This window comes from Pagrus major, chromosome 1 (assembly GCF_040436345.1).
Source record: "Pagrus major chromosome 1, Pma_NU_1.0".
NCBI classification, from domain to species: domain Eukaryota; kingdom Metazoa; phylum Chordata; class Actinopteri; order Spariformes; family Sparidae; genus Pagrus; species Pagrus major.
In genome coordinates this window covers 7,199,782-7,341,282 of record NC_133215.1, presented here as the reverse complement: position 1 = coordinate 7,341,282, position 141,501 = coordinate 7,199,782, and the positions used below count along the sequence as shown (strand labels likewise).

General features: G+C 41.0%; 10 protein-coding genes and 2 non-coding genes across 19 annotated transcripts; 6 read left to right on the top strand and 6 right to left on the bottom strand.

Moving 5' to 3' along the window:
- The first annotated feature begins 15,900 nt into the window (after positions 1–15,900).
- Positions 15,901–33,970, top strand: sun2 (Sad1 and UNC84 domain containing 2). Of its 2 annotated transcripts, none has more exons than XM_073473731.1 (16): positions 15,901–16,165; positions 25,543–25,651; positions 25,790–25,893; positions 26,122–26,496; positions 26,583–26,642; positions 26,884–26,955; positions 27,471–27,622; positions 28,141–28,191; positions 28,626–28,685; positions 29,254–29,448; positions 29,533–29,670; positions 29,808–29,904; positions 30,039–30,154; positions 30,346–30,519; positions 30,910–30,999; positions 31,214–33,970. In XM_073473731.1, exons 2-16 carry the CDS (start codon positions 25,545–25,547, stop codon positions 31,328–31,330), a joined length of 1,908 nt encoding a protein of 635 aa, XP_073329832.1. In that variant the 5' UTR covers positions 15,901–16,165; positions 25,543–25,544; the 3' UTR covers positions 31,331–33,970. The 2 variants fall into 2 exon arrangements, with proteins under 2 accessions (XP_073329832.1, XP_073329841.1); XM_073473740.1 differs by having other exon boundaries at positions 16,075–16,165; positions 29,814–29,904; positions 31,214–31,422.
- A 4,237-nt stretch (positions 33,971–38,207) lies between these two features.
- On the top strand, positions 38,208–39,840 carry LOC141004588 (G-protein coupled receptor 4). The gene is made up of 3 exons (XM_073476167.1): positions 38,208–38,261; positions 38,522–38,944; positions 39,310–39,840. Exons 1-3 carry the CDS (start codon positions 38,208–38,210, stop codon positions 39,838–39,840), a joined length of 1,008 nt encoding a protein of 335 aa, XP_073332268.1.
- A 648-nt stretch (positions 39,841–40,488) lies between these two features.
- LOC140997566 (uncharacterized) lies at positions 40,489–43,361 on the bottom strand. 2 transcript variants are annotated; one of them, XM_073467515.1, is made up of 3 exons: positions 43,179–43,361; positions 41,865–42,135; positions 40,489–41,407 (listed from the first exon to the last, which is right to left on the bottom strand). In XM_073467515.1, exons 1-3 carry the CDS (start codon positions 43,268–43,270, stop codon positions 40,736–40,738), a joined length of 1,035 nt encoding a protein of 344 aa, XP_073323616.1. In that variant the 5' UTR covers positions 43,271–43,361; the 3' UTR covers positions 40,489–40,735. The 2 variants fall into 2 exon arrangements, with proteins under 2 accessions (XP_073323616.1, XP_073323623.1); XM_073467522.1 differs by having other exon boundaries at positions 43,118–43,271.
- An 8,696-nt stretch (positions 43,362–52,057) lies between these two features.
- Positions 52,058–56,750, bottom strand: atf4a (activating transcription factor 4a). 2 transcript variants are annotated; one of them, XM_073463275.1, is made up of 4 exons: positions 56,601–56,750; positions 55,396–55,575; positions 54,751–55,062; positions 52,058–53,884 (listed from the first exon to the last, which is right to left on the bottom strand). In XM_073463275.1, the coding sequence occupies exons 2-4, from the start codon at positions 55,442–55,444 to the stop codon at positions 52,872–52,874; spliced, it is 1,374 nt and encodes a 457-aa protein (XP_073319376.1). In that variant the 5' UTR covers positions 55,445–55,575; positions 56,601–56,750; the 3' UTR covers positions 52,058–52,871. The 2 variants fall into 2 exon arrangements, with proteins under 2 accessions (XP_073319376.1, XP_073319368.1); XM_073463267.1 differs by having other exon boundaries at positions 52,058–53,887; positions 56,601–56,742.
- A 1,446-nt stretch (positions 56,751–58,196) lies between these two features.
- LOC141004513 (apolipoprotein L6-like) lies at positions 58,197–62,725 on the bottom strand. The gene is made up of 9 exons (XM_073476041.1): positions 62,717–62,725; positions 61,493–61,597; positions 61,040–61,135; positions 60,008–60,112; positions 59,873–59,912; positions 59,738–59,789; positions 59,227–59,356; positions 58,925–59,113; positions 58,197–58,628 (listed from the first exon to the last, which is right to left on the bottom strand). Exons 1-9 carry the CDS (start codon positions 62,723–62,725, stop codon positions 58,197–58,199), a joined length of 1,158 nt encoding a protein of 385 aa, XP_073332142.1.
- A 1,462-nt stretch (positions 62,726–64,187) lies between these two features.
- On the bottom strand, positions 64,188–67,242 carry rps19bp1 (ribosomal protein S19 binding protein 1). Its single transcript, XM_073463426.1, has 4 exons — positions 66,187–67,242; positions 65,735–65,920; positions 65,233–65,330; positions 64,188–65,057 (listed from the first exon to the last, which is right to left on the bottom strand). Exons 1-4 carry the CDS (start codon positions 66,239–66,241, stop codon positions 64,917–64,919), a joined length of 480 nt encoding a protein of 159 aa, XP_073319527.1. The 5' UTR covers positions 66,242–67,242; the 3' UTR covers positions 64,188–64,916.
- Positions 67,243–67,381: 139 nt separating this feature from the next.
- On the top strand, positions 67,382–74,225 carry LOC140993877 (3-mercaptopyruvate sulfurtransferase-like). The gene is made up of 2 exons (XM_073463436.1): positions 67,382–67,961; positions 72,954–74,225. Exons 1-2 carry the CDS (start codon positions 67,382–67,384, stop codon positions 73,250–73,252), a joined length of 879 nt encoding a protein of 292 aa, XP_073319537.1. The 3' UTR covers positions 73,253–74,225.
- A 104-nt stretch (positions 74,226–74,329) lies between these two features.
- Positions 74,330–90,243, top strand: LOC141005664 (uncharacterized). 5 transcript variants are annotated; one of them, XM_073477632.1, is made up of 11 exons: positions 74,330–74,379; positions 82,832–82,890; positions 84,159–84,411; positions 84,533–84,644; positions 84,772–84,868; positions 85,230–85,317; positions 85,413–85,543; positions 85,765–86,011; positions 86,219–86,306; positions 86,426–86,504; positions 87,849–90,243. In XM_073477632.1, the coding sequence occupies exons 3-11, from the start codon at positions 84,306–84,308 to the stop codon at positions 88,851–88,853; spliced, it is 1,953 nt and encodes a 650-aa protein (XP_073333733.1). In that variant the 5' UTR covers positions 74,330–74,379; positions 82,832–82,890; positions 84,159–84,305; the 3' UTR covers positions 88,854–90,243. The 5 variants fall into 5 exon arrangements, with proteins under 5 accessions (XP_073333733.1, XP_073333902.1, XP_073333817.1 ...); XM_073477801.1 differs by having other exon boundaries at positions 74,332–74,379; positions 84,787–84,868; positions 87,849–89,154; XM_073477716.1 differs by lacking the exon at positions 74,330–74,379 and adding an exon at positions 76,312–76,434 and having other exon boundaries at positions 84,787–84,868; positions 87,849–89,293.
- Positions 90,244–90,628: 385 nt separating this feature from the next.
- Positions 90,629–103,622, top strand: tmprss6 (transmembrane serine protease 6). Its single transcript, XM_073463245.1, has 18 exons — positions 90,629–91,069; positions 92,374–92,500; positions 92,800–92,942; positions 93,041–93,108; positions 93,188–93,375; positions 93,533–93,574; positions 93,950–94,154; positions 94,307–94,443; positions 95,061–95,173; positions 95,284–95,393; positions 97,132–97,274; positions 97,359–97,457; positions 98,000–98,113; positions 98,908–99,024; positions 99,172–99,340; positions 99,934–100,211; positions 101,875–102,011; positions 102,976–103,622. Exons 1-18 carry the CDS (start codon positions 90,995–90,997, stop codon positions 103,138–103,140), a joined length of 2,430 nt encoding a protein of 809 aa, XP_073319346.1. The 5' UTR covers positions 90,629–90,994; the 3' UTR covers positions 103,141–103,622.
- A 2,376-nt stretch (positions 103,623–105,998) lies between these two features.
- On the bottom strand, positions 105,999–106,071 carry trnar-ccg (transfer RNA arginine (anticodon CCG)). Its single transcript has one exon. It is a non-coding gene; the product is annotated as a tRNA-Arg (tRNA).
- Positions 106,072–108,181: 2,110 nt separating this feature from the next.
- On the bottom strand, positions 108,182–108,253 carry trnac-gca (transfer RNA cysteine (anticodon GCA)). Its single transcript has one exon. It is a non-coding gene; the product is annotated as a tRNA-Cys (tRNA).
- A 16,404-nt stretch (positions 108,254–124,657) lies between these two features.
- c1qtnf6b (C1q and TNF related 6b) lies at positions 124,658–140,565 on the top strand. The gene is made up of 3 exons (XM_073467004.1): positions 124,658–124,731; positions 130,029–130,221; positions 138,254–140,565. Exons 2-3 carry the CDS (start codon positions 130,041–130,043, stop codon positions 138,799–138,801), a joined length of 729 nt encoding a protein of 242 aa, XP_073323105.1. The 5' UTR covers positions 124,658–124,731; positions 130,029–130,040; the 3' UTR covers positions 138,802–140,565.
- Positions 140,566–141,501: the final 936 nt, after the last annotated feature.

Sequence of the window (141,501 nt, the reverse complement as noted above, 5' to 3'; positions counted from 1 at the left end):
GGGACTGACCTCACTAAGTCAACCGTGAGAAGAGTGTGAACGTGTGAAAGAAGGAGAGAGGGAGGAGGAGGAGGAGGAGGAGGAGGAGGAGAGGAACACTGGAGAAGAGATAGTTAAAAGAATGACATCATATGTCTAGCAGGATAATTTGATAATTCCTTTAATTGGATTGTAGAGGTTGAGGTTAAGGAACATGACTGGTTTTGGGAATTACGGGATGAGGGAGGATAGAGATGGAAGAGGGGAGAGAAAGGGAGAGAGTTCAGGAGAAGGTAGGACAGAGAAGGAAAGGAAAGGAAGGAGAAGGAAGAGAAGAGGGAGAGAATGATGGGTGGAAAGAAAGAAGAAGCAAGTCATGAAAAGGAAAGGAGACAAAAAGAAGAAACTGTTGGAAAAATGATGGAATGGCGGATTAAAGCGGGAATGAGAAAGTATGGAGGAAGGATTGAGGAGCGCTTGGTAGAAAAAAGGAAAGAAGAGAGAGGAGAGGGATTGAGGAAAGGAAAGATGGACGGGGAGATAGGGGAAAGTCCAAGTTCCTTATCAAACCACGGTTGAGAAAGTAACACGCAGCTCTTTCATCCACGGTTTGGTGTGTAAAAGTGTGCATGCAGCTCTGTAGCTGCATGCCTGATGTGACGTGTGTGTGTGATGTCTGGTCGCAGCCCGAGGGCATGACTGAGCGAGTGACTAATTGTGCTGTCTGCTCGCCATAAACACACATTCACACACACGCACACACACCGAGATTATGCAATCATTATCAGGATAATCTCCTTGGCCCGGTATTTTTTTTTTTTTCCCTTAGAGGATGAATATCGACACGTCTAGATTACTCTCTCGTCTGGAAATCCTTCACTCTGCTTACCTAATCCCTGACCCCTTCTTACATTACACCATCCATCCATCCATGCATCCACCTCTCACTCCATTCCCATGGTCACCCAGCACAGAGTAACTAATCCCAGCACTTCTTGGAAAATTTTCTATTTCTACCACCATCAGTGAGCATGTTTGGTTTGAATCCAAATTACATTACACAAGGATTTGGTCATTTTTTAATGTTTTTAAAACCTGTTCCCACTTGTTAGATAAAATAATAAGGGTGGGTCACTCTCAGGACACAAGAGAGTTTATGACAGTAAAATCTACACCACATTAACCACCAAATGCTCGTGAAAAAGGCCTTTGGGTTGGTTCTTTTTTTACGTGGTGTTGACCGACATGACTAAACTGCTGTTGACCTCCAAGGCCAAAATTTGAGGAAGCTATCTTTCAGCCAAAGCTGTTTCATTCACTACTTCTCTAGTGAAATTAAAACCCAACCCTGTGGTTTGCTGTCAATCACTAAACTACTGTAACTGTGTTTTTTAAAGTGTTCTTCAGTGTGCTTTTTCTTTGTAGTTTGCAGGGTAGCAAGCTTGCTAATAGGCCTTTTTTACAGCAGACATTTTAGTTGTCAAATTAAGGAAAATACATGTATTACTAATAACATTAATGATGTTGTATTTAAGTGCCCCAGTAAGTCGTGACAGTGAGCCACCGTGCATAGTAGGAGCCTGAAACTGAAGCCTCCAAATGGAGTTCAGCCATCACACCGGTGCTTTTCCTACTGTGACATGTCACAACTTGGTTGCCAGAATTGGCATTCAACATTTCCGCAAATTATGGATATGTTCAAATTTGTACGTCATATGTCTCATATCATTCTCACCGTACATGTATATTAGTTGATTTGTCATGACTCATGTCAGGAGGTGGAGAGGATAGAGGTGGCAGTTTACCTGGGTGAATCAGATGCCAAGCCAGAGACCACTGTTCAAGATGGTGTTTCATCATTTTAAGCATGAAAACACTGAATATTTTAATGAGATGTCGGGACAATTTCCAGCTGTGTTTACCCTAACCAGACCAGAAGCACAGTGTTGTCACAACATGAGATTTAACACTGAACCTAAGTAAATCTAAAGTTGCAACATAACGTAATGTAAAGTCAACTAATCTGTGGTTTGTGAAAATCTTCCAACATTTAACGCGATGATTGAGTAGCATCAAAATGTCTTCAATGAAAAAGGCCTATGTCCTTAATCGCTGCTTAATCTGCCACTGCTCTTACCAGCTATTTACTTTACTATTTGTTTTAGTCTGTTCTCTTAACATTTCCTTTGGTTTATGTGTATTTCTGGATTTTTAAGAGACATACTGTCTAAAAAATCATTGATATTGGCTGCTAAAAGTGATACTCCTGCACAACCAAAGAAAGAAAGAAAGAAAGAAAGAAAGAAAGAAAGAAGATTGTTCTTTAATCTGTGGTAATGTTGAAAGTGGTATATGTTGAAATTACCTCCTCTTGTTGTGGTCTTACAGTATACAGTATCATAGTCTAATGCACTTTGATGTTGCCTGTTTCTGTTTGCTGTTGCAGCAGCCTGATTCCTTTATGAGGATCATTAAAGTTTCATCTTACCTCTAATGTCGTGAATAAAAGCTTTGGAAAAAAGTTTATGTAGTTTGGTGTGGTGGCCAAAGTCCCTGCTGTTTGATGTAGAGCACGAGTCTTATTATCATTCCTCACACAAGCACAGATATGGACCAAAAAGTAATATCCGCTTGCTCTTCAACCCTGAAGGAACACACACGCACACATAGCCACACGCACAACAAACGGACACAAACTGCACACACACGTGGACCATAGCCTTCAGATGAAGTCTTAACCCCTTCCTCTCCACCTGCTCCTCCCTCCTCCACGTCTATTCAGTTTTTGCAAATCCAGTCTGTTCCTCTTCCATCTTTCTCTGATTGTCTTTTGTGTGTTCATGTCAGCACACATTATATGAACACACAGTACACACTACACAGATACTTTAGTACTCTTGCCATTAACTGTACTTTAGATTTAAAGAAGATAAAACACGCTCAGACAAATACAGAGAACTGTCAGCTGACATTATTGTCTTTTCTTTTATGTGTCAGCGATGTTTATGATCGCTGGCAGCATTTTCACCTCCACATCTCTCTACGTGTGTGTGTGTGTGTGTGTGTGTATGTGTGTGTGTGTGTGTGTGTGTGTGTGTGTGTGTGTGTGTGTGTGTGTGTGTGTGTGTGTGTGCACGCACGCAGAGGTGTACCGGATGAAAATGGAGTGTCAGCCACAGTTCAGGTAGCGCTGAAACACAGAGCAACAAGTGAAAATCAAAACATGGGCAGGTGGTACCACACACAGAGTGGAGAGTTTACTGTGGAAGAGTTAGCACAGACAAATACAAAGTGAAAGGGAGGACAGATGAGGCCGATATGAAGAGGTGACAGACAGGGCAGCAAAGCTCAAGAAGGAGAAGAAGAGTTCATGGCTGCTGTGAACATGATGCATTTTCAGTCATCAGTGGATGTAAAACAACATACACAATGATTCATTCCATATACATTCAGCCCAGTTGATCCAAGTCACAAAAGTTAAAAGGTAGTGTATCAGTTTGTACTATGAACACTCTGTATCTGGTCTGTCTTGTACAGGAAGTGATGTATTTTAATATCTTTGCAAGCAATAATAATAATAATTTCTAGTGAAAGTGATGCACGATTACATTAATCGCAAGTAAAATGGATGATGTAATAATCCTCTAAGTATAGTACACTTATGTACCAAAATGGAGTGTCAAAATAAAAGTGTTGATTTTATAAAGACAGACGGATTTATCATGTTATCATATTATATATGATATTTATATTATTTATCATTATTCTGCAAAGATTTATAGTGTTATATAGTAAAATTTGTATTTTGCTGCATTGATTTCTGTATGGATGAATAAAGTATCTACCTGGCTGCCTAGAAGTTTGCAGGAAATGTTGAGTTTCATCATTAGGGGACAGCCTTTAGTTTATGTGCCTTGCAGTACAAATTGGCTTGTTATATGAGACTCCGTGAATATTGGCTTTTATTTAAGCATTTACGTAATGAATGAATGTGAGCTCTGCTGTTGCTTTCGACTTGGTGGCTCATTTTCAAAAAGCACGGTTAACTTCACTTGCAACATTTCTTTAGACGAGACTATGAACACTAAAAGTGTTTCAGAAACTCGAGAGACGATTCTGCCAAAGCAGTTTTTAAGACTTCAGTCTAATTTATCACAGTGTCTGTCTGCCGGCCTCAGGTGTGTGATGCTGAAACAATACAATAAGCTGTCTCCTCTGGTTTTACTGTGATATTGGCCATTGCAAATGAATGCCTGAAGAATCTAGTTTGTTGTTCACTTGAGTGACTTGAATGAGAGCTGAATGACACAAGATAAAAGGATGGAAGTTAAAAGAAGGGGTCAAAGAAAAGAAAGACAGTTGAATGGTTTTGACTGGAGGGAAACATGCGTCTTGTGTCTGCAGGTCATGGAAAAATCAAACTCTCTCCGAGGTCGTGACCCAGGCAAACATGAATGTCTGAAGCTTGCTTCACACTCTACATCTGGCGGATTTGTTCTCGTAAATCTCTTCCCCTCACACACTCAGACACACACTCACTCTAACGCACTCAGACACTCGCGCTCTCTCACACACTCCCTCCATCCATCGTGGTCTTTCATGTATCAATGGCTCCATTGATAGGCTTGCGTGAGTCTCTATGGGTGGATCCTGCTTTTGGGGTTTAGCCCTCCATTAGACATCCTGACCCTTAGTTTCCACACATATGCACATGCACGTGTAATCATGCACGGATACAAAAATGTTATTAAATCTATCGTGATAAACGAATAAACTGCATTTTGTGTGGTCGTTTTAGCCATTTAGGTGACGTGGGGTTCATTTCCGACACTAGATGTTGTGCAAATATCAAGAAGTAACAAATACTGGAGAGATTAGTTACATCTGAAATGAAGCCATGTCTTATACAGGGAGGGATTATTAGGCTATCTTAATATGTGGCACTGGGCTCCTGTTTGCATGCACAAAGTTATATATTTTTTCTTGGAATAAATTAAATTTTAGGGGGAATTCTACATATTTTACACATCAAAATATGTTTACAGATCTTATGGAGTATGACTCCATATATCAAAAATGATATGCATTATATACTTTATATACTACTTTTTACTTTTTTATTACACATTTTGTCGTCTAAATGATTAACAGGTACAAAATGTTTTGGAATTATTTTAGTAGATTGCCACAGCCGGCTGCAGTGAAATGGGCTGCAATGGTCTTGCTTGGACACCACGACTGACAGGCTCAGATTGTAAGTGTCTGATATGGAAAGGATCCCTACTGAGATAGACCTTTTTTGTTTAAAGAGTAGGATCCTTTGTGTTTGACCAGAAACAGCTGCTATATCGCTCTTGCCAAATCCACCAGACTCCATTTACAGAAACAACAAATCTACTTTGCAGAACACGAGAGTTGTTGGTCTATCGCTGCCTCGAATCAGTTAGCTTGTTCGTGTTATCAGCTTCTGAGAAAAGACTTTCTGCAAAAGTGGGTCGTAAGATGACAAATCGAAAGACATTGTTCCCTGACCTGATGCTTTGTGGAGGGCTGGTCTAGAGCCAAGGAGCCAGTATACAATAGCACTATCACCCTTAGTTACCGGGACTCTTGAACAGCTGAAAGGACCAGAACTGCCAGATCTGAGTAATCTTTCAGGACATCAAGCACTTTCCTGTAAAAGACACTGGGAACCATGGAGAGATAAGTTCACTCTCTTACCCAAACCCAAAAGTCAAGTTTATTTAGCAGATGCTGCCCACATTCAGATAAAAACAATGCTGTTGTATTATCCTGTTTCAGACAGGAGGCGGGCAGAGCTCCAGACATGAGCTCACAGGGAGACTCCCTTTGGTGTGGTGGGGTGAGTGAGGGGGGGAGGGAGGGATGAAGATTTGTGGTGTCTGCAGCACCCAGGTGGGGATGCACTGTTTTTTGAAATGTGTACAGCACGGTACCTGCAAACAAATGCTCAGAAGCACACCCAACCACATTTATGCATGCACACACTTGCACGTGTGCATTCATCCTTAGAAAATGCTTAATGAGCACACAACTTACTGGCACACACAAAGGAACAGTGTGTGATCCTTTGAAAAGGAAGACATGATATTGGACGGTTGATGGTTCTAATCCCCCAGAAAGTGGAGCAGAGCAGTGGATGACTAGTATCCCTGGCTTGCTCGTAGACAAAAGACTTGAAGAAAGGCACCACATCCTGTAGGACTGTGGTTTTACCTGGCAGAATGCAATTTACCTGCTCCCTCAGGTCATTACCGTGGAAAAAGGATTTTGTCTTAGTCAGCTTTTCTGGTGAAATAAAACACACACACACACACACACACACACATGCAAACATCAGACTTATCATGTCACATTTTCCCTTCGTATCGTCTAAACTCACATTTTTACAACCCACTGTTCCCCTCAATAAGTCTAAATCACTGTCTGTGTGTACGTCTTGATGTGGCTGTATCCATCGTTACACACTATTCGGCCCTCTTACTATTTATAGACTCAAACAGTCTTAGTATGATGCATCTCTGACAGATCATGCTCTCACAGCATGTCATTATCTGCAGTGATTGACAGGTGATTAACCCGGTACCAGAATGTTTCAATCCCTCCAAAAGCTGTTAAATGTTAAATGTTAAAATGTCCTTGTGAGTCCTTAAACTGCTAATTAAAAAAATCCTTATGAGTGAATAAGACTATATAAGCATTAATAACAGCATCATACACACATCAATTGATAGATTATAATGCATTTATAAGCACTTATAAGACACTAGATAGCAGATTATAGACTGCTAATAAAGTGCTCATGAGTTTCTTATAATTATTCATGTTACAAACACATTTAATAAGTTAAACTAACTTGTGTTTTATGTCATTATTAAACCTTAACTAAGCTGTTTTGCTTATTTATTAGGATAAATACATACATTATAATGCATTTGTTAGCAGTTTACTGTGAATTTATTAACTAATTAGTATAAATCCTTTATTACTACTTTATTATGCTACCCGATCTAATACAAGGACACTGCCTCGTTCGAGTTATCTGATCCTTTATTATACACAAAACAATTGTGACCCTATTTGTTCATAGTGACTCAAAATTAGTGCTAAATGAGACACAGCTCTTTATTTTATTTTAGGGCTTGTCAAATTTTATATTAATATTTTTAATGAAAAATCAGCATTTTTCTCAATAGCTTCCAGGTCATGTGACGCATTGACTCAAAGTCAATGCCGAACTGTCTTCCTGTTCTGGTTAAATGAGACACACCTCTTTTTTATTGTTCTTTTTCTATTTTTTATTAATATTTAATATATTAATATATTAATATAACATTATCGATATATTACTCTATTATTTAAACTCTCTTAAACCTTCCATCCCAACATCTAACATCCATCTTTCAATCTAACTGTTAATGTTTCCATTAAACCTCCATCATCGCATCACTCCCTCCAATTGAATAAAAACAGTCCAGATACCCAGATAAGCTTCCCAACAACCCACTTATCTCTCTTGACATAATGATTAACTGGAAACACATCTGCTCAATTAAAAACAACAACAAGGATCTTATCAGCTCAGATCAGATTAAAAAGAAAATGGAATTTCAGTTGAACCAAAATAGGAATTTCATTGTATTACTAGTGTTATGGCCCATGTTGTGACTCCTCACTCTTCCCACACTACTTTGTCACAACTTACTTCACATGTCACAAATCGCTCAACAGGCCCGCTCCTAGTTACTCACAGATTTACACAATACACGCACACAGAACAATATCCTGTTTGTTTGTCGGAAGTGGAAGGAGAAGGATCATCAGATGGGGTTTGGGAAAGCTGCTGTCATCTCTCTCGTCCAATCCAGAGGGAGCAATCACCTCAAACTGACCAACCAGGAGGCCCTGTGAAGAGAGGGGTCATGACACTAGTTTTATATTTATTGACAATGGGATATGATTACCAAAGGGAGTCAAAGTTGACTCCCACTCACGCTGTAAAAATACAACTACCGAGGTACTTGTGGCTAATTCCTCTCACAGTCAGTGGATTTGGAACAACACTGAGGTGATGTGTACTCACCTACCGGTCCACTCATCCTCAAGACAATCTGAGGAAGTGGAGATGATGTTGTGTGACGCCGTTGGACCGAAACGAAAAACAACACAGAGCTCCTTTTAAGGAGTCTTTTCCGCCTGCTGCCTGAACCCCCCCGTGCCTCTCCTCCTTCTCCCTCTCGTACTCTGTCCACTGCCTGTGATGTCACTGATGAAGAATTCCCCACCGGTGAGACCGCAGGGAGGTTTTAGTTAATAAGTGACAATATGTGACAAGGACTTACCGGCCTCTGTACCACTCACAAACACAGCCGGAGACAGTGTCTCATTTCTGTCTTTCTCACATAATAAAGTCACGTAACTGTGTAATGTCTGATATTTTATGACTGTTTGTCCCGCTGCTTATTTTACTCCATAGCCATAAAGCCACATGGTGGCGGCGCAAACAAGCTGTAAACGCACAACTGGCATATTATCACTTCATAAACTTGTTATGGTGAACATTTTAGAATAAATTGCGTATTTACACATCAAGCACACACAGCAACTCGAGTCTTATATCTGGCCACCTTATGAATTAAAGATATAATACTTAACATTTCTGCTTTGAAATGTCTAAAAATTGACTTCATTTGGTCGCCTGTTGCTGTAACTTCCGGGAGAGAGTCGGAGATGTGAGGAAGAAAGTTGGGGCCTGTCCCCGTCAGAAAAACGAACATATAGGTCGTAAGTAAAGCAGCTCATTATAACCCATATTTACCTTTGTTGTTAGGTGGCAACCTCTAGCGGCTATAGTAATTACTTTAGCTCCAAAGTGAGGAAGTGAGGAGAAGTAGTAGTATGAAGAGTGAAAAGTCTGTATAGATATGGAGGAGGTCAGGGATGGACGGTCACGCAGGACTTTCATTCAGGAGACAGCTGTTTGTGTCTGTAAACTGATGTTGTGAAGTAACATCACGTAGGTCTCAAGGCAAGTTTGTATTGGAAGTTACAGAAGTCACATAGGGATTAAAACCTAAACGTAAATGTTTTCCTAAACCTTACCGAGTAATCTTCCTGCCTAAACCTAATGAAATTGTGACCATACAACATTTAGGTATAAGGATTTGCTGTAAAGTTTAACTATAAAACCAAAATGATGAGCTGAAAGAAATAAAAAGCTCCGTGGAACTGAACTTTTCACATACACAGTCACTTCACCCTTTGCTGACTTTACACAAATACAGATTTACTGTATGTCTGCACAGCATTGCGACAGACCACATGTCTGTTACCATAATACCCTCACTCTCTTACAGACATCTCTGACTCACCTTGATGACATCACTGCAGTGAGGTCAGTGTCCTGTCAGACTGGGAGCGGATTAACCCCGCAGTATGCTGCTGTCACACTGATCTCGGGGTAGCTTAAGCGTGACCACGCGGGGCAACTGTGTGTGTGCGTGTGTGTGTGTGTGGCTGGGAAGATTAAAAATGTGTGCCATGCTGCTGGTGATGTCATGCTGAGCCCTGATCATGACCCATATTGCAAATGATCCCTCTTTCTTTGCATGTAGACTCTGCGGTCTTCTTCTTAATTAATGGTGTGAAAAATACATGTTAAAGGGGCAGTTAACAAATTATTTTTGTTTGTTTTATGAGTCCAGATATCGAGATAAATGATGCACGCAGCGTTTAAAAATGATAGTGAAAGAAAAACTGCATCCCCCTCAAGAGAGTGTCCCATGACACAACATGCTGTCAACACATTTATTAGCAATATTTCCTTAGTTGACCACTGTTCCAATAAAAACAGTTCCCAGAAAAGTCAACAGTCATTAGAGCTGAAAGTGAAAAAGCTCAGCAATTCAGATGAACCACCTCTTTAAGTAATCTGTGCTGCTGAAACTGCATGTTGGCTTCTATGGAAGGAAGATCTATCCTGTTTATGCACATTCCATAAATTACAAAAGGTCATTCTGTGTCATCTTCCTGCAGGAAAACAGATTTGAGGCTGGAAATGCCACTCGGATTTCTCATGAAGGACTTTACATTAGGGTGTTGTTTGGAACAAAAGACCAAGTAGCTGTCAACATGACCACTTCATCAACAATTCAGTGGAAGTTTCTTTATTTCCTCTATTAGGGAAACCCCACTGACGCTCATACCACGGTCAGCATCTAGGTGAGGAGGGGTCACATCGGGTTTAGGTAGTTTTTGCAAGTCATGTATTATATATTGTTGTCATAGCAATTTATCATCATGTCTATTTTTTCATTGTTTTTACATTAACCCTAATTACTGACAAGTGCTCAGCCTCCTGCATTCCACTGACAATTAAAACTAATAACCTCATTAAACATCAAAGGGAAATTCATTTTTAGCTGATCTTTGCACAACCTTGCAGATGGAGCCTGTGGTCGGGGGGGCGGTGTCGTCTTAAAAGTGCCGAAAGTACTAATTAGAAGGCACTCTCAACTCTTATTCTCTTCTCCAGCCAGGTTATTTCTTGCAGAACACCTCAGCAGGGCACATGATTGTTGTGGCTGTATTCATTCTGCTGAATCACAGTGTAAACACTCGTCAGGTGGTAACCGTAGATGTCTGGACTCCATCCCAGATTTACCCTTCTAAATTTAAGCTTCTCACCAGACTTGGGTCATAAAATATTTAGTGAGCGTGACCTAGAATAAATGAAGCAAAGCCTCGGGCAGACAGCCAGGTCGGCAGACAGTGAGCTCGATGGCGACACTCACATGACGAGCTCAATCCACCTGTAGATAGTGAGATGAAAGCTATGTCCCACTTCCACACTACTTGCTAATGCTAATTCCATGCAGGGTTTAAATAACTAGAGCCCCGACACTTACTATCTCAAAAAAGTTCGCAGCTTATCCATACTAATTCTTTTTTTGTTTGCATGCGCTCACAGCTGAAGAACTTTTTCAAAAAAGGGGATCAAGAAATCTGAATTTTCCCAAAATGATACTTAGCTGTCTCTTTGTGAGGTTTAAAGGCGTATCATGTGGCGTCACTCCATAGTCGCAGTTTGATTGATTTTTCTTTGGCACACAAATCTGTCATCCGTCATCACTCCCTGTTATCTCAAGTACATTTATATCATGTATCCAAAAGTAATATAATAGTGTTTCCTTCAACAACACTAAGAGTCTTAGTGGTTCTGTGAGACTGTACATTGGCACAGCATTGTTTTAAGCTAAATGCTGATGACATACTCACAATGACAATGCTAACAAGCTGATGTTAAAGCGATTGTTTGTGTCTTTTGATGTGGGGTTGTATGAGGTACTTATCCGTGTAGTCGGTGTATTACCTGCAGTAGATGTATGTCAGCTCTCCCCCTGTGTGGAGAAGCAGCACATAGCACCAACAGAGAAGCAGCCACCTCTATATACCTATATATCTGTTTAAGTGAACTTTTTTGTTGTTGTACATTGCCTCTGAAAGTCCAACCCAAACAGTTGATCTGCGGCGTAATACAGTACGTGGCAGGCTGCGTTTGTGTGTCAAAAGACCCAAACTATCACTTTAATCATGTAAGCATGCTAACAGTAGCTAATTAAATTGAAAGTAGAGGAAAGGCTGATTGAATTGTCAGTAATTTTGCAGTTATTCGGTCATAATGTATTATTTACGACAATGTTTTATCATGCCCCTCTGCGTCTCATATAGACAAACAAGGTACCCTTTGTTTGCGACACACAAAGCATCCTATCAGGAAGCTCAACACATGGTCAGCGTTGTGAAATGGGCACAATTTCGTTAAGTTTTGGAGCTATTAAAAAGTATTTGGTTATTTTAGGAAAAGATTGTTAACATTTGGTTTCACACATGACACAAACCACAGTCTCTAGGCTGAAGGTGCTTTTGTCGCTCTGTATGCTACGATGGGTTGATCATCATATATTGTCACTCTTTAGGGTTAACAAGACCAGGCCCCTGTGTAAATGAATGGGAGAGAGCCAGAACTTCACTCTCAATGGTCGCTGGGACATAGAAACTGTATGTACAGAATAACCAGTCAAATCTGATTAAACACAGTTAAAAAGTTTGGTGGCTTTGGCCCAAAATAAGGTTTAAGACACTGTTTTCCCTCACAGGTTATACTTCTGCTACGCATGTGCATGCTTTCACAGCACCAACCCATCAAAGTGTTGAGTGCCATGACGTCTCATGTTTAAACAACCTGTTTTTCCTTGGTAATCCTGTGCATTAGCTGGAAGCGAGCAGTTCGAACCAAGATGCCAAATATATACTTTCAATATATTTCATATTCAAAGATAAATAATCTGTTACACAAGACCTGGATGAATTAACCTCCTTGTTCATTTAGGAACAAAATAAACATCCAGGTCTTATCAGATTCATCATATGTAAATAAAAGTTACCCTGTGTAAATAATCAGCATTACATAATGTTACACCTCCGTAGTGTACACACCTGCAGTACAGTGTGTGCATATGTCTGCCTGGTGGATGTGCTGGCTATCAGGCCTTGATAAGAGATCGCTGGTCATGACTCAGACAGTGTGTGTGTTGTGTGTGTGTGTCTGTGCGTGTGGGCAGTGTGTGTCACCGTCTGAAAGGTGTGCCCCCACATCTGTTCCAAAGATTTCACTCTCTCTTACCCTCGTCATCGTTCCCCCAGTGTGCCCCCATCTCGCCTCCTTTTCCATGTCCCTTTTTACCCACCCGTCCCTCTGTCACCCTGTCAAAAAACAAACACCCCCTCCACATACACACATTTCACTCTCTCTATTTCTGATCGCATTCCAACCCAGTGACTTCAGGCCAGGAATGGGAAAGCTTGTGTGTATGTGTGCATGTGTGCCCATGACGTCAGCTGTTTGTTTGCACACTGTGGTTGTGTCTGGGGCACCAGCTTGGTAGATAAGCAGGGTGGGAGTCTGTATGTGTGTGTGTGCGTGTGTGTTGAAGTGAAGAGAGGAGAGGAGGGAAATGCCCGACATGAAAGAGAGCATAAAAAATGTCCTGTTGAAAGTCAGTGGAATTGGCCTCAGGAGTGATGAGCTTGTCAACTTTATAGACTCTTCATTGTTGAGCATCTGATGATTGAGTGTATTCCTATTTCTCTGTCTCTCCCTCTCCCTCGCCCCAGCTGCAGGAAACTGCTGCATAATGATAACAGACTCAGAGACAATGGGTTCAACGGGCGTAAATACACACGCACAAACACACACACACTTTCACGCACAATGCATACACACACATTGTGCTGGTGAAGCCCAGGGGTCAGAGGTTCTGCCTGTGCTGCTGATAGTCTCCAGACCTTCTGAAATTATTTATCAAATATGGAACAATCCGGACATACCAGCCGCATTTCAGAGCTTTTTTTTTTTTTCTTTTCCCTAAAATGACCCGTCTGAATAAAGAATTATCCCTCTCCCTCCTTCCCTCCCCCTGCCTGGACCTTGTCTGCCCAGTGATAAGGTCAGATTGGGTTTATTTTGGGCTGCTTGCAATACAGCGAAGAGTACCAAAGCCCTGTGGGTTTCCCTTAAAAGCATTTTGTTGTGTTTTGGGGGAGATTTGGTCCCTCACATGAGGCGAGCAGACGAAGCGAACGATTCTAAAAAACCTGGTCTCACTTTCTGAGAGGTTTGACCTTAACTGGTTGTGTTACCTGCTACCTGCAGTCACTTTCTCTCGTCAGCCAATCAAAATATAAAGGGTAGTATATAGGTAATAAAAGTGTCAATAAAGGTAATGAATAAGTGAACTGATTATTTGTTTTGCTTTCAAACCAGTGCGACTTTATATCTATCTATAAGCTTTATAACTAACTTTTCATTGAAACCTTTCATATTTCTAATAATTCAGTATATAGTAATGAAAAAATGTTTGATATAATCGTTGTTCTGCTTCACATCATACTTGATCTTTGGTTTACTGGTAGTTGCTGGTGGTGGCTTAATAACTCTCACATCCTGCCCTCGTGTTTGAATGGATTTTCCCTTTGAGGGAAAATGAGGTGACTGTCTAAGATCTCATATGATTTTCTCTATTCTCTATTCCCTCTATCGCTCTAAGATTTCATAGAGAAAGACTTATAAGCAGCTTCAAAAAGGCAAAAGTTATTTTACTGACTTGGTTTGGAGTGTGGGTGTCACTGTCATTATGTAATTTGAATGATAAGATTCATGACAGACAAGAAGGTAATGTTTTGACAGTGGTCCTAAAGATTAAATTGCCAATTTAATGGAGCTTGAAGACCTTTTGCACCGTGTAATAGTCCTATTTGGCTGCTAAGGACATATTTTCCACGGCCAGGTGGCTCCACTGTGTGTCAGCAGGCCTGAATTACAGCTTATGGTAAGAATTTCAAAAAGTGGTCCATACATCACCACCAGAGGGCGGCCTGTGATTTGTTATTGCTAGATAGACTGTGACATGAACCGCTAGAACGAGACCGGAAACAGTTTAAAAGTGTACAACATCATCCCTATGGTCGTGTACAGGGGCAAAATAAATAAATAAAACCATTTAAAAGGGGACTCTCTTATTTACTACTTCCTGGTGAAAATATCTTTTTGATCCTAATGAATAATCTTCTATCATTTAAACAAGGAAAAAGATGATTTGGCTCTATAGTAGTAGCATAATAATAATAATAATAATAATAATAATAATAATAATAAGGAAGAAGAAGAAGAAGAAGAAGAAGAAGAAGAAGAAGAAGAAGAAGTATGAAGTGTCCATACACAAATAAATACAGTATTAATACAAAAGTGGAAACAGTAATTGGAAACAGTTTAAAAGTGTACAACATCATCCCTATGGTCGTGTACAGAGGCAAAAATAAATAAATAAAACCATTTAAAAGGGGACTCTCTTATTTACTACTTCCTGATGAAAATATCTTTTTGATCCTAATGAATAATCTTATATAATTTCAACAAGGAAAAATATGATTTGGCTCTATAGTAGTAGCATAATAATAATAATAATAATAATAATAATAATAATAATAATAAGAAGAAGAAGAAGAAGAAGAAGAAGAAGAAGAAGAAGAAGTGTCCATACACAAATAAATACAGTATTAATACAAAAGTGGAAACAGTAATTGGGAACAGTTTAAAAGTGTACAACATCATCCCTATGGTCGTGTACAGAGGCAAAATAAATAAATAAAACCATTTAAAAGGGGACTCTCTTATTTACTACTTCCTGATGAAAATATCTTTTTGATCCTAATGAATACTCTTATATAATTTAAACAAGGAAAAATATGATTTGGCTCTATAGTAGTAGCATAATAATAATAATAATAATAATAATAATAGTAATAATAATAATAATAATAATAATAATAATAATAATAATAAGGAGGAGGAAGAAGAAGAAGAAGAAGAAGAAGAAGAAGAAGAAGAAGAAGTATGAAGTGTCCATACACAAATAAATACAGTATTAATACAAAAGTGGAAACAGTAATTGGAAACAGTTTAAAAGTGTACAACATCATCCCTATGGTCGTGTACAGAGGCAAAAATAAATAAATAAAACCATTTAAAAGGGGACTCTCTTATTTACTACTTCCTGGTGAAAATATCTTTTTGATCCTAATGAATAATCTTCTATAATTTAAACAAGGAAAAATATGATTTGGCTCTATAGTAGTAGCATAATAATAAGAAGAAGAAGAAGAAGAAGAAGAAGAAGAAGAAGTGTCCATACACAAATAAATACAGTATTAATAGGACAAAAAAAATAAATAATCAAATGTAACATTTTCTGTCTATCGGCTTCAAATCGTGATGTAGAACTTTTATTTTGTAAACCACAACCGGAAGCTCCTTCTTCTTCTTCGTCTTCTCGCGAGCTTGACTCCGCCGCTGTCAACACTAGTAACGGCTGAGCCTCCGAGCTGTCACAACAAGCGTCAGTCCGTCTCTCTGCCACTCAGCGCCGCTTTACGTGTGGAAATCCGTCACTTATAATGAAGTTTCACATTGTGGGGGACTTTGTGTGAGTTGAGATGTCTCTGTAAACGCAGCTTGTCGGTGGTCGTGAGGGCTGAAGACAGGATTATCGTTTCCCCGACGGAGAACTTGACAGTTAAGCGACAGACCTCCTCACAACATAACGAGGTGAGTTGAGGACGCTGAGTAAAAACAGCAGCCCGTCTCAAATCCTTTTATTTTTACTAACTTAGCTGTTAAATATTCAGTTTTCGTGTCTCGTCTTTTGCTTCTGTTAGTTGATGACATGCTGCGGTGATGGACTGCTGTTTACTCGTGTGTGTGTGTGTGTGTGTAGCTGGAGGCGTAAGCTAGTTACACGCCACATTAGCTTCAATTTAAAAGGTGTTATACCTAATTATTACATAATTAGGAAGCTAAACACACATGTTATATTGCTTCAACTAGCAAGTGTAAATGTGCAGGCGGATATCTGTATATCTGCAAAGCTGGTTTAGCCTAGTTATTGGCTACTAAAATAACCTAACTAAGGGTTACTAGTTAGCTAACAGTGGTGGGATGTAACTAAGTAACGCTAACGTTACATTTTGAAGCCAAATATAGTGCTTTTTATTCAATTGCAGTGTTTCCACTATGTTTATCTTGGCTGCTTTAGTCACTAGTTACTTTGCAGAATCAGATCATTAATTCAAAACTGATCAATAATGATGTATTTTTATTTGTTTTATTAGTTACAATGAGCTCCACCTTCACCAGCTGCAACATTAATGAGGCTTACACATGAATGCATCAATATTTATAGTCCAGTAATATAATTATATGATAGTTTTCGTTGTAAGTTACTTTGCAGAGTTACATTAGTAATACTTGCCAGCTACAACATTAAAGCATTACACACCTTAATGCATCACTAATCCTATTATAATAATAATAGTCCTTTAATATATATTAGTATTCTGAAATAGCCCTTTCTGTATAATGAGTATTTTACATTTGGCACTCACTGTATATTTACTTTTGTACTTAAGTAAAGCTTTAAATGCAGGTCCTTCAATTATAACCAAGTGTTTCTGAGCTGTAGTTTGCTACTTAAAGATCTCAGTACTTCTTCCACTACTAATAGATGAAACATGATTGAAGTAATCATTGTGTAAAGGTCCTTGATATTCCTACTGGCCACTGAACTCACCATGTTTATAATAGGCTTTATTTAATTATTTATTTTTCACCTCATATCCTCACAGTGCAGTATTTTTACTGCATGAACCATGTGATGTCCGTCAAAAGCAAAACAAGACCATCTTGTGTCACTGGTGTATGTTGTAGTATTACCTATGTTGCAACTGCCATGTAATCAATTTCTTAATTGCTGTAACTTCTGGGTATAGGGTAGAATAAACAGACACTGTCCTCTTTCTGTAGTTTAGCTGCATAGGTACAGGGATCCTAATGGAAATCTAGGGACCATCTGGGGTCTTCTAGGTGCTTCAGGTGGAGTCTAACTCTTGTAAAGTGTGGTGTAACTTTGCTAAGCTGAGTATGAGTTTGAGTGTTTTGTTTTTAAACTTTAAGGCTTCCCATTTTCACTACAGCAAGTTTGTGAAAGGTTAAGAAAGAAGAAAGAAATTAGCAGTTTTACCTTAATCTGAGTTGTGAAGTATGAGAAAACATACTTTCTTTATGTATGATTTTGTTCCAGAATATATATATATAAAAAACATTTGTTTATTACAGTTTTATCCATATCTATTTTATGAAATCATCCATAGTACAAAATTAATAATATTGCAGTACCAATCACTTTAAAGAAAATCAACTAAAAAATGTTAGAGATGCAACTATGAATGCCAACAGTAAGGAGAGTACTTGAAGGTAGAAAATGAGTTTTGAGCAGGTTTAGAGGGCATTTTGCCTTCCTGAGATTCTCGTGTTGTGGTCTTTAGACAGCTGAGCGGCCCAGATAACAATGACTCCACAGCTGAGGAACTCCTTTCCAGAGTATTTCAGGCTTGTTCATATTCACCAAACCCTTGTGTGACTCGGCATATGCAGCATGGGCGAGAGACAGAGCGAATGCACTGTAGGCATCTGGTTCACATTGGTATAAACAGACCTTATTAGGTAGCTGCTTGGCCAAATGCACTTTAGTTTGTATTTTCCCCTTCTACTTTGCAAAGACCTCGGGGTAATTTGTCTGAAGCCCTCACACACAGATGACTCACCTCTTCTGTATGTCTGAGTCATATTTCACTGGCACTGTCCTAAAGTTAGCCACAGTATTCAGCCGTATGCCAGTCTCATATTGGATTGATGAGGACTGATTCTCTGCATTCCTTTCTTTGCCCACTCCTTCCCACTGTTTTTACTTTTTTTCTTCCCTCAGTCTTCCATGCCTGTTCCCTTTCTCTCTTTTTTCCACTCATTGAGAAAACTCTAACTCTCATGCTGGCTTGTAAACCCACAAGAGTATTTTACACATTTTCTCTCCTGTGATTTCAGACAAACATTCCTCACACACATGCTCCTGTTTCACCTCAACTCCCCTTTGTCATTTCGTCCCTTTGTCCACCCCTTTTTTCTGTCATCTTTGTTGTGCTGCATGTCTTTCTCTTCACCCTCACAGTGCCTTTGTCCCTATCTGCTCTAGCTCTTTCTGTCTTTTCTCTCATTGCCTCTCTGCTCTTGTAATTTTTCCTTCTTTGTCCGTGCCCTGCTGTCAGTGTCAGCGGTCAGGATACTGGACCAGTTAAAGTGCCCCACCCTGCCCAGCCCTGAGCAAACGCCACCACTGCATCCCGATCTCTGCTCTCTCAGATTTAGATCCAGTACAGATGTCTGCCTGTGGTTTGCTCTGCTCACATCCATGTATATGTGTGTTTGTGTATTCTGTGTTTAACATTTAAACACTTGTTAAGTTAGCGAAGTGGGTCTAACAAGCTGCATTAAGCAGGGCTCATATGCCCAAAACAATTCCACTTTCATTTTTTTTATACAGTAATTCATAACCCTTAAATCCTGTAAGGGGATGTGAGACATCAAAGTGGCAACTGAGGCAGCTCACTGGTGTTCAGGAGGCAATTTCACTCTCGAGTTTTGCTTCTTATTCACTTCCTGTGGGCAGAGAGCTGACAATTCCTGGTACGAGTTTCATTTGAACAAATCATCTTGAAGGGACAGTTTATCTCCAAAAACACAAACACACGTTTCCTCTTAGCTGTAGTGCTGTCAATCCATCTAGATTGTTTTGATTTGTGTTTAAGGGATATCTGCCTTTTCTCCAGCATAATAGAACTGGATCCAACCAGGGTAGGAAATTAGCATTTTAAAACATCTGCCAGTCAGTGACAGAGAAATGTTCAAATTCACCAGCTAGTCAGTATATCCTTTTGTGTCTTAAATCCACAAGCCACTTTCAGCTTTTACCAGCATTTTGCTGTTGCTAATTTCCAGACCATATCACAGAGTAGAAGAAAGCATGCCTCTACTCATGGATGAGAGGCTAGCTAACTTAGCTAGCTAACATAACTATTCAGCAGAGGAGACCATTAATGTTTACATCCTGCACTATTTTCCCCAGTGGAAACTCTTGGTATTGCAGCCTGCAGCTCCAAAAGCACTTTCCCTATAGACCACCAGTATAAAAAACATGACACTTCCAAACTCCTAACAAAGTCATTTATTGTTCTATTGTGAATTTTTGATCTATGTAGGTTTTATATTTAGCCATTTAAAAATCTGTGATGGATGTCCAGGTGGGAGAAACACTACTGCGCATATTCAGTGGAATACAGGAAGCTAGAAATCTTGTTTGCGCTTTTCTCATTGGACTGAACAGGCACCATCTTTGCATCTGGTATCTTTGTGTCATGAGTAGAACCCGGCTGATATATTGCCTAGCCAATATTATTGGCAGATGTCAGCCTTTCACAGATATATCAGTATTGGCATATGGGTTGTCTGATACGTGCCAATATGAAAACGTTTTTGTGAGCGATTATACATTTTTAATTACAGAGAAATTTACTGCTTTTGTAATTTTTCAGTTCCAAATATCGGTATCCGCATCAGCCCCAAAAATCAATATCGCTCAGGTCACAGGCCTCTGGTGTTAGCCTCTCCATGAGTAGATTCACCCTTCACTGCTGTACCTCTTCATGATTAAGGATGCTTAATTTTTTCAAGAGAGTCACTGCAAGTGCAGCTGTAATGTCACATGATTCAAATACTATTTTTGCCGTTTGTGTCCCCAACTCTGAATGAACAGCACCGTTTGTGTTTGTCTGCACATGATTTCCACTGGAACTGAAACAGGTCTCCCTGTTCTAGTAGGAATTCGTCCTGTCTCACTTGCCAATTCATGCACATGGAGGAAATATACATCAAGGACAAATCGAGTAGTGCCATGGAAGAGTGACCAAGGTCTGCGGCCCTTTGGTGGAAGATCAAGCCTTCTTGAAATCTTTCCATGGCTTTCCGAGTTAAAATATAATGTAGATGGTATGGTACAGAAACATGTAGGATGGCATCAAACATGTCTACAGTATATTAGTAAGATAATTGGTCATGAATGAGGAGGTGAAAGGAGAAAGGAGAGAAAGAAGAAGGGGAAAAAGAAAACAAAGAGAATTGGCTTTGTGCTGGGTGCCCTCTGCTTTAATAAGGAGGGGGTTGGTATGTTCAGGAGGGGAAATGTGCTGATCTCAGCTGCACTGAGATGCCGTTTAAAGTGGAAGAGAGGATTTGAAGGAATTATCGTACAAAGTGCTGCTTTCTCTCTACAGTCTTAGCTAAAGCCTCTCACCGTGCTATGAAGAAAGAAATGCTAATTGTGTGAAACGGAGGTATTTGTTTGCTCAGTACAGATGCAGGCTGTTGTTGCTGTGGTGTCCAAATATTTGTGACCCTTGCTACTGTTTGTTTGTTTTGTGCCTTAGACAGGGTTTAAAGCATGTTGTAATACAAATAAAAATACATTATGTCCTCAGCTCTCAGAAGATATTTTGAGATCAGAGATTTGTGTGATAGCAGTGTTTAATAACTCTCCTCTCCACAGTTTAGTAAACCACATCCTCTTTTTTATTCCTTGTTTAATCAAACATGCTAAGTGAAATTAAAGAGTTAAATCCCTTGTCACTGCCTGCTTTAGTATTGGCTGCAGGCAATGGCTTGAGCTGCAGCCATTAATCAAAGAATTAGTCGAAAGAAAATCAATCGCTGGCTAATTTGATGATGGATAAATTGTTGACTGTGATTTTTCTTGTAAAAAATATCTGAAGATCTCTCTAAGTCAACTCATAAATACCTAAATAAATAAATAAATAGATCTGGAACTGAACAACGAACCAGCTGGAAAAAAATTTAGGTGGAAGTGATTTCATTTTTTTTTAGTTATTATTTTCCCTCAAGTCAGTAATTCCAATCCATGCTAAACAGTGATGAGTGTAAAAAAGGTAAATTGCAAACTGTAAATGCAAAAACTAATTTACATAAACAGCCTTGTGTTTGGAAAGACATGATGGGGACATTAAATAATAAGTTACAATAAACAAATAAGATGCACACATTCACAGCTGAACAATGGTTATCACTGTTCCAGTGCAGCATTTTTGTCCTTTAACCTACAAACTTGCAGGGGTAAATGTTTCTTAAGCGATGAGACAAGTGGTGAAATATGCAGCTGCATGGTTCAAGAAAGAGCTTAACAAAGTAAGACCTCACTTGGAGATCGTTTGCAGCTGCTGCAGAAAAGTCCCCTCCAGTTCGACGGTGTATTGTCCTTATTTACATAAACAGAGAAGACCTGTCTGCTGGCAACCACAGCAACAGACGCAGTCATAATGTGACGTTGCTATTATTGCGTGTTTACAGCAGCGACACAGTTGGATGATGTTCTGACCGCTTTGCCCTTTTCAGTCCGCAAACCCAATTTTTTTAATCTGAGACCACAAATCCTCCAGCTGCATGCCAAGAACCAGTGGAGGAAGTGAACATTAAAGAGAAAGATTTTGACAATCAGTGTGTTAATGTTGAGCATGTGTACTGAGAACGGCTTCAGTGGAAAAACACTGTCGAGTTGTGCACGAGTGTAATAGTGTTGACTGATGAAGATAATCAAATTCAGCTTAATTTAACCTTGCATATAACGCCCTTTTTGGGAGGGGAGGTTTCTGTGTGCGTGTGTGTGTGCTTTCACACCGACTTCCTGTGTCTATCTGTTAAGTACGAGCAGCCACAGCTTCCCTTTCTGTCATCTTCTGCCGCTCTTTTCGGTAGCGTGACTTATTAGTTGCTGCTGTGCTGTGATCCTGTCCCCGGCTAATGATAACAAAGGGCTAATTCAAACCATAACCAGGTTAGTTCTGATGAGACCACAAGTCTCTTTTAATAGAGAGGAAGCACAGTAGGATGCAGGATAGGCTGTAAAGTTACGAGACTGGATTGCAAAGCAGATTCTAAAGGTTAGTGGGTTTTTTGATGCCGTGGAGTTAAAGAAATGGAGATTGTAGCAGAAGTAGTGTACACAGAGCTGAAGAACACCCAGCGAAGTGGATGGAGTAACGTTTAGCGCTTTTAATACAAGGTTACTTCTTATAGGGCTGGGCAATATATCCTGATATGAGACTATATATCATCTTAGATCTTGGATATCATTATATTGTGATATGGCTTTGTGTTGTCTTTTCCTGCTTTTAAAGGCTCCATTACAGGAAGGTGATGTCATTTTCTGAATTTACCAGACTGTTCTACCTGCCTTTGCCCACTGAGTCATTACATCCACATTACTGATTATTTCTGAACAATCTCACTGTGTTCATAGTTTGTGAAAGTAACAGTAGTCATACTGTTACAAAACCAGTATCAGGGTATTTTATCAAAAACATTGTGATGTTTTCTTCCAACTAACATAAAAGTTTCCCTGCCACGGGAGCTGGCACAGCAAACAGTAAAGCTCGTGAGGTGTGGTTTGTGCTAATCATCTGCACTGTAAGAACACATGGACCAATCAGACTGCTTATCTTACGATGCCTGTTGCGTAATGATTGTGATGGCAGCAATGCTGAAAGTTAAACTGGCCGATACTTTCCAACAATCGTGAGTGTGCAGCACAGTACAGCTGAATACAGATCAGTGCTCTAGACGTCTACATCACCCGCTGTTCAACTGTAATCAGATTTTTCTCCTCTTTAATTATGGTGGGACAGTTAAGGTACGCTGCTTTTGTACATGTTTTGTGGTTTTGTACTATATGTACTCTGAATATATCTCCGCTGTGGCATACTAACAGTGTCTGCCTTTGCTCTTTAAGCTTGTGTTTTTCAAATGCATTTGTTTGTGTGTTTTGGTGTTTTATTTATGCTCCGTGAGTCTCAGTGAGTGTATCAGCTGCAAGACGGCTCCTGTAGATTAGTTGGATTACAGACTGCTGAGATTAACCAAGAGAGCATCTGTCAGCGACTTTCTGTTAGTATTACTACTTCTACTACTGCTACAGTACCACTACTATTACTTCTACTGCATTTTGAATGTACTGGGAACAACGTGACTGCTACTAACTCCTATTGCTGCATCTGCTTCTACTACCACTGCTACTGATGCGTTTTGTAGTAGTAATAGATACTGCATCTGCCGCGAGTACCACATGTACTCCTATGATTTACTGCTGGTTCACCTACTGCTGCTACAGCCAGAATATAACTACTCACTGGCGCTGATCTAACAACCCTGCAACTACAAATTAGCATGCTATTACAGTAGCTGTTGATACTGCATCTATTTGTACTATGTGAGAAGGATTGAGGGTTTCTTTCATTGTATTGTAGTTGCAAGAAAAAGCCAACATCTGTGCTCACATCTGAAGAAATGTTTACACAGATGTTCAGTTGTGGGGAAACCTGTAAATTTAAGGAATCGTCTTATTATTATTATGCTTATGTACAGTTTGCATTCTCATTTGATGATGCTGTGTTCGGTATCCAACTTGTAAGCTAACACATGAAGCTGCTTTATTTTATTTTTTAACGATTTTGGCCTCCAACAATTACGAAAACAAGATGATTGAGATAATCGAGTGTCATGTTTAGTTCAGCTCGCTGCGGTTGAGTGAGCCATTGTTAGTGAAAACCCAGTCAAGCCAGCAGCCGCTTGGATTTCGATTCACATTAATCTGTGTTTTTACAGTAATAGTGCTTGGAGAGGCCAAAAGGGATGTGAGCCATATTTCAGCAGTCGTTTCTCCATATAAATATGAAATTATACAACACATCATATGTTCAGTAAATCCTAATATTTATTATATTGTATTATTATTAATTATATTAATTATTTTTCATTTAAAGTTCAATAAATGATGTTTCCAAAATCATTGAGTAAACGTGAAATAATGATCATGATATGTGTGTTACTTAGGGGTGTCACGATTCTCCAAATCCTCGATTCGATTCGATTCTCGATTTTTTTCTTTTTCTTACAAATCCAACAATCCAGCTGCATTTGAGGCATTGACAATGTTTCTGGCATTATCTGTGGTCACAGGGATGGTTGTATTTTGTCTGTCCAGTTTCCATTCTAGTACCGCTTCCTTTAGCACTTCTGCCAGATTATCACTTGTGTGTGCTTCATAGATGGGGCGAGTTTGAAGGACTGGACTTTCAATCTCCCAATCTTTATTGACGTAGTGCGCTGTGACGGTGATGTAACTCTCAGTTGCTCTTGAGGTCCAGCCATCTGTTGTTAAGGCAACTAACTCTGCATTGCTCAGACCCCTCACAACTTTTTCTTTAACGTCTTCATACATGGAGGGAACCACTTTTGTTGTAAGATGCGACCTGCTGGGCATACTGTAGCGTGGCTCAAGTACGCTAATTAAATGTTTAAATCCCGTGTTTTCCACCACCGAGTAAGGCTGCAGGTCTGCTGCTATAAATAGCCCTATAGCGCTAGTTATAGCTTTTGCGCGAGCTGAGGTCTGTGGAAGTTTTATTGCAAACGAGGATTGAATAGTTGGCTGGACCAGTGATGGTGCTTTCCCAGCTGTCAAATCTACATCTTTCGTAGTGTTTCCCGTGGCCGGGTATGGTACACGCGCATAGCATATCTTACACACTGTGGTCTTCTTGTCAACAACGCGAACGTCGTCGACATAACTCACCGGGAACGCAAAGTATTTCCATACATGTGATTTAAGAGAAGCAGGAGCTGCTTCAAGCTCCGGTGCCGCGTCTCCTCCTTTATCTGCACTCGCCATCGTGTCATAACCTGCAGGATAGGTAACTAGCGGCGTCGGCTACAATGTGCTGCGTCATTTGCGTAACTTTGCGTAGTGTGCGTAGCTTTGTACACGGGGAGGGGGGGGATCGTCGATCCTCTCTTTGACTTCGATGCTCGAGATCGTGACGTAATTTCGATCGATTTCGATAAAAAATCGAAATCGTGACACCCCTAGTGTTACTGTACTGACCATCGTCTGCCAGCAAGTACTGATACTGAGGAGCTATGTAACATATTGATAAACGGTGTTTTGTTCTTTTTCTCTCTGTGTCTTTCAGCCATGTCTCGTAGGAGTTCTCGTCTGGTGTCCGGCGGCTACTATAACTCAGACGAAGAATCTGATTCAAGTAGCGTGACAAACATTTCCTACCGAGAAAACCCTGTCAAGTACGTAACTCTAACTTAGCTTGTGTGTGCTCATGTGTCAGCTCTGACTTGCAAATAGCAATGTTAAACAATCTCGTTCTTTGTCCCACACCACCTCCCCCTCCTGTCTACGTGTGTTGCGTTATTTGTTATTGTCAGGGTTTTCAAGAAGAAGGCTGGGGCCCGGAAGGCTGGCTCCCGTACCCCCAGCAGAGCCAATAGCAATGCCAGTTCTCCCAGCACAGAGTCGCCGATCACTGCAGGTCAGTATGACGGTAAAAACGTAACATAACATCCCGTCAATACAAATGTAATAATAACGGCATGATTGAAAAAGGATGGAGGACATTTGTTTCAAAAACACTTCAGAGCAGTGCTGAAACCAAAAGCAAAACAACAAAAGATTCACTGGGAATAAAAACAAATTATAAATAATTATTTAATTATTCACCACTGACTGCTCTCTTTTTTGTCTCCCTTCTGCCTCTCAGGTCTGACTCCCTCTCCCTTGAGCAGTCAGACCCAGACGACCATGAGGACAGTACCCTACCTTCCCACCGTGGCCACCCCTCGGCCTGCTTTGACCCCGTCATCCAGTCGGAGTCAGACGCCCACACCCTTCCCCTCGGGGCCTCCAGAGAAGTGCGCCGTCGGTGGGCCCTGCAGCTCCAGCAGACCAGGATTACACCACAGACCCAACCACAAAGAGCTGACTCAGAGCAGCGTGGACAGCTCGGGGTACTCGTCCTCTGAGGGCCCTCAGAGGAAGCCAGCAGCTGCCAGCGCCGGTAGGATCCATGGTAACAGTGTCGCTCCCAGTGCTGGATACAGAAGCAGAGTGAGCAGTGCCTTCTTAAGCCTGATGGGTGAGTATGAGGTGTGATGTTTATTTGCATGTGTGTGTCTCTGCATGCCTATATAATGATCTCATTGATTCATTTGTTTTGTGCAGACTCAGCCTCATTGATGGCCGTCGCAGCCCAGTCAAAAATAACACATCTGGCATCTTTAGGTATGCTGCCGATGTACATGTTTAAGTTTGTCTGGTTGTTTATTTGCATATATGACCAGTATGTTCACGTTTGTGCTTGTTTTTCTAGCTTTGTTAAGAAGATTTGTGCATTATGTGTCCACATTCCCACGTGTGTGTGTATACTGCTTTCACATGTCACTAGGTTTATGCTGTTTTCACAATTGCTGCATGTGATTCGGCTCCAGCTTTTTAAAATCCCCTTTTCCTCTCGTCCCTGCAGCTAATACTTCATTGAGCGGTCACATGAAGAAGGCCTGTGTTCTGTTTCTCCTCCTCCTCATCTTACTTTTGTGTAAGTGACATTTAACAGACTCCTATTTGCATGTCATCTGGTAGATTTTTCATCATAACTTGGAAAACACCTCATCATCCCCTGAAGTCGTCTGGAGTGTTTTGTTAAAGTATGCTTTTCCTTAAATACTGAAGCCTTGTTGTCTTTGTTTTCTTGTCAATAAGAGTTTTGCTTACTTTTGTGTATATTTTTTTGAAATTCCTTCAAGAGCTACCTATCTGAAGACATAGTATATAAGTGGTACTCAGGGTTTCCCCAAGGTGGTAGGGTCTGCCCCAAAAGGTGTATGTTTGACTTACACATAGCTCTGCTTGGTCTCCTCGGTGTGTGTGTGTGTGGTGAGTTTTTCCTCACACACCCCGCCTCAGTGTGGCTGAATGAGTCACAGTAAATGTCAGTCATTACAAGTTTCGCATGTCAGGGCCTTTGATCGTAGGTGATGTTTACTTGGTGCAGACTGTGTCTCTGTTTCTAAGTGCCGTTCTTTAAGGCAGCGCTCCTCCTGTTTTCTCCAGGTATTTGGTTCCTCCTTCCTTTGTTGACCTCACTCTTCTCCCGCATGACTGTCACAAAGACCCCGTCACAGACAAAACCTAAGAGTCAACCTGTTATCCCTGCCACTCCTCCTCCTCCTCAGCTCAACATCATGCATCCTACACCTGTGGTGGTAGGGCAGATCATCTTTGTTTGTGTGTGTGTGTGTGCATGTGTGTGTAGGTTAAATTTGTATTGATTTTACTTTTTTTCTGATTTTTAACTCGGTTCTCTGTTTACGTTTTGCGAACTGGTACATAAACAACATACTATTTATTTAATAGAGGGACAACAACTGCCGAAACAAAGAAGTACACTATGAACTGGCAGCATACTGCTGTATATAATTAGAAGAGGAGGATGTGTCCAGTGTAGGAGGTCAAATGGGGTTTGGGAACCTTCAGCCATCTTTAAAATGATTTTAAAAGCAAACACATGAGGAATTGATTAATGTAACTATTATAAGGCAAAGTTAGCATATATACTGATACCATAATGACAGATTATCATGAAAAAATAAAATGTTTCTCACATGATGTTTATTATGGAGAATATCTATTTTTATGGGGGTTGTTGGCATGAAAATTTGGGGGTCTTTTTTGTTACCTCTATGTACCAGGAGTGATTTTGTTTTATTTTTTTCCCCACCAGGATCCAGCCGTTGTGTCTGCTGCTGTAGAAAAGAAGATGCAGCGTGTTATGGTAAGTAGAGTTGGGACCGATCTGATCCAATATCTGTTTTGGGTGCCAATAATGACCTAATACATTTATCAGATTTCAGACTGATGTCACCGCTCCACGTACTGATCCAGATTCAATGCTCATATTGATTGATTGTCAACATCCCATTTCACTCTTGTATTTTATAAATTGTTCTTATTTTTTAAATTTTAAAAATAAAGACTGAAAAAAGTGGATCGGTCCATCTCTAAAAGTAAGAAACGGATCATTGGCAAATTAAAAATATGAGACAATTCTAAGGTGTGATGTATAAGCTCCACCAGCTTCAAAAAGGAAGCCTGCTCAATATAACAAAATAAAAATAGTGATTAAAGGAAGAGGCTAAAATAACTTTGAGGCCTCATGCAAATCTAAGTTCCTTTTTCATCAGTGTAACATTTATCGGTTTGTTGCAGGAGGAGCTGCAGCTGAAACAGCAGGAGCTGCAGCTGAGGCAGGAACACCTTCTCACTCAGGTGAGGGAATCTCGCTCTCTATGTCTTCTCTCTTCCCTTCCCTCTTGTAGTTAACAATCTCGCTCTGTGTGTGGTGAAAAGTCGTGCCTGGTGAGACCAGTGTGGAGGCCAGATAGGGAGGAGCAACAGGGTCAAAACCCAGCTGTGCTAGAGTAACATCTAGTGGTGGTAATGTGGACCTGCACAGAAATACAGGAAGAGAGTTTCTGCATGATTTTGTAGCTTTTTTTTTTTTGCTGTTATGTAACTTGTAACTACTCTGTAAGTAAAAGCCTCTGCCAGTCCAAAACACAAACGTGCTGTTACAAACATCAAATGCGAAATTTCTGATTGATAAATGTTTGAAATTTAAGTCTGTTTTACTTAACTTTTGTATGAGTGAAGTGTTCACATCTCATCAGTTATGTAGTGTTTAATTGGACCTGTGACGCCTCCAGAAGCCTTGCCTCGTTCACCTCAGAGCCTCTAGAGTGAGGCACATTTGAGCCACATTCACCTCTCCTGACACTGCCCAACACTTCTCTTCCAGTCCAGTAATGACTGACCCGGTCATATCTTTCTCTCTCAGATGAAGGAGAGACTGCAGCTGGAAATGCAGGACATGAAAGCGAGGCTCGAGGTTGTGGACTCGGACAGTCGGTTGCGTCTGGAGCAGGAGCTGGCCGGGGTTGGCAGACAGCTGGTGGACTACCAGACAGACAGCCACTCTGCCACTGCCAGCCTCAGCCTCAGGATCCAAGATTTAGAGGCCCAGAATGCCAAGGTAACATTTTTGTTCATTAACCCAATATTTTTTCTTCCAACCTGATCTGCTTTCTTTAATTTGTAATGTGACTGTTTCTTATAGCTGTCCCAGGAGTGGTCTTCCATCCAGCTGACGCCTCCTCCAGCCCCCTGTCCTGATATTAGCAACACCCCAGTCCACGACCATCTCACCCCAGAGCTCGAGCAGGCCATGGAGAAGTGGCTCACTGACCGTATCAAGGTGGGTGGAGTGATAGAAACTGTAGATAACTTTCAAGACCAATTTCTGAATCTAAAACCTACATAAATGTTATCCCAGTACAAATTCCTGATCTGATGTCATACTTGCGGTATGTACTGTATGTGAATGTGAATCAGGAGCAGGATGCTATCAGGCTTGCTGATAAAGGAAGCTGCTCAGACTGTGGACGTCCCGTGGCGGACAAAATGGCCGACTTTGCACTGGAGACACAAGGTTGGGAACTATATTTGGATATTCATTTGTTTCACTGTGAATAAAAGATTATCTATGTCTATTTTTATTAAATTAAACAGATTCAACAAAGTAGCTTCAAACTCTTATTTTGTATTGTCTGTGTATGTGTGCAGGTGCCAGTGTGATCAGTACCAGGTGTTCAGAGACATATCGTATTCGCTCAGCATGTGTGACCCTGTTTGGGTTCCCTCTGTGGTACCCTTCTGAAAGCCCACGCACTGTTATTCAGGTATTATCATGCTCTCTCTGTCTCCCTGAACAAGTTATTTTCCATTACCTTCCACCCACCTCTATCTTCCTGTTTTTGTCTTTTCTCCTCTGCGTCTGTTTCCATCTCTCTCTAAATATTTCTTAGTATGAAAAGAGAGTTTTTATTACTCAGGCAGACACTAACAGCTTTGTGTCCTCCTTCCCTACCAGGGCTACCCGGTGCTGCTCCCAGGGAAATGCTGGGCGTTTCACGGTGTCCAGGGGACTCTTGTGATCTCTCTGTCTCACCCCATCACGATAACTCATGTGACGCTGGACCACCTGCCGCGCTACAACTCCCCCACCGGCCGCATTGACTCCGCCCTCAAAGACTTTGAAGTCTATGTGAGTGATCCCAGTCTAAAGATGAGAGTCCATGACTGATGAATGTTGTGCACGCTGCTCTTTGCAACCTTTTTTAAACCTTTTTTTAACTAGGAGCACCAGTGTGATTTGCAAATATCCCCCTGTGATTCTTGTTTTTTTAAATCGTCATCGTACGTCATGTGAAACACCAGGAGCAGCATTTCCACTGGTAACATTTTGCTATGGCTGCCTCAGCAATTAAACAAAATCACAAAAGAAAACAGTCACGACAAAACACAAAAAGGAGAGGAAGCAGGAGTGAGACTGTGCCTGGAAACAGGCAATAGGTGACCCATGACCAGATTATCATAGTTGACCCATGACCGTCATTATCACTGTTCTGACAGAGTTGTGATTTTTCTTTCCCAGGGGATGAGAGATGACACAGAAGAAGGAACACTGCTCGGATCATTCACTTACGATGAAAATGGAGAGTCAACGCAGACCTTTAAGCTGCCGGTGAGTAGAAACAGACAAATGTGAATAGAACTTAATGTAACTACGTTCTGTGCTGTATAATAACTTGAGGCTAGCTTGAGCTTTTGTTGCTCGTATGTGCTGACAGAGCAATATGATAACTTATGTTTTCTTCTGTCTTTTTTTATCTTTTCCTCTTTCTCTCTTTATTCTTCTCTTTTCTTTTCTCCTACGCTCCCACCACCCCCTCATGCAGAATCCCAGTGACGTGGTGTATCGAGTTGTGGAGCTGCGTGTCCTCACTAACTGGGGTCATGTGGAATATACGTGTCTTTACCGCTTCCGTGTGCACGGACAGATGTCCTCCACATGAGACAAGAGACGCACTGACTGCACTGTAACGACTCATTCCGCCATATCAGAAAGTTTATTAGCAGTGGACACTATAAACAAGTGAAAACTCAATTTGGTGGTCTGTGGTGTGTTCAGGGCCAAATGCTACTGAAAAAAGCTTTAAGTGTTGAGTCATGTCACTCGTGTGTGACAGCTGGTTTGGTTGTGCTTGTGGATTGCTTAATGTTACAGTGACAAAAATCATAGGAGTTTTTGTGCACAATTTAAAGTACACACTTGGCTTTGAATCAATGTACAGAATGATAGATGTCTAAAAACCAAAAATCTACCTAGTAAAACCATCCGGGAGCATAACGTTCTGGAAACTTTATGCTTTCAGTCACATGAGAGTGCCATAGAATAATTTTTAACTTGTGTTTTTATTAATTATTGCTATTATATTATAGCTATTCATTGCTATATATGTCAGGTTTTGTCCAACTTCACATTCATAAGTCATAAGATGACGTTTCTCTGAGTTTGAATGCTCTTTACTCTGACAATTAAAAGAAAAGACAGTGTTTTTTGAATCAACTTTACTGACCCTGGTTGCAAAACTGCACACATACACGATGAAGTTACATTAATGAAGTTACAGAAGTTCATTTTGGGGGCAACTGAATTCATTTAAATATTTAATATCTTTATGATACATCTAGTTTATGAAGCTCTTAATCACGCATGTGAGTTTGTTGTTATCTCAAATGATAGAAACAGCTGTTACGCCATTTTTTAACAGGACGCTTCTGATTTTTGGCTGTTGGTGATGTGACTGATGGGATGTACCATCCTATGAACTATAGGTAGAAATTCCAAAGAGGGCAGCAGTGAATGTTTTTTTAAATCAGTGTTGTTTGTTATTAGGAAGTTCAGTTTGATTTAATAATTCATTCAAAAGATCAAATATGCAGCTTTGTAAAGTTTTTCTCTTTTAGCAAATTCGACCTCGTCAGTTTTGATTTCATTACCGGTACTTGAAAACTTGATAACCTCTTTTTGTAACCTCTTTGAAAGACGTCATGTTGACGTCATGACATCTGTGCTTCTACTTTCTTGTACATTACACTTCAGTTTTATATGAGCTCCACAACCAGGAACGTAAAAGTGTTATTTATTTGGGTTTGGGTTGTAAAATGAGAATATTCATTTATGAATTCATGTTTCATGTCCTTTTTAATACTTTCCAACATGCTAGACTCGTGGAAAATCATCAAGTTTACCATTCAGTATCTCTAAAATATAGACTACCTGTTCATTAGGGCTGGCTGATATATCGATATTATCGTTATCGTGATCTGAGACTATGTATCATCTTAGAGTTTGGATATTGTTATATCGCGATATGGCTATATGTGTTTTTCCTGGTTTTAAAGGCTGCATTACAGTAAAGTCATGTAATTTTTTCAACTTACCAGACTGTTACTGTGACTTGTTCTAATACTTGCCTTTACCCACTTAGTCATTATAGCCACATTATTCATGATTAATAATCAAAAATCTCATTCTGCAATTACCAATAGTCAACGCTTCAATATTGTCAATATTGAGGAATTTGGTAAAAAATATAGTGATATTTGATTTGTCTCCCAGTCCTCAAAATATCGAGGTATATATCGTGTATTGTAACATAGCCTAAAAATATTGCAACCTCATTTTAAGGCTTTATTGCCCAGCCGTAGTGTTCATAACAAATATTGTTTGGACTGTTTGCAACGTGTCATTCAGTCATCTCTCATGTAATTCTTTGTTTCTTGTTGTACAGTCCAGGTAGACAGGAGATGGTGGAGAACATTTCAGATACTTGTTCTTATTATGAAGTGCACTAGAGGTGAATTCAGGTCAAATCGATCATTTCTTGCTCTTTACCTCTGTTGAATATATACAAGTCTTAAAGGTGTAGAAAATTGAGGAAAATGAAGTAGAGAAGCTATTTTACAAGACATACATTGGTGAAGATTAAATTATATTTTTAACTTTTTGTGTGGTATGGGGTGGATATAAATTATTTTGATATGATTTGTGCAGGGTGTATACATTTATAATCTTGATGTATTGCTTTTTGTATTTAAACTGATGAGAATTATAGGTAACGCAAGGACTTTTAATAATTTTCTTTTCATTTCTCACTTTTATTTAATATGTCAAATGCAAACGTGATTGGCTTTTGAGAGACAGATGATGCCAAATGTGTGTTATTATACACAGTGTAATGTACATCGTTTCTTTTATTATCTGATAGAGGAGGAATTTGTTTTCATATCTGAAAGCTGTTGAACAGCCTGTACAGTCCGAATGCTTCGACATGTATCTTTGTGTATCGAAACACATCGCAGACAGAGTATTTCTTCTTTAGATTCTTGTTAATGTAAAGCTGGTCGAGAAACACAGAGAACAATGCTTTCATTTAGAAGAGTTAATTATGTAGAGATTCATTATTTTAAAAAAAAGCCTGAAATACAACTTAAACAATGAATTCAGACTTTTATCGCCATGTTCACAATTGTTTTCTCTTAATTAGACAGACTCATGTGTCAGACACTCCCTGAGCTGTCCTCTGACTGTCAATGCCTAATTGTAAGCCAAAGTTTGTCTGATTGATTGAATAAAACATTGGAATATATTTTTGTCGCAGCATTTATTGTTTTATAAAGTTTTATTTTCTGATGCTTGTAGACTTTTTGGGCAGAAACTAGCTTATTAGAGAGCACAGGCATGATGCCGCACTAAAAGAAACAACATTTATAGACAACGAAGGCTGTTGAACTGGGTTGAGTGGCTTTTTTATTATAGTTACATATCAGCTCATCAGCATCGATCACCAAACTTACTTTTACTATTCCAGTAAGATAGGAAAAAATACAGATAAACAAAAAATGTTCAGGAGTTTCAGGTTTGCATTACATACAAGCAGTGAAAGACAAACAATAACTACCACTTCAGTGTTCCTTCATCCAAATCTATATGAAGTAACAACAATAAGCAATTATTTTAAAAAAGTTTTTATCCCACAATCCAGGTTACTGGGGCCTCGTTACCGACATTTCCTAAGTCTGAAAATCGTATCTCAGTTTTAAGATGACATTGAGGATTTTTGGTATTACAGAAATATGTTTCCAAACTGCATTTTTGAAAAATAATAGGAATTTAGCAATTAGAAATCTTAATCAGGAATCTTAAGTTAGGATGGAATAGACTCTGTCCTAAATTCAAAATAACTGCCCCAGTAAACTTGTGGATAGTTTGGATTTCTTAAAGTAAGACAGGACGCAGGACACAGCCATGAGTTTAGGAATTACTTCTGGAATAGCAGAGAAGGATTTGTACAACTTCAGTTCAGATAGCAGTACAGGACAAGTAGTAAGGAAATGTTTCTGTAATGAGGCCCCAGCTCTTCCCTTGCTCTAAACTTTTGCCTCAGCGGTTGAGCCACAGTGACATCTCATCTTGGATAGCTGTTTGGTCCGGACCAGATAACTCAGAGGCTGAAGGACGCTGCTCATGGAGAGGATTATGTTGGTGACACCGGTGAAGACTGAGAAGGGCCTGAAAAAATGTGGACCGAACTCCCTCAGCAGGTAGTCTGTGAATGGAGGGAGGTAGTGGAAGTTGACCAGCACAAACGCAGTCATCACTAGCTTGAATGCTCGCTTTTTCACTGGATGGACCTCCTTCCCGTTTGGCCCTGATTGGCGGAGGGACTTGAGAATCAGGATGTTGCAGGTGGATATGATCACTATGATGCAGCACAGGAGCGCCAGTATCACATTCCACTTGTATCCTGCATTGACCTTCACCAGACCGCAGGAAGCAGCAGTTACGGCAGTCACCACCAAGCACAACGACAGTCGCAGTTTAGGATCCTTGAGCCGAAGGAAGACCAGGGGATGGCAGACGGCCATGTAGCTGTCCAAAGCCAACATGCAGAGCAACATCGGCCCTCCTGCTTGATTCAGACCCCAAGCCACGAAGTTAGCAGCCTCTATTGTTCTTTTGTACAGGAAACGGATGTACTCGACGAGGAGCAAGAGGCAGAACAGCATGTCGAATAGAGCCAGGTTGAGTGTGAAGATCTCTGAGGTGGAGCAGATACCGGGTTTACCCAGCAGGAGTCGTATGACCAGAGCATTGGCCGGTAGCCCGAGCGGTGGCACTGTGACCACGGTGGGCATGAAGTACCAGACAAGATCACCGACCTTATCCATCGTGTTGTTCCTCCTGAAGTCTTCCATCACTGTGGCTGAGTTGATGTCGAGCTGCTGTCTATGTCGTCTAAGATGAATATCTGTCAAAAGAAAGTGTCTAACATTTCACATGATGCATCCTTCACGTCCAAAAATTTAAATCCAGCTATTTTGTCTGCTGCCAAGGATGAAAGCTTTTCCACGAACATGACACTTTACTTTGCATGCTATAATTATGTCATGCCAGGTGGTCTGTCTGGCTTGTAAACGTGATGCAAATTCACTGTAATGGCTCTCATTTACATTGTCTTTGTTATCATAGTTCTGTTTTCATAGTTATGGGAAAGTTTCTGCTGTTGATGTATAGCAATGCCACATAGTTTTCTTTTTTTTATAATGAGATGTCCAGCTTCTCATTGGCTCAAGTTACACAATTTTATGTGAGCTGCCCAATGAAACCACAGTTTAGGATTGCCTTTACTGGGTGTTACTGGGTGGATGCTGCCATCTGTCAATATGAAATCAAAACACTTCAGTCTCAATCTTAGGGAAGAACTAAATACTTTGAAAAGTCTCTTCAACACTTTGTTGCTTAAATTGGTTCCCAAAAAAAGTTTATTTTTAGGGGCTTTTGCCTGTATTAGATAGTACAGCTGAAAATAAAAAGCAAAGAGGGATAAGACAATTTATTAACCTTAATAAGGCATTGTTCTCACTTAAGATCCAGTAGCTGCAAAAAGCATAGTTAACTATTAATAAGTGTATAGTTGACTGCTAATAAATACATTATAAAGTATGAATTAACCTCAATAAAGCAACAAAAAAAGTTTAGTAAAGGTCAAAATGTACATAATAGGTACGTTATTTAAACTCTGCTGTTATTTTAACAACTATAAGAAACTAATGATGCTTTGATAATGCAGTTCTGTGAACAAGTTTCTTATAAGTGCTTCTAAATGTCTTTTAATCCAGCAATATATGTGTATATGGTGCTATTATTTACACGTTTACAGTCGTAAAGTATCTTATTATGTGTGATAAGAGCCTCATTAGCTATTAACTAACTGATTACAAGGTTCATACGACTTATATGTGGTGTAACTTCCATTTTTAATGTATTCGTACACCTATGTAAAAATAAAACATCTGAAAGGAAAAAACATCATACATGCATTACTGACATGACATGACAAATTATTTTTGCAATCCAAACAAAGTAGCTGTCTTGCATTTGATTTCTGTGAATGAAGTAACTCTTTTAAAGTTTTAAATGCTAAGCTAACAAACAGGAGGCGTTCACGCAGTAATCAGAAGAGATGGCGTGTTATTACAATAATTATCAGTATGTTACCGACAAAATCAAAAGATTTTGACCGAAATTTATACCAATTAAAAAAACAAAAACTTAAATGGTAATTAATTGCAGAGATACTGCCCTTTAGATTATGATTTTACCCCCCAAAATAGGAAATCTGTCCAGCTAAATATTGATATGGTAATTTGACATTTATAATAATAAACTTTACCTTTTATAAATCAGTGTTCTTCACCACGCAGGAGCACCAGGATTCAGCAGGAGATCAACGCTGTGTGGATGAACACAGACAACCTCCTGACAGAAATCAGGCTATTCATAGTGATGTATGACATTTGAATACCCACATTCAAAACTGAAATAAAGATGTTGTCACAACTGCCTTTGTTTTGAATGTATTTGTGGATGCATGTAAATGCACTGTTGTCTGTTTCACTGAGCGCTAAAAGTAAACATTGGCCAAAGCACAGGAGTAAACACCCACGTCTTTCAACAGCCACGTCCTCAGTCTGTTGACTTCTCAGCCCCATCAGAGACCCCCCGATGACATCATCGGGACAAGAAATTATTATATAATCATAATAATTTCTTCAACTCTGACCACAACTGTTCCTAATGTTGACTCCCAGCGTTGGTTGCGTAATGAAACATTTTATGAAACAGCATTATTGATGTGCGTGGGTGTTTGTCGTGACTTTGCAAGCTTGTTTTCCCAACAGGTTTTTTTTTTTTCTCAGCACAGTCTGAACACATTAGTAACAGCTTGCATTAGATTTCTCATTTCTGCTTACCTTGCATCACCTGTTTACTGAACGGTGCACAGTTGCATCAGTGAGAACTAATTTTCAGCTGCAGTGCTGCTGTTGATAAAAAATTACCCTTAGGAGCAGAGCGGGGATCAGATTACTGTTTTACACCCTAACATGAACCGTAAATGAGAAAAATGAGAAAAGCATCCGAAGGCAAGCAGCCTGGGGAAACCATACGACTAATGTCATTATAATGCAGCAACTGGGAACTTTAAAGGATGGTACACATCATCACCACTTTCTTCAGGCAGGGAGCCCTGAAGGCAAATGCAGATCCCCTTCACACGTGACTCAAAGCCTAGAAATTATGACAAGAAAGCTGTTAATAATCGCCCCTGCAGCTTGTATAACTTAACACACCCCTTTGTACGTATCCAAACCATCCAATCACTGAAGACGTCTCAGCCACTATTTTGCATGACGGCCTAATCGCTGATTGGGTTGACACGACAAAAAGCACAGGTAGCGTTTTTTCTTCAGATAGGTCCAATCCCACAGTGGCATCATGCAGAGTGTGTTTATAAGCACCTGAGTTCAGTGATCTGGTGCCACATGCAGGAAAGTTCTGCAGTAAGTGAAGAACAGGACCTCAGGATACTTTTGAAGGTAGGATGGATTGATATGATGTCTGGTTCCACTGTTTAGGCCTTTTGCATTGCATTGCTTATCTAATGTTACCTATTTAGGTATCTAGTTACCCACTGTTAGAAAAAAGCTTGCATGGTAGGCTGCCGGTCCTGCTTTCTCCACTTTTTGGGTTACGTTACTTCCTCCTGGAGGGACACGACTTCCCCAAAGACTGTGTGGTTACGCTCCAGGATGCAGTTGATTGAAACTAAAATTTTACTCTCCTTTCTTTCTCATAGGATCCAAGCCTCTCCTTCCAGCATCAGGACTTCCCCCCCACAATGTTCAACACCACTCTGAATCCCACCATCGACCTCTCCATGAACTTAACCACCCCTGCTGGCCCACGTGGAACTCCACCGTGGTACCAGTTCCCGGTTTGTGCCGTGGCCCCTTACGGCTTCATTTTCTACTTTGGGGTCAAGGTGTTCAACCTGGCAGTGGGCACGCCCTGTAATGTCCTGGTCATCTGGCAGATCGCCACCAGGAAAAGCGATTCATCCACCTCTGACATCTTCATCTTCAACCTGGCCATCCTGGATGCCTACTTCTGCCTCATGACACCCATAGAGATGACGAACCGGCTCCTGCTGGACGACAGTCAAATTTGGTACTCTCAGAGGTTCGCGTATGGGATCAAGGACGTAGCACCACTCTTTCTGGTGAGTTTTTGTACCTAATAATCAACGTTAATGATGATGAAATAAGTCTCTGGCCTTATTTTTAGGATTCAAAGTATAAGAACTGCTGTATTTGATATTAAGGACTTATGAACCTACAACTTAGTGGAAATGATGGTGAAAACAGGCCATTCTCAACCTGTTGCTTGCAATAATACAGTTTGGTGAAGCTTAATACATGTGGATGGGCTCTAATGTATATAAATGATTTCAGATATTTATGCTGAGACACATTGCTTCAAGGCAAAAAGTCTGCAGACACAAACAGATTTCCCCACTTCAAAAGCCAGGAAAGTGTATTTAAGTGTACTGTAATGTGATGTTCCTTCCCTGATCTGCTGTTCCAGGTGTGTATCTGCCTGGACCGCTACATAGCAGTGGTCCACCCAGTGCTGTTCACTGGTATTCGAGACAATAGGATCCGGATTGGCGTTTCCGTGGTGGTCTGGGGCCTCATCCTGGCTTACGGCCTCACCAAGTGCACCCTGGGAGTCATGAGCGTCAACGAGGTCTTCAGTGGTGTCATCCTCTTTTCCTTTGCCGTCATGGTCTTCTGCAACATCTCTGTCATCTGGGTCCTCAGACGTTCTGTTGCGGGAAAGGAGGAGATGCACCCGGTAAAGAAGAAGGCTTTCAAGATGGTGCTGATCATCCTGGCCATCATCGTGGCCAACTACCTGCCGCCCGTGGCTCTCATGCCCTTCGTGTCATACTACTCGTTCGTTGCGTTCCGCTGCCAGATCAGCATCAGCGTGTTCTCCATCATGGATCTGAGCTGCAGCATTGAGCCCCTCCTCTACATCACGAAGATGGAGCGTGTGGAAGGCAGGTGCTGTAGACGGAGTTCCTCCAAGAACCCACAAGATGTCAAGGTGTGATCATGGACTACCTTCAATCATAAATTAAACCCATCTTTTTAGGCTTTGGTGCAAGTCTTTGTATCTCAAAAAATATTTTTATAAATTATATTTAAGTGATTTGAACCAAAGTACATTATTTAGAAGTTCATTCTCCACATCTTCTTTGGCAAACCGGTATTAGAAACCCTTCTCGTTAACACTTTCACATCTTTTTGTCCGTTTTTAATGACAGCCTGGGGCAGAAACTGGTTTACAGAGCACCGATTAAGCACTTAGCCAGTCATTAATTAAGCCTCACAGTCAGGAATGCACTGTGGGACCAATTAGCAACAGCGTAATGAGCAGGCATGGACATTATGTAAGTGGTTAACAAACTAAATACATAACACACTGTAATTAATAATGGAACACAAATAAGTAGTGTAATGACTGTGTGATGATTTAAGTAACAACTCCCCTAATAAGAGGTGTTTGAGTGAAATATAATATATATAATAATGATATAAAATATAAGTTAAACTCTCAAAATGATAATGCAAATAATGTTCGTGGTTGACATTTTCTCACTCTTCAGAATGGATATGCAGCATTTTCAGTGATTTCTAAATAACAATGACTGTGTGCATAAACATGTCCATGTATGATGAATGACCACTGACACAGACAAACGTATAAAAGTCTTTATTCTGATCAAAACGTAATAAATGGAATGTTTCCTAGTATTTGTGTGTCATTTTACAGTACATATGTGTAAAACGTGAAGTGCTGAATTGTTGGTTTTTGAATTTCATATTTTGATTTTAAAAAATTACATTTTTAATTAAGGTGCTGCCATTATTTTACACACTTAAGGCAAAGGCAAGAGGAATTTGCGCTTAGCAAGCAAGTCGAATTGACACCACAGGTAACAGCATCAAGTCTGTGTAATTTTGATGTGTAGTTCCTTCAGACTTTCCAGGCTGGCTTCAGGTCCATCTTCTGAGGACACATATCCAGGATAGGTGGGATAAAACTGGGGAGCTGATGGCTTAATGGTGTCACCTCCTGTCACTGATGATGGAGGCAGAAACAGTGGTATCAACTTGGCATGAGCATAGTCAATCTCAAAGCCCTCAAAAATAAGCCCCGTCCCCCAGGAACCCAGCCCCTCCTCAAGAAGCCTCGACACCTCCCAGGTTGCGAGCACCAGCTGCTCATAGTCCCCTTTTTCTAGTCTGAATATATCCGAGGTCAAAGGTCGACGTGGGACCAGCACAGTAAAGCCAGGGGAGTTGGGGAAAGGAGTGAGAAAGGCTACGTGAGACTTGTCTTCCCACACCCGCCACTGCTGCTCCTCCCCACGGACGATGCGTGAAAACAAGCCAGAGTCAGCCGGATCGTTCCCAAGGAAAGTCAGATTGGGCGGAGCGTCAGGTGACGGGAGCTTGGCTCTGATCTTGTCCTGGATTTCAGTCAGGCTGGAGTCACTCCATCTGGGTGCAGTCCTGGAGGTGCAGTAACCTGGGTCGTGGGCGTTGTGCTCCTCATCTCCTGCCAGGTGAGGGCGCCACTCTGCATCCAGACCATGTAGAGGGAGGACAAGGATCTGCGAAATGAAAATGAATGTATATTTAGTTACTCAGACTCTGATTGACATGAACACAGGAGCCATTCAATCTGAAGCCAGGAAATCAAAGTTTTTACATTGCTGTTTTAAATACCTGTGGGTGGCTGACTAGGTTAATTGCGGTTCAGAGGGTTTCAGTAAACTTTATTTTAGTACCTTACAGAGTCACGTTCAGTTGCACGCTAAATTTACTGTGGTTGCTCTGTGAAAAGCAGCATGGCTTCAGCTAAACTGCAGCGAAGTCTCAAAAAAAATATTTGTCTCCATTGTTATAAATAAACTTTGTATGAACATTTTATTGCCAGCCTTTTTTTAAAATTATAATTATTAACAACTACATCTCCCATGAGATTTTGATAAAAGCACCTATGTGTCTAGTAAAACACTCCATGCAGAGGTTGTACTGTACAGCCAAGCAGTCTATCCACCACCTCACCTGGGCAGGTCTGTCTCTGTGGGGTCTGCTGACCAGCGCACACCTCCGCACTGACAGCCTGTCACACAGCAGCTCTGAGACGGCTCTCGCCCCCAACAGCCAGGATAAAAACTCCTGCTTCTCCAGGTGGAAGACGCTGCCTCCCAGGCTGCCAGGGGTGCTGCTCTCCAGGATAACAGAGCCTGGGGTCCAGGGCCGGGGGTGAAGGTAGGCCGCTAGTCCCTCCGACTCCCAGATGACGTGACGGGGAAGAGTGGACATTCTGTTGAGCCTAAAGGTGGATACACAGAAGACGAGGCAACGGTTACTCCTTACACAATCAGGGGATAATATTATTATTGTTACGTTCTTATAATCTGTGTGAACTAAATCAGACTGTAAACACATTCAGATACAAAACATGTCATTATCTCATATAATATCTAATATAAACTAACCTACAACAAATATTTGTGTACTTAATGATTACTTGCTTTAAATACAATTATAAATACAAGACAGGACTCATTTTAGTGTGATATTTACTTGTGTAGAGGATCTCAATACTTCTGTTACCACTGATCTATAGTGAATACACAACTGTTTCACAATAAAGTTATGGAGTTTGGAGATGGAAAAAACAATAAGATGATGCTAAAGTGATATAAAATGTTTAAGCACTATTAATGCAGTTATTTCCATGTTTAAGCTGATTTGTTGTTCCCCAAAAGAAACAACTATCAGCTCTAAAACAGTTTGTGTACATTCCAGATGATCACATTAGCATACGTAGCATTAGCTAAATTAGCTTGTCACAAAGACAAACTTTCTAGCTTTCTCTGAAATTTATCACGTCCAGCCACAAATGTATAGTTGTACAGCCACAGTGACACGTTAGCAGTTTTAATTTCAGGTAAATCTGTCAAACTAAAACCCAAATAAGTCTGACTGTGTATCACAAGAGTTAACCTAAGTTAGCTAGCTAGCATAATTTTGTTCACCAATTACGACTTCAACGAAAGGTCACATTACACCGAAACAGGGGCTACCTAGTAAGTGACATGTACGCCGATTTTGCCTCCACATCAAAGCCAATCAGAAAAGCCACAGTGATGGAGTAAATATCATTTTTAGCCTTAAAAAAATACCCCACTACCATAAAACATCAGTTTTTTGAATGGAGTTTGGTTGAAAAAGTCTGTCCACTCGCTAGACCGCCGGGGAGCAGTCGGTATTTTTAACGCTAACAATTCAGATAAACTGAGCTGACCTACCTTCTAATAATGAAGCTTGTAAACAGCATAAAATAACGTAGGAAGTGGGACTGAAACCGACCTGTTTCCCACTTCTCTCTGCTCGAAGTAAAAAGTGGCGTAATAAGCAGAAACAGCTATAAAAATAAAAAGTGCGCTTCTGCTTCGCCACATCTGTCAGTGCTGACGAGAGAAGCGAAACTAGGACATTTTAAAACCAACAGTGTTGTTACAGAAGTCACTCACGACCATCAATGTGTGGGCTCATGTCACTTGACAAGAGTTTCTTCTTCTTTTCCCTTTTTTTTGACGTTTGAAAGGTGGAATAGCACCATCTAGTGGCCTGGAGTGTAAAAACAGAAAGCCCTCTGGCAGGAAAAAATGAACATTTTCTCATCTAAACTTGGTTTAGTTTTATTTACACGACTATTGTTGCATTTCCAATAAAATGTAATGTAATGTTATGGAGTCAGTAGCACATGTTCAGCAAATTCTGGCTGATTCCTGTGTGCACAGTTCAGCTGGGTGTTTATTGTTTACCTATTTTATTAAGTGGTTGATTGAAACAACCACTTAATTTGGTCTCAGCACTGAAGGTATTACACCACACTACTCAAAATGAGTTAGGGATATTTTAGAGTGCACATTTCATTTGACTTTTATTGCATATCCATCCATGCACATGCATATATGCACCCGTATCCCAAAATCCCTAACTTATTTTGAGTAGTGTATAATGATAATAGGTCTAACTCAATCTAACATCTCTAACTGCCCAGAGAAACTTAAACATGTCGACTACGACTTCTCATTTTATGACTAAACACCTAACAATTTTATTAAAACAAGAAAAAGTGAAAAAAATATCAACCGTTAACCCTACAGTAACAGGATTGGTGGATCAAAAGCAAAACTTGTGTGGCCCAGGGTCCGTTAATAACTGCATATCTCAAACTCTAAAATGCAGTGGATTCAAGTCAATAATGATCTATGCAAGAGAATAATTAAAGTAAAACACAGCATGTTTCATTAATCAGCCACTAAAAATGTCAGCATGAGATCAATTATTAGATATTTCATTGGATATCCATTTATTCTCCTGTAAACATGACAACAAACTTAAATGTAAGCTTCTTTTTCTGAAACATGAATCCATTTTCTGACACTTATTCAGTGCTGAGTCATCAGTTGTGACAGGAAGCTGCACAGTAGCCCTGAGACCTTTCTCCTTACTGTCTCCAGCTCCTCTTGGGTGATCCAAAGGTGTGTGTTCTGGGCCTTTATTTAGGTAATAAGTCATCTTTGTTGACAGTGTTACTCAAGTGCAACTTGACTGAAAGAAATCGACACAGTAGTACTTATCACAAAAAAACATACATTTGTCAGAAATAAAAGAAGCCAGTTAGCCAAAGCCAATTCTGTAAAGTATAAAATCATTGTTTTTTTTTTAATACCAGGGTGAAATGAATGGCAACCAACGGCAGAAGATGTACTGTATGTGTCCAACTCCTATGGTTTCCTTTAAAAAGTGTATTTTGTAAATCTGACAAACAGAAAAGTTCAGGTCATCTTGGCACTGACTCAACACTTGGTCGTCATGACCTGTGTCAACACAGCTGGTCGTCATGTGACCTGTTAACACAGCTCTCCAACAGTGTGCCATGACATCCTGACATAAGGTTGTGACATCTTCAGTGTCGGGATATTTTTTGGACAGGCCTTCGACTGAGTGCTTTACCTCTCCGACAGGAAACAGTGCTAACAGTGACATCCACTAGAGGCTGTGGTTTAGGAGCCTCTTGATCCCTCAGTATTAGATATATGTCACACAATATCTGTCCTTCTTCTAACAGCCTCATCTGTGTGAACATGAAATCTTTGTTTGCTGTTTGAAGAGATGACACCAGGGGACGCCCTTGAGCTGCACAGCAAAGGGGAGTAAATGTCTCACTGGTGGATTAGAAACAACTTAACACTGTATCTTTTAAAAGAAAAACAAAAAAACCCCTTTGACTCATGACATTTCGCCCAGCGTACTACTTTATCTGATGTTCTGTTTCAACACAGTGTGAATTCCTCTTATCTTTACTTTGTTCTCAGAAGTGAGCTGGTTTCCTCTTTCTGCAGAATGTCAACATAGAAAAAACCTCCGCCCACTTCTCACTTACTACTAAATGACTCACTACACACACACACACACACCCACAAACCCACACACACACAGTACTTCTGTTCCTGTGAGGACCCTCATTGAAACAATAGTTTCTACTCTTTTATCCTTAACCATCAAAACTACCGAACTCAACCTCAACATTACCTCAACAGAGCTCTAACCTCAGTTGTAAAAAAAACCAAGCGAAATACTTTTGAGGAAGTGAGGACCAGACAGATGTTTCAAAAATATCCTCACTGAAACTTCACATTGCTCCTCACAAAGTTTGACAAATCACACACACTGTTCTCATTATGTGTGCAAAACTGTCACAAGGTTTTCACTGTCCTTGCACTCTTGAACCTCTGCGGCCAAAAGTACTTGAATACGTTTGTGGTCAATAAAAGGAAGAGGAAAAAGGGAACACTACGCTCTTAGGCAACACAGACAGTGTACACTTTGTCTTTGATGATGCAAGCAAATTTATAATGCAGGCAGTTTGTCAAAAACTGTCAAACACCTGTTATTGCTTCTCCCTAAGAGTTGCTCAGCTGTATATTTCCTTTAAAGTTATAAGGATATATGTGCTGTATGGTCATTTTATTCTTTTTTCAGTACATAATAAAGAATAAATGTCAATTCCTCTGGTTTTCATGTGGTCTCACATGAAAGACAGCGAAGCACAGTGAATACGCGGTCGTCCCACTTTCTGGTAGTAAATCTGTCTTCCTAATCTGCAGCCCATGACCTCAGTAATGAGCTCAGCTGCTCAGAGATCCTCTGCGGAGCATATCTTCTGAAGACCAGCGCGATGATTCACTCAGCCGGAGTGGGCTGCGGGTCACGCTGGGTGAAATTCAGGAGAGGAGTACAGAAATACCAAAATGAGACGCCTCAGAAGTGCTCTTGCTTTTGGGCTCGGTTTTAAGGAGACGTAAAAAATTTGTGGTGTAACAAAATCTGCAAATTAAAGGGCGCTTTCAGGAGTTACCTCCGTCACACACAAAAAGCTACTTAGTTACAGTGACTTAAATGCATTCAGATGGTTATATTACTATTACTGCCTCACAGTTTTTAGGTTAACTGGTGCAGGGTGGAGGTATAAAGGAGGTTTACTGACACAGGATGTGTCACAACAAACTCTTGTGCCATAATTCGGCCCAGATGTCTAAAGAATGACACCAAACCACAAACTGGTCGACTGGAGGAGGAATTAAGATTCTTTGATAAGACTGAAACTGAAAAAAGTGACTGATTGCCTCACATATGGCTCCTGGGGTCATGAAAGAGTTAAAACAAAACAAAAAAAGATGAGGAACTGGTCCTTCCTTTCTCTGTTTGACTGAACGGATCTCACTACGAAACTCAAACATTAACCTCGTTCAGGGACTGTTTGACACCTTTGGCCACATGTAGTTTATGAATGTGTCTGGCTCTACTAGGTCAGGCTGACAAATGGCAGGAGCTGTAGTAAAATCTCATGAGGTCAAGCCTGCTGATGTGGCATTCCCTCCTGTAACCCTTCACCTGTTCTCCATCACATGCAACATAGAGTATGATGGAGTTTTCTCACATGGTTTCTGTACTTTCTGGGGGAAAAAATACAACAAAGCACTGTTTTCTACAGAGTTTTACTGAGGTCATGAGCAGGAAAAAGTCTGAATCATCCCTTAGATCATCAAGTTATATTCTCCTTGGTGGAATGAGCCAACTTTTAGTAAAAACAAAGGAGCTAAGGAGCATCACCATCCAAATATTTAGCCTAGATTTTCTGTAAAATGTACTTGTTTTACCTTTCAGCATATGAAACCTTGTTTCTCTTTTATGTATTTCCACTATCTGCTTTCTTTGCATTGCAAATCAACACATCGGGATAACAAATTTGCATAGCTGCAGCTGAGATAACCGCAACTCTGTGGGGCTGAACTCAGACACGGCAGTGCTTTGAGCTAAATGCTAACGTTGTACACCCAGCCCAGTCGCCAGAATACAATGTTGGAGGTTTATGTTTCTGCGGATCATGGATACGTCCAAATTTCTCAAAGTACAACATCAACATCTCTACAGTGTCATGTAACGTTCATGTTAGATGTTTAGGAGCTGACTTTCATAAGCAGACCAGACTTTAAGCGCAGCACAACATAAAATTGAAAACTGAACGTAAAGAAATGTAAAGTTGCAACATACTCTTTGGTTTGCAGAAATGGACATCGCCAACATTTATTCTGGTGATTGGATTGGTACATTATGACAAATGACAATTTGTCATAATGTAAACAATTTTTGTTGATTTCTCAAGGAATAAAGCATCGATCTTGATGAAAAAATCAGGCGTATTTAGGTGGCTATCTATGAGGGAGTACAATTTGATGCAGATCCAAGAACCTGTGAGTGTAAATCATGGTTAAGCAGTTATGGGAGGTTGAATATTTAGAGTGATGCAGGATTATCGAGTTTGATATTGGATTAGACTTGGCTGAATTAGCCAGGACTGTTGGGCCTTGGCGGAGGTATGCACCCTACTCTAGTTCAGTCTGGACTCACACCGCCAAGGTACCTAAAAGATATTGTTCTTTAGTCATTTCTAAGGCAAGGAACCTTACTTATACCATTCAGGAGGCTACAATACAACCATGTTCTCATTGCAAGTGGAAGGACATCTAAAAGGTTTAGGGCAAGTGTATCTGTTGTTTTACTGGTTTTATTCAATGTAAGAGCTTCATTCACCACCAGAGATTACATTATTTATTGTAAACTCTGGTGAACTGTATCCTTCTTGCAGCAGAACAACAGAACAACCCCTCCAGTGTTTTGGCAGATCCGTATGTATCCGTTTAAAATGATCTACTGTCTGTGTTTCAGTGAAAATCTGTCTAAATGAATATCAGTGAGTGTTACATTATATAAAGGTCATGGACTTCCCTGTGTTACAGTGTTGAGTAATGTCAAGGTTATTACGAAATGTAAATTTACAAAAGAAAGTAGCAAACTTGGGACCAGTCGCTCTGCACACTCTGCTTTAAGCCTACATGTGTCAACATAAGTGGCAGTCCAAGATAAATCCCACAGTCCAGTTTGTTCCTGGGCGACTTTTCAATCCATAAATAAGAATTAATTTTACACACATAACGTATCATATCAACGTGACAGTATCCACAGTTCATACAAGGTTATCCAGCACATGTTCCCCATGTGACACAGCTAAAATCTGCCAGGAATAGACCTGAGAAAGGCCCGCGGTTGGAGTATCAGAATGTGACAGATTGCTTTGCTATCACTGACTTACAGTAGAAAAACTATGTATAGCCTTACAGCCTTACTGGGTTTCACCCCTCAGTCAGAGAATGTAATTCGAAATAAGGCTGAGGATTCTCTGAGCAGTCTGCACTTCAGGCTGTATGAGTGAATTGTACCCTTTTAAGACCGGTTTTACTAGTTGGCTCCCGGCAAAATGTCTAAACAGATGTCACCTTTCAAGGAAGGAAAAGAGATTAGAGGAGGGCTTAACGATTCATACGCTACGTGGCCAGTTTATAAGGCACACCAAGCTTAAACTAATGCAAAAGCACTTCAATAAATCCAGACGTCATGAAGTTTAATAGAAAATATAGTTTGTCAACCGCGGCGTGACAAAATATTAGAAACACCTCTCAGCACCACCAACTACAGCCTCCAAAATGACCTTAAAGTTAAATCAACACCTCTCTATGACAGTCTCCACAAAATCTTAACATAGTAAGATTCATGAAGAGTGTCAGTTCAGTGATACATGTGTCAATCCTGCCTTCACAGAAGCCTCTTTGACCACAAAGCAGCACGTTCTGTGTTGTATGTAAAAATAGGCCTTAGTTCAGACCAACTCAGTCGTGACAAACACTCCAAGTAAGACACATGACTGCACACAAACAGATTCTGGTCTGACAGAGTCTTTGTCTAACGAAGGAAACAACAAAAATGACCCTGTGTCACTCTGCCGTGAAGAAATGAACTGAATGAAACAGTTGTGATCCTGATTACTACGGACTGTAGAGGAATGTGACAAGACAGGAATAATCTACAAGCTTTGCTCGCAGGCACCACACCACACCCATGATCTGCTCATGTGGTTAAAAACGGTTTCTCTCCATCAGCCAGCTCTCTGGAGTAAAGAAGATCACTTTACTTAAAACTGTGCTTCTTTTTATTTTGCATTAATCCTTGTTGCTTTAAATCAGACTTCTCAACCTTTGCAGGGTCTATGTGTGAAGCATGTTTGGAGTTTTCTCTCGCAGTAACCGGACTCCACACGCACGTGATCTTCAGCTTTACCCAGGGTGTTTTAGATCATGTCTCATGTGAGGACGACACTCACTATCTCTTTCTCTAAAGCAGGTTCTACCTGCCGCTTAGTCACGCACTAACTCACCTGGGCTATTTTCTCACCGTTGATTATGAGATTATATTTTAGATCAGCCAAGCAAGTATAAGCATTCAGAGTAAGTGTAAGAAGAGTTCAGACTAAGGATCCAGGCTGGATACTGTGATATCTGTGGAAGTCCATTTCTGCCAGTAAAAGAAAAAATAAGATGAAAACTAAGCCTAGTTAGAAAAAAACCCAATAATTATTACATAAAAATGTCATAAATATGAGATAAAAAAGTCATAATTACAGGAAAAAGTTTGAAATCATGAGATTAAAAAAGTTTATGAAAAGTGATGAAAAATATGACCAACACCTACTTTTTAGAGGGTTCACACAGCTTTTTAAAAGTATAATCCAACTACTTTTAAGCCACCAAACTAAAAGCCTTTTATCATCACATCTAAACTGTTACTATAAATGCAATTGTGTAAAAACACAGAATTCTTGTATCCACACAGCAATCAACCGGGGATTGTTTCAAATATTAAACGATTTCTGATTTTCATGAGTGATTGTGGCGATGAAACACCAGTTTATGTTGAAAATGAAGCACTTTTCACAAAGTATAATTAAATTAAGTCATGCTCCTAACCTTGAAAACATAAAATTAAGCATTTTCCAAACTTTAAAGACTTTGTTTGAATGAAGAGTATTTACAATTATTTATTCAGGTATTACTCTTCTGATCGACTCATTAGAAGGAAACACGAGAGTCATAATAAAGCGGACTGTATTATCTCTGTCTCTCTGCCTACAGTTGGGACGCTCTTCTTATCTTTGTCTTCTCAGGAGAGGGAGGCCTCACTACTGTGGAATCTGTCAGGGAGGAGCGAGTTTGTAAGTGTGCCTTCGCTTCAGGGGGTTTTACTGCCAAGACTAAATTTACACAGCTGCTTGACAGTAGTCAGCACATTGAGGTGACTCAACCACACACATGCTAGTATCACTTTCGGGGATACTACACTTGACTTTTTCTTCTCCAGAGGAAGCACAACAAATCATCAAAACAACCCTCACTTCAAATATTGTTGAAATTAGAAAAACTATGTAAACTTATATACCATTTTGAAATCAGTTATACAGGCTGTTCATACTCTAAAGGTGGTTGATATACACATCTGTGGCACTGTGGACCTCACTGCTCTGAAACATCTGTAGCTCAACCCCCATGTTGTGTTTCCTCCCACCCTCGTCTCTTTGACATCCGCCTGCGAGAGGTGTGAGACTGGTCAGTGTAGTCTGGTTTCACAATTACAAGGCCCTTCCCGTAAAACTTATACCCAGGTGTTTCTCTCGCTTTCGTCCTCCTTCTCTCATTTCCTGACAGAAAAGTGCAGATTTGGCTCCAGGCGGTGACACAGGGACTTCACTTCAGCTATTTGCAGTTAAAAGTCAACCAGTATGAACTTGTTTTCTAAATTAAGTCAGGGGGAACTTTACACGCACTGTAAACTGACACTGACTCTATCAGTGATTTTGTGTGTGGGTTAATAAGAGTAAATAAGTTAAATAGCAGTCTTCAAGAATGACCTTTAATCACATCAACGTGTTCGTATTGGTGGCCGCTCACTAGTCTCGTTGTAGAATCTAAAATATTTTGCAACCACCAGGTATGCTTCGGTTTTTACCTCCAACTATGATCCTGTGTTCAAACCTCTTTTCCTGGCACCAACAAACCAGCTTTATTACACTGCTGTTTAATCACTTCGACAAACCAAACTAAGCTTAGAGGCAGAAGCTGTGTGACTCATGCGTGGGACATGTAAATACCAGTACGGTACACTGTAGTAAGGGCAGTGGGGAAAGAACACTGACACATTCTCCAACACCTTTTCTCCATGATACGTTTTATGTTTCCCTTTTTCAAACCAGATTAATAATGTACGTATGTGAGACATATTTAGAGTTTGACTTTATCAAAAAATCAGTTTCTGCTATGATCATATTGGAGATTATAGGTGTTTCACTCTTCTACACGTACTACTGTAAACATCAAAATACTTTTGATATAATCTTTTTGTTTTAAGTGAATTATGCAGTTTGGTTTTCAAACTTTGGTACTCATGCTTCCTTATTGGTTTATATATCATACATTTAATAATAGCTTAATACTTTGGTGGAAACTAGCTGATAAATCTTTTGGAAATCAATTTATCGTTAAAATACCTGGAAAAAACTTTCATTCCACCTTCTCAATATGAATTGTCTTGTATACTTTTAATATTTTAATTAACGATCACTATGACCACCATCTTAGTGTAACTGTTGATTGGAATTAGCAACTTTTGTGCAATTATGTTCTGTATTTTCTGACATTTAGACCACTGTTAATAATTTGACAGTGATGAGAGAAAAAACCTTCCTACTCAGTTTTTCTGCCACCAGTAAAGCACACCACACACATCACTTGAGCACTGATAGATGTTTATTAGAAAAAGATGCTTTTTTACAAGCCAAACTGTTGTGCTAAGACACTCTGCGCTACTCCAGAAGTTATGTTTAATCCAGCATTAAATAACAAAAGCCACGATCAGCAAGCAAAGGAGGTGAAAACTATATACACAAAACAAAAAAAAACATAGTGACAGTGTAACATCAAGATTTCTTAAATATGTTGAGGCCCCTTTCTGGACTTGAAGCTGTTAAGAAGAAGGTCAAAATGGGGTGACACTGGGTTAAAGAGGAGCGGGTAACAACAAGGTCGAAGTGGTATCTCACTTTAGTGACAAGAGTTTACTGAAGCTGTGCTGGGGTCTGGATATCGACTGATACTGGGTGTGTGAGGGAATATCTTGTCAAAAGGGTTACAAGTCTACACTATCAGGAGCTACGGTGACTCATGATTTGCATGCCTAGTCTACAAAGACAAATATACAGCCTGCCTGTTTGTACAAGTACTGCTATTAAGACAGGAAGTACATTATGGGGAACTAACAGGGGACTGGGAGACAAGCATGTACAGATGCTTCACCTGACTACCTCCCAGCCCCCTGCTCTACACTAATAATCTCATCAACTTTCAGAGGCTTTTCACTGTCCATCCAGCCATTCCCTCTTTCCTGTTCAGTAGCACGTTTCATACATCCACCCTTGCATGCCATTCTTCTTCAATCGCATTCTTCAAATACTGAAGTGGACTTTGCTATGGCATGCAAGTATTGGAGTAGAAACAACGCCGTAACTACTCTGCAACCGCAGACTATGTTTGACACACAATCTGGTTACTGAGCCACTGAGCTCGTCTTTCCACGGCGGTGCTTACGGACTTCCTCCATCAGGTCCTTCAGGTACTGAATCTCTCGGCTGATGGATTCCGCCTTCTCCGCCAACTCATGGTTCCTCTTCTCTAACCCTTCGAGCTCTGTAGAAAGCAAATCCTGTTCGACCCTCTTCTTCTGTCTGTAGCGAGTGGCTGCTGTCTTGTTCTGCTCCATCTTCTTTAGTTTCTTCTCCACCACTTTTGGAGCACCAGACACCGATTTGACCTTGGGGGTCTTGGCGGAGGGGGAGGAAGCATCGGCAGGCTCTGGTTTGGAGTAGGGTTTGGTCCTGGAGGATCCAGCTGTTGGAGAGGGGGTGGGAGGAGGGGAGGGGTGGCGAGTAGGTGAGCTTACAACTGACTCGATGCCAGAGTCGCTGTCGCAATCGCTTGATGAAGGAGAGCTATTAATGGACTGGTCAGGGAGAGACACGAGGGAGGGCTCATCTTTGTTGGTGAGCACCACCACAATGTGGCTAGAGGGGGGAAGAGAGAGCACAATGGGGCTGGTGGTCTGAATGCTTCCACTGGGATCTGGAATGATGGTGGCTGTGAGGGGTGTGGCTGTTTTCTCTGCATCCAGGACATCCACTTCACTCCCCAGCTCTAATGTGTAGGCTGGAGAGGGGGGAGATGGCGTGGGAGCTGGGGAGGGAGGCTCAGACTTCATAACAACCTCCTGGTCAGGAGCCAACTCTGTCTTCTCAGCCTCAGCTGCCCCAGGGAGAGGGAGCTCCAGAGGCAGAGTGGGGATACTGGGCAATGACAGGCCCAGCTCCAGACTGTCGTGGAGGGTGGGGATGGCTGTGTCCAATGTATCCAGATCCAGATCCATGTGGGAGTCGAGGGAGGCCAGGAGATCCTCGGGGGAGCTGGGAGACTCATCGGAGGAGCAGGAGCCAATGAGGGAATCCAGGTCAAATTCACTCAGGTCGATTTTTTCTGACATCCAGTCCATGCCCGCAAAAGCATCATCTGCTGACAGAGAAGATGTTATCATTAATATTTGATCAAAACAATGGCAATATAGATAGATATAGACTTGGTGCCTTAATATTAATATATTCAATGATGACCTCAAGCACAAGTCATGTTTTCAACTGCCACCCCTTACTGCTACGATTTTATGACGCATGTAAGCACTTAAATTGAACACCCAGAACACGTGGAACCTTGAACTTGTGCTCAACAGATGCCAAGCGTTACAATGATCTTCATACCAATGACTGAGACGACTGCAACAAAGAGATATGCGTCATTGTATAGTTACACTTTACAAAACCAGTTCAAGGCAGTCTCAACTACACACAAGAGCCACACCTGCCAGCTGCTAACCAATGAGGGTTCTTCACAACACACCACACCTACCAATTACTCATTTGCATCTTGAATTTGGGTCTCTCACAAAGTGTGTGGTGTCCAACAGGACAAAAAAAACCTTCCATCATATTTGACTACAGGAGTATCGCAATGTGGCACCTTTTTAAAAAGGGACATTGTGACTTCAAACAACCTAATTTTAACATCTACGACATGCTGCCTGCAGGGCACCATTAGTGCTTTACCAACACAAAACCACCCACATAAAATATTAACAGCCGGCCTGAAAGCAATTTACATTCCTAACTTCACTTTTAAAAGGGGAGTGGTGGAAACATTCTAGCTCCTAAACTTTTTTCCCGCAGACGTTTTCAGCGTCATGTAATTTAACTTTGTAAATGAGCAACATTTAAGTCACAGCAAGACTTCCCTCCCTTTCTTCACCCGTTTTCATGCAGTTTCTGCCCACCTCAACTGATTAATCTTGCTTTACAAACATGGAAATTTTAATTCACGCTCACCTTTACCATCATCTGCTCCAACTTGGGCGTCGAGCAGGTCGCTGGCACCCAGCCAGGGGAGGGACAGTGAGTCCGCTCTGGCCTTGGTTCCCAGGAATGAGGACGTGGGAGGAGGAGAGGGAGGAGGGGAGGCAGAAGAGTGTGGGGAGGACGACAAGGTCTGGTAGGGAGACAGGGAAGACGCATAGGAGGAGAAAGAGAGGGGGGGCGAAGCTGGCGCCTTCCCCTCTAGAGAGGAGGAGGGAGAAAGAGCTTCTTCTTCATCTTGGTCCAGAAGGGGCCCCATGGGGTCAGCCATCAGAAACGAGGGCCCTGTGGACAAGGACTTCCACGTTAAGCATCTAATTTTCTGCACAAAATAATCACTTTAACAAATAAAAATGGTAGGTTTCAACTTGTATCCTAGCCAAGTGCAGGCATCTAACGCCACACTAAAATAATCTTTCAAACCTAAAAACCATACACATTGAAAAGGTTCATAAAAATGTGATTATATAATAGGTGACATTGTTTTTTTTTATAGTTCAGCTGTCAAGTAAGTTCACTGATTTGCCACACATCTTGTTTCACAAACTGGGTGCTCTGTATTGTACTCTGTTATGTCTGAAGTAGTGTTTTGGGAACATTTGTCATATCAACACCAACCTAAGTACAGGGCCTCCACGTCCTCCAAGGCCAGCTGGGAGAGTGTCATGGCTGCTGCTGGTCAGTGGTAGCCGTAAAAGGGTGAATAAAGACAAAGGAGTGTCTGGTGACGATAGGAAGTCGAGCGGTTTGGTACTGCTGTCGACTGCAGCAAAGCTGAGGGTGGTTGCTGAGAGAGACCTGTGTAAAAAGGAGATACAGAGATGCGAAGCATGTTATGGAGAGGGAATGAGGACTACACGGTTTCAGCACTGATGCAAGTGATGCATTTTGGGTTTAACTTTAGGCAGAAACATTTTGACGGCTGCCACTAAGCTAATGAGCGTCCACCACTACACAGGAAGTCTGAACAGGCATGTTTAATCTGAACAGAAGGGTGTAGGGCGACGTGGCTAGTGATACTTTGAAGGGATCCAACTACATCTATATATATATATTTAATACCTCCCCATTGAGTTTGTACTTCCTGGAAAACATAACAGCCATCACGCAAACTTTCATATCAGCGTGTGCTCAGGTCGTTAAGGCTGTTAGCGCCTCTCGTGTGGGGGAGGGGAGGCTAATTTTGGCTAATCTCTTTCTCTGAAGTGTCAAAGCGGCGTTGATGGGAAACGCCCCGCCCTCCACCGGGGGATAATATTACCTAATTTGGTCATGCTTTGCCGGTGGCCCCGCCCTCCTTCAACGACTCGCGGCGGAGATGTGGGCGGGCAACCGCCATTTTCACAACAGAGCCATCTGTGCGAGGGCTGAGCGAAGAGGACACTGCGCGCCATTTTGGACACGCCACGTTGTCAAGTGTTAAATACACACAAACACTACCAAATGTTGGGGGAAAAAAACTGCCTTGTTGTCGCTGTAAAATACACGAGAGGCTTGACAATTTGTCGCCTTCCCACCGAGATAAACGTTAACAAAAAGACAGGACACGGACTGTCGCGCCGGCTCGGACCAACATCATCTACTTCAACTTGACAGCCTGTAACATGACACTACCATCGACTCCAAAACAGGAAATGAAGCTACACATCTGGAGCCAGCTGTAAGCCTATACTATTATGTAATACTGGATAACATCCAGAGCGCTTAGCCGTACTCAAAAAGTCTGTTAACTTTATCTACACCAGCCGGTGGAGTTGACATTTGTGGCGGTCGAAAGCCAGACGCACTCGCGAAAGTGAAATTTATGGAAAAAAGAAACTTACGCCATTTTGCCAGAAATAGCCAGTGCACTTAGCCGCTGCACTGCCGGGTTTTTGCCGCTGCAAGGATAGCCGCACGCCTTCACTCTGCCATTTTAGCGCGGGAGAGCGTCCACGGAGTGTCTGTAATCTGTGTTTATGTTGTGGGAACGAAGAACAGGCGGAGAGAGTGACACGGGTATATATATAGAGCCGAAGCACCGCCCGCTGTATGCCTCCGCGGTATCACTCCGCGGAAGCGTTTGTTTCCTTTGTAAGTAGCAGCACAGGTGGGAGGAGCTTCCTTTTCAGAAAAGTGAATTTACAAGCAATGACGAACAAAGCCCCGTCCCGCTCGGTAGGGGTAGTAGCGTAGAGTTGACGCAAACACGCGTACCGCTGCGTTTGCTCCGCTCGACTCTTGTTTGTGATTGGTTAGACGTATAGCGCGTCTATACAGCTGATAAGATAGACCCATATGGGGCTTTAAAACACCAAGTGCCAAATGTAGGTCAAATCCAAAATGTAAACATTAAAGATGGAGAAGCTTTCTGACTCTTCTACCAATGTCAGCGTCGGATGAAGAGGCAAAGACTGAAACAAACATTACATAATACAACTTCAAGATACTTTTCCATTATAAAATAAATAATTTTAATATCGACATAGTACTATAATTTAATTTCCATTCTCAGTTATTTTAGAAGCATATCTCTTATTAAATACAGTCAAAATAGTTACATTTAGCCTGTTTTGCTTCCCCCCGCATCCATCCACCTATTAAAACAGATACAGTTAATGATTTTGAGCTATCGATAGGCTTTTCTTTATCATAAAATCATGTTGTTGTGTATAACGAAATGTTCATGAGCTTTTCTTTGCCCTTTCTCTGGACTGTCCCTACACCAGAGCGTTAGATTGTCTGTTTTTATCGGGTGTTGGTTTTTCTCTGCATCAGTAACACGCAGTCTCTCTTGTGAATTCATTGCAGCTGTTGGTTAAACTCCATGAACCCGGCCATCATGGTTCATTGGGGTGAGAACTGGACTGCCCTCTGGTGGTTAGTTGCGCGTAGTGAAATGCATTTCATTCAAGTCTTGTAGGACAATGTGCAACAGCACACAGAGGATATATGTATATAAAATTACATCTATAATGAGAGAGGTACTTACTCCAGATTAGTTTGAATATTTATGTAGGAATACACACATCCTAAGTAATAACTACAACCAAATACTTAAAGCTTGAAAGGTTAAACAAAACAAAGCAAAGTTCATTAGTGGAGTCTTAAAGTGCTTTTAAGGCGAAGATTTAATAGAAAATTCCACATGAAACAAAAAATGCATATTACAAATGACAAAAAAAATAAACCCAAATTTTAATAATTATGTCTGGTCCAATTAAAACGTCAAGATCAGGGCCAGTCTGAAGCTGCAACAACAGGAGGTTATACAGTAGACAATGTATGTCTTTGAAAAAGAAATAGAAGAAAATATCAGCAGAGAAGCACCTCTTTATTACAACTATATCCTTTCAAGTTATGCTAATTTACAAGATTTTGGCTGTATAAAGCCGAAAAAGCTGAAATTAGGCAAGGGAAGGTCTATAAGCTAAGAAACATTACTTTCCAGAAACTTGCGTACTGTACAAGTCTCTGAGTTGCATGAGCTCATCCAAAGCCTTATTGAGATCCTCTGCAAGGCCGCGGATTTTCTTCGCCAGCTTCGACTCATGGCCCTTCTTCAGCTTATTACCATCCTTTCCTTGGATGAAGTGCATATCAAGGCCGAGTGCGAAGCCTTCCATCAGCCCAGACGCTTTACTGTTAGCCTCTATGGCCCTGGCACTTCCTCCTCCTGTAGTGGCCAGCTGCACCACCCTGGCCACTCTCACCGATTCCTCCCTGGCTTTACTCAGGACAGACAGATCATGCTGCTGTAGCTGCTTCATGCCCTCATCGATGAACTTCAAGCAATTCTGAATATCCACCATGTGGCGCTCGTACTCCTGGAAGGTCTTCTCTATTTTCTTCTTGTCCTGAGTGACATTCACCTGGAGGAACAGAGTTTTTGATCAGCAGCTATAAGTACATGCAGTTCTTCCAGTGCATTGCTGTCTGCCAGGCTGTGTTTTTTTGATGCTACCATTGGGGGGCACCAAGGTAGAAATGTTATATACAATAGAATACAATAGGTTAGATTTAATACAAGAAAGTATTACATAAAGAATAGTAAAAAGCAATTCAGCCATACCCTCGAAAGCATTGACAAACTCTTTTGCCACCTACCAAACACCAACCACAAACAAAGCCATAATGAGTCAGTAAAGTTTGCTACACGTCCGGTCACCTTGTTGGCGATGGCTGCTGATGCACCCGTGACGCCGCCGGCTGCAGCCACGCCGACCCCAACGACGGTCAGAGCTAGCGAGGCTCCCAGCGTGATCGGGGACAGGATCACCCCGGCCACTGCTGCCACACTTCCTGCTACACTTGTAGCCCCACCTGTGATGCCAGCGATCTTTGTACCCTTTGAAACCTTTAAAGAGAATGCATCTGATATAGTTATCAAAAAAGTCAAAAGTATTGTAATAGACTCGTGATGCTCAGTGATGACTCCAACGAAAATCACTAATCACTTGGTCTCTTCACCTTGTCTAAGTTGTCAGCAATGCTGAGCATCTCAGCACTTTGTTCCTTCAGGTCGTCGCCATGTACAGACAGCAGGTGGATGTAAACCTGGGTGGCGTTGTAGAGGTGTTCAGCTTTAGCTTTGATGATCCTGGAATGTGTTGTGAAAACATTGTGTCGGATATATTATTCAGTATTTCAGTTTAGATTGAGGAACCCGTCCAGTCCAATACAAAACAAGCCTGAGTTTGAGTCAGTGACAGCACCCAGGCTATGAACATAGTGACCAACTGCCTGCAAAAAGACATTCCCATCAGCCTCAGCTACGCTTGGTGTTAAGTGCCATTTAACAAAAATGTTAAATGCTAACATGCTAAGCTAAGATGGTGATCAAGGCAAACATTACGCCTGCAAAACATCAACCTATCAACTCTGGTATATTGTGCATATTAGCATACTGACATTAATGTTTACCTAAGAGCACCAATCTGCCTCACTTATAGAAATATATAAGACGTAACAATCTCCTTACTTTGTTTCATTGTGTCCTCGAAGTTTGAGGTCTTTGCACAGAGACTTCCAGGCTGTAAGGCAATAACACAAAAAGTTACCAAACACAAGAACGTACATCAAACATAACGCTTTTCAAACTGGTTTTCTGACTCACGTTTCACATTCTCCCACCACTTCAGCAAAGATTTGGCGTCCTGGTTGAAGATGAGAGATAAAATGCAGCTAAAAAAAGATTTCAGTTATATCAGCGTGATAAAGTGAAATATCTGAATGGTTGTAAAATAGTTACCAGGGTTTCAGTTTTGTCGTCAGGCTGTTCCTTTGTAGGTTTTGGAGGAGGCAGACAAAGAGGTTTTGCTTTACTCTTATCATCAATTGACTGTTCAGCCATCACCTGAGACAATAACAAACGATTCAGCTTTAAATGAATCGACAAATAATATATTTTTCATGTGTATGAAAAGCACAGTACAGTATTTATACTTTTTTTCCACAGTATGTGATGATTTCTGCTGCTAGATGCCTCTCAATCTAAACAAAACCAAACACATAAGTAGTGTGGGATCATGCGAGTTTCTGTTTTTCATTGTTGTCTTCAACAACCACCAGTGCTGCTGAAAAAATATAGGCAGAAATGTTCACGGACGAGGTCATATTATTACGTTTCATTCACGTTATGTGTACAAAAGTAGTTTGTTAAAGTTAAAGTTAGTCATGCTGCCGACTTCCTTCCTCAATCCTCAAAAATGACTGATTTCTCCGGGTTTGAACATGGTTGGGAACATTTGGGATGATGTAAGTTCACAACTCAACAAACTATACAACAAAGGTTTAGTCATTTTCAGACATTGTAATGCAGAAATGTTACATATTGTCTCTCTGAGTAACTCTTTCTGAAGCTAAATGCAGGACTTGTGGTGAAATGAGTAAAATGCCACTGTGTGATTAAAGGTTTGATTGATTTTTACCACATTAAAACTTATTTTTTTCTTCAGTTTTATGTAATTTCTTTACCGGTAATACACATAACCAGAATATATTGTGGTTTCGGTAGCTGTAATTAATCATATTTTACCCACTAACTAACTGATTTGCTCACGCTGCACCCAGTGGAGACATTTAATGCTACTTCTCTTCAAAACATTGACCAAATTTTACTGTAGATGGAATTCTGAAGTTTCTCCGTTTACGTAAGTTTCTTCAGATTTTCTGAATTTGGGACTCCCCAATCACTCTTCTATTGCACTAGGAACTAGGAGAGACAAAATCAGAACAACACAGACAAATCACAACAACCTTGAAATAAAACGTGCAGTGTTACCTTCACTATTTCCAAAGTGTCAAATGCTGCTGGACTTTTTTTAACAGTGAACTTCTTTGGTGCCACCGGTGGAGGAGCTGAGCCGACCAAACCTCCCTGAGTTTGAATGGAAATAAACAAACTACATTAAAAGAGTCTTAGTATCTGGCACAGTGTTACAGTGTCAAGGATACAAAGACAAATTCTGAGTCTTGTTTCAATAACATATTCAGGCTTGGTAGGTATTTGGACCAAATGATAAGTTCCTGTTAAGTTGACATGTCAGGACTGCAGAGGCCTGCATCACACAGTTCAAGATAAAATGATCCCATCAGTCTGAATTTTAATCATAATCAAATATAAATATTTCAATACAGACAAACTGGATCTGAATATGAAACTGTTGACATGCAGATTCAATCTCATTAGCGTAAAACAGAACATTGCTGATTGTGTAGATCACTGAAGACCAACCTTTGAAGATTTTGTAGGTGACTGAGGGGTGGAGCTACATTTAATCGGCTCGTCATCCTCAGTTTTGTCTAGATGCAAAAACTGTTTCCTTGGCATGGGAATTGGCTGCAGAAAGAGAGGTGCATCACTCAAGCACTTATATGCATTAACATATAGAAGCTGCTGAAAGTATCTGATGGCACACAACCACAAAAAAAAAATGCCAACCACAGGACATTAAGAGGAAAGTATTGATTCATTCTATGTTTCAGTGAAGGAGTCAAATTCTCAGCCAGACTCTATCAGGGCTGTGATCTAGACATCCTCACAAAACTGCTTTTTTGATTTTTATCAAATGCATCACTGTGTTTTGAGCAAGGTGTAAATATGATCAGGACGTAACTTTGTTAATCTGCATTCCTAATCTGAACACGGTTTGCTGAGGTTGAATCAAAGACAACTGAACTGTTAATTAATCTTGCCAAGCAGGCCAGAGGAGACTGATCACATCTCTGTTGATGGCACACCCACGCCTTGTTTACTGCTTTCACTTTTGCTTTGATTAAAAATCCTAGATTACTGTCTAATGTTTCCTTCTGCCAACTGGATATTAGGTAGAAATAATGTTACTGGAACTGCAACCTCCGACACACAGATGGAAATCAGATCGATTTGAACAAGATCCCCTCCAGACTTATAATTTCAAATAATTTCCTTTAAATAATAATAATAATAATAATAATAATAATAATAATAATAATAATAATAATAACAACAACAACAATAATAATCTGTGTTTTGTTTCTTTTTTTCCACAGGAAAGTTCAATGAACTGGTTAAAAATGTGTAAAAGCACATTCACTCCTCTAATCTATTAATATATGCAACACATGTAAAAGGTTTAACTGCTGGACAAAAGATGTATGTTGTTTACATTGCATATTGCATAAACTGGTTGTGATTTCACTAAACCCTGCTGAAACATGTCTTAAACTGACAACAGAAATGTTGCTCCTTAAGCAGAAGTTCATTTTCAAATGTTTACCTTCACTGTATTGTGTTGTTGGCAGAAATCTCAAAAATCTTACAACAAAAAAAATCCATGCAATCAGCAAAGGCTTTAAATGTGCAATCACTCAAATGAATTTGTCCAATAACATTTTGGTTAAACAGTAACAAGGTTTAATTATCAACATACAAATAGTTAATAATCGCTGAACATGATTTAAATATCTTATTTCTTACCCGGGACATTGTGTAACTTTCCCTGCTGTATCTGACTCGTCCTGCAATCACTCTCTCCTTTGCTGCACTCTTTCATTCTCACCAGCTATTTATGAATGCTGATCCCAAAACCCTAACAGGTTAGACTTGAAAACAAATGACATCTTACATCTCAAATGGTCCAATTCATTCATGGCTCTGTCAAGCACCTGCATTGTTCTTCTTTACAAGCCCGTTAAAAGATCTGCAGTTGTTGGAATGAAAAATATTCTCTGAGGTCGAATCCATGTTCTGCAGATAACAAAGCTGATGGCCAGATTCGGTGCTGCAAGTGTTCATCCCTAAGTGAGATAACTTTGTATTATTGCAACGCCAAACAGAAACTGTTGAACACTTGAACCGGGTGTGTAAGTCTCAGACCCATACATTCAATGATTTTAGAGATTATTTTTACCCAAATCTAAGACAGATTTTCTTGATTATTTTCAAGATTTTCTTTATCTCATTCAAGCATTGAAGGTGAGTATAATTTGGTCCCATGCAGAGGTAGGTTTTATGAAGGAATATAGTACGGTTCAGTGGTAGGTTTAAAGATTTGTAACATAAAAAATGTGGACTGGCAGAAGACTTGGACTTATTTTGACAAAAAGAAATTGAAAGATGGATAAATAAAATCAGATCAATTTATGTGGTAATTAGGACCTCACAATTAAAGACAATTTAATGACTTTTTAGGTCTCATATTTATAAAAAGTGAATTTAAGACATTTTTAAAGGACCTGCCGTTAAAACTCAAATCTGTCTTTATCTAAATGTTAAAGCGTGTTGATTGACTAGTTAAACTTGTTTCCTGGAGAGAGTCTGGTAAGCTGTGAGCAGTTAAACGCATACAAAGTCAACCATTTTGTGGCAGTACTGGCAGTAAAACACTTACAGGCCAGCCCAACCTACATAAAAATATAAACAAAAAACATGTAAATCTAAAGGAGATGCTCAATGTCAACTACTTGGACAATAAACCAGTAAACAAATGCCTCTTCAGGGGATAATCAAAAGTGCTCCTACAAGCCCCAGTGAAATAAAATATCAAACTGAAGGTGTATAGAGGCTTTAGGGTTTCAAGGGGTTCCCGAATAAATGCCGTTTCCTCACTGCAATGACGTGGAGCAGCCAAGAAAACACAACAGAGCCTAAACAGACCAGAGTTTCTGGCTGGCAATCTAAGAGGATGAGGTTCAGAATGAGTGTGAGAGCAACCTCAGTGCCGTTCCCCACCTCTTTTAAGCCTTCACAAAAAGGGTGTCATCACACCCTGATTGGCTGGGAGGGAAATGCCCCAAGCTGCTTCCACTCCTCAATCAGGAGTCAGTCTCCCCACCCTGAGCACAGGTGATCTGAATCTCCTGCAATTAGTCCAGAGGGATTTCGGAAAATCAGCTAAAAACAAAGAAAGACAGCAAGTCTCAAACAATGGGACTGCTTCAAGTTTGAATCAATTTGTGTGTGTAAATTTATTTCCGTTGCACAAAGAATGAAAATAACAAAGAAAACTGTGATTCTTGATACTGAAAAATATTTCTAAAAAACAAAAAACAGCCTTAATTAAATTAAACTCTAGTACAAACAGGACTGATTGGAGTTGTGACTGAAGGACAACAGCGGAGCGATACAAAGAAGAATCAGAATATCAGTTCAAGTTCAAATTAAATAATTTCAATAAAATAAAGCATTTATTGTGTCTGAACGTTTCTTTGACAAAACTGATATAGGTTAAATATTCAGTATGTGAAAATGAAGTGAATGAAGGGAGGTGTGATAAGACACATGAGCAGTTTCCCCACATTATCAGGTAGAGAGCGTTTAAATAAGTTGCACCTTTCTCTTGTAAATGACTAGTGACCAATGACTGGTTTTGAGGTGTTAACTAATAAAGTATAATATTATATTACACAGTATAATATGTTCTGCATGGACACATTTTGGAGTAAAACTCTTGGCAGGAAAAACATTGTATATCCCATGTTCCCTGTATGCATCAGCATGCGTCTGTGATCATAACATCAGCACGGATTCAACTCGTACAAATATTTCCCCTCTAAAGTTTCTTGTCCGACTGTTGAGCTGAGCGAAGTGGAACCAACATCCAGAAATCCAGGCTGATCCACAAAACGCAGCCCTGGTGTTTCCACTGTGGCTGCAGTGTCTGTGCGCTTTATTTCATCTACTCGACAGTCCTGCCAAAGTATTCCTTCTGGAACTCCTGGAACTCCTTCTCTGTGAACAAAGACTCCGGCTCCTTGGCCTTCTTGGCGGGTGGCTCCGGGCGATCTCTGGACTGTCTCCCCTTGTTGTGGTTCAGGATCTATGTGAAACACAGAGCAAGTCATGACCTCACTTTTCTGTCAGAGCTTTCTGTAACTGTACTTTAAAACCACATATGAAAATTGACTTTAAAAGCCATGAATTGGAATTGAACATAAATCAATAATCAATACTGATAATAGCTGTAATAGGTGAGTGATTTCTGCCTCTCTTACCTTCAAAGTGTCAGAATCTGTTGCTTTGTAGCCAGTTTCTATAAAATACTTGAGGTTATCGCTCAGGTGACTCTTCCCCTGCTTCTTCCTGAACTCCTCTATAATAAACACCAGAGAAGAAGAGACAGAGACATTAAAAGCAAAGTATAACAGAAGTTGTAAAACAATCACCAAAGGGCTACTAGTACTGCAATTACATCAACAACGTCAACAACAATTTTATTCTATTTTTATTTTTCTGCATATTTTCTAAGACTTTTGAATGGGAGCAACTGTTAGGCAAGCAATTTCCCCATGAAGATGAACTGAACTGATCTTTTCACAGCCTGAGAATCTACTGTTTGATATTGTTTCAATACAGAAACATTCCTTAAACTTCCATTTAGTCAGTATGGTCAATATCTACATGACCTTAAGAAACAAAATGCTTCTGAAGTAGCCCGTGTGAAAGATGTGCTGTGCTGTGAACACCCATGGTGAGCAGGACTACGAGCACACTGACCCACTGCAGACTTGATCCTCTTGTCTTTGACTGTAGCTTTGCTCTTGCCGGGACCCAGACGACCCTGCAGCCGCTTGACCTGCTTGGTGACTCCCTGCCGGTTCGTGCTCACCAGCTTCATCGCCGTGGCCGAGCTGGGTGTCTGCTGCTGCTTCTTCTGCTGCTTCTTCTTCGCTTTACTGGCATCTGGCAGGGTGCACACAGGACACAGCAAGGCAGTAAGACAACCATAATGAGAAACGATAACTGGAAATAAAGCAAAATGAGAATTAATGTGTCCGCTTCCTATTTCAAGACAGCAACAGTGATTGAATGTGGTTAACTACACCTGTAATTACCAAACTGCAGCGGTGAAACAACACTGCACTGATCGAGGCTGACAGAAGGCACCGATGCTAATGCTAATGTTAGCCAACTGTAATTTAGCTAGCATGCTAAAAGTCTGGACTGACCTTTAATGTCGTCGCTCAGCAGCTCCAGTCCTCTCCTGATCAACGATGCCGACATCCTGATTTAATAATGTGAAGTTTTGTTAAACGGAAAACAAGCTACATTGATTAGAAAGTTCCTTCAACTCTGAGCAGCAACGTGTGAGACCGTCAACATCCGGCGAGCGGCTCCTGTGCATCACTTTAGAGCAACCGGCTGGAAACAGTCGACGATACGTAAAGTTCCTTCAGCAACTTGTAGCTCCTATACCGAGCCTACTTTACTTGAATTACTACTACTAATAATAATTGTTATTATTATAATAATTAACAACAATAAATTAATATAAATATATATATATACTGATGGAACTGATATACATTTGCAGATAGAATAAAAATATTAGTGTCAATATACATATAACATAATAATATAATTTACTCAAATGCTGTACTTGAGTTAGTACGTTTATTTAATTTCTTTAGTCAGTTAGTTTGCAGTCTCAGATTACCCAGTGTTATTACTTGTGACGTGGTGGTACCAGTCAGATATTGTTGTGGGCAGACTACAGACAGACAGGATGCTGAGACAAAGCAACACATTTTAAATTTGATTTTATTTGATGGGCAATCAGACAAATAAGGTTGTCCAACACTGTGTTAAAATTACAGGCTAGTATTTTATTGTGCAGGTATAACCAAAGAGGAGGCGACTGCAAATAGCCTACCTTGGATTTAATAAACTCATTTTGCTGTCTCCAACCTAAATAAAAATAATGTGCCTTAAGTCACAAATGAATGAATGCAAAGGGAGCTCAGACAGAGAAAGAGAGTAGGTCTCATCTGCTACTTTGATAAAATAAAAGGCCTCTTTGGACTAATAATTAATATTTCTATGAGGCTATAATTATGTGGCATAATGATGTTGTGACCTGGAGGTACTTTTATTTAAATATCTGCATGGGTTTAAATAGGTAACCCAGTGTTTACAGACTTAAACAGCCTAATGGCTGCTTGTTCCAAAGTAATCACATTACAGTAACGCGTCACCGCCTCCATTCACTTCCAGCTGTTGCATGGCAAACAGGGGGCGTGTTGGTCGTTGCGCTCTCTCTCCTCCATTATTCAACTTGCTCTCTCCACCACTCCCAACCTTTGGCACAGGACTGGGTCCATCCACAGTCAACTTTGCAGCCTGTCTACCTCTCCAGAATTAATCATGGCGCTTCAGGCGAGAGCCTTGCTCACATCTAAATGGCTCGCCGAGGCTGTGAAGGTCCAGGGGAAAATGCGCATCTTGGACACTTCTTGGTATTTGCCCAAACTGCGGCGCAACGCCAAGAGCGAGTTCAAGAAGAGGCACATCCCGGGCGCAGCTTTCTTTGACATAGACCAGTGTTGTGATAAAACCTCTCCTCTGGACCACATGTTGCCGTCAGAGAAGATTTTTGCAGATTATGTCGGGAATTTGGGAATAGAGAGCGACACGCACGTCGTGCTGTACGACGCCAGCGAGTTCGGCGCGTTCTCTGCGCCCCGCGTGTGGTGGATGTTCCGGGTGTTCGGGCACAGCGCGGTGTCATTGCTCAGCGGGGGGCTCAGGAACTGGGAGCTGGAGGGTCGACCTGTGAGTGACAAGTACGTCAGACCAGCACCGACCGAGTTTAAGGCCTCCCTGAACCGCTCCTGGATCAAGACCTACGAGGACCTCCTGGATAACCTGGACACCAAACAGTTCCAGGTGGTGGACGCCAGGCCCGCAGGCAGGTTCAGAGGACTGGACCCTGAACCCAGAGACAGTGAGTAATCTCTCTGATCAGTCTGAGTAACGGTGATGACACTCCTCTGTCGAGGTGTCCTGCAGCCTGGAGTTACGCAAGAAACAGCAACCAGACAGAAAGCAACTGTGCAGCCATGATGACAGGGTTAAGAAATGTCTCGGCAATCTTATGCAAATGGTTGGTTATTTCCTGTAATGTGGCATTGTGGTCAGGTACAAACGTACAACATTCAGCTCAAATTACAGCACAAGTTCCTCCTTGAGAGGCCAATAAGTAAATCCAGTGCAGCTCGATTTTTGTAAAGTCATTCTTACTGCAGTCATTTCCTGTGAGAGCATGAACGTGCCTTTTTCAGTGGAGTTTGCAAGATCTGGTTTGTGCATTAGTTTTTTTTTTCAGCTTCAGCTTTATTCACTTTATTCAAGTGTGTTTCAAACACACAAGGAAAACAAAAACTGAAGCTGAACAAAACATAAGCATAGAACTATTATGTACATATAGTAGGTGAAAGCAGGCTTTATATGTAAAGGCTACTTATATAAATGTATAGATAATGTCTATAATACAAGGAAATGATGGGCCCCATACATGAAAAGATTGTATGATAAACAAAGGTCACTTCATTCATTTCAAACACTTTCTTTATTGTCTTTTCAAGATGGAAATATAAACAACATTATTACAGATTTCACAGACAGGAATTTAATAATAATAATAATAATAATAATTATAATTATAATAATAATAAAAACAAAAGTGTTTCTCCTGCAGTTAGTTATCACAAAAGTCAATTTTCATCTTATTGTACAGTCAACATAGTGCGAGGCATCACCAGGCTTCCATCCCAACACAGAGACTTATCAGTCATTTCAAGGTTCACACTGATCCCCCAAAATACTTTGCAGGTCCGAATTCTCAAGATAATGAATAAAAAGGGCCCCGAAATTTTTTTTAAACATCTCTTGTTTTCCCTTTAGAGAATACGTTATCTTTTCTAAGGATATACATGTTGACAGCTCTGTTAAACATTTACAGATACTTGGGTTATTTACATTTTTCCATGATGGTGCTGTCATCCGTTTTGCCTGTAACAAACATAAATCTAAACAGATTCAAAAGTCACCTTAATTTACTTTTACTTTTCTAGCAAAAGTAGGTCTACTACCCTAAATAATCATCCTTTAAATGAATGATTAATAATCATTAATTATCAGCCATTACTGATTAGTAGTTTGGGGTGCTTATGACATCATAGACATTTTAGTGAGTAAAATCTTGCAGACAGCAATGACAAAACAGCACAGAAAGTCTATTTCTGTTTGTTACGCTGTGTCTAGAAAAGATGACTTAAATAAGTTATAAACATTTTTTTTAACCACAAACTTTAATGAAACAAATACACACAAAAAAACCAACTAATTAAGGTCTAATACTTAAAAGGTGCTCTAAGGTTTAAAGAGGACAGCAAGGGTCTTCTCTTGTACATGAACATTTTCGATATTTCAAAATATTCGATATGCCAATACCACCTATAGTGTAAATAATATATTATCATACCTTCTCTTGTCCCACTGGGCAAAATAAGAAAACGACTTGGTCAATGGTTGCACATAGTTAGAGCTTCATCTTATCGATGTCATATCGGCAGAGAAGTTCATTCAGAAGACCGTTGCTGATGTTTCCTTTTAAACCCTTTACTTCATCACTGTGGTGATCCGGTTGACTCGAGGTTTATTTCCATCAAGTGCTGAGCAAGACTGTCACGGTTTGATTCAGGATCACACCCGAGTCAGCTCATTTAGTTCCTGTGCCAACAGGAATGTACTTGACATTCCAGTAAAAAGATGCTGAGTTGCAGTTTCCATAAAGCAAAGGTCGTCCATATGATAAGTCACGCAAACAGGTCATCAAGCTGACATATGTTTAACAACTCTGTGTTTCCTCTAACATATTAGCTGAGCCCGCAGCAGCCCCCTCTGTAAGAATGAGTCAGTGACTTTGGTAAAAATAAAAAATGAAGAGAGGTCATTATAACAGTAACTCATCATTATGTGAACAAAGTACTATAATCTTAACTTGCCTGTATTTAACTAACACTTACTTTAGTGGCTGCCCCAAGAAGAAATATGCATTAATCAATTGTCACTGATTGGACACTGTTCATTCATTCATTGATCAGATCATACAGCGTCATGAGATGTTGTGACACATCACGCTGTTGGTTTCCATTGCACACAAACACGTCAGCTGTACAATATGTTGTGACGTAAAGGAAACTTGTGGACTGTCAGGTCTTGGTAGTCTGCACTTGATAACCTGGAAAACAGCTCAAATTAAATTAATATCATGATATTAATGAGGATACTGGATATTGTGGCGCACAATCACATATGTTAAAAAAACAAAATTTGTAAGATATAGTCAGAATTTTAGTTTTAAACATAAATAAAAACAAAAATAGACAAAGTCAGAAGAAGCAACAGTGTTGATGTCATGTCAAAGACATCTGTGTTGTGTTTCCGAGATGTCTCTGCTTTGTAGCTCCAGAGGTGATGGTCCAATAGCCCCTGTAGTTTCAGCTGGGAGATGTATGAAAGTGGTGAGTTCACTACTTAGATGGTTAAATGAACAAAAATAAACCAGTAATGTCAAGAAAGGAAAAACTCTTTTCTTACTAAACAGAAAAATACAACTTCAAGTACAATTAAAATACAATTAAGAACTGAGATGCAAGGATATTTACCTACACACCCCGGGGTCTTTAGAGTCCTGTTGTCTCATTGAGACATACTGAGCTACAAATTTAAATATAATTGCTATTGTTAACATGAATACCACAATTTTTTGCCATTTATTTATTATTTTTTCTCCACATACTTTAATAGTTTTACATAATTTGCTGAGTAACACATAAACTTCTGTAGGTGTTCTGTGACTGGCACTTACCTCACACAAATGAGTCAGCGCAATAGTCATCGGAAGTCATTGTGTTGTGTTGTAATTCACCGCCCTGCTATTCATCTTCTCTGAAACTTGTCTTACTCATCGCTACACTTCCGCTTTGACATGATCTGTTTGATCCCCAGGAACAATATTGCATCTTCGTTTTCAGAGAAACTGTCATCAGAACCGTCCTATAGTGAACCTGACGCACCGGGGCTCCACTACTGTCTTAATGTGATGTAATGCTTTGAATTTCAAGATACAAGATGAAATAAGGGTCATCTTACAACATAACTTAGAAAATGAAATGTCGTTTTTAGAGAAAGAAATATATGGAGGGATTAATAATGAGCCATACAAAAATAAAACAATTTTTAAATATATATATGAGTATGAAAGATGAGTTTAGCAGTCTCACAGCCAGAGGACAATTAATTTTTCGTAGTTGTGAGCGAAAAGGACAAACAGAACATACACAACAGTGCCTGCTACTCCGTGCTATCCATTAAAAACAGATGGATTGTATTAAAAAAACTGTTTAAAGAATAGATATGTAACTATTGTGCCTCATAAATGAATCATAATACAGTCATGCCTGTCAAAGTCTGGGGCGGTTTTGGTTCTGCTTGGCAGGGGCACGCAATGGAAAAAACCATAATGGACCACAAAGTCCGTGACTTCCTCGTACGAAGGCTTTTTACAGAGTTTACTCTGGACAAACACACAGGAGGCAGCGGGCCGAGCCTACATCACTGAACAACACAAACACATAAAGAGTGTTTTAACCAACAGGCGCTGACCCAATTGCTCACACACACATACACACACACACACTGAGGAGGGACAGTAGAAGTAGTGAGTGGTCTAGAGTTTACGACCTTACGTCGATCTTTACAGATTGCAGAATGATAAGACGCCCATTGTACGTGCCTTATCTTATTCACTACACTTCTCACTCACTCACACACACACACACACACACACACACACACACACTGTATCTGCATACATACGGCATGTACACACAATAATACACACAGAGGAAGGCTTTGATGTGCCGTCAGAGTTCCCATCCACAGGTGAAACTATACTTGTGAAAGCAGTCTCAGCAGTGAACTTTGGCCAGAAGTTTCTATGCAGAGGACCAGAGTTCCCCTTTTTTTGTCAAATGAAGTTAATGATTTAGCAGCATAGATTTCCTATATTTGGTAGTGTTTTTTTCACCAGCTGATGTAATAACAGTAGTCTGCAGCAGGAAATAGTTGATAGCAGGTTAATTGAATAATTCTGAGTAGCTGCAGCTGGAGTGACGTAACACTTCATGTGTCCAGTGACCCTCTTAGTCTGTCTGATGCATGCAGCGCTCACAGCTGCAGGTTGTGTTTACATTGTGTGTTTGCTGTCAGAGTAGAGCCAGTGCAAGAGTGAAACTATGTGGAATGGACAACAAACACAAAATCCAGTCCAAAACAGTGACTGTGTCGGGGGGTCAGCTGCAACTATTCTGGCTTGTCTTGCAGAGATGTAGACTTGTCAAGGTTAAAGAAAAGCACTTGTAAGCTCTTGTTTAAGCCATGACAGTGTGACAGTAAGCCAGCATGCTCAGTATCAGGAGCCTTATCAGCTTAACGAGGAGTTTTGCTGCTGAACATCGTGGGGAGTTAATATTTGTCTTTCGTCTGTCAAGAGGGTGCAGACAAACCTTCAAATGGATGCTTATGTTTGACTAAGGTGTAAATGAATCACTGTTTGCTAACACGTTAGCACACATCAACTTTTTAATGTGATAATATGTCAGCCTTGTGTTTGCAGCTTGTTGTGCTGACCCCAAATGGTTGAAAAATCAATTAACGACACTAGAAACTCAAATTGCCATCAAGTTTAATCACTATATCTGAAAGTTTCAACAAATCCTGAACATTATGAGCTTCTTCTTTATTGCACTAGATTTTTTATGTTGATCGGTCTATCACCTGGAAGTTGTTGGTTAACTGAGAGTGCAAGTTAAGTTGTCTAAATCATAGGAAAAACACTCCTTTCATTCTGTTCTCTCTCTCTGTTTTACAGACACAGAACCGGGCCACATCCCCGGCTCCGTCAACATGCCTTTCCACTCCTTCCTCTCCCAGTCGGGTCACTTCCTGCCCCAGGAGCAACTCCAGGCTCTTTTCACCCGAGCTGGCGTGGACCTCAGCCGCCCTGTTTGTGTCCTGTGTGGCTCGGCCGTGACCGCGTGTCACGTGGCGCTGGCGGCCCACGAATGCGGGCACGCCGGGGTGTCGGTGTACGACGGCGCGTGGTCGGAGTGGTACACCCGCGCCGTGCCCGAGAACGTCATATCTGAAGGACGGGGGAAACATTTGTGATTGGGTTCACGGAGGTGCGGTTGGGAAACTGGATCAGACTGCTTCTGGATGTCTTGTTTTGTGTGATTAAGTTTAAAGGAATAATTTGACATTTTGGGAAATTTCAATTAGTAAAACTGCTTCTTTGCTTTCTTGGCGAGAGTTAGAGATGAGAAGAGTGATACCTCTCTTATGTCTGTATTATAAATATGAAACGACATCATCCGTTTAGCTTAGCCTAGCATAAAGACTGGAAACTGCCAGCCAGCACCTTTAAATCTGACAAATTTATACTTTATATTTTGTTTGTTTCAACCACATACGAAAAGAAATGTGAAAACAACAACGTGTGGTTTATCAGAGCCAGCTAGCTGTTTCCCCTACCCTCAATCTTTATGCTAAGCTAAGCTAACCTGCTGCCATATTTAGTGCACAGATACGAGAGTGGTACGGAGCTTCTCATTCAATTCTCGGCGAAAAAGCAAATCATGTATTTTTCCAAAATGTAAAGCTATTCCCAAAACAAGGGGTTATCCTGAGAAACATCACAGAGGGACATTTCATTCATCCCAATCACATTAATAGATGTCGTGACTATAGAGCCAGCAATATTTGAACACTAAACTTGACTTTTTAATATCTTCTGAGACTGGAAAATGTTTGTTTACAGCTGTAATACTCATGTTGGAATAAAATAGAGCTGCACTTTGAATCACAATGAGTTAGGAGTCGTTGAAATCTCGTCGTCCCATCGTCTACCCCTCATGAAATGTATGTGAGTTTGTATATCTGGGGGGGTTTTAGCTTGAGTTTGACAAGTCGGACTTCGGACCTTTGAACTGGATATTCAGAATGCTGATTTAGATCGTCACACACACACACACACACACACACACACACACACACACACACACACACACACACACACACACACACACACACCTTCCAAAGAAACCACCAAAGCAAGGTGACAAAATAAAAAATTGAGAAGTGACGCCTTCCTCTTTTTTTAACGTTTGTGAGTCATTTCTGAGAACTACAGACAACTACCCACTTCTTAGCGTTGTGTATATATAGGAGTCGACAAATTTCTCCAACTGTGCTGTTTCATCTTGAGGGAGTAGCCGTCTTGTCCTGGCCCTAAACTGGTGAGTGCGCTGATCTGATAAAGAAATTTGTTCTGTTATCTGGCTGTGAACATGAGGTCCACTGGCACTGTGCTGGAGATGGATCGATCAACGGGGGCACTACACTGCCAAAAAAGTTTCTATTTGATCCAGTTTTGTTATTAAGTCTTAAATATTAAATAATAATAATAAATATTAAGCGCAAATACATTTAACGTACATATATACGTACAAGTGTGAGGCTAAAGACGTTTTTCTTAAAATCCCTTTTGCTAGTCATCAGTCACCAGGGATCATAGGAAGGTTTTTTTTGAAAAATGACAAAATGAGTGACCTCATGTGACTAAAAGCTGATTGTAGTATGACACAGAAGTAGCTTCCTCAAATGATTGGTAGCTAATGTGTACTGCAATCCAGTGTAAACATGATACTTAGCATGTAAAATGAATGATAAACTTGTGTTTTTAAATGAAAGGCAGGATAAATATGTCCAATCAAAAACTTTGATCTTGTCATGCGTTGACTGATGTAGTTGTTAGTCATCAATGGGCTGATATAATGTGAAATGTATTTGATTAGATGTCAGTGGTCCTCTGTTTGTGTTAATTGCTGTCCTGCTGTAAATGAGGTTAAACCAAAATGTTAATATTCATCAGGGCATCTTGGAATATCCAAATCAAAGAGTATCGGACTGGAAACATGCAGAGATCATAGTGGATGTCATGTAACGTGCTAAGAGTCTGCCACCGCACACAAACAGAGATGTGAGAGCAGATGTTGCAAGGGCAGAAGTTTCATTTGTGTATGTCGGTTTACCAAAAGTTGAAGTTCGGTGTGGCATGAAGGACACGCGTGACGTGATAGGCAGCACTTCCTGATAAACTTGGGTGTCCCGCAGGCTGAAAGGACCGGTTTCATTAACTGTGTTGAGACAAATGACAGCTTGTGTTGGACAGTCTGCATCACAATATTACTATGTTTTGCTGTTGAATGATGCTGTGAAGGGTAAGGGCAGTGCAACTTTACAATGTTGGTGTGCAGCCACTGGGGGGCGCCAAAGTAAAACAAATCACAAGCCCTTTGGGACAAGCTGGAGATCCTACAGTCAGAATCTGCTAGTCCCCCTCCAGTCGAAGATGAGCAGTCCGGGTCGCCGCCGACCCAAAGTTGGGAATGAGATTCAAAAACTTTTTTTTACAAACAGCACGAGCATATATTTAATTCTTGGAACCTAACCAGCCCACTTTTCCACATGTGTTTGAGTGGAACCTTTGTTATCAACACATGTTTCTGTGCACAATATGACAAGCCCACTTTGGTTCGCACTCCAAGTCAAGGAAAACCTGCTATTTATGGCTCCAACTGGGAACCAACTTCCTCGGGTCCAAAACAATTTAGTTTTGGTCAAAATGCTCACGATGGTTTTAAAAAATTACGTGTGTGAACCATAAAGCAATCGGTTCCATGTTAATGAAAAAGCCCTCTGTGTGGTATCAAACCTCTCATCTAACTTATGGCAGAAAATATATCTATTAGGAGTCCTTCAGTTTGTACTAAAGCATGTGTGTGTTTGCTGTTTGGGGTCATTTAAGGTGTTTTTCGTTGGTCTAGTTTGGGAAAGCACACACTTCTGTTACTTCTCACCACGTGACAATAACACATTTTTGGAAACTGAAGTGGTAAATGTAATGAACAGCACAAAAGGGAACGGAAAGTAGAGGCAGGAAAACAACAGCGAGGGAGAGACAGACAGAGAGACAGAGACAGAGACAGGGACAGAGACAGAGAGAGAGAGAGGGGTTTTCACCCTGGTGTTTCACCCTTGTTCTTGAAACATGGATCGCATAGCACCCAGATAACGCTGTCAGGGAAACCACACACACACACCACAGCTTTTTTTTTTTTTTCTTACTCAGAAACATTTCCGAATACGTCACTTCTGAACTTGAGAGCAGAGTAGTTTCTGAAGTTTTCAGAAGAGTCTGAATGAGTGTACAGACGTGGAAACATCTGATCAACCATCATTCTGAATGTACGTGACAGTAAGAGCACCCCGCTGAAAAAGACACTGGACAGGTGAGCTTGTATTAAAATTAACTCTGGTCGAGAGCTTTTTGTCTGATGTAGATCATACTTCTTTTTCGTGGTCATGAATGAATGAGTCTTTGTCAGGAAATTATACTCTGGCAGAAGTGGTTATGATGATGTAGAGAAAGATACAGCGAGCTGTGTCTGTTTATGAGCTGCTTTCTGATGATTAGATTAGAAGTGGTTTTTACAATGACGATGACGAGGATGTTGTCATCTGTCAGGAAAGGCAACACCTCCAAATACTGAGTAAAATGACTGCAGTGAAGTTTGTAAAGATAAATTCTGCACAAGGTTCTTTTTTTGAGCTTCAGTGGAAATATGAAAATGACAGCCGATTCCTGGTGTAGTCAAGTGTGTCATTAGTGATGTTTCTTTTTAGCCAAATCTTTGAGAAGTTGAGACATAACAATGCCTATGAACATTTTCAAGTTGTTTCATCCCGCTATCAATCTGAAACCTTGTAATCTTACATTTTAAAAATACTGACTAATAGACCATATCCACATGCCGGCCATTTTCGTCTGACATCACAACTCAGGGCTGTGCAGCTGTGTTCGTGGTTGCAAGTTGTCTAAACATAGGAAATCTGACAAACTGTTATCATTTAACCACCTCTTGATTGATTAGCAACTGAAAAGAACTGATTCAGAGGGACAACTCATATATCAAGGTACTTAGACAACAGCTAATATTAGCCTTTAACCACTTCCTGTCATTAATATTTGATAAGCGCTGCACGATACAATAGGAAAGACAGACACCAATTCTCAAATATCAGCATACATCTTGGACACATTTATTTAAGGGGTTGTCGGTTATCAAAAATGTTGTTTTGACCTTGAAAAACTGCCCTATGTCAACCCAGATTTTCACTATCCATCATCTTTTCAGTACACGATCTATCAGGAAATGTTAAAATGATAACAATTTGTCAGATTCACTATAACTGGCAACATGGATAACAGCAGCAAAACATTATCCCAGTGTTTGAGCTTCCTACCAGGAAAATGGCCGCCATGTGGATATGGTCTATAAGGGGTAGCTTGTCATGAAACTCTTCACTTAGTGTCTGTATCAAAGTAAGAGCAGAGTGTTTATAATGCTCACAGATTGACTTTACTACATCGTGCTCTACATACACTCGTTCATGCTAAAAAAAAGAAAGATGGGGACATTAACAGGAAGGAGAAGGACTGAGGCAGGTATGTGGGTGAAAGAGTGTTTCGGTTCGTGGGAAGGTGAGAGAGAGAAGAAAGCGAGAGGAGGTGGGGGGAATGAGTTGTTAACCGTGTTCTCTGCCTGATAAACAAGAGTCTTCATCACATTAGTGGCTGCGTGAGGCTAAATGCTAATGTCAGCATGCTCAGACAGATTGACTTGATGGTGGCGCTAGAGGAAGAGCCAGTGGGACATCGAAGTTATAACACTGCATCCTGCGGGAGCGTGAATGGACACACCGTCTGAACAAGTTCTGTAGCGATCGATCGAGCGCATGTTGAATAAACAGCTTGACGAGACCACGCTCTTCTTCGACTCATCAGTCACGTCCTTGCTGGCTGAGCTGTTTACTCCTACATGCTGCTTTTGCAAATCATATTCATTTTCTCCCACATCAAACCAAACTCTTCCAGTTATAGCTCTGTAACCCAAACAACGTCATTTTCTGCCCATGCGTGGTTTGCATACTCTGTATTTAATTGAAATACGTCTGCTGGGTTGTGGATTTTCATGTGCTCCTCTCTGCATCTTACACACATCCTTGGATTAGCTGATGTTGATATCCCTCAGTGTTGTCTAGTGTCATGCACCATACATATAAATCTGGCTTATTCATTACTCTTCCATGAAGGAGTTAAAAAGGGGCCAGTTTCCACTCACGGGCAAACTTTCTCACCTTCGCGCTTCCGAGCAGGTGTGATACAGAGACCACAAAGAAGAAAATGAAACACCTACAGCAGCCCTGCTCTGCTGTTTGCCTACCAAGAAATAGCCACATGTACCTGCATGCGACTTCAGCTAACTCACTTAAAAATGACGACCACTGTCTGATGTTTTGTTACCCATCCTTGTCCATCCTTCCCCCCAGCACTGCCCTTAAACGACAGTCTTTTTCACTCATGCCTAAACCAAACCAACCCAGCCAATATGGATGACAATAACGAGCCAATCAGACACAGAGTAAGGCGAGTCGTGACTTCGCCACTCTGGGTAAGGAAGACAGGAGCAAAGAAGGAACTTTTGTCCACAAACAGTCGACATAGTTAGGAGGTCAGGGTCACGAATGTATTTCTATGAAAGCTGCTCAGTTGCAAAAAGATCCCAGGAAGGACCCAGGACGTGTGCCAGGCTTTGAAGCCAATTTGACATAGCGTTCAATAGGGATACAATGGTACAGTTTTCCCACGGTTCGGTACGCATCACGGTTTTTGGGCCATGGTAACGGTACGGTTTCGATGTCTTAATATAAAACTACTCACACTAGCAAAGGCAATGTTGCATGTAAAAATAATTAAAAGCAGATATAGTCAAACCACAAACCTTATTATAAAAATTTAACACTTATCTTAATTGCCTTCCATAAAAAAACATAGGCAGTATCCAATCAAGTTAAACAGCAAACATTATTGTAGTATTGTATTATACTGTGTTGTATTGTTTGCCTTTGTGTATTGAACCTAACAGGGCGTATTGAACGGTTCGATAAAATATTGAATATTGTTGCATCCCTAGCGTTCAAACAGACCTGCTAGTGAAGAAAGCAGCTGTAAATGGATGGATACTTTTTCTTGAGCATCGCAACACCCTCGAATTTGCTTGTTTGGCTGTCATAATTTGATCCGTTCATTATGGTAACAATACAAAAGTCTATAAGAGCCTCACAATTAAATAATTTTTCCCCCATTCGAATTAGCGGAGGGCTAAACCAGATGATAGCCGGCTCAGCCCGAGGAGAGTAATGTGCATGTTCGAAAGGTCCCACGGTGCAAAAGTCACACATCACATGTCTTCTATCACCACTCAAATGTGTTTTTTCAGGCTTATTTTTTCTTGGCTCAGTATTGACCATCGTGTGGACGATGAACACCGACGCGTTCTAGTTCCACCAACGTTTTGAGGAGCCTACTGATCCCGGGATCATCACATGACACTTAAAATGTAGTTTCACGAAGAAAAGATTTTGAATGAGCTGAAATGTTCGTATGTTGTGTGAAACAAGCCAAATGAATGGTCAGTAATAATGCATCTAAATGGGTGCAACACTAACACTTATATTCTGCCAACCAGTACAACTAGTTGTCACAAGCTGCGATCTTAGTAGTTTTTGCATCCGTATCAGTATTCATGAAAAGGAAGAGCATATTTTGGGGGGTTGGGGGAGAGTGAATGAGTTTTTTTTCTTTTTGAAAACGACGGTAGCTTCTGGGAAGAGAAGGGTTTTAGGAAGTGGTTTTTGTGTGTGTTTACTCTCTGTGTGTGCGTTTGTGTGTGTTTGTGGTTATTTCTGTGCGAGTGTCTACAAGAAACCGAGAGAGCGACAAAAGAAAGAGAGGAAAGAGAGAGAGAGAGAGAGAGAGAGAGTGTCAGCTCTTTTCTTGGTTTCTTGGGTTCATTTCAGTTGGAGCAGGCTAGGGGAAGTCCAAATGTCAGAAGGCGGAAGACATAAATGAAAAAGTATCTCAGTGAAAGAGGTTAGAAAGAAGTAAGACTGTCAAGTAGACAGTTGCTGACTGCTTCCCCTGGGAGGCCTGTCCCATGATCAGATGCTGATCGTAAAATGTTTTGCTGACTGAACCGGGTCACTCAATGCTCCAGTGTTAACTCGGGGAATACTGGGGAAGTTGGTGGACTTTACAGCATGACTGAATCTCATGACATCAGGCTTTTATAGGTGCAATGCATCCTCATATCTTGTTGTGATGATTACTGTGATCACATTACACATAATTCAAGATTAATCGATCACACAGTTATAACCCTGCTTCCATCAGCTGCCCACACCGAGACCATTTTACCCGAGACTGCCCGGGCAAAAGAGTAAATGTGAAAAGACTAAAGTTACATTTTTTAAAACAAGATTAGTCTAATTTCATCATGTGCAATCTCTTATTTAAGGGACAGTTCACCTCAAATCATCAAATACACATTTACCCTCTTACCTGTGGTACTGTTTATCCAATTAGATTGTTTCGGTGTGAGTTGCTGAGTTTTGGAAATATCGGCCGTGGAGATGTCTGCTTCGCTTGTGGTGCTCAAAGCACCAAACAAATACATTTGTGAATCAGAACAGCAACGTCCCTCTCAAGACAATCCACAGACCTTGCTTTGATCGGTTAGAAACTATTTCCTATGTACCAAACTACATATGTATCATCGCACAGAAGGTAGCGTGCATCTACTCGTGGAAGAGAGGCAAACTCACTAAGCCAACTAAGCCAGCAACAGCTCAGTTGAGCAGGTCACCATTTATGTTTACGCCAAGTCATGTGCATGGACAATCTCCCTCCACGTTCCCGATCCTTGACAACATGTTTTCATATCAGCTCTAGTCTCCTGAACCGTATGATAGAATGGATTTAAAGCTGCTAAAATACGTGTTAAATAGCTCTGTATTCTAGTGTTTGGTGAGTAACCCATGTCTTTCTTCACCCTACAAACCAAAACTCTGGTATCCCTGCCCACTTTATCCAGTCAGGACCGAGAACTCCATGAAGAGGCTTGTCTGCTCTGCAAGGTGCAGAGAGCAAGATCCTCCAGTTCTGGTACCTACACCGGCGATGGTGGGACAGGGAAAGCTACCAATACCAGCTAGTATCCAGCTAGGATCCCAGCAACTTGCAACTTTTACAACCTGATGAGAATACAGTTAAATAGGGGCCTGCTTTTAGCCTGTAGCCACCACTGAGTTTTGGTAAAAAGTTTAGACGCCCCTTGTTCAACACCTTTCAATCTTACAAGCAGAGGCAGGAACATGGTGGCCTGAATCTAACACTGTTTTATACTGTGAATTTAAGAAGGTCAAGTCAGCTCAGCTTCCCTTTTCTCACATTTTTGCAACAAGTGAGAACTTGTTGAGCCTTGTGTCAACCCCCTGATTACTGGCAGTCACACAGTATGACAGAGAAGATACACTTCAGCATTTTGATTCCCTCATTGACGATAAATGAATGATTACGACTGCTGAGAACATGAGCCGCGATCTGATTAATGCCGTTTTAAGAACAGGAGGTGTCGTCGGCAGGAAGTGCACCTGTTAGAATACTGGAACATTTGGTTTCTCAGAAAAAAAATTTCAAAAACCCTCTGGCCTTTAACAAACCACACAAAACAGGTGACCGCGGTGTCAGCAAGAACTTTCCCCTGTGCGTGCAAATGGAAAAATCAAATGTTAACATTAAAATGTTGTGTTTGCACTGCAAAAAGCAAACGTTTGCTTTCATGGATAAGTCTTCTAACAGATATAAAAAGTTGTTAGATATCCTTCGAAAGGTGCTGTGCTGTGCTGTGCTGTGCAGAGTGAAAGTAGTTGTATCTAGAGCTGTGGGTGTTTGTGGGTCGACTTTGCATTGGGCTGTAATAACCACACGCCACAATCTTACCTGATGCGCGAGCACACACACACACATGCCCACACACACACACACACACACACACACACACACACACACACACACACACACACACACACACACACACACACACACACACACACACATTTTTATATTTCATCCTGTTTTCGACAGTTTAAATGTCAGTGTGGTTCACATGCAAAAAGCTACAAAAGTTCAGCATGTATCAATTGAAAGAGCAAACATGGCAAAAAGAGAAGAAACACTGTGCTGCGTGCGTGTGTGTGTGTGTGTGTGTGTGTGTGTGTGTGCAGTGTGTGCACAGCTTAACAGCATACAGGGGGAAATATAAAGCAGCAGGGAAGTAAAAGAAGGGAGACAATTAGCTTGTACAGGGGTTGTAGCATGAACGCTGCAGTAGCCAGCATCCACCTGTGTAAGGACTGTGCTTTTGGATCTTTTTGAAATCATCTACCAGCTTCTAGTTACAGAAACAGGCGCACAACAGGTAGTGCCATTAAAATAAGCCCTTATTTATTAGCTGGAGGAAAATAGCAGAGGAAGCTGCTTAAGTGTGAAAAACTCTTAACCACAAAAACTTGAAGAGGATGCATTTTTTTTTTACAACACACCTTTCACACTTGAAGAGCTAGCAGAGAGCGTGGGCAGATTCAAACTGAGAGACGACTTAAAGGATTGATCTTGAATTGAGATTAAAACTTCTCAGTAGTGACCTTCAGAAAACATTATCTTTCAGTTGGTTTTTCCATTTCCAGTAAGAGGAAAACCTTTATTTGTCTGATGGTCTTTCGCAGGGCGGTGAATTGAATAAAAGCAGCGCTTTGAAGCAGATCCTGAGCAGCCTCAGCAACAGGTAAGACACATATTTTCTGCTTGTTTCTAAGATTAAGCGTGTCAGAGCCTATAACATATAAGACTACTGCACTGTTAGGAAAACATCAGGTGGGGTGGTGAGACAGGATGTGATACCTGTAGGCAGCTTTTCTCACTAAATGATGGGTTATTTCCCTATTTTTAATGAGACGCAGGTCTGACTATGTCTATAAAGCACACTATCAAAAATATTTTGGCAAAGGATGTTCAGTTTCACCAACAGTCATTTGGTATGCAGTGCTTTTTACTCCCACATCTCATGAAACAGGCTGCGGTTTATTAATCAACGGATGGGACTGATCTTGACTGTGAAGATGTCAAGAATTATGCTAAAAGTCCAAGATATTTTTCCATTTTGGCTTGTCAACAGCTGCGTCGGGTCAAAAAGTTGGTGAAGTAGTGAGCGTTGGTACTCAGTTAATGCCTCGGCTGCACTTAATGGCAAAAATCCCCCCCTAAGACTAGACAGTTTTCAGTCTCTTTGAGGCTACTTATGTGCAGAATTTGCAACTTTGGCATCCCTTTGGCAATAGTCAAGTCAAAAAATGGGGTTGTAGTTTTTGAACATTTGCAGGCATATCTGCCCAGTGCTGCGGCAGCTTGTAAAAAACAAACAAACGTACAGCGTTCAACGAGACTATTTAAACATTAATAAACACATTTATTTCAAGATTATAACACATTTATAAGCGCTTATAAGAAAAAAGTTAACTATGCTTTTTGCAGCTACCGGATCTAAAGAGAGAACAAGGCCTTGTTAAGGTTCATAAATCCTTTAATATGCACTTATTAAGTGTTTTTCTTGAAGATAAGACATGCAGCAAACGCTTCAGTAAGCATTCAGCCTTTGTAAATGGGTCATTGCTCGCTTCCAGGTGAGCTGCGTGATCTCCACATTCAACGTTGTCTTATATGATTAGTGATGTTGGCGATGCAAGGAGGAAAAGCTAACATAATACAGTTTTACAGGATTTCCATATGGCCCTATCAATGCATCATGCTCGGACATATGACACAGTCCGACAGGTGTTTTATTGGTTCTGTGAAAGTGGAACCAGAGCACACAAACCCAGGCAGGATCTGAAACATTTCTATTTCTGTTTTTTCGATCATCTGTTGGCGTCACAGCCGTACTCCCGCTGTATTTGTGGTCAGGAGTGTTCGGCCGTGCGTGTGCAGAAAATAAACTCTGCAGAGGAAACATGCAGCAAGTGTCATCCCTCTGCCTCTATCTGTTCATCTGCACAGGATGAGAAGAAGGAGGGAGCAGTGAGTTACACCCAGGAGCAAGAACAATCCATCAAACCCGCCGCCACGAAATAATCATCCCGCGTTGGAAACCAACGTTCCCAATGGTTTGAGATCCCAAGAAAAAGAAGACTGATGACTGGATAAATGGAGGGAATTAAGAAAACCCTTCATCTGTTTCTTCTTCTCGCTCTCTCTCTTGTCTGCCTCATCGCAGGGGAGACGAGCGATTGTCCCACCCTCCCAATCAAAAGTTAGTGATTGTTTGATGACTTGACATGACATTTTTGTATTGTCTAGCATAATTGATTTCAATATCTTTTTTCGATTGAGAAAAGCTCTTGATTTCACCCTATCTCCCTTATTTCTTGTAGATCTCACCTGCTACAATGACTACTATCAGGTCATCACTTGTTTGTGGAACAGCACATTTGCGTCTGACCATCCAGACACTGAGTGCACAATAGATGCCAAAAAAATAAACAGGTAAGGACTGCAGTTTTAAAAGAAAAGCTGGACAGAGGTGTCCATACAGTAGATACACACACATAGTTACTATGTACCAAAATAAAGTGTAGCAAAATGAAATGAATATTAAATGATTGTCTTACAGTCAAATTTCTTTAAGAAGTTCCTGTAAACTTGAGCCGGTTGACGTCTCCAGACCAACGCTAAGGAAGTGCTCTTTGGTCTTCGAAAGGAAAAATAATGTAAGTCTGAGAAGCTCAGTGGTAATGAGAGGCCTCGAAGTTGTTCATCAATGCCGTGATTCTCTCACACATGAACTACAGTCTTATCAGCTGGACACATAGATAGAACCAGTAGAGACACTTTATAAACAAACCCTGAAAATATTTAATAAAGTTATGTCATTTTTTCTTGAGCACTGATATCTACACTTAAGGGTTAACTGGTGCTTTTAATCCGAGCATCACAGAGTGTAACTGTCCATCACCTCTACTACCAAACAAATAACATCATGACATTTAATGGCCTTGCATTTATCAATATCTTTATTTGGTTCTTTGAATGTTTTCTAAAAGCGATATTCTTTTCTTAAACTGTTCTCAGTTTATGAGCTACGACGAATGGTCCATAAATCTGAGATGTAAACCTGTGGAGAAAAGTCTGGACATTGTCTACCGGCCTGCTTGTCACAGTGAGTAGAAATAGATATATCACTTCCCCCTGACTTACCTTGTGAGCTGTTCAGGACGATGACCTAAAACAAACTATGTTTTTCTGATATTGCAGTAAAGCTGGATCCTCCATCAAAACCATTGATCATCAATACCACCTTGTCCTGGGCCCCTCAGATCAGAAAGCTGAGATTCTCTTATTATCGCTGCGAACTGCAGTGGAAAGAAGCGGATAAGTCATGGAGTGTGCGTAGATATTTTGTGTCTGTGTTATCCTGCATAAATGAGTGTGTGTCTGCTCGGCCGATGCTTCTGCCTTCAGTGTTGGAGCGATCGTGAGAGTGATTGTTAAATCATTTGTGCAAATGATTTATGCTGTGCGGCTGCACGAAATTCAAAGACAAGAAAATTAACAGAAATGAAAATCAGCCAATTAAACATGCACACATTTGTTTCTTCCTCGGCAGGATCCCTCTGTGGTGACACAATCAAAGGCATGTATATCGACCTGCAAACTGAAAGAGGTATGTAAACCAGAGTGCACAGCAAACATGATGGAACCCGACCGGTTGATACGAGACGCGAGGTACGAGGCACGTGTTCGAGTGCAGTCCGATGATAAAACAAATTATTTGTCAATCTGGAGTGACTGGGGCCCAACGGCATCGTGGAATTCAACCATCGGAAGAACAAAACCAACAGCACCACCTTCAGGTATGCGTTGCCAAATATGAACAAAGCTAATTGGTTTAGTTGAACAAATGCAGTCAGTGGAAAGCAACATTTTACAAATGGCTTGAATCCAAGGGAAGGAAATTTTGTTGATACGACATAATAAAGGAGCAATTTGTAAGAAATGGACAGAATTTTGGTTTCAAACATACTAAAAATGACATAAAATCTGTGTCTTGTCTTCGCCAGCTGTTGTTCGGTGTGTTTTCGGCACTCTTGCGTGCGTGGCAGCAGTTGCCATGTTGCTCATACTCTTCAAGACTGACAAAACCACCTGGTAAGCAGACATACCCACAAAGTACTCCAAGACATATATGTCACTTGTGGTGGAACAATATGTCTTCTTTGTTAAAGAGAGTGTTTTTCAGTCACCTTTAATGTCCTTCTGTCTTTTAGGATTTACATCGTAAAGAAGACAATCACAGGTCACATACCGAAAGCACAGGACTCCTTCCTGAAGGATGTAAATTCCCAGGTGAGCTTATGAAAACTCTTGGTCATAACTACAACCAAATTTTAATTCTGTGCAGTATTACTGTAGTTTTATATCACTTCAGATCACTTTGGAGCTTAAAAAAAAACACTTTTATGATATTTTGATTGTAAATTTTAAGTTTCTGACCTGAATTTTTAAGCTGAAAGTTTTAACATTCATTGCATTAAAGAAAAAAAAAAATCAAAGATTAATAAATAAATAATAATTTAATAATTCATTTAATTTTTGCCCACCGGATGATTTTATCTTGTCCAGTGCTGCGGCTCTGTGTTCCCCTCTGTCTGAAACGCTCTGTTTTAGCTCCTGTCTCTTTAAGGCCCCCCACCCATACACCCAGCCTCCTCTGATTGGTCAGCTCACACATGCCTGATCCAGCACTGCTAACACCAACAGAGCTGCTGTGCTAAATCAATTCCTACTGTGCCAAACGAGCTGCCAGGCTTAAGTTATGCACATGTGTGACATGGTGAAATAGTGTGATGTCACAAAGTCACAAAATTAAAGTGACTACTGATGAGACGTTTCAGGAGCAGTGTTTTCTGTGGGAGAGATGAGCGTCTGTGGGTGCGGACTTTGGCCTTTTTAATTTTCGAGATCTTTCAACTGCACAAGGACATAAATACACTTAAACAAAACACATAAAAAAGTTGCAAAGAAATTAAAATAATCCTTCGACGGAAAATATATATACACAGAATCAAATTATTGTTGCAAGAAGGTGAAAACTACAAGCTGTAAACATAACACTGATGTATAATGATGGTACACAGATTAGCAGAGGATTGCCTATTTAAACATTTAGCAGCCACAAAGAAACATTATAATTCATGTGTTGTGTCTCGGCCACGACCAGAAGGTCAACTTCTTCTTCAGCAACTCCCTAACAGCAACTTCCTGTCTTTCGCTGAAAAGATGCTATAATGTCCACTAAGTTTAAGGGAACTGCACTGATGAGGAATAAACATCTGTAGGTTTATCACTATCAGCAAACCCTGGTAGTGACGGCACATACTTATTTGACTCATGGTTCCTGTAAAGGATTTATAAGTGCAGCTTTAAAGATAGCAGTGCATACTAAAAAAGGTCAAGCACAACATGACAGAAAACAGTAGGATGTACGGCCCATGTAGGCGGTGAAACCAGACAGATTACTAATCCGTCAAAGACACATGACCTTTACGATCCAGTGGTTAAAACCTCATCATCTAGCAGCAGAGAAAAACACTACCTGTTCACAGACTGACAGTTAAATGCAGCTTTACAACCTTCTAGTGTTTGTGTTTTTAACTTATCCAATCATTCCTCTCACATTGAATCCTCCAGAGTTGGTCTAGCCCATACTTCACCAGCGAAACCATGAATTCCTTCTCGAAGCCGGTGGACATCGTCTCCGTCGAGGTAACCTCCGCTGTGGATGCTTTTCTACCCATCAGTCCGGAGGCGGCACTGCAAGAGAAGATAAGAGTCGACAGCAGCTACGAGTCGACCAGTTCCAGCTTCTCCAATCCCAGTTACTCCCAGCTGTCTCCTCCTCTTCCCCCCGTCTCCCAGCTCACTGCGGGGAATCTGAAGCCTTGTGAGGCTGATACACCTTATGGACCGGTTGGTGGTCAGGGTGAGGGTAGGAAAGCAGAAGAGGATAAGGATGAAGAAAGCAGGGAAGAGATCCTAAAGTTGCTCTCCGAGAGCAACAAAATCAGTGAGCCCATGCTGGTAATTTCTGACTATGAGAAGGTTGAGAGGCCCCAGGTGGAGCGCTTCAGGCTCCAGAGTCTAGATTCAGGCATGTGCAGCGGCGAAGAGGTCAGTCAAGAGAGCATGGAGGTCGACAGCATCAACGTGACCGATGAGGATGCTGAAGGCAGGGAGGAGACGCAGGAAGAGAATAGAAAAGAAGTAGATTTTCAGAAGCTGTTAGGAGGCATCGGAGGTGTTTTTGACAAAGGGTCCATTCAGGTTTGTTCTGGCTACGAGCAAGTCCAGAAGCTGCAGGACGACAGCCCCGAGCTCAATAGCCTGGATTCAGTCATTAGCAGCGGGGACGAGGAGCAGGTGAGTCAGGAGGAGAGCCTGGAGGATGTCGTTCTGCCCACTGAATCCACAAGCCTCTTGTTTTCTGCTCCTCTTCCTCCTCTTCATTCCAGCGCATTAGCATGCTCCTTGCCCTCTTTCACACCGCTGCCTCTGAACTTCTCTGAGGCAGCTCTGAGTCCAGATCTGCGCACTCTGCCAGTTCATATACTGGGCAGGATCGCTCTGATGTCACCTAACAGGCCAGTGGAGCCCTCTGGTGATGGATACATGCCAGTAAGACAGGAACAGAACTGAATACAGTCATCAATCCCTTCAGCACATTGCTGTACAATGAAGTATGTAGCATGACAGCTAATCGGCAAGAGCCAGTAAAGGTTTGTCTGTTCTCATCAGTACGTGACAATCGTTTCGAGATTTCTGTTAGTGTCCAATTCTCAATGACGGTTTGAATGTAATGTTTGTATTTTATAAGATATTTATCTTTATTTATGACAAAAAAAAAGAACATTATGAAACAAAAAGAGAAAAAGCAAAAGGTATATCTGCAGTCTTTATGCTTCAATTATGTCCTGGATGTGTTTTTTAATATTTGAAACATTAAAAAAGAAAAAAAAAAAAAAAAAAGAATATATATATATATTCATTTTGCTAATTGTGTCTCTAGTAAGAAACATGTATAGGCAATGTCTACCTGTGTTTAGCTCAAATGCACAGTATGTTATTTCTGACATGAGGGCTAAAAAAAAAAAGGAAAAAAAAGATGTAAGTACCGTGGGATTATGTTGTTGTCACAACTATCATTGCTGATAAAAAGCTATCTATATGACTCAGGCAGATATGCAGATATTCATGTATCCAGCCTCGCTTTTACAGAAAAGTATCTGAGTCAAAGGTCAGGTCACTTTCACCTCTGACTATAGAAATGACAGCATTGTATCTGATTCTCAAAGCTACACTTCACTGTAAAATGTCTTTTCTATTTGTCACATTTTATGATTTGGTCTCATTTTGTTATTTTAGTGTGTGTCTGGCTACATGCAATGTGTTGCTCAAAGGATAAGTTCACCCCAAAGGTTTTCTAGTCCAAAACAAGTGTTTTAGCGTTCTCTGAAACAGCTGAAGTAGCTGGGGACTTGTTTGAAATGTAAATAAATGACTGAAACAAAACATGAAATGGCTCCATACAGCTCGTCTGGACGAGCTGTATGAGTCTTCTTCTACTCTTTTATTGATGGATCAACAGTTTATTGAGTCTCTCCTGTGGTCGAGGCTCATGTGTGTTTTCCTCCGGTGCAAAACGACACATAAACAATGCAGTGACCCACTCATCAAAAAACATGTCTCTCTAGCGCCACCAGTGGTAAAAAAACCCAAAGGATATCTTTAACGTTATCAGTTATATGTGGAATTCGTATAAACTATGCTTATTTATACTTGTATGGCAGCTATTTCAAGAACCACTGACAATGATGATGAATTGAGAGATTGGAAAATGTATATTGACTTTAAAATTTTGATTCATCTGATATTTTATTGTTTTATAACTTTTTTATTTATTGTTTATTGAAGTGCACCAATATTACGCTCAGCTCTGTTGCTGTACTTTTCTCTGTACGCTGTGTAATGATGTAATGACTAAGTATTTAAAATAAAAGTGAGTATTTTGGGTTCAGTTATACTTGGATTTTTTTTTGTCTGTGTGTCATAAGTTTCGTAAGTTCACTTCATCGCAATTGTAACTGTAACAGCCGACTTCGTTCAGTGCGACTCATAGTGTGAAGTTGAATTTAGCAGACAGGTATTTCAGCAGTTCACCTGCTCACAGCTTTAGTGTTAAAAATAAGAAATCAGTAACTAGAATAAAACTTCAGTGCATGATTTAAACTCACAGTCGTCCTTTAATGCACAAATCTCTCCTTGTGCTTTCTCTCTCTGCACTTTACGGCCAATTGGGAATTCTTGTTTGCATGGAAAAGTGAAATGAACTCTGGGAAATGAGTACGCAAATACCCTGACCCCGCCTCATTCCCATCGTGTTTACTTGTGCAGGGGAGCTTACTGGGAGCATCACTGTTGCTAGGTGACATCAGCTTACCTGTACCTACCTGACTCACTGCTGCTCCTCTCAGATGAGACAGTGCTCCCACAACATGTATGATCAGTGACGATCAAGCCATCAGTTATGACTGTCAAATAACTCATTACCATGTGCAGTCCACGCTAGCTTTGGGAAGTATTGATTGACTTTTTTTTTTCTTTTTTACCTTTGGACTTACAAACAGAGGGGGAACCTTTCTGTCTGTTGGAGCAACATGTCTGGCTATGTGCTCACCAGAGATGCTAAATAAAATCAGTTAAATTCAAATTCAGACATCAGTGAGCCTCCATGGACGATGAGATGATTTCTGAAGGAACAAAGGACGAGGAGTGATGCCATGGCGCTCGGTCACGGCTCCAAGAAGTCAATTTCATGTGACCAGGTGGTCATTCCTGCTTCTCTGGACAATGGGGTCAGTAATGCTTGTACATCATATGTAATCGAGTATTTATCTCTCACTATGTTCAGATTGATTTATGTCAACCTGGTGGAGTTGTTGGAGTAAACTAGTGTTGAACAGAGGTCTGTATATGAAGGCCTGTTTCAAGTTGAGGCTTCTGTTTTGGTTTTCAATGTTGTTTGCTCTGGTTGGGAACTGAAACTTCAAGATAGAGAAGTTGCATTCACATGCCTTTGGTTTCATGATGGTATTACAGTTGAAGCAGGAATAAAACATGTCTAAAAAAAGTACCTGGTTTTTAGTTTCCTGCACAAAACTTCCTGTCATGTGTTCCTCCCTGGACGAGCCTGACTCGGGGTGAAGTGAGTTTATCAGACCTCTGCAGATTGAGTTGCATTGTGAGTAAAGTAGGTGGCAGATTTTGACTGAGTGGAATAAAAAATACAATATCTCTTCTGCTGCATCGATTTTAATGTGTGCTATGTCATGCTAAACCAGTGTTTTTTGTAAACTCTGGTTTAAACTCTTGTTGTAAAACATACATTAAATGAATATATATATATATATCTCCCATCAAATTGTTTTTGATTTTGCTGATTTGCTTTGCAGGGAACAAATATGATTATAAAACCTTTATTTTATCTTTAAGATCATTGAGGAGGCACAACGTCAAGATGATAAACAACACTCGCAAACCAAGACAGCAAACGATAAAAAAAGACAATGTAAGATACTTTAAAGTAGATGAAATAAACACAATGAAGTATAAAATAAAATAAAATAAATAGAATAATAATATAGTACAGTTGAAAACCATGTGCAATCATATTAAAGCATGAAACATCATTTAGGCCGAGTTGGGACACTAAAAGTAGAGAAGATTGATTGCATCTGGGATGTAATGGAGGTGGAGACACTCACCTACCTTTTCCAAAATAAAAGCCAAAACACATCATCACTGTTCAGTGAATATTGTTGCAGTTTGACATTAAAGAAAACAAATGATTAATAATGAGGGCATGAGGACAGAAATTAGAAATATATAATACAATGGGAATAAGATTGTAACTACAACATTAGCTGCTTTATTGTGGGCAAGAAAATCCAAAAGCTATAATCCTGAAGTCCTAAAACATAAAGATAATGTTGGCAGTTTAAATCAGCTTGTTGTCTAAGGATAGATCTCACCAGGGGAGCGAAACCTAAAATCCACTGGGAAAACTCCCTGTACAGTGTGTTCAGTTGTGGCCTCACTCAGATACTGTATGAGAAGACAAACTGGATCTTACAGATTTTATATTTTCTGTTCTCCTCAGGTAGGAGATGGTGGACAAGCCGTGGCTCCACCCACCAGGAAGACTCGGTCCTGCAAGTGTCTCCTGGCCTCCATCATCATCCTCATCCTCATTGCTGCAGGAGTCACACTGGCCTGGTACTTCTTGGGTAAGGAGTTTTTTCTTTATCAGTCAATTTTTAGTCATGGTAGCGGCATGACTCAGTGGAGGCACTGACTTTTCATATAATGTGACCACAGTGGTGGCTCAGGATGTTTGAGGGGCAGGGGCAGAAAAAAATAAAAAGGGGCACCAGCTGTATGCAATGCACAGAAAGCCTTGTGCTAGCTTGTTGACCTTAGCATTTCCTGCACTTTGCATTCAAAATGCAGCTTAGGTACACAGAGCTGTTGGCTTGACTTGAAGTCTTGTTTATTTATACTGTCTTCATGCCGTCCTCTGTAACAGAATACAGGGTTTGGGTGCTGGAGCCTCGCGTCCAGCAGCAGTTCACGGCCTACGTGTCCATCATTAACCGCAACTTCACCGCTGATCTGTCCTCTCACGACAACCCTGCGTTCAAGAAAGAGGCCAAGGGAGTACAGAAGCTGGTGAGTTGGTTTTCTATTATTTCAAATAATACATAAATGCACCTTTCAGTTGTGTTTCCACATGTAAACAGGTGACAGTGTATTTCTCTGCCTTTCAGATAGAGAAGACAATGAAAGGCTCAAGTCTTTCTCGTTACTTCAACTACACCACTGTCTTCGCCTTTGGGTATGTGGCTCAAACAAAGTAGTGATGCTGTATTGTACATATGCTGGGTGGATTTTGATCTCGTCTTTGTTTGTTGCAGGGAGGGGAGTGTTGTGGCTCACTTCTGGATAATGATGTCTGTGCCAGGCAGCCATGTTGGGAAGGTCACACTGGAGAAGGTCACCAGGAGCCTGGAGAAAGGCCTGAGGTGGTACGGAGGGTCAGGGAAGGAGGACACGGCCTGCTTCGACGGATACCTCCTACACATCCCCTCGCTGTCCGTCAGTGGTGAGAGCAAGTGAGGGGCAGAGGGAGGAACAGCGTGTGTGTGTGTGTGTGTAGACAGAAATGAAATGTGTGTGAAGAAAGATGAAAAAGACACAGGGACATAAAAAGTGTTTTTTAGTTTAATTTCTCTTCTGTCTTTTTGTTCTGCTCCCTACAGAAACTGACTCCAAAGTCATAGAGCTTTTGAAAGCCTCATTTGGTATCACACTTTATTGTCATCTGCTTTTTTCATAATTTCTTATTTTGTATTGAGTTATTAAATTGATTGAATTGTAATTTGCATGCAGGAGCAAAAAATGAACGCATGGAAGCACCTGCAAAATGTATTACTATTACTTGAATTGCCATTCAAGGGAGGGTGTTAAGCAAACAGTTGATATTAATTCAAGTGTTTCATTCAATGCAGACGTAGCTCCAAACAAAAACATGCTGCTCCACATGCTGTCGATCAAGTCCCACCACCTTTGACAATCAAATCAATCAGTAACTGTAACACAACAATGCTAAATTTACTGGAGCACAAGTCAAAGTCGAGCTTCTAACTCATAGTTTTCCTTGGCCTCCTTTCCCCAAGACTGTTACCGCTACCAGAAGGTGGTGTCCAGCAGCCCCGTGGCTCTCCGTGGCCCCAACACACAGCGCTCCTCCTGCCTGTGGCACCTCCAGGCTGCCCCCGGCTCCCAGCTGGAGCTCCACATGGAGTGGCTGCTGCCGGAGTGTCGCGACAGGCTGCTGGTGTACAACTCCCTCACCCCCACGGATACTCACCTCATCACATCGTGAGTTTCATCCAGTCAGTGTTGTTACAGTACAGTATTGCTGTGACATATCAGGACCTCTGCTGAACATCAGACATTGTTGGGTCTACCATGGGTCTCATTACTGTGAGCCATTGTCTTGTTTTTATTCATCTCTCCCTCCGGCCTCTCAGTGTGTATGGCTGCAGCAGACACGAGCGCGTGGTGCGTGTCCTGTCCTCGGGCGAGTGGATGACGGTGGTTTGGAAACAGGGTCTGTACAACTACAAGGACCCCTTCTCGCTGTCAGCACAGGCCTGGCACCGTCAGGGTGAGACCCCAGACAGCCCAGGCCTCTTTTTTACAAGTCCAGAATTTAATTTTTTTATTAACAGTAGACTAAAGCCAGAGGAAGTTGTTAAGATTACTAAACAAGACTCTACAGCCGTGCTTTAAGCTAAATGCTAACATGACGACTATGGTAGGATGCTGATGTTAAGCAGGTGTAATGTTTACCATGTTCACCATTTAAGCTCTGAATTAAGCTGAGGCTTTGCAAAAACCCCTAAAAACCCAAACTATATATATATGTAAATGCAAGTCTCCCCACATGAGACCAGCTGACCTTATTTTGAGTTTAACCACCCTGCTGAGCTGACCTTCATCCTCGTGACTCTCACCTACATTGAGTTTTGTTTTCTTGTTTGATTTGCAGCAGAGCGCTAAAACTTTCCATTTAGTCTTCCGCTCTAAAAATGTGTTATTCAGCAGCTACACCTACTCCGGCAACCCCAACTACTAGCAGTCAACTTTTAAAAACAACCTTTAAAGGTTAATGTGATAACAGTTTTAGTTGAAGGATAAAGCCCTTTGACGTTCGTCCTGTGTTCTGTAGTTAAAAATCATTGATGCCACAATGGACTGAAATTCAGCTTTTCTCTTTGTCAGACTGTAACTCCACTATAGAGCTCATGGCAGTATCAGGGATCCAGGGGACACTGAGGACACCTTTCTTCCCCAGCTACTACCCCCCTGACACCAACTGTAGCTGGAGCTTTACTGTAAGACACTCCTTCATCTACTTCTTGATTGATTTGATTTCTGGTAACCATACACAGCCCCTTATATCAATGATACACGTGTTTGCGGTTGTCGCCCCGTGTGATTTCAGATGCCCGGTGTGGGGATGGGCTTGTCTCTAGAATTTGAGGGCTACGAGCTGAGCAGAGCCAGCTACAACCAGGCCTGCACCCAGGGCCAGTGGATCATCCAGAACCGCAGGTAGGCTGTGCCACGATGAGTCTGGCTGGTGTATTAGAACTGAGAGTGACTCGGTCTGATAACCTGCTGTCAGACTATTGTGCAAGCAGCAGTCCAAGTCTCGCAAGCTGACTTCTCTTTCTACAAATAAATACATTTCAGATAACCTTTCTCTACCCAAAAGGCTTCATGTACATACTCTGGTACATAAGCATCAGAATTTCAGTAGGCAACAACATACTGAAAAGTCTGCACACCACACTTTGTGTATAAAGACTGTTTTTTTTAATCTGCAGACATTTTAGGGTCAAGCCCTACTTTCTTTCACCTGCTTAACCACATGCAGGTGGTGGCAATAAATAGACAATATTCATTTTACTGCTTGGATACTCCTGTGCAATTGAGGGCAGAGAGATCGGAAAAAGGTTGTGGCCTGACAAGAGCCATGTCTATTTATAACTACCACCTGTGTGTGGTTTGGTTGTCAGATAGGAGACGTCTGTGCATGTCAACTATTTCCACACCGGGTTCAGGTCACAATGTGCAGACTTTTCAGTTGGTTTCATGATGAAGTAGAAAAGATACAAAATAACTAAATTTACAGTAAGTAAATTATGTTCATATGATCATTATTTTATTATTCTGTCCTGTACTGGACAACAGGGGGCAGCAGCATGCCATACGAACCTCCTGTTAGATGCCCATACAAACTTTTAGAGCATTATACATCTCTGTTTATATTTAATCAATCAGTTCTTATGCTTTTCAAACCAGTGTTTACCGAGGAAAGGTTTGTCGTTGGTGCCTTGACAGTTAAGTGTCTTGCTTAAGTCAGGGCGCCAGAGTTGACTCATCATTAGGAAAGATTCATGGTGATGCCTGTGTTTACCCTTTTCACCTATATTGTCTTATCTTTAGTCTTAGCCAGAAATCTCCACTTCAGTACCAGTTCACTTTCCACTTTCATTCTTACATTTTACTTGGCTTGGTGTCTGAAAAGTAAACAGGTTTGTACGGGGTAAAAAGAGAACTTGAATGAGGAAGACTATCGCCTCGTTTTTGCAACACCATGGCCACATCCTGTGGATGGCGTGTGATTGAGGCCAACTTCATCTTCTCAACAGAATAAAGACCCAAAACACTCCAAATTGTGCAAACTAGTTAGGGAAGAAGCTGTCAGCTGGTTTCGTGAAGAAGTTAACCTGCGTGCGGTGCTTCAGGAAGTGTGGAGGATTACCTCAACAACCTGACAGCTAGAATACCAGGTCTGACAGGCTGCGTTTGCTGCAAATGGAGGATTTTTTGACAAAGCAAAGTTTGAAGGACACAAACTATTTCCAAAAAAAGACATTTTGCAACTCATTCGATAAATTCAAGTGTAACATCTAAATGACTCTAACATGTCAACAAAATGAAACATAACGGTCTTTCGTCCACTGTTCAGACTTCTGCTGTGGAAGTGTATGCAAAAGAGTCCATATTTAATAAGACAATACTTCATTTGCATGTTTAAACTTACAATTTTGGAAAGCAATTAAGACGCAAAATCATCGTCTTAACGTAAGAAGTCAACTGGGGAAGTTTCATGGGGATATATATCAGTTCACCCTGTTCGCCTGTACTGTCTTCCCAAAGAGCGCTCCATGGTTATTTCAACAACTCGTCTCAAACCTGTGTGGACGTCCACCTGAGCCTTCTTGTTGTCTCTGCAGTGAGACGTAACCGGAGTATACATTTGATTTTTAGTCCTTTTTCTCAGACTGTGTGGCACCAGGGGCCTGCAGCCGTACAACGAACGCCTCCTCCTGCTCCCCACGACAGCCACAGTCGTCATGACATCAGAGGTGTCGCTCACAGGGCCGGGCCTTCAGCTGCACTACAGAGTCTTCAACCTATCCGATCGTGAGTTCTGGATGCAGACAAATTCAGACAGTTTAACTGCTGAGTCATGTCACTTGTGTGACTGTGTTTGTGTGTGTTTTACAGCTTGTCCAGGTCAGTTTCTGTGCACCACTAATGGCCTGTGTGTTCCCGCCTGCGATGGAATCAAGGACTGTCCCAACGGGCTCGATGAGAGGAACTGTGGTACTTATTAATGTTTTAAGTTAATTACACGCATAATTAGTCATACACTATTTTCTGTTGAAACAGAAACACATTGTGCACGCAGAGCTTAAAAAGTGCACGGGCCAGTCAAGCCCAAATACAAAGCAGGTGTTGAGGAATTAACTCTCAAATGATGTTGAGCTTCTCACAGATTTCTTTTGAAAAAAACACATCAGCACGCTGCTCACGAACGCTGGCTGGTCTAAAAAGTCTGAGGGTGATGCTGATCTGATAGCCCTGTTCTTACTAAATCTTGTGAACTCATTTGGATGCCAGACAGTGTCTGAGAATATGAAAACCTGCAAGATTTGGCAGCTTTTCAAGCCACGATGCTGTGACTGGTTTTTGCTTTTTTAGATGTGAGTACTGGTGGATCATTAGCCACTAATTAGGTATTTGTCATAAACAAATCAGAAGGAACATTATATTTTCCTGCTTTTGCTAAGTATAGGATATAACACGATTGTAAATGATAAAATAATCATAAAAATGATAATAAAAACTCTCTGTGTGTGTTTCAGTGTGTGTGGCAAAGTTCCAGTGTCCAGAGGACAGTCGGTGTGTCGACTACTACAAGGTGTGTGACCAACACCCAGACTGCCCCGAAGCAACAGACGAGATGAACTGCACTTCTGGTAACACGCCAAAAAAACTCCACATGTACACACAAGCACATCACATGCCCACACAACTTCACACAGCCTTTTGTACAGACACCTGACTGAATAAAGCTTGGTGCGTACGGTGTCATCAGAAATGGGACGTTAAAGATATAATATGGGAGATTTCGTCTATTTCGTTCTATGTATTTTGCTGTTTACTCAAGGTAACGGTGCTTTTCATGTGGTCGCCTACCACAATAAAGAGAGTCAGAGAGCGAGGAAGAACGTCGGCGCACAAGACTAAACACAATGTGAAACAAACGTTGTCGCTAAGCGTTTGTGCCACATCAGATAGATTTTTCATCAGCAGTGTTGGTTGTTTAATGGTGTATTCCCCACCGGCCAGGCATTACTCGTGTGAGTTTGACCACAGGATCATTTGTGTTTCCTCGCTTTACTCACGCAAGTGTTTATTCAACCCCAAACAGCCAGATTACTTTATTTTAAATTAGTTTCAAGCTCGATCAGCCTCTCACTGAACCTAGCACTCACCAGAGACTTGTGTTCTCGCTCTTCTCTCTTCTTTTTTCCCTCTCTCCTTTCTGTAACCTCACATTCATGAAGTAATGTACATTTCCCCTCCCAGCTCCAGTCCGCAGTCAACATTATGGTACATAAACACCCAACAATAGAGGTGAAGTGAAGATAAATCAACTTTCTAACCCCAAAATGTTAAAAAGTAATCCCTCTACTCTTCTCCCAATGGTAAACAGCTGCAGATCAGAATCCGCATTAAAGTATGTGTGTGTATGTGTGTGTCCGTCCAGGTGTGCAGTGTACAGATATGACCTATGTGTGCGCCGATGGAACCTGCTTGAAAAAGCCAAATCCAGAGTGCGACTCCGTCACCGACTGCCCCGACGCCTCTGATGAGAAACAGTGTGGTGAGAAGATAAATGATGTTGCCCTGCTTCTTGAGGAAGGTTTCTCAAGATATCCTTAAGCTTAACGTTTACCTTATTTTGAGATAGATTAGATAAAATTGACATTTGCAACCGTGTGTTTTAATATTTCTGTGTGTGTGTGTTCAGACTGTGGCCTGCGGCAGTTCTCCAGCCGTATTGTGGGAGGGACCAATGCCACGGAGGGGGAGTGGCCGTGGCAGGCCAGCCTACAGGTGCGGGGTACCCACATCTGCGGGGGCGCACTTATCTCCAACCAATGGGTGATTTCCGCTGCCCACTGTTTCTATGACGACCGGTAAGAGCAGGAAGAGATGGGGGGGAAGTGGTGATTAAGGTGTTAGAAGAAATCTTCAAAACAAAAACAGTTTGAGAAAAGCAAGATTTGCTTTTTTCCCTTCAGCTAAAGATGTTTATTAATTATATTTGATGAGGCACTTTAGCACTTTGAAATAAGTCTGGTTTACCTATATTTCTTCTAAACTTATTTTATGTGCAGTCCTGCTTCGCTCTCCAAGGTTCAGCTGTGACAGCCTGTTTGACTCGAAGCCAGTGTATTTATGTGTTATAAATATTATATACAGTCGTGTCTTTATAAAAAGCCAGAATCAGCTGGCTGGACCATGGCCAAAACTATAGCTGCAACATCCTGTAGAGGATTAACAATTCTTCTCTCTTAATACTCTTTGTATGGTGATTAAGAGCTTGTGCAGCAAAGAGTGAGTGTTTAAATTTCAGTGGACGAGGAAGATTTTGTTCTAAAACAAAAAGTAAGTTTGTTGGCAAGAGTCAAGAACTGCAACTATATACACAGCAATCAAGATATCGTATGTGCTGAATAAAAATCTAACTTATTGCCCCTATAACACGTAGTAACTCCATCTCCTGCAGCCTCTACTCTCCCTCGGTGTGGACGGTCTACCTGGGTAAACTCCTGCTCAACCGCAGCAGCCCAACCGAAGAAGTGGCGCGAGTTCAACGCATCCACCTCCATCAATACTACGACGACGACACCCACGACTACGACCTGGCCCTGCTGAAGCTGGACCGGCCCGCCTCCATGCAGCTGGCTGGACATGCTCGACCCGCCTGCCTGCCCCCTCCCACCCACCAGCTGGAGCCGGACCTGCTCTGCTGGGTCACCGGCTGGGGGGCTCTCCGCGAGGGAGGTGAGGATGGGAAAGAGGGGAGAGGGAGGCTTTGAAGGATTTTGGAGAGAGGATAGAGGGTGAATGTTGATCGTGGAGGTAAACAGAAGCATTTCAGCTCGCCAAGTGGTCTCCAGCAGCGGCTCCAGATTTGTTTTGGCTTTATGTCTGCTATGTTGTGTGTTTAAAATAACTCTCCCCTTAAAACCTCAGAGAACGTTTCTCTGAATAATGGTTGGAGTCTGGTGTGAGGTAAACATGGAGTGAAGTGAAGCAGGATTTGGTTGCTATTCAAAAATCTGTGTCACCTTTACAACTTCAGGAGTGTTCAGCTGGTAAAGATGTTATTAACATGTAAATCTTTTTTGAAGTGCCAATCATTTAAAAGCAATCACCGATGTCAAAAGGAAGTCACTGTAGGATCACAATATGTAGCATACGTAACTGCCAAAAATACAGAAACTTTTTTTTAGAGATCAATCGATTTACGGGTTTTATTTATCGGGACAAAGAAGAAATATGTCTGAGAATTGTCCTTGGAGTCAAAGTTTGTATTTTTAAAGTATAGAGGCCAGAAAATAAATAAAACTATCCAACATTTAAAGAAGCACATTTGTCTCATGGCACTTCAGATTTATCTTCTGACCCCTTGAACAGGCTGCAGCTCCAGAGTAAGGAACCACTGCCATAAAGTAACCGCACAATGCAACAAATACACAAACTAAGGACTTTCAATGTTGCAAAACTGCCATCCAACGAAAGACTTCCTCAGGACTACACATCCTACTATAATTTCAGTTTAACCTCAGGCTTTCATGGCATGTGTGACCTAGAGGAAGATAAAGAGACAGTTTTAAGTTAAAACAATGCAGATTTATTAACACAAACTATTTAAGATCGACTTTTATTTGGTGCTTTTGACTTGTAGGTTTATTTTACTAACGCTGATGTCTGAGTGCAGTATTTGCAGGATTAGCAGTAAACTTTTTCCACTGGGTTATGTTTCATGCAGCATAACAGGATTTTTCACAGGAAGTGATTTTACGTGACTTGTGCAGCCTTGAAAAAACCCCCCATGTCTTCAGTGGTACTTTGAAATAAGATAAGATGGCCAGATGTGGGTCATTATAATAACAGAACAAAAACACACAAAATTATCATCATAAAAAATCGTTTAAATTAAAGAGGCAGGAGAGGAAAGAGAGATGTGGGTGGGAACGTGTGGGTTGCGGTTTCTTAAGAACGACGAACCGAGACTGTTTGAGAAAAAACGTTGGAAACCATCTTCCGGCACCGAGAGTTTCATAAAGAGCCACAAGATGAACATGACTTTAAGTCTATTGTGAGAAAAAGGCTTGGGTAAATTTGTGTTTACAAAAGTGCGGTCACACTTTGTTTCCAGTGAAGTGGTTTCTTTTCGTAAAACTGTTACTACGCATTTTGTTTACTGCTTCTGTACATAAAAAGTGCAACTTAAAGCCAAAGCCATTTTTGGAGCTATCACATATCACACCTTTAAAGATGAAGAGGTCAATGCAGACTTTTGACGTTCTCTTGAAAATATCATTTATACATTTTCTTTCATTCGTGTATGTTATACATCTTTGTATAAATAGAAAAGGAAGAAAAACAGGATGAATCTTTTGGCCTAAGATTGTTCCCACTCTCCCTCTGGCCTCCTCAGGCAGTGCCAGTAATGTGCTGCAGAAGGTGGATGTTCGCCTGGTCAGCGAGGAAGCCTGTGTTCGCTCCTACGGCCACCTGGTCACTCCCAGAATGCTTTGCGCCGGTTACCGCAGCGGAGAGAAAGATGCCTGTCAGGTACAGAGAAACACATACAGACGGAAGATACTAAAAGCTGCATTATAATAAATATTTTAATCTCATAAATTCATTAGATTGCTCTTAATTACTCTGAGAAGTATCACCTGACTCCTCAGAGTTTTTAGCATCTTTAAACACACTATTTTGGTTTGTTTTAAGTTAAAAAGCTCTAAAATCTGCTACTTGAGACACAAAAAGCAGCCAGGTAAAGGTACTGACTACCTGGTAAGCATAGTGGAGCATTTAGCAGCTAAAGGGCCACATATTTCTCACAGGGAGCAAAACGGAGCTAAAAGGAGAGTGAATACTGGACTTAGATTTGTTGGGTGGACAGAAATGTGATTCCAGGTGATAATTTGTGTCTGCTGAATGTGTCGCATGCACATGACAACTTTACGAGGTGTCAGTGTTGTGTTCAAAGCTACAGTTGCGCTGCCCCCATGTGACAAAAGAAGAAATTAATGCAGGTTTAAATCAAAGCACATTTTCGAAGTACATTTATATTATTTCAGGTAAAGTTGTTGTAAATTTTTATAGCTGATATGACAGACTAAAGCTCAACTTTCAGTATGCACTGTACTGTTTGGGTAGAGCCATCAAGTATTATGTAGTCTCGCTCTCTTTCTGTCTGGCTGTATGTCTGCCGGGAGACGCAAAATTGGGCCGGATTCAATGAAAAAAGAAGAAAATCTTATTTTTGCAAAACACAACCTTCTAGACGCTGCATCTCAGTTTAAATACATATAGGTTGGCTGCATCCTGAAAGTCCTCAGGGTGGGGATTTTATGTTCCCAAACAGAGTACAGGCCATAAAATGAGTTTTAAAAGCCAGACATCCGAGCACAGAGTGATGTCATAGTTGAGTCAGCAGTCTGTCATCAGTCTTGCCAATTATTACGGTCATTTTGCGCTTTGATTACATTAAAATCTTTGCCCTTTAAATATTGCCTGTCTCTGTCAGGGAGACTCCGGCGGTCCCTTGGTTTGCCAGGAGCCGTCGGGTCGCTGGTTCCTGGCCGGGGTGGTGAGCTGGGGCAAAGGCTGCGGGCGTCCAGACTACTACGGCGTCTACACTCGCATCACCAGGCTCACTGACTGGATCAACAAGGTCATCAGCAGCCCCTGAGACATTTGGGATCTTCATCATTCATCCTTAAATCAATATCCTCATAACCCGAAGCTTGGTGCGAAGGAAGATATTATCCACGTGAGGATAAAAAAGCACAGGCAGATGGTTTGAGACTGCTTCTCAGTCAGTCAGACAGCAAGGTGGTAAAGCATGAAAAGGCTTTATTCCAAAGTCGTACAGTAATGAAGCTAAAAATAATCGACTCTATTTATGTGGCACCTCAGAATTGATATTATAAAGTGTTAATTCAGCTTGCAGTAAAAAGAAATAAAAAGAAATTATTAAGAATGATAATAAGACTCCCAAAAAATATCATTTTTCTAGAAGTGATTGAAATGTAATGATAGTTCTTAGACAATTAGTTTGTACATGTAATCCCCTGTTTGATCATTTGCTCTCTTACAGACTGAATCTTCTATATTTTAAACATTTTGAACTTAAAGCATTTTTCCATAATAAAACATCCTTCTGTTTTGTAATCAAGTTTGCAATTATTACTGTGTTTTTAACACGTTTGGCTGGCACAGCAGGGCTTCAAGCTAAATGCTAACGTCAGATTTACACATTAAAGTGTCAAATCTAATATTAAAAGGTAGTATAATGCCTTTTGTGGCTCTAGAGGCAGCTCCATGACGTCTGATAAATGACCCTCAGTTATGTCTCCCAGTGGCCTAGCTGCATTGTGGGTAAACCAGGTGGGTAAGAGCAGTCCACTGGTTTAGCAAAGCAGTCCCATAACACTGTTGACAGTTTAAAAAAAAAAAAAAAAAGATCAAAATTGAGCAGAAAAAAGAGATTCCACCTTTTTTATTCCTCGCATTTTTAATCTTTTCTAAAAACCTACATCACCCAGTTACATGCAGTTTACATATGAAGTAGCACTCCCTAAGGGTGGAATAAAATGGGTGGAGTTGCCCTTTAAAAAAATACTTGCTCTGTTGACTCAAAGATGGCTGCAAACACACCGCCATCCCCTCCTCCTACTGACACGAAAGTCAGTTTACAAACATGTAATCTGAACGTAATATTATACAAGTCCAACGTATTTGTGTTTTTTCAGAAATCTACACTGCCATCATTTTATTTGGCGAGCCAGCTTGAAAATCCATCCAACTGTTGTTAAAATATTTCAAATCTAGATCATAGCGGTGGACCGACCGACCGGCTGACTGAACACTGACACTTCCATCGAGCGAGTGTGTGCAGGTGTAACTTTAATGTTCTATTTCACGAGCTGCTTTTGAGAAGGGGGTTATTTTCAGGGTGTATGAATCACTGTCCGGAGAGATGCAATTTTTCTCCTCAGCTGATTTTATTATCAGCAACAACAATATTCTCAAAGGGACCGGGAGCAGGTGCCAGAGCTCGGCATCCCTGCCTGTGCTGCCGGACGCTCATGAGTCATTGTGACCCATAAACAAAACGAATGGAATGGAGAGCATCATTTGTCCTTGGAAATTGGATTTGATTTCGCTGAATGACAGACGAGAGCTATCTAACTATCTATCTATCTATCTATCTATCTATCTATCTATCTATCTATCTATCTATCTATCTATCTATCTATCATTGTCTCCTCTTCCTCTTCTCCTCATCCTCTCGTTAACTCTCTCCCACTCATCTTTTTCACTCTGGTGATGGAAATGAGCCTCTAATCCTCTGGGGATTTTTCAATATTTGGAAGTTCCCATTTTCACTGTAATTGGTATTTTATAAGGCTGTAAACCATAATGACAGTTCTGCTCTATGAGGCATAACGGCAGTCCTAAAACTGGCCTCTGGGGGCCAGAGAAAACCATCCATCATGGCAGTTGACTGTACAGCAATGATCAATGCTTATAAACGACCTTCGCCATTTTCTGTGGAGCAGCTTTTGACTCATTTTGACATTTAGATTCTCTGATATAAGATATGTTTCTTAAGATTAGAATTATAATTCGATACATGAAAACAAAAAACAACACAGAGGTACACATATAGAGAGATATAAACATTATTATTTATCATTAAACTGAGGGATTTAAGTAGAAAATGTAGCTCTAGGAGAAAAGGTGAAAACTTAAGTGAGATTTAAAACATTTCTGTTCGTGAATTATGAATTTTGCCTCCACAATAACCAAGTTAACCACATACTCAAGAGTGGCAAAGTCAAAAAACATGAGACTCTCCAGAATCTTTGTGATATTTCACTGTCAAAAAATAAGGGAGAGATGTTTTCTGTACAATTTTTTTCAAAAGATACAAGACATATGGACATTCATAAACAATAAGACAGATAACGGGGTATTTTCTATCAAAATTTCTAAATGTACTTGTATTTTCTTCTTGTTTAAAATACAGTATTTATAAGTTAAAATGTATTTGATGTTATTTGTATATGACATCACATTACAGGACTTTTGGCTCTTGAAGTTCAAATAGTTTTCAGGCTCTTCCCTTTGCTGCCATTGAGGGGCGCCATTCAACACAAATAGCCACCAAATGAAATATCTCCATTTGCAAATTGTTTTAAAGGTTTTTTAAAGGTTCAATGTGATTTATTCGTCATAACATCATTACAACACATTATTTAGGCTATAAACATGTGTAGGTCTACACAAACATTTGTAAACCCAGGAAATAATTCTGTGATCTGCATCTGGATGAATGTAAACAGCAGCAGCTTCACATTAGAGGTTTGATTACTGGGAAAACCCTGTCCTTTAACTTGACAGTGTCAAGTGTTGTAAACAATGAGTGCACTGCTCCTCGTCCTGTGGGAGTAGGGTCCACCCATCTACTCTTAATCCAAAATCTGCCATAAACAGGATGCCTTGACACAGCATTCATCACAAACACATATTATAATTAGCAAATGACCCAGGTGGGACTTGAACCCACAATCCCCAGCTCCGGAGGCTGATGCCTTATCCATTAGGCCACTGGGCCACAGAAACAATAAGGAAATAGATACTATATTCTCATGTTGGGCCTGTGACTGTAGTCCAAATACGGTACACTGAGGTGTAAAAAAAAAAAAAAAAAAGGGAAGAAATCTGTGCATCTTGAGGTCAGTGTCTGTTGTTGGTGCTTTCTTTTTCCGATGCCAAGAACACCTAACTGGGCCACTGAGCTAACGTTGCAGCCTGCATCAAGAGGAATAATATATTTCCAGACTTTCTGCTGACAATGTCACACACATACTCCCAGAGGCCTTAAGATCAAGAAGGTTTTGGCGTCTGTTTACCCACAAAAATATGACGTTTTGCTTAAAATGTGTCACTATGAACTTTGAAAGATCACAGACAATGTTTCCCTGGGCGGTTAAAGGAAACAGTGCTGCATCTTGTTTTTTTCTGTATAATGAGCTGTTTCCCACTCTGCCTCGCAGGAGCTGAGGTTTTCAGGTCACTGATAGAAAACAGTCCGGAGGAGAGTGCCAGACAGAAGGGACGCGTATATACGATTGAGTTAAGGAAGTGGTCTGCAGCTCCCTAACCCTTCAGACGGTTAATCAATCATGTGGTCACACAATCCAGCAACCCATCCACAATGTACTGTAGACCAACCTTAACAATCGATCTGTATAGTTATCAGGGGAAGAGGAAGCATATAAATGAGCGCGGGTCCACAGTAAAGGGAGTGATTACCGAAACCGTGCGGAGAGCCAGGAGGAAAAGGCCGGCAGAGTTTGGCGGGGGATGTTGATTAAATTATGGACGTCGGCCATTTTGCTGCTCTTATGTTTTGCTTCGCCCATGAAAACTGTTAGAGGGACAGATGGAGCTGATTTCATTCCAGCTAAACAGAACAGCAATATGTATGTATGCCTCGCCTCAACAAAAAATCTTATGAGACACCGACCACAATATTTACCTAAGGTATGAACAAACAGACGAACACTGAAACATTACGCACATGAGAAGTGGGAAATACATTTGTAGGATTATAGAGTCCTTCCAGAGCCACATTTCCTAAAATTATATATATATAACCACAAAATAATGCTGAAGAGATTTTTGCACCACAGTTTTGTATTGTTTTGTCAACACAGCAAGCTACAGGCACAAATGTACAAGACTTAGCAGAGAATCATACAATAGACACCAGCAACAGAATTGTAGAGCCGATCCTGATGCATCATTTTGAGATGTTTATTACTCTGACCTAAAAACGTTGAGAAACACTTGGAGGCTTTGAATGGCTGGAATCAACTTCTCTTCCATTTCGAAGTGGAGAAACTGTTGCTTGTGACAAAAAAAATGATATCACTTGGAAAGCTGAAGCCGAGGCCTTGAAAAAAAAACATGCCGTGGCCTACTTTTGTTGGCCAGAGACCCCGATGACCATCCACAGATGTTTCTCTGGTCAACTCAGCTGTTTGGGAAATGGAAATCTGTAGGTTTGATATACAATCTGACGATTTAATAATAATTACTTAAAAGAAACTGAATAAAATAGCCAAACCATGAAGGTAATCTTAATCTTTTAAGGTAAATCTTACAAAACAGAGATGATATGATCTTGTCGTCTAGCGCTTGCTGTAAGTCTAGCAGCTGCATTGTGCCAGCTGCAGGCATGAGACAGTTTCTTTATGCTTTAACCTTGAATTCAGTGAGTTACAATAATGGAACCGAGATTATATAAAAGCAAAGTATGACCTTCTTGAGATCAGGCCGAGAGAGAGAGAGTCCAGATTTTTTAGATTGCTCCTCAGTTGGTTAAAAAAACATTGTTGAACCACTATTTCAAATTTGTTTTTTTCAGAATGAAAGGTCACTGTCAAATATCACAGCCAGGCTGCAGGTTTGACATTTGCAGACAGTGATGATGCTTTTGTTAAATTGGGATAAACATTGTTTAGATGATAAATGATAAATCTCAACATCTTCTCTGTTTGAGGGAGAAAGCTTGTCAATGGCATATTGTGGTTTTGTCTGACATGACTCAGTGGCAGGACACAGAAGGTAAATCAGAATACAACATGAAAGTCTTTGCTAGGTTGTGGTATTTTTTACAGTGGGCTTGGTATCTTGTTGAAAACCACACTCACTGGTGCAGGGGGCACCTAGAGTTGAACTAGGGACCTCTTGATCTGCAGTCAAATGCTCTACCACTGAGCTACACCCCCCTTTTGTTTCAATGTTTTCATTTTGGAAACTTTTCTATGAATCATAGCAGTCGGGAAGGGGCTTGCTGGATATTAACACATTTTTTAGTGAGCACCAGCCTCTCCTAATGACCCCTTCTTCTTCATCCTGAGTGGAGATTCATGTATTTAGGCCAAGTATGAAAAACGCCCTCGGACAGAATTGTAAGTCTTCAGCATTTCCAAACAGCCTCTCTGACCTCAAAACATCAAACCGGTAGGTCTTCAGGTCACTGAAACACAATTTACATTACACAACTAAACAGACATATCTTACTCTTAGCAGCTGGGCCAAAGTACACAAAATCATTTAAGAGCTTCAGGCAAATCTGACATTTTAATAATCTGTTTGAATAAATCCACACAAATTATGCAGCCATGCTCAACAAAAAAATGTCCAGTGCATGACCTGATCTGTGTGTTGGGCCTGGACTGGATCAATATGTGTGTGAGTGTGAGTGTGAGTGTGAGTGTGAGTGTGTTGTAATATCTGGCAACCTTGGACATGTTCAGAAACTTGCCGTTAGAGGTTAACACGTCAGATGTGTCTTCATAAACGGGGTCAGACCACACGGTGGATTCTGCTCAGTGTTTCCTGTAATACTGTAGGTATAGCTCAGGCTTGTGTGTGTGCGTGCGTGTGCATGTGTGTGTGTGTGTGTGTGTGTGTGGTAATAACTTTGTCTACAGCAACATGAAATCCACTTAATCTCCATCCAGTCGTTTACTCGCCGTCCTCCGGGCTGCTAGATTAAAACATCTTCACTGCACTCACTGAACCATGAATACTGGCCTTGCAGTAGTGTAAGCAGTGTCCTCGCACACCGATAGGATTTACAAAACAATTTTTCACAGTTATGGAAAAAAACTGAGTAGATGCCATGGATGCGGGCTAAGATGCACCACATTTATCATCATAACTCAAAGACAAACAGAGGAGCTGCCGCTTTTTTTTTTTCCTGACAAAGACTACAGGCTTGTGAGAAAGTTAGATTCACAGGTAAAGTAGCTGCAAATTTTTTTTTTATCATCAAGTAACTTAAATTACATTTACAAACCTCTATTCCTTTCACTCTTTGTCGTGCTATGTCAGCAATGATCCAGCATCCAGTGCAGCTGAGGGTCACGTTAGTTTTAAGGCATCCTGAAACATTGGACGAGTGGAAATGTAAACCTTTCTTGGTGGTGCAGGATGAATAGGAAGGGGCTCGCCAAGCCATTCTGTGGACAAATGTGTGCAACAACTTCTGTGTGCTATAACACTCTGGACAGAAGTGCTGGACGAACAGTGACGGACTGATGTTGTCATCCATATTGAGCCGATCCGTCGGGGCGGATAAAAGCAGCTGCCTGCACACATAACTTCTCTGGACTGATGAAGGCATTGCCTTCTCCAAAACTGACAGCTGTGAAGCTCCAGCAGAGGGATATTATTTTGCTTTATTCAGTTTTCTCCTTCACTAAACCCGACCACTAAGTCAGGGATAGCTCTCTGACTGACAGTCAAATGGAAAGCAGTTCAAGATCGATTCGGACAAACAAGCAGTTCAACTGGAACAAATGGAACAAAAACAAGCCGGCAGCTCAAACTGAAAGAGCAAACAGGGTTCAATGTGGACAGCTTTCATTTGGTGTTTTTACTTGTGCACCATGTATTTCATCACAATCATTAAAAACATCTTCATACATTTGCAGTTATTTTTGAGTAAAACGTTTAACAGCTGCCACATCCATGTAGATTTCCTCGATTTAACGTTCTTGTTATCTCACACTGCTTTTGATTCACAGCTGTGGCCCCTGCTGTGCCGCCATGATGAAAAAAGCCATGCAGCACTGTTTCATTTTTCTTCTTTCTCCATCCCTCCATTGCTCCCCTGGGCGCCTCTCCCTCTCATTCCTTGCAATGATGGGTTAAACAGCTGAAGGCTGTGCGTGTTTTCGTTGTGGTTTAGATTTATCTTGGGAGTAGTGGTTAGACTGGGAGAGAAGGAGGACGTGGGAGGAGGGTGTTGAGTGTATGCAGAGGTCCAGCAGGAAAAAAACAAAGAGAGAAAGAAAAAAGAATGACCCAAGACAGGCAGATGAGGAAAGAGGCAGCATACACTTTCTGCAGGCAATACGTATTATGTTTATTAAGAGCCGAGGTCGTGCCCTCGTCCTTGGTAGCCTCAAACAACTTTCTGCAACTCAGTAGAATCTTGTCGAGAAGTTTATTTTCTGAGAAGCAAAGACACAATACTGAATTTAAAAATGTTTTCAATAACATTTTGACACATATTTATTTTAACAAGGATACAATTTAAATGTTGGATTCAATAACCGCAGTCCCCGTAACTTCTAGGTGACCAACACTGGTAGATGTGTCTTCCAAAAACAAGGCTGTGTTTCTCTGAAGAGTTAAAGGAGCCTTTGGAGTGGGAAAACCTTGTCAAACCATTATTACATTTTCAAGCTTGAATTGAGGACTCTTGAAGGTGGTAGCCTAGCCACTGAAATGGGACACCGCTCGTGTATACATCGAAGTTAATGGGAATCAGGTGCTCATGGTTTCCTTCGTCCACTGACTGGAACAGTTGGTGCACCATTTGGATTTCTAAGAAAGAAAAGACAGAAAACATTTGTGTCATACATAACAAATCAACTCTGTTAATGAATGAGTGCAAAGAGTGGAAGCTGGCTTCTTTAAGGGAACATTGACAACAGAACAGAGGGAATGGATGCTTTGCTTTGAAAAGTACTTGCACGGGATTTTGCCCCGGGAAAAAGGAAAACACAGCCATCTACACACAAAATCAAAAAAGCATAACCCGAACTTGCATGTGGAAAAATCACAGCGTAAAACCACCAGAGAGGCACACACAAACATGGATGAGTCATCATAAAATGTACACTGTACTTTTATTTTGTGTGCTGCAGTGAAAGATAGAAATATGAGACGGGGGGAAGAGAGGAAGAGAGACAGAGCGAGAGATAATAAAAAGCAAAGATAGAGAAACCTCATTATGTTCTCTGACTCTGGGAGTGAATGCATGAAGTGCACTGATTAGTCTGACCCACATCCACTCCCTCTGAAACTGGCTTTAAATCGAATCTCTGAAGGGCTGCAGTTTACCTCTATATATAGAAAGAAAGCAGAGGAAGAGGAGGAAATGGGCACAATAATTCAAGCAGTTGGAAAGTTAAGTTTAGCATTTGTGGTATTTTCAGATTGTTTTTTAAAAGGTTACTTTTCACGATAAAGGTTCACTGGGCGTATAGATTCGTAAAAATAAACCCCATGACATTACCTGGCATGTGAACCTTTCGTGTCCCCATGCTGGTACAACAAAATATGAGACCAACATTTTTAATTTGATCTGCTGTGGAGATAAGCTGTGTGTCAGCTGTGCACAAGACAGAGGGCCAACAGTTTATCACCAGTAGTGGAGGTGGCTTTAGAGGAAGTGGAGAGGCTGAAAGCACTATGAAAACAGAAGGAGCTTCCCAAAGAGAAATAAAAAAGAGATTAAAAATTGATGTAAACAGTTTTAAGACAACTTCAAAAATATGTTGAAAAAGCAAGCAAGACTAAAAGCCTAGACACAGCGGCAGCATGTCTGAGGGATGAAAAAACAAAAATAAACAGGCACCAGCTGCACGTAGTGGACGCTGAGAGTCGTGATCAGTTGGTGAAACCAGTGCTGCCAGATGTGAAATATTAAACTGTCATACCAAAGGCTAAAATGTGGTATTCTGAGGAAAATGATGGTATTTGAGTCATCACAGCGACAAATATACAATAATGTGTGATAACACATATTTGAGGAGATTTTCTGCCACACCTACAAATCTACCCGTGTTTGTGGCAAGACAGGAGGCCTGTTCATATTCTGCATGAAAACAGTTACGGCCTTAAGCTAAGCTGATTGAACAGCCTTAATAACTGGACCTACTGGGGCATTATGAACAACTGGACTTGGATGAGAAAGTTTAAGCTCCAACCTCAGAGTCGCTTCAAACAACAAGCATGATTTCCCAGAACGAGGTTAGTGAGAGGAGATGGGTAAACACAGACGTACGATCCATATTTAGCTTCCAATCACTCTGGGATATGAATTAAAATGAGACTAGATTTAGATTATTGAAATTGGGATTATTGATCGTGCATCACACAAAGGGTTGAACGCGTAGGAGGGATATGTGGGGATCTGAGGAATAGAAGTGCAGGAAAAAACACAAAAAGAGTGATGAAGACCTGAGGGACGGTAATGTGAGTCAGAGACAGACAAGACAGAAAAAGGTGGTGACAGCACAGCAAAAAGGAGAAGGTAGGGCAAAAAAAAAAAAGAATGAAAGGGAGGAAACATGAGAGAAGAAGAGCCAGAGGAGAAGAATCAGCTATTCTGAAAAAAAAAAACATGAAATGGAGAAAATAGTAGGAGGATATGGGAATGAGACAGACACACTGAAAATGACCCCAAAGCCACAGAATAGGAAAACTCCTCAGAGGTGAGCTCCAATCAAACAGACAGCATGACGGGCAGATGAAAAGAGCTAAATGATGTGAGGGAGTGGAGGGAGGAGAGCAAAGAGGACCGCAGATGACAGAAGGATGGAAGAGGAGAAAATTGGATTGAAAGACTGAGGAAAAGAAATAAAATGGTTGGCGGAAAAAGACAGATAGAGGGAAAGGGAGAGACAGATGAGGGGGTGTTACACTGTACAACATTCAGTTAGATCTCAGATTCATCAATAATTAAGATTTAAAAGCTTTGTTTTTTGCAACCGGAGCCTTATTGTCATAATTTTGGCCAACATTCATTTTATTTCATACGTGGGCATGTACCTGCATTCTTTCTAATGGCCAGCAGGGGGCGACGCCACTGGTTTGCAAAAACAAGTTCGATTGTAAGTAAATTTATGAGAAAATGACACTAATTAGTGACAGACAATAAAGCAGGGTATGTATGCGTCAATGTGTTGCTACGTTGTGGATGATAAGTCACTATGTGTCACGGTGTGTTGTCTGGTTCCTGTGGTCACGCCTGGCTCCAAAAAAACCAAGATGGTGGCGGCCATAATGCCAAACTCGAGGTTTTAAAACGATATGTCCACAAACCAGTGGGTGACGGTGGGTATTTATTATACAGATTGCAGAAATGCAGCCAATTAACACAAGTAATCCAGCTGTTTTTAACAGATTATTAAGGGAAGAAATGGTCAAGATCAAGCTCACACTTATTGTCTTCCATAAGACAAATTTGTCTTATCTTAAAGGAATAATTGCATTAAAGATAGTTAAAAAACTGTGACTCTGCAGTCATTGCCACCAACTGTACGGCATAAAATACAACTATTAATGGAGCTTTCTCCGCAGTCATCAGGAAATAATGACCAGCTTTACATTTACTCTGGACACTTTACTTTGCTGAAGGCAGTGAGCTGTCTAAAGGTCCACTGGTAACAGCGTCTCAGCCTTAATGCCTCCTTTTAAATGTGGTGAAGTGTTTGGGTACGGGAGAGATTTCTTTGTCTTAATTAATTGGTTTGTTCTCAGTCTGACAGCGTTATCGTTAAGCTGCGGTTCATCAGTGGCAGGAAGCAAAGCACAGAGGGTCTTATCTGACACGCACAGGTGAAATGTTGTCCTCTCTGCCAAGCAAGAAGCCTATAAATGCTTAAATGAAGGGAGACTTTGACTGCGACCACACTGACTCGACACTTTATAGAGTGTTTCTGTGCGGCTGAATGTAACAACAGTTCAGTCTGTTGTGAAGTTTATAATGTTTGGTTCGTGTCGACACTGAGAGGAGTCGATTCAGTTCTGAGATAATGGGGTCAGCCGTTTACTGACGGGAGGAGAGCTTGTGATTACATTTTAACCTTTAATGTTAGAAAGTGGATTTATCTTCACTCATATGTATCAACATGACTGCAGCAGCGATCTGTGGAGCTGGAGGGGAAATGTATGTTACTGCATGAGCATAATGCGACAGAGAGGAGAGGGGAAACAAAAAAATAGTTTGGAGTCTTTTTAAATGCAGAAATTGCAATTACACTTCTTTAATTAGCTGTGATTATCTTCTCTTCTATAACTGTGATCATGATTCTGTGCATTTCTGTGATTTCCTGTTTTATTTTGAAGTTTTCCCCTCATGCGTCATGTGTTGCTTCTCAGTTCACCTGTGTCTTGTTTGTAATTAGCCCTTGTGTTTGTATGTAGTCTGTGCGTTACCTCATGTCTGTGCCGGCTTGTCTGTTTCCTCCGGTGTGATTCACCTGTGATTCATCTGAGCCTGTTTCCTCCAGTGTCTTCCCGTTTCACCTCGTGCTATGTTTCTGTATTTCTTCCTCTTGTTTTAGCTCATTTAAACTTTGCTTTTGGTTGTACTTTGTTTTAGCTTTAGCGTTTCTGCTTTGTATTTTTGGGATTTACGTGTCTTGGTTGTTTTTTGGATTCTTAGTTTCTGGACAACTCAGCTTTTTTTTAAAAAAAGCTCACCTTTTGTTCTCTATCCTGCCTCCCCTGGGTGTGAACATGCCTGTTGACACATTGAAACATGTTTTAAATCTCTGTAAGCTCCTGCAGAAAGTTTTGAATGCAAGTGGTTTAAAGACCGAGCCAATTTTGGACAAGCTAAATTCCATTACACGCACTATATTAGTGTGCGCTCTCGCAGTTTCGTAATGGAAAATCATGATGCAACATGTATATGAATCTTCTTAAAATAGCATCTTTAATTACATAATTCTCCAACATAAACATACATGTCATAGGAACTTAAACATAGAAAACACTGTATATGAAGTGACTCCAGTAATTTCAAATGATCTCACCACTGCTCATGAAAAGGGAAGAGTGCCAAAGCATGCAGCTGCAACGTACATAAATTGCAGTTTAATTAAAAGTAAAGTGAAAAGATACAGCTGAGGCATCCAAAAATGCATACTGATATTCCTGATATATATGTTACTGATTCGAGCAAAGCGATCTGCAGAATGTTCCGAGCTTTATTCGCTGACTCATAAACACAGATTTACTGGAGGAAGGGGGCTATAAAACATTTCCCCTCCCTCAGCATGTTGCAGTAAATGAAATGGAAACTGGTAGTAGAGAGTGAAGGGGTTATGGAAAAGACAGAAATGTTAGACCAGTGGTGACAGAGACTAAATGACAAGCAGAAATCTGCGGACATCCATATTTTATAGCTTCCATTTTGAAGAGGGACTTTTCATCGCGAAGCCAAAACTCACACAAAATCAACAAGCTCAAGTGTTTGCAGTGTTTAATTCCCATCAGGATGATAATGGCTGTGAATTATTTTAAAGGCATGCCAGGATTGTTTGATTTCATGCATTTCTACCCTCAAAAGCTGCTGCTAACATATTGCACCACCCAAAACTCATGAATACTTCCAGTATTGATTTTAATTTAGGTAAAGGGTTGGCTCATATTATGGGCTATATTTCAGGTTTTGATCCAATGCAACAGGTTGTTCATGCAGTCCTATGAGGCTTGCACATGGGAGAGATGGGTTGGACACACTAAACTATTTATTCTACAGGGCTGATGATGAAGATGCAGATTGTACAAGTACACTGGGCTGGGAGGCTCCAGAAAACTGTAAATAAATGTGAAGACGGGGTAGAATAGCAATATGTGTGCTCATAAAACAGCTGAATGTATAGAAACAGACAGGAGACAAAGTGGAGCTCAGAGTCTCGGAGACGAGTAATCTAAACAAAAGCACACAGAAAGAAAACTAGCTGTAAATCAGAGTCATTCAGTGTCACGTTCGCTCTACTGTAGCTGTAAAAGTGTTTGTTCGAGGGAGGAATGCATGGATGGAGAAAGACATGTGGTTAAATGACTCGAACTATAACGCCCGACAAAACTCTTCTGCTAAAGCCAGATTAGGTTCAGTGACATTCAGCACCACAGAATGGCATCAGCCATATGGTTAAGGTTAACCCCAATCTCAGTGCTGGAAATGTATGGAAAATGAAACACCAAAGTAATTTTACAAAGCTGTTTTGTTGAACCATTAGGAGTACAGGCATGGATTGTTTTTTCCCCAAGCTGTCAGAAGCTCTGTGCTTCTGGCATTAATCTATATGAATTTGAAAACAGTATTCATTTTTCTTGCCTAAATCTTTTAATGCAAAAATAAACCTATAACTGCCCCTATTAGCTGGAAAACACAATGGGTCCACATCATATAGTCTCACACGGTCCAAGTTCAAATAAGATAACAATAAATCGGAAACTGAACACATGTTTTTTCTAAGGAAATATTCAAGCACCCTGAAAAAATAATTGCCATTTTGTGTCCGCAAAATACCCCTGCTTGAGAGTAACAGAGGCAAAAACAAATTATAGCTCTTTATTTCCTTATTTACACAAACTTTATGCATATAAAATAGTCAAAAACAAGTGTTTAGGTGGAAAAACCGCCTATTCAAAAAGCAAAACACATAGAAACTTGCATAATTTCCAAGTTTAGGGCTTTAAAGACTGATATAAATTATATATTGCTGGATTTGTAATCTCTTTGGCTACATGCTCAATCCATTATCCGCAGGCTGGTGTGTGAGTGACTCAGGAGAGAGGAGAAAGAAGAGAGAATGGGTCACTTGTCTACACGGTCACTCATTGGCTGTTGTAGGATCTAGAGCAGGCATATAACCACCTATCTACTCAAATGAGCTGCCACCAAGACGCCAGGAAGAGCACCTGGACTTTGCAGCCAGTTTTCGTAGCGGCCAAACCGTGTAATTACAACGTAATGTGATGCAATGTCGCCCAAAAATACTTTTTTCTGTTTCTTGAATGTCACAACCCTCATTTCACTGTCATAACTGGAGCCATTTGGTCCAATAACATTTGGAAAGTCTAGAAGAGCCGCACGATTAAATTATTTTATCCCCATTCAAGTTAGCCGGGCGCTAAACCGGAAGTTAGCCGGCTCGGTCGGCGGAAGTCTCTGGTGTGCATGCTCTATGGGCCGCACAACACAGAAGATCTGGGTATTTTCATAGCCGGGAAGTCCTGTCTTCAAAACACCACTGAGCAGCTTTCATAGAAATTACTACTGTGTCCAGTAATAAAACGTCCTTGGCCATCACTCAAACGGCTGCCATCTCAGGATCTCCAGTGGAGAGGGGTAATGGCGTCTTTTTACAGATAAAAGCTTTAAAAAGCATCCGCGATTGCAGTTTTATTTATTTTTTGCCATTTTTTTTACCAATAAGAGGTTGCAAAAATACTTTTTTGTTAGCTTTCCACTTTGCTGAATGAAGGACACAAGTCTTCCTGCTACGGCAATGACGGTCAGCATTAAAAATTTAAGTTGTGTGCAGCAGTTTTTGTTTTGCCACCTGGGCTGATGTAAAGAGAAGGGAGATAAACACAGGAGAGTAAATCTGAAATAGTGTAACAGAGAAATACATATTAATAATGCGTGTGTGGGTACATCTTTATGCAGTTCGGATCCTCAAAATCTCTTGGCTTTATGTGCATGTATCAGTATTCATCTTAAAGCTTTCCATCCACTCGTGTTTTTACAAGAGCTTAAGATCAGACGCTCGAGAAGGAATATATATTTTAGTCTTTGTGTAACACACACATTTAAAGTGAGTCGGTCTCCAGTCAAGTGGAATTAAAAACAGGAATGAAGTGTTTTTCTCCGTGTTCGACCTTCTCTCACATCTGCCGCTCCGCTGTAATTAGCTTTCCAGTTCAGAGAGGTAGCTCTCAGCTTTTAAATTATGTATTACTCTCAACTCTCATGCAAATACACACATACAGAGAGCAGGAGAGACACTGCAGACACAAACAGTACACACTCTGGCCCTCTCTAAATTGCATCATTACACACAAACAACACACTGCTAACTCCCCCGGTCTCTGCCACCATCTGTCTCATCTTCCTCCAATTCGAGTTCCACAGATGGTCGCGCAGAGACCGGGAGGATGAAACAACTCCACAATAAAAAATAAAAAAAAGAAAAGAAAAGAAAATAAAGCTGTTGAGAGACAAAAGAGGAGCGGTGAGACGGAGTCACACACACACAGAACAAAAAGGCGACGTGACAGAGAGACAGGAAGTAATATAAAAGTTTTATATTCATACAACAAGGTACCAGATGGATTGTGAATACTTTGACATGCGGAGTCGCTCGGAGGAACACATATTCAGCCTCGCTTACATCACTCTGAAATGTATTATTACAATACCTACAGTGAATATTCCTCCACTGTGATTTTTACTACTGTGGCTCACAGCTGCACAGGGCAAGATGATAAAGGAGGAAGAATTTGCACAGAGCTAGTATTACCAGGGGCTTTAGAAATGACCACTTTACCATTACCATTACTAACATTACCTCCTGGGTGTTATGTCAATGCTCTGTGTGCCATCAAGTTTCAGAGGCGGAAGCAGCCACATTATGAATTTTAACCGCCAATATAGCTGATCTTACAGCATTGTAATGAGCTGCGATCGGTTTTCTTACTTGTTCAGTGTGATGAGTGACGTTTAAAAACATCAATAATGAAAATAGGATGAAAATAACAAAAGCATAGCAAGCGAGGCAGTTTTTAATGCATGCATCTCCGCCTACAGGAAGTGCCAAATCTCAATCTCAAGACATGAAAGACACCTCCCCCCCAGCATCCCTCTGATTTATCTCCCCCTTTCTGTCCTCACAACGAGCTGATCAGCTGAACAAACTCCAGATCAGACGAACAAAGATGTGGAAAGTCACATCTTCTGCCAAGTCATGCAACACTCCTGATCCTGCCTGGCCTGCTGTTATAGATTAATATGCATACATGCACAGTATAGCTGGAAGCCCATGGATAAAAAAGTGGAACTGGGAGGAAGTGTGGACTAATCTGGAACATATGGAGGACAAGACACTAAAGAACAATGATTCAGTTGCAGATTCAGGGGGATTTAGATGAAGAGTATTTCGTGTCAAAGCTTTGAAGATTTGAAGATTGCTGGTTAAGCTTTCAGCTAAACCAGGACTGCAGGATTGTTTGAGTGATGCCAGCCTCCTCTTTCTCAGTAATCAGTGTGCTTTTAAAGCAAAGTACTCAACACTGTATTCTAATATTTCAGGCATATTTGTGTCTGTCATTTTGAATCAACCTCATTAGAGTCACAGCACACAACAAAGCCTCTGAAGTTCACTGAGTTTTATTTAGAGTTGGTGTTGAATTCCCAAAATGAACGCTACGTTTTATGTCAGAATCAACTGGAAAACATTTGTGGTTTTTTAAGAAATGTACAAACAATATTTCCTTTTGGTTTAGGCTTTGTTTAGTACCACTAGGTCAAAAACATGTCGATCAATAGCACAATCTCACTTCTAAGCTTCAAACTATAACGCTCTACTTACTCCCATAGCGTCAGTTTTGCACGTGACGGGCTCTGCAGTCAAGCTAGCTCTAATATGTTATATGCAACGTGCATCTGCATCTGTTTGCCAGCGGGGCTGAAGCTCACCAAGGGCATTAAACTGCTCCTGTCTCCGGTGTAATAGAGGTGTTTCTTTCCGTCAAACCTGATGATGTAAACGGTGCAAAAGCCCCGACAGCACCAGCACAGCTGCTCAGTGGCTTGCAGCTGAAGACTGTGGTTGTGTAAAGTGTAAATGTGGGCAACTATGAAGATAAATCAAAGCTGAAACAGAGACTGTGTATATGTGAAAGAGCACTGCCAAAGCTTCTGGTTACATCTTGTGGGGTTGAGCATGAGCCACTCCCTTCTCATCACAGGTTTGGGCAAACCACAAAATTAAACAAACAGCGTTATAATCACACTTTGCTGCTCAGCTGTCAACAGTGGTTTCCTGCACCTTCTATTGTTCATTGTTCTAAACTTGATGTGTTGGATATGTGTGAGGTTTTTGTGCCTTTCTGCTCCTCGAGTTGCCAATTTGGCACAAATCAAGTATTGAATTGTTGAGCTTCTGTGCCTGAATGTCTGAATAAAGAAGAAAACTTTTGCCATACAATTTTACTGATGTTGCAGCTTGATGATTTGGTTGTATTAAATTATATTTTGCACAACAGATTTTTGGGGTGAAGGGAATCTAACTTACACTTACAGGGTCATAGTGCACCACACACAAAGTCCCACACAGTCAATATTATCACTGTACAGGTCAGTTGTATTGTGTTATTGAGTTTTGTTGAAGGCTAACTTCTCTTTACAAGTTCTTCTCCGAGGTCATCTCCTCATAGAAAGAAAAACAAGTCTAGTCAATCAATATTGTATATATGTGCAACTCACCACATGCCTAAAATGAAAAATAAACCTAATGCTTATGCCGGCGCTAATCTTTACCCTTGATCTTAAAAAGCTACAATTTGTTAAATAGTTCATTTGCATTCGACTCTTCAGATACTGACACGTTTGGTTGGTAGGTCGTGACGGCCACCAATCCACCTGGGAAACCCAAAGCGTAAATATTTAATAAGCTGGGAATGAGACTATCAACCTTGGAGATTATTATGTGCCCAGGAATTCAGGCTCAACCTCACTGAAAACAGCACCGAGACAACAGATGTTTAAGCGTCATCACACCAAATAAAGACACTCATTCATTTATAAGATAAAGTGCACACAGCATATTGTAGTAAGAAGCTGTAGTTTGTTTTCTGTCTAAACATTTGCTTTTTATTTCTGGCACCTGCATCAACATTTCAAAAATCATTAGAAGTGGTGTTCATTTCTGAAGATTATCTTGCTGAACAAAACGTGTTAAGTATCACAAACTTGTGTCGAAGTGTGATGCTAACCTCCGGGTAGACCTACAAAAACAAGACACTTAGCAATTAGCACCCTATTACATGTTTCAAGCATTTAGTAATACATATTACCACATGTGTCACTGTAAAAATATTGCATAATTGTAGGTCATTATATTTAAATTGTTGGTAATAATGTGTGCTAATCTGTATCCTTGGATCTTTATTGCTTTGTTAGGACATTTTTGTCTTCACTGTATAAATACAACCTCCTGCCACACATACAGATTCAACTCCTCTTCTTCTTCTTCTTCTTCTTCTTCTTCACCTCTGTGGCATCTGGTTTGTCCGACAGGAAACAGAACGAGCAGAAAGCAGCCAAATCCCACAGTGAGAAGGAAAAAAGTCTTGGTGATGGACGGCTAGACAAAAGAGTGGGAGGGTTGTGAACGTCAAGGTAAAGATAGATTGTGTAAAATTGAGAGAGTAAGAGAATAAGCCTAAAATATGATTTAGGAAAAAAAATCCCTTTTCTCTCTTGCTGCCATTTGTAGACCTGCGTAGAAAAGAAATATGTTTGATGGCAGAACTTTGGTTAGTGCTTACCCCCGAGCAACCTACTGTTTAAGACCTCCTCCATAAGTCTTTCATGTGGATGGACTCTGAGTCGGTGTTTCCAGGTCGCGGACCCTCTGCTGAAGCACTCTTCAGGAATTCACAGAGGCAGCAAGTTGGTGAAGTGCAGCTGGTAACAAACGGTCTTTATGAGGCGGTGCTCGCCGTATAATTAGCTCTTTTTTACCATCACGGCCATACTTCCATATGGGTTTCAACCAATCAGAGCGGTAAGTACATGTAGGCTCCAGGCCAAGACCACTAAAAAAAGGAGAGAGGGACTTTGACTCAGTTTGACTACAAGTCTACATATCAAGTGGAAATCCCCCATCGTACACTGTATCATCAACTTGTCTTTTATGGGTGTTTGGTTTTTTTATTTTCTTTTGATGAATCCCTCAACCAGCTTCTAAACAACCATTATTTTTGACTTACTACGTCTCCAGATTGCTTCAAAACAGACCTCCGAGATCGTCAGACAAATTTGTTGTCTTCGTTTTTGAGGTTTTTGGTTTCAGCCATGGATAAAATAAGAAAACTACCATGTTTGACCAGGGAATTAAAACAAAAAAAAGATTTCAAGCTTCTGCTCTTTTGGGGCTCTTAGAAAACTGGAGTCCTTTTACTAACCATGCTGTGTGAGGTGCAGGTGAGTAAAGTCTTGATTCCTGGCTGCGACGTGGCCGTCGGAGCTGATCACAGCCATTTTAGACAATACTTGTGATTCCACCCAGACGGGCAGCAACATGTTTCAGGATTGTCTTTACTCCACTTGAAATACGCTGCTAGTCTATTTATGACGGAAGCCACGTGACGTTGCACAGAGCAGATCAAGCCGGGCAGGAAGTCAGACACGGGTACTGCACGGAGCGTCTGGTCAGTTTTCAAAATAAAACACCCTGTGTAACTCTGTAACAGACAAAAAAGAAATGATTCAACTAGGTATACCACTTACCCATGATAGGAGCACAAAATTGATGGAAAATTGACCAAATCAACCAAATCTGGCAGGAAAAACTAAAACGCTGCCGGTGGGCTTTGAACAGAGGATGGAACAGAACCAGGTCCAAGCCAGAACACAACGCAGCTGTGCCCGCTGGAGTCAGCCAGTGAGCGACTACAGAGACAACTTTTGGCTGAGCTGACGGACCTCCTGGTGGTCCCTGCACACACGAGCGGCATTAAGTAATCTGATGATACGCTTTCTAAGGCCAAACACAGAGGCTTTGGGTCGGTGTTTGGCCTGAAATTCTACCCAAAAGTGTCGGTATTTGATGATCAGGATGAGATGAGACAAACTCGCATTTCTTACCTTTGAATACTATTTTAAATAGCTTCATTCAGGTTGAATTTGATGCTCAGATCAAATGGTATCTTGATTAGCAGCAGTTTCTTTTGTAATGATTTAGTAAAGGCAAAAGGTCTTTTTAATGCAGGTGTGCGTCACAGGTCTTGTGATACAGAACATGACGTGTTTCAGAGAAATGTCAATATGATGCGTATGACATGTACAAATTTGACACATCAGTGGTTTGCTGACATTGCCCCACAGCCCAGAGAGGTTCTTAAAGGCTTGATTGAGGTCTAGTCCACGCGAACACTTTTTTTTCCTCCTCCGGTTTCAAAAAACTTCCCGTCCACACCAACGGTATGAAAACACAAGCTTTTAAGCGCACGCCAAAGCAACAGGTAGGGATATAACCTATACCGTAAGGCCACCTCGGCCAATCAGAAGCCTGCCAAACAAAGGAGACAAGCCAGAAAAACCTTTCCTGTTTACACATAAACACTGAAAACTGCGTTTCTGACTGTCTTCACCCTGGCAGGAGTTTTCCAAAAGCTCTGTTTTAGGTTACCTGAGACGCCGTTTACGTGTGAACTGAAGGCCAAAACGGATAGAAAAAGCTTTGTTTTAAGAAATACCTGTGTACTTGTATACAGGGCCCGAGGCTGTTTGAGTTTCTATCCCACTTGATGGATGTTTCCCGCTTCTTTTGTTTCTCTGAGCTTTGGTTTATACACATTCTCCTTGTGGGACCCAATTAATCAATAAGAAATACAATGACAGCTGTTTTGCTTTTGTTTTTGACTTTATATACCAATAAAAATGCACATGCTGCAGACTGCTGGTTTTATACCTCATTATTTTCTCTGTTCACATGCATGGGCCCACTGGCAGACCGGACGTCAGGACACCCAGATGTTAGATCCGGCGCTGTCTGCTGGATTCATTGCGATCACATCTGGAAAAGAGCACCTCTTCTTCTTTTTTTAAGAGTGATTTGTTCCTCGAACTTATCAGACGGCATGTCAAGTTCCGTGAGTGAAACATTAACTTCGATAAGACACAAATAAATTCTGTGTGACAACACAGACTGATCTGTATCTGTCTCAACCTTATCTGTGTTACTCTCCGAGCACATTTTCTTATCATCTCCATCACATTATCCTGACACTACAGCCAGCTCTGTCACACAGAGAGATAGAGAATCAGATGAGAGCAGAGATGACAGTCTTTTTCTGTAAATTACAGTGATATAAAAGAGCTTCTGCAGCTTGATTTAACAACCACAGTGGGAGTTTATGAGAGGTGATATAATGTAGTTATTCCTGGCATGCAGAGTTGGAAGGGGACGGGAAAAACTGATGGAAAAGCCGTTGATACTGACCAGAATCTGAGTCATGGACACAGTACCGCAGCGGGAGAGAGAAGAGAGAGAAAGAGGGGGAGGGAAAGCGAGAGCTGACCTGGATTTCTGTTTTGGGGTGGTGACAGTTTCCTCATGCTGCATTTAAGCTCTCTGTTACAAAACTTCTGGATGGATGCAGCAGTCTCGACTCTGTTAAGTAAGAGTGATGGATGTGGAGTTTAAGGGAGGAGGAGGGATGAAGATGGGGGAGGAAGACTGATGTTTGATGTTGTGTGATGAGGGAATGAAGAGGTGTGTGTGTGTGTGTGTGTGTAGGGAGAGAGAGAGGCAGAGGGAGGGAGAGAGTGTGTGCATGTGAGTGAGAGAGGTTGCTCCTCAGTAGTTCCTCCTCTCAGCCTGACACCGGCAGTCTGCGTTTTTTTTCCTCCTCCTCCGCTGTGGTGAAACTCCATCAGGTAAGAAAAAGCAAACCAGACACGATGTGACAGCGACTTTATGACAATCCATCTCACGGCCGACACGACTCTGCAAAAAATAATCCTCCGGAGGTTTAAAATAAAAAAAAATTATGAGAAGAAGAAGAAGAAGGAGAAGAAGAAACAGCCGGCGGCGCGTTTGCGTGCTTGCAGAGACGTGCAGGGATTGAAGAAGTTATTCACAAGTCGCCAACTCAGCAGCTTTTTTTTTTTTTTTAGTAAAGTTACCCCTTAAAATCGCCGTGCACGTTCTCACGCGCAATCTCACTGACACGTTTCTGAAAGTGCATGTGTGCATGCGTGTGTGTGGAGTGTATGTGGATGTGTGTGTGTGTGTTTATCCGGACTGCAGTTGCATGCCAAACTGATGCTCTGGCGTTGTAGACGTGGCTTCTTTAAATGGATTCATTATGACTGGTGCATGCGTGTTGTGGTCGGGGTTATTATCAGGGAGTGTGTGTGTGTGTGTGTGTGTGTGTTCACTTCATTATAGCGTCATGACACACTGTGCGCGCAGCTTATGATGGGGTTTCCTGAGGGCTGGGGGAGGGGGTGAGGGTTTGATAAGGTAACATGGAGGTTATGATTGAATAAATGTGGCATCAACTCAGCTGCTGTCACACAGAAGTGTCAGGGAAATATCAGGTTACCTAACACCTACACGCTCTCTCAGCGAAGGCTGTTTGCAGGATCTATTTTTAAAAGGATGGTGAGAGGATGGAGAAACTATTTCAGTGTTTGTTGTTGGATTCTAATCACAAGTCAGAAGTTGGAAGCTTCCTTGTTTTTTCCCCCTGCAGCTCGACCCACATTGAGCCGTGGAGCTACAGTAGGCTGCATTTAGTCAGAGAGAGTGGAGAGTGATGGACGGTGATAAATTGATTGTCGACACATGCTTAAACAAATTGCACACATACATCATCAGGTTATCACAAAAACAGTGTAGAAATATATAAGTAATTATATGTTAGTAGGTTGATGACACTGTTTTCCCTGCACAAGTCTTGATGCATGACGACCACACGTGTGACAGTCCTGGATGGATATTTGAGCGAAGCAAGCTTCTCTTGTAGTTAATAAAAATGAGAAGTCAAAGACATCTTCATACCTGAACGACTGAATTGGTCGATTGGCAGTGACTCCCAACACGATCTATATCGCAGCTCCCAAAACAACATGACGGATGCTGGTGCCCCAATGCTGGTGGACATTCGTCGGACACTCGCAGTTTGGTTAGATTGAGGAAAACATTGTGGTTTAGCTTAAAATATCGACGTTACTTCTGTAACTTCAGTTATATAATGTACGTGACTGAACTTAACTACACAAGTGAGTTAACTCTGTTGACTTTCACACACAAACAGCAGTCTACTAATAAAAGTCCTGTGCTTGTTTGACCCAGCCATCCTTCCTCGACCTCCTCCCTGTGTGGTCTTTATGCTACTTCGCCTGACTTACTCCTTTGCCCGCGTAATTATTACTACGGCCACTAGAGGTCATCACCTGACAATAAACATAAATATGGATCCTAAAAAGCTGAGTTAAATTCAGTGTTGCTGAGTGAATCCTGCTCATTCAATTTTGCATTTAAAAAAACAAACAAACAATCTTTTTAGAATAGTAGTCTATGGGGGAAAGCGCTATCTGACTCGCAGGGGATATTTATTTTTTTGCAGTACCGTGGTTGACCACTTGGGTAAATTGGTAGCAAGCCTAACATGGTCAAGGTATACCAACTTTCTTAACCCTGCAGCGTGGAAATTTAGTCTACTGCTTCTGGCAGTGAGGGTAATTATGACTCCATAGACTCCACTGTACGGCCACTGCTGTAGCCCACTCTGTCATGGTTGATCCTCCTGCAGCTCTGGCAAAACAAACTTTGCTGGTTGATGTAAAATGCATCACTACCGGTGCACCAGCGCGGGGAGGTGGCCAGATGACAGATTTAGAAACTATATGCTGTGAAATACACAGCGATTTATCTAGTGGTGATGGGCTTTGAACTCGTTTGGCTCTGAATGTAAAACTCCCACGCTGCAGGTTTAATACATCTCCTGTACGTATACAAAATGCATGAAGCATTTATTTCTTCCACACTCGCCAACTGCAGTCTGCTCATTGCACTGTAAGGATGTAAAACTGCAGCAATCTTTGCTAATACATCAGTGTCGTTCAAAATAAAGCGTCCTGCCACCGGGGTAGTTAGCCTTGACACACATCAATGCTGTGTGTTTCCCTTGAGCCTGATGCTGCATCCAAGTGATGCAGGGTTTACTGTAAAGATACAGCACCCACAATTGTAAACCAAAATCGTATTTTACCATGTCACTGCAGTGAATCCCCAGATGACAGTTTTTTTTTACTCTGGTGCACTTTCAGGCTGCAACAACCATCCAGTTCATGAACTTTTTCCTATGTGACACAAACTAAACTGCAGCATTTGGATATTTCATGAAGTAGATGAGCAGAAAAATGAAGTTGTTGCAAATAATCAGCTGATTAAAGTGATGAACCTGAACTAACTTCTCTAACATGTTATGTGAGTGAGATCGGATGTATCCACCTGACTGGCTGTGATGGTGAGGCAGATTCAAATCATAACTGTTGTGGTTTATATTTTACCATCAGTAGTCGAATAAAAATATTGTGGAAGAGCTCCAGTCGTTTGATTTTCTCACAGTTACGCTCCATCCATTATCTCAAATCCAGTTAACATTCATCCGTCACTGTAAAGGCCCCTGGGAAACTCTCTGTTATCTCTCCCATCTTCCTCTATCCTGTTTTCTTAGCTTTCTCTCTCATCCGCCTGTTGTTTTAGTTCTCTCTTCTCCGTCTTTTGCTTCTCCGAGGATTTGTGTTACACATATGGATTTCAGAGGTTGAATGGCAAGAAAGTGGGTGGAAGAGATAGAAAGTGGAGAACGGGGAAATACCGTCGAGGGAAAAAGACAAAAGAGGGGAAATGTTTGAAAAAGATGGAGAACGCGGAATCCAAAGACCTTTTAGAGATTAATCCCACGATTGTTTTTATCTCATTGTTTTGGCTGTAAGAGCCCTCGAATTCCACTCTCATCAGCTTGTTTCCCACAGCTTCCACCAGCTGCCTTCAGCAAAATAATCACTGGTAAAGACACTGTGTACCACCTCCCCAGAGCCAAACAACAGACAGACTAAATTAGACACTGGCTGGTGAACATGGTGAAGCATCTGAGGATTTAGATTCTTCTCTGGAGCTGGTGAAAACTGAACTGAATATAGATTTTGTGAGATGACCAGAAATTCCTCTGAACTAAATGTGTAATATGTCGTCTTCTAGGAGTTCTTCTGCTCCGTGCGACCAAAAATGAACAGATGCAGCGTTAATATTTTGATGTTATTGTCCAATGCTCATCTGCTTATTGTCTGGTTGGGTTCAGTCACAAAAGCTGCTTGGTTAGGGTTCGGAAAAGATCCTATTTTGGCTGATCTCCTCTGAACACGGCTGGACAGTCCAGCAACTAAACCATTTTTTTTCGACGAGACATCGGGAGGTTTTCCAGCTGTGTTTGTCCTGATGTCTCATCCAAAAAATTTGCTTTAGTTGCCAAAATGTCCAGCCGTGTTTGTGCCGATAGAACCAGGTAAGCCAATAAAATCTTTTCCTGAAGTATATTCAGTTGTTTCGAGCGTAGAAATGTTGAAACATTGTCTGCAACAGTGTTTTCTGACTTGGACGCTGTAACACCACAACCATTCCTTCCATATCCTGACAAAAAGTCCACTCACATGTGTAATGTCAATATAAAATGGCACATGGCAAAAACAAAGCTAGGAGAGCGCTTAAATGGAACCAAAACAGCAAAGATGTGAGCTGGAAAACCAAACTAATGAGCTGAAAGATTATACTGTCAACCACTGCAGGACTGAAGCAGGTCAGAGTGGATTATCAATATCAACTCCCACATTTCAGATACAAGTAATCATGGAAAGAAATACTGAAACGTACTTATTGAGCAAGTTGGGTTTTTTTACGCCACGTCATGGTCTTGTGTGACTCAGTGGTTTGAGTCAAACCTCCAGCTCCCACAGGATTATCCATCCTGGAAACATATGCACTCACATTACCATAAAGCATTCTGGGTAAAATCATCAAACAAGTTCCATATGTTTTGTGTTATGTTGTTTTATATATCCACCGTCATCATTGAAGGTTTGTTATGTTTAAAAACTGAAAACTTGCTTTTTTGTGTGTTTTGTCGAGTTTCAATGATTCTTTCTTTCTTGCTTCCTGTTTGTATCAGAATGTGTGCAGAGAGAAATGTGTGTGTATCTGGATGAACAGAAGAGGCGAGAGTGACAGGTTCAGCAGCAGCAAATATTGTCCTTGGAAATGTGTGTGAAAGTGTTTGTCGCTCTGAGTTCACGAGTTGAAAATCAAATAGCTGCTGATGTTTTCACACCCGACACCGAGACTCCTTTCTTTTTCTTTTTCCAAATAGCTTTTGGCTTATATCTCTTAATCCAAGTCCTCTGGATTACATATGAGAACTGTTGTCACAAGACAATCTGTCACATGTGGTTTTGAACTTGATGCCACAGTTGTTTTTTTTTTCTGTGATTAAAACTTAAAGGAAAGCTTAATGGAAAATACTCCCTCAGATATGTATAGCATGACGTGTTATCAGTGTGTAATGTTCAATGCATGCCAGGAGTTTCACACTTTAATATATACCATTCTTAAACCAAAATTAGTGTGTATATGTAAGCTTGGGTGGGTAAACTCGCTAAAACCAGGCGATTGGTGACTTGGCTGCATTGCATTCTGGTCTATTGAGATAACTGTCCTGCAGAAAAATGGTATCCCTACATGTTTTTGATGTTACTATGGAGTTGTCCTTGTTCGACTGTTGTACATTCGTGCAAGAAGAAAGTTTTGCATGTTTATTCATAAGAAATGCCATCAAAGCTTTATGATTACTGTCAGTATCATCAACTCTGCCGTTATTGCCATGGAAATATATCGACTCTAGCCTGTTATCCACAGGAATGTGAAAAAAATAACAAAACTGACCCAAAAATGTTGGCTTTGGGTTGATGGTTTTCCACTACTTAGCTTAAGTTTAGCTTGTTTTCGGCAATTCCTCTGAGGAGGAGAAACTGTGTATTATGCGATGGGTTTAAGAATCATAAGTGTCATAGGTCTTCCTTTTGCTACGCCTTCATTTTCAGTTAAATGAACATAAATCTCCACCTTCCTATAACTTTTTCTCTCCTCTCCGTTTTCCTTCCCCTCCCAGGTGGTGACAGCCATGTTGGCGGTGTGTGCGAGGCTGCTTTTGCTCCTCCCCTTGGTTTGCTGCGTCCCCTCCCCGTCCAGACCTCCTTCCAGACTCTGCAGACGGTGCTGCGACCACACGGAGCCGCCAGCAGTCACGGCCCAGTATCAGATGCCTGAGGTCCGCACTGTCATCAACATGACTATCCTCAAAGGTACCTCAGAGCCTGGGTTAGCTTCTGAGCACTGCTGACTTGAAGTTGGCTTCCTGTCTGTTTGGTTTGGTTCTTCTGTTTCCAGTTTGTCCTTTTGGTTCTTGCAGGATGGAAGCTCGCCTTGTTTACTTGTGTGTCTTTTAGATACTGCGCTTGAAATGAAAATAGTGTTTGTGGTTGCACGTTCATTCACAGAAAAACCCATTCTTGAATATCTGTGTTACCATCTCCCGCGTCAAGCTTTGTTTCCTTAATCAGGTCACTTCTTCTGCTTTTTCCAGATGGCTGTCTGTCTGGCACGACTACTATTTAATCAGAAGAGTAATCATGAATATTGTAATGGAACAGTGTCGCTGAAGTGTAGCCATGCATTGATGGTTAAATGGCACTGAGGCAAAGAAGTGAAACCGTCTTTGACAAGGAAAATGAGACACTCAACAGATATAAACAACCTGGAACCACTTAAATATAACAAACAACCTTGGTTCAAGATTTTTTGAAAGAATGAGGCTACCAAGTAACAGTGACTCTAATAGCTTTTGACAGTCTCTGTCATCGGAAACATGTCAACATATGAATATTATATAAGTGAAGAAATTGAAGTAGAAGTATGACAAGTAGTGTCTGCAGATGAGATCAAACCTCCAAAAATGATGCCTTTTTTAGCTTTAAATTCATAAACCACATCATTTAATCTGTTTGTAGAATCCCATCACCATGTCAGTATCAAAACAGATTTATACTTATATAAGTTGGACTTTATATCAAAATTCCACAGTCACATCTGTGACAGCTGGTATGAGATGATATTTCTGTGTTTGTACTTTTCCTGTGGCCTTGTTTTTACGTGTTTGTTTGTGCAGGCGTATGTTTTAAGACCGGGGGAAACAGAAAAAGATGGAAAAAAGTTACAAGAGAAAAGAGATTAAAACTACAAGGATTTTCTAATATCCAAGAAACACACTCTTGCAGCTGGAGAGGGATTTGTGAGAACATGTGCGTCTAATATCAGAGCCAGAGAGGCCAATCCAACCAGAGCAATCCAAACGATGTGTCATCGCTCCGCTGTTTTATCTGCTGGGTCCTCTGATAAGTGGACAAGCCAACACTGTTCTGACCCGCGATCAACCCCCGAATCAGTCCAAATGCTGAACCATGAAAAGAAAATCTTACTTTCTCTCGTCTCACACACATACGGAAACAATGCATGGACACACATAGGTTTAGGTATTTTGTAGTGCAGAAGAATCCACAACTGTTCCGGTGATGAAATCCAAGTTGAATGTTGATGTCTTGGACACAGTTTGTATCACAGAATGTCTTTGCAACTGCAGCCATTATTTTTTATTGGGCTACAACCAACGTCTAGCAGGCTTTGGTGCGAGTTGTGTTGGAAATACATATGGGGAACGTCTGTGAATCGGGAAGATGTCGCCAAGACATCGGCAAAGTCTTCCCAATTCACAAACGTGCCCCATACTACATCTTTCCGACACAACTCAATCTTCATGGCAATGTCTACAAGACAATGCATGCTATCTGGGTCCTATAGTATATATATCCTATATGTCCTAAGTGCTGTATCGTAGACAACTGGACTTGAGTTTGTTGAAGATGTTTCACCTCTCATCCTTCAGTTCTAACTAACTGGAGGGGAGTTGCAGGCTTTTAAACCCTGTGTGGGAGTGTCCTTACATATCTGGGTATGAAACATCTCTGACACAGTGCAGACATGTACAATAAAAAGACAACAGCAACTCCGGCCAGAACCTGATCACCCCGCTGCTGTCTGGCAAGCAATACAGAAGTATCCTCTGCCGTACCACCAGACTACAGAACAGCTTCTTTCCTCAGGCTTTTTCCCGAAGTGTGGCTAAATTCATCCTCTGCACTCCGCCTGAGTTCAGTTTATTTTTTTATTTTTTTTTAGATTTAATATTTAATACACCTATAAAAGGACTCCAACTATCATTTAGTCGTACCATCCTGGCTGTATAATAACTGAATAGATCTTAAAGAGGTTGAAGTAGCGACTGCACACCAAAACTTTTGCACCTTTTATTGAGCATTAAATGATTCAATTCATTCTGTCTCAAAATATTATTTGACATTCAGGTCATACTTTTCATTGGTGGGAAGCGAGTGAGGGATCATGCTTTTGTTGCAAGCAAACTGAAGAAAAAAAACACGCTTTCAGACCTCTTTCTTTGTTCAAGGTCTTTGATAAGTTGAAGGAAAAAAATCTAAAAGTCTGAGAGCTATCAATCCCTGAGGCAGGAGCTGGATTTATGTCTCGGATAGACTCACAGCAGCCATTTTGACATGAAACAGTCAGTTAAATACAGGTGTTACCAGTGATACTAATTACGAGTCAGTCAAACGGAGTGAAGGTGCTGCTATTGTGCATGTTGGCTCACTAGAAAGTCTCGGCTACACTAAATGGAACAGAGCCTTCATTAATTGTCATTAATTAAACCTGTGTTTACCTTCTATTTCATGTCAGTATTGCTGCTGTGAAAGAGGTCTATCGTTGCTCTTCTGTGTAGACAAGGCAGTGAAACGGTACACGTTGTTGGAGTGCGAGGAGGCGCTTTCACCCGGCCCTGATCCTGCTCGTGTGGCAGAAAACACACAACAGTAAAGCCTGCTTTAAGTGTTTGTGTGTGTGTATGTGCTTTGTATGTTTGCATGTGCATGCTAAAGTGTGCGCCGTTGGGTTTCGCTGGGTTTTGGCCCACAATCAGCTAGTCAGCCGATCTCAGTTTTTAGAGAGCAGGGAGCCAGATTTCTCAAAAGAAACCGGAACACTCAGTCATGGACAAAGCCATCACTTCCTCCACACGTTTTTTTTTTTTACATCACACACACCATCAGCTACAGGATTAAATTGTATTTTTAAACACCCTGAAGACATTCAGGAGGTTCCACTTGGCTGAGGTACAGTGGAAATACAAAATGCGTGATCTCTTATTTGGGATTTTTACATTTGCAGTCTGTTAGCCTTAAAAGACAACATATGTTAATCAGCAGGAATCCTCTGGATCTGATTTGAAATGCTTAAAATGTCAAGTCAGTATGTCTTGCTTTCCTTTTTAGCATTACAATTTTAAAATGTTGTGATTTGGTATAATGCGTACCTTGCAGGAAATCTTTCAGTGGTGTTCAGCGACCAGAGGAAGATGTCAGTGTGTCATCCGAGTCATCCGAGTTGTCGAGTCGTACCCCACTGCTGGGTCACACTCCACTTTTTGACACATATCCAATCTGTTGTGAGCAACTGGGTCAACACAGTGGAAACTCAAAATGTAGAAATGAAGTGAATCTCCAGAGCAATGATTTTATTTCAAAGCACCGTTTCTCCCCTTCCTAAGAGTCTTTGTTATGCTGCGTGCTGTCACATTACTTATAATGTTTTTGTAAATGTTGGTTTTTAGTCATGATTCCACTCTCATGCTGTACAGCAAATGTGTTGAGAAGACCCAGTTAGCCTTTTTGTTATTTATTTACTTTTGTGAAAGAAGAAAATAGTCTTCTCACAGCAGGAAGGACCTTGAATCCGCAGACAGGTGGAATGAATGAATGAATGAATGAATGAATGAATGGGGAAAAAACTTAAGTGGTCTGAAGTTGTACAATGTGTTTACTGTGACTTGATGCCTAAAGGGAACATTTTGACTCTGAGGACCAGACAGTGTGAAGATTGTTGAGATTTCTTTGCTGTCCTTTTTTTTGTCCTCTGTTTTGAGCATTCTGCAATCGAGTTGAGTGACGGTTCAACTAACCTGCATCAGGGCCACGCTAGTACCATTTGTGCAGGTTTGGCTCGAGGCCTGCAGGTTTCCTTTGTTTATCTTCACTCAACCCCTTGACACCCAAGCCCCTTTATACACCTTTCATTTTTTCCCATTTCATTGAGGAAAGGGTGGTGAAGGGAAGAAATGTAGTTTCATAACCCCTGAAGAGGCATTTTGTCATTATTATTGAAGAGGTTTTTGTGAGATTTGGGTTCCCCATAAATACGTTTTAAATATTTAATGTTTTGGGACTGGTTCTCAGGCATTTTCTCAGCAGTACCGCTACAAAGCTATTTATATACAGTGTGACAAAACACTAAAAATACCCAAAGCTTTGTACTTAACTCAGTAGCATTAGCTAGCTAGCTGAATAACAGGGGCAGAAGCTGTGTAGTGAGAGTGCACCGTTGTTGTCGCTAACTTGATCGAAATAGCGCTGCCTCATGTAAGAAAACGCCGAACAATATCATAATGAACGTAAATAATGGACCAATGAATGGTCATGTTTTAACTTAAAACACCTGTGTTGGTTACCACTAACAAGGTCTTATTAAAATCACCTGGTTTTGCCATCACGAACACAGTTGGAGGTGTCCCAATGTCTTGTCAAATACATCTGTTTTTGTCACCACAAAAATTGTCCTGACGTCTCCCTTAAAAATACGGGTGTCACACTTACAAATGTTGAAACTGCATCCACTTGGCACCTGTAACTCCCATCCCCTCCCCCGTGATGTGACACCTTTTTTGTACAAATGCCAATATAATGTAATATGACGCATATCAGACGTATTTGCAGAAACATTAACTGCTAACATTTTATCCCGGAGACTGGGCTGCAGGATATAAGTGGATATTTCCCTGTAATATTGAAAGGGAAAGCGAAGTCACAGTCTCACATGGGCACGAGGCTCTTATTTGATTTCAGGAGAAGCGGTTCAGCCCCATATATGGCCGCCGAGCGTAGAAGTGCTGCTAAGCTGCTGTTTGTGGAAACTGCCGTAACTCTCCTCGGGGCTCTTTGTGTGGACACTGGTCACAGCTGGACTGATCATTGAGCATCTGTCCAGGGGATCACTGGCGTGTTCGCCTCAGATCTCCAGGAAGTGTTGGTCAGGGTGAGCGAAGGGCAGCAGTGTGGCTTCTTCCTGTGTGGTTCACTCAAACCAGAGGTGCTTTAACTCGTGACCACAATAGGAAAATATCTACACAAAACAACTACAGTATAGCAATATTTACTTGGAGCTTCATAGACCTAAATATATTCATGTTTGAAGCTTGACAGCCGTGGAGGGGTTGACTTTTGTCCAAGTTATTTGGAAAGTTTCTTTAGCCCAGCCAGTACAGGAGCATGTGACCCCTCAACTGAATGTGAAAATCACAAACTGTCACTAACATCTCCTCCAACTATTACTGGATGTTTTTGTTTCACAGTTTAGACTGTTTATCATTCAGTGAGTGTTGCTTTTAGCTTGCGGGCCTGTTGTTTTTTTTTGTTTTTATTTATTACAGCTGCTTCAGATTGATATGGTGATGAAGTCCTATAAGCAGTGTCACTTGATTTTTCAGAGCAGAGAGGTTTTTGTATACTTGGAACAATCGCAGCACTCAAAATGTTCACTTACCCCGCAACATTTCAGTTAGGAGTGGTGACAGGAGGATATACATAAGCTCATTCATCATTTTCAGAGCTTGCTGTCAAGTCGTGTATAATTTAAACAAAACCAGGCGGTGTTGGGTTGTTGTGGCAGCGAAACAGGATACAGCAAGGAATATTAAAAAAAGGGCTTACACCTCCAACTGACTATTTTAAAACTATTATAAGAGGCATATGAGACCAACATAGCTGTATCCAACTAATTTGCATCATTTTCAAACATAAATTGTAGCTCCTTACTTTTTTTTCCCGGTGAAAGCTGGCAGCTCTGCAGCTCCAGCAAAGCTCTTACAGAAGCTGAATAATCCAGCATGGAACTCAGGTGTCTTTTGGGGGACTTTGTACAATAAATCCATAATGATAGATCCAATATAAAAAACTTCTGTGAATAATTTATCCACTTTTCGATGATGAAAATTGACCCTTGAGGGGTAGGTGGAGCGTTGTTATTTAAAAGCTTAAGGCCACCGACCAAGCTGCTGTATTTGACGAGTTGCCACTACACGCTGGACCTTTTTTTGAACTTATATTTCCTTTTCCTCAGCCTGGTGCTGAAATTCCTGACTTCAAAACTCACCTTTTAAGCCTTGCCCTCCTTTTTTGATGCCCTTTAGCCTTACAAGATCTTCCCTACTAATTGAAATCAATGCTATTTCAGTTCCTAATTGTCCTTAATGGAGGTCAGTGGAGGTCATTAAAAGGTCAGCATTGACTCGGCATTTAAAGTTACTGTCATCTAAACAGACCCCCCTGACACATTTCTGTCTGAACATTTTGTCTCGCAGTCCATCAGGAGCACAAAATAAATCCGAGCATTGCTTTAACGAAATTGCTTGAGATTTATAACTGGGATTTGGACTGTCACATGTGAAAGCCCTGCTGCAATTTGTTTCCATTTCACGATCTGTTACCATTTATCAAAGACGGAAAGCCTAATGGCATTGTGTGCACGTCAAAATGAACGGTGTGTTTTTGCACCGAGAGCTTTGATCAAGTCTAAGACCTGTTTTATTTTATTCACAGCTGCACGAGTTCACATCCATAAATCAGAAATATTCTTCATGTACTTGTCTGGTTCAGCCAATTAGTGATAAAAATCAAGCAGTCTGAACCAGCTTTGACTGTCAGTGGGTACAATGAGGACTAATTTCCATCTCCGCTGACAAAAGGAGACAGCTGTGTTATCACAATGAGCAATCTATTTAATTCTCTATGAAAAAAAACACACATTAAGAGCTCAAATAGTTTTTCTACATACTCAAGAAGAAGTGCTCTGAACCTTTCCTGATTATATTAAATGATTAGATTGTTACTGGGGCTTCATTATGTCGGTAGCTTTTTTTTTTTTTTTAGTGTAGCTGTTTGAAATGGAGCTAGTTTTAACTACTTTATTTACAGTGAGGTATTTTAGTCCAAATATATAAAGGTCAGGCCTCTCCTGGGGGTCACAAGATAAATCTGATGGGTCATGATCAACTATTTATAGGAAAGTTTTTCGGGGTTAAATGTCTCAACTCATCTGAAACATGACAAGGGGCCTCAACCAGACATTGCTTTTTTTTAATCAGGGGTCACAATGCAGCAGTCCCAATATTTGGTAGTTGCTTTCTTTTTAGCTGAAAGACACAATCCCTCTGGCTTTGTATTGACTGCAGTAGATTCAGGTCACCTGTTGTGCAGGGTGAGGAGCTCCTAATTAATGATTCAGAGCAGCTTTGGGCCATTCCCCTCAACCGGGGTGTGACGACGCCCTTTTGTGAAGGCTTATGAAACACACTGAAGACCTCATCCTAACTGATTGTCAGCCAGAAACTGTCTTTTGTTCTTTCTGATTCTGGGAAGTGTTGAGCCTATTTACAAGAGAATGGTTTGCCTTACAATGGCCTGGGACCTTTTAGGTTTCTTTCATCTTCACCGACCCCCAAACCCCTTTGTTTGTTTTCAGTTTCATTGGGCAAACTTCAAAGTTTCATTATTCTCTAAAGAGGCATTTTTTCATTATCAAGAGTTGGGATTCCCCATATTGGTGATACTGGCCACAACAAGTCAAAACGTTTAGGAACCACACATATATAATCTTTAACTGTAGCTTTGGCTACATAGACAGTGTTTCTTCTATCTGATTTGAAATCGTTCTGATTTAGAGATTTCAGCTTCACTGTTTACAAAGATGTTAAATAAAGTAGGTAAGACGTGCGTTTACATGCCTCCAAGGGCCCTTCAGTAATCAGAAGGTAGCAGGTTTGATCCAGAGCCAGAGTGTCATGTCTGCATGTTCAAGTATCCTTCAGCAAGATACTAAACCCCAAATTGCTCCTGATGAGCAGGTCGGCACCTTGCATGGCAGCCTCTGCCATCACGATGAATGAGTGTGTGTGACAAGTGTTTGAAGGCGCTTTGAAAAGGCGCTATAGAAGCCTCTTTTCATTCACATCACCTGATGTTTCCCCCCAAGTGTGTTAAACATGTACAGAAAGAATAATCCATCAGAGAGAAACGATTGGATTAATCTTCTTACTTTACTTATGCTCCTGATGATTCTCTCTTCACCACTCACCTGTGTTTCTTCTTGTCTGACCAGGTGATAAAGGAGACAGAGGTGATAAGGGTACACCTGGCAAACCCGGCCTAGAGGGGCCCCCCGGCATCAGAGGCCCCGTAGGCCATAAAGGCAGCAAAGGCCAGGCGGGTTCCCCAGGAGACGCCTGCAAGATCCCTCACTCCTCCTTCTCCGTGGGACGCCGCAAGTCCCTGCACAGCGTGGACTACTACCAGGCGCTGGTGTTCGACACGGTGTTCGTCAACCTGCACGAGCACTTCAACATGTTCAAGGGCAAGTTCTACTGCTACGTGCCGGGGATCTACTTCTTCAACATCAACATCCACACCTGGAACTTTAAGGAGACGTACCTCCACCTGATGCACAACGACAAGGAGCAGGTGATCCTGTACGCTCAGCCCAGCGAGAGGTCCATCATGCAGAGCCAGAGCGTCATGATGAACCTGGCTCTGAACGACGAGGTGTGGGTGCGACTTTACAAAAGGGAGAGGGAGAACGCCGTTTACAGCGACGACGTGGATGTTTACATCACCTTCAACGGATACCTCGTGGCACCCGGCATCCAGTGAAAACGGGACAGATGGAATAATGAGGAAAATCTCTGGGTCGGATTATTTGGTCTTGTTGCCATGGATACTTTTGTGACTAGAAAGGAGAACTAAACAGAGGACGTTTACAAGTTTGGTGCTTATTAAATATTCCTTTCAGCCTGGAGAGGAAACATACTGTGCTTTCTTTAAATGAGGACTGGCCAAAAAGATATTGGAATCAAAAGGAAAAATAATAAAGAGAGAAAGGTAGCAGAGCACACAATTAGGAAGGAATGTTGAATGACTTCCTTTTGAACTAGAAATACATTTTTGGTACAAAGCAAATCATTTTTTCCTACTTGTGTGCTGTGTTACTTCACCTCCTTGGGTCACTCCTTTCAGGGACTGTGTGTATCAACACAAGTTGTATCAGGAGTCATAAATCTGTGCAATCAGCTTTGAATTTGTGCCATGGTGCTTCTTAACAGGAATGGAGAGTATTGTCTGATTAAATGTGTTCGGCAACTGATGTCATACCTTTTTTTTTTGACAAATGTTTCCTTTTGTGCCTTTCAGAAGTACTGTACACTTAGCCTCAAAGGGTTAGTTCTCCGAAAATTGCTGACGTCTTGCCAAAGAAATGGTGTATAACCGTACTCAGCTCTGAGGAGCTGGAACTCCAAGTTATATTCAGTCTTATCAGGTTAGGAAGGGTCTCTTTTCACTGCCCAAGGTCTCCTTGGGAGTTAAGAACAAATGTAAATTCATAGAGAAAATTTCAACTAAGATATTACTTTTATATTTCAACCATGGCTGCTTGTCAGTACGTGCATCATGCTGCTGCTGATTTTAATGACCATGCCTTTGGATCAGATCTAATAACCCTCTGGTGTATCTGCCTTGATTTTGGTCTGTTTTTTGAAAATTAAATTATATATGTTGGGTTCAGGGAGGTTTCTCACCGGTTCATTTCATGGTCAGCATTCGCCCTTGGGACCGTTCTCTACTGAAGAAATGGTGCCAGTAAAAATGTTCAGTGCAAGTGGAGTTTCTAAAAAAAAAAAAAAACCTTTTTAAGAGTCCAATCTGTAGAATTTACTAGGATCTGTTGGCAGAAATGGGATATTATTCATAATTATAGGTCCATTGGTGTATAATCACCTGACACTAAGAACCATTGTGCTTTCGTTACCTTAGAAAAGGCCACAGAGGGAGCAGGTCCTCTTCCATGGAGTCACGTTGCACCAACATATTTCTATAGTAGCCAAGAATGGACAAACCAAACACTGGCTCCTCTTCAGAGGGCCTTTTGACATTTTAAGTGTCCACTGTAGGACTGGGGAGCGTGAGGCGAGGGGTATTCACTTGGTCACCGCTGGATGGAAATTCCTTGACACTGGACCAAAGTTACGTGCATATCTAATGTTAAGAGGCAAAATCTTCCTTTTTTTTTGCAATTTTGGTGAACTGACCCTTTAAACACAAGTGTATCCCAACATATCAAAAATGGAAAATAAAGGTGCTTCTTTACTAAATGCAGGAATACATTAGGGTTTGGATGATTTCGATATATATTCTTACTGAGACTTCAGACTGCAGAGCAGTTCATGTAAATAGTTGTATTATAGCTGTCTTTATAGCCTATATCTGTGCTGCCACTCGTGCTGTTGGGGCTTGATTGTGTGTGTTTTTTGTAAACGATATTTCTTCCCTCACGAACAAAGTCTCTTTGTTTTGTATCACTTGGCAACAAAAAGACACTTGATCATGAATAATTAAACGTTTTCAGAATCTCACATGAAATCGGGAGCCTGTATTTTCCATTTTAGATGTCAAAATGTCACTTTTTATTCATTTATTTTTATTAACCCACACTGCACATCATCGCATTTCTGCTGGGACATTTTCGTCACCCTCCTGAATCTTTACAAATGACACCATCTGGCTTTAGGACTTGGCTTTCAATCAAGCCACTCGAGGGAAATCGTATTTGAGATTTAACCCCCCAAAATTGGCCAACTCTCTAAAATAAACAAACAAACAAACAAACTAGTGAACAAAAACCCATCTCAAACTCTGAGACAGCGGATGGCTCCGCAGCATGCCAGCTCCATCTGTTTGGCCATATCTCTCCCATTAGCTGTAATGCTGTCCTCAGGGAGGCTTTGCTAGAGGAAAAGCAGACTGCAGCGTTGTAAATACTTTAAGCCTTGAGTGGAGATCTGAAAAGCTCTATTGGGGAAACAAAGCAGGACATCTGAACAGTTTCCTGGATCATCAGCCCAGACCGGTGGAAGACGACGTGCACAGTACCCAAGCTGCTACTTACTGGTTGATTTAGTTCACTTGAGGTGTGTTTGGCCTCGTTTTGGTTTGTTTAACCTTAGTTTTGCAATGAAGGACAGGATATTTTAAAACTAGTTGAATGAAGAAGTCAAGAGTGAGGGAATTAATTGACAAAATGAGAGTTTTGGCAGCTGATGAAAAAACATAATACACATCGAAGTCAATTAAATGCCACAGTGGGGTCAAAAATTGTGGAAACGACAATAAAAATGCATCAAGAACAGGCAAACAAAATAAATTGAAGCTGGTCGAATGACAAAAAACTGCATGCCCAAACTTTCAAACAATATTTTTTTGCTCATTGTCGCCCAATTAAAAATAACAACATGCTGCACTTTAACTTGGTACTTTCACAGCCAGTTTCAACGATCAGCCCCATTAACTCAACTTTTA

Excerpts from the sequence above, each read along its gene's own strand:
- sun2 (XM_073473731.1), top strand. The coding sequence starts at position 25,545 with ATGTCTCGTAGGAGTTCTCGTCTGGTGTCCGGCGGCTACTATAACTCA. Across the intron at positions 29,449-29,532 it reads TAGAGGCCCAGAATGCCAAG|CTGTCCCAGGAGTGGTCTTC; the intron begins GTAACATTTTTG and ends TGTTTCTTATAG. Across the intron at positions 29,671-29,807 it reads GGCTCACTGACCGTATCAAG|GAGCAGGATGCTATCAGGCT; the intron begins GTGGGTGGAGTG and ends AATGTGAATCAG.
- LOC141004588 (XM_073476167.1), top strand. The coding sequence starts at position 38,208 with ATGCAGGAAAGTTCTGCAGTAAGTGAAGAACAGGACCTCAGGATACTT. Across the intron at positions 38,262-38,521 it reads ACCTCAGGATACTTTTGAAG|GATCCAAGCCTCTCCTTCCA; the intron begins GTAGGATGGATT and ends TCTTTCTCATAG. Across the intron at positions 38,945-39,309 it reads ACGTAGCACCACTCTTTCTG|GTGTGTATCTGCCTGGACCG; the intron begins GTGAGTTTTTGT and ends CTGCTGTTCCAG.
- LOC140997566 (XM_073467515.1), bottom strand. The coding sequence starts at position 43,270 with ATGTGGCGAAGCAGAAGCGCACTTTTTATTTTTATAGCTGTTTCTGCT. Across the intron at positions 42,136-43,178 it reads CAGAGAGAAGTGGGAAACAG|GCTCAACAGAATGTCCACTC; the intron begins GTCGGTTTCAGT and ends ATCCACCTTTAG. Across the intron at positions 41,408-41,864 it reads ACAGAGACAGACCTGCCCAG|ATCCTTGTCCTCCCTCTACA; the intron begins GTGAGGTGGTGG and ends TTCATTTCGCAG.
- atf4a (XM_073463267.1), bottom strand. The coding sequence starts at position 55,444 with ATGACACTCTCCCAGCTGGCCTTGGAGGACGTGGAGGCCCTGTACTTA. Across the intron at positions 55,063-55,395 it reads CGTGGAGGCCCTGTACTTAG|GGCCCTCGTTTCTGATGGCT; the intron begins GTTGGTGTTGAT and ends CCTTGTCCACAG. Across the intron at positions 53,888-54,750 it reads TGGAGCAGATGATGGTAAAG|CAGATGATGCTTTTGCGGGC; the intron begins GTGAGCGTGAAT and ends CTTCTCTGTCAG.
- LOC141004513 (XM_073476041.1), bottom strand. Across the intron at positions 60,113-61,039 it reads ACACTTTGGAAATAGTGAAG|GTGATGGCTGAACAGTCAAT; the intron begins GTAACACTGCAC and ends TTATTGTCTCAG. Across the intron at positions 58,629-58,924 it reads CAGCAGCCATCGCCAACAAG|GTGAATGTCACTCAGGACAA; the intron begins GTGACCGGACGT and ends CTGTTCCTCCAG.
- rps19bp1 (XM_073463426.1), bottom strand. The coding sequence starts at position 66,241 with ATGTCGGCATCGTTGATCAGGAGAGGACTGGAGCTGCTGAGCGACGAC. Across the intron at positions 65,921-66,186 it reads GCTGAGCGACGACATTAAAG|ATGCCAGTAAAGCGAAGAAG; the intron begins GTCAGTCCAGAC and ends GCACCCTGCCAG. Across the intron at positions 65,331-65,734 it reads GAGGATCAAGTCTGCAGTGG|AGGAGTTCAGGAAGAAGCAG; the intron begins GTCAGTGTGCTC and ends TGTTTATTATAG.
- LOC140993877 (XM_073463436.1), top strand. The coding sequence starts at position 67,382 with ATGGCGCTTCAGGCGAGAGCCTTGCTCACATCTAAATGGCTCGCCGAG. Across the intron at positions 67,962-72,953 it reads GGACCCTGAACCCAGAGACA|ACACAGAACCGGGCCACATC; the intron begins GTGAGTAATCTC and ends TCTGTTTTACAG.
- LOC141005664 (XM_073477632.1), top strand. The coding sequence starts at position 84,306 with ATGGAGGGAATTAAGAAAACCCTTCATCTGTTTCTTCTTCTCGCTCTC. Across the intron at positions 85,318-85,412 it reads CTACCGGCCTGCTTGTCACA|TAAAGCTGGATCCTCCATCA; the intron begins GTGAGTAGAAAT and ends CTGATATTGCAG. Across the intron at positions 86,505-87,848 it reads TGAAGGATGTAAATTCCCAG|AGTTGGTCTAGCCCATACTT; the intron begins GTGAGCTTATGA and ends TGAATCCTCCAG.
- tmprss6 (XM_073463245.1), top strand. The coding sequence starts at position 90,995 with ATGGCGCTCGGTCACGGCTCCAAGAAGTCAATTTCATGTGACCAGGTG. Across the intron at positions 95,394-97,131 it reads TGGATCATCCAGAACCGCAG|ACTGTGTGGCACCAGGGGCC; the intron begins GTAGGCTGTGCC and ends CCTTTTTCTCAG. Across the intron at positions 102,012-102,975 it reads GAGAGAAAGATGCCTGTCAG|GGAGACTCCGGCGGTCCCTT; the intron begins GTACAGAGAAAC and ends TGTCTCTGTCAG.
- c1qtnf6b (XM_073467004.1), top strand. The coding sequence starts at position 130,041 with ATGTTGGCGGTGTGTGCGAGGCTGCTTTTGCTCCTCCCCTTGGTTTGC. Across the intron at positions 130,222-138,253 it reads CAACATGACTATCCTCAAAG|GTGATAAAGGAGACAGAGGT; the intron begins GTACCTCAGAGC and ends TTGTCTGACCAG.